Source organism: Micropterus salmoides, unplaced genomic scaffold (genome assembly GCF_014851395.1).
Source record: "Micropterus salmoides isolate LMB-PRFRI ecotype aquatic unplaced genomic scaffold, ASM1485139v1 Ms_hic_scaffold_16, whole genome shotgun sequence".
NCBI lineage: Eukaryota > Metazoa > Chordata > Actinopteri > Centrarchiformes > Centrarchidae > Micropterus > Micropterus salmoides.
Genome location: NW_024040707.1, coordinates 10,577,580 through 10,686,809, shown reverse-complemented (window position 1 = coordinate 10,686,809; position 109,230 = coordinate 10,577,580). Strand labels below are relative to the sequence as shown.

The window sequence follows — 109,230 nt, the reverse complement described above, 5'->3', positions numbered from 1 at the left end:
TAGCTGTTTGTGCTAAATGCAAAAGTGCAAAAAGAGAAATACAGATGATTTTACTACGTAAGTATCAAGGTGCCCTTCATCGATGTTATGATAGCTGATTTTGAGAGTAAGGTGCTCTGTGCCTTGTTTTTACCAAATGATCTCTGTAAATCTTGGGTTTCATCAGGGACGACAGTCACTTAAGACACACTGCAGGACATGTGTCTATAGTCTCCAGAAGGTGTGATTGAGTCCATGAGAGCTCCTTGGCAATTGCTCCTCTGTCAGGGCATGTAAACATGCCCTGTGTATCCATGTTAGCTGCACAGGCTATCGATGTTTATTTTAGACCAGTGATGTGTCATTAATACCTCCGTCTACAAGGCTGATGAATAAACTCTTAAGTCTCTGGTATTCGCATGAGGATGCCCTCCCTCCGAGTGTAAACATTGTGAAGACAGATTAGTTCTGCTGCTGTGGGTAAAGAAGATTAGCAGAGATTATTAACAAACATGTTGGATTAAATAGACAGTATCACTCCCTTCTTTACAGACATCCCAACCGTGTGGTTAAAACAAAACTTGGGGTGCAACTGCTCAAACCAGCATGATGATACTAAACATCATGTCTCTGCACGGTTGCAGTCATCACAGGGACTGGACGCAGAGCTGCCTGGATTCAATCTTCTTGGTCCCAATTAAAGTCAGATTTACTGACATCAGTCACAGTTCATCATAGTGATTATGCTCAAGCTGTTCAGTGAGGAGATGATTAACAGAGTTTATGGGAAATGCCACTAATTGGATGGCTTCACTGTCTCACTCTGTGTTACCTATTTTTTCATTTGAAATATATGATATATTTGTCACATATCTGCATAATCATATAGATAACTATATTTTAGACAGCTGTAAATAATGTATCATACTTCCCTCCACACACTAAAGATCCTGGGGTCAAAACTGTTTTTTTGCTATTTGGGTATTGTTAGGTTATTGTAACATTGTTACTTACCTACCCACTACTTATATATATACACACTATATGTATATATATATATATATATATATATATATATATATATATACTTAAGTACAAATTTGAGGTAGCCTATCAGTACTTTATTTAAGTATTCACATTTCATGATGATGAATACTACTTCTACTACTACTACTGATTTCAGAGGGAAATGTTTTACTTTTTACTCCTATACATTATCTGACAACTATAATAGCTAGTTACTTTATAAATGAATATTTTACATTCAAAGTACACAAAAAAGGTTTTGAAATATGTTTTGTAAAGTATCCTACAATATTTAAGATTGGAGCTTAAATCCTTAGTTAACTAATCAATTAGTTGATTCAATTATCACAAAAAAAACAACTGTTTTGATAACTTATTATTATTTAAGTTTTTCATGCAAAAATACCAAATGTTTAATGGGTTCAGCTCCTCAAATGTGATGATTTGGTACTTTTTCATGTATTGAATTACACTAAACTGAATATTTCTTTAGTTTTGGACAAAACAAGACATTTGAAGATGCCACTTTGAGCTGTGGGTAATTGTGATGGGCATTTCTCACTACTGTCTTATATTTTACTAACAATTTTGATCAAGAAAATAACCTGCAGGTTAATCCACAATGAAAGTAATCATTAATTGCAGCCTCATAATATACTGTATATATTGTATAATAGCATATATGGTATATTATATTCTTTGCAATAAGTACTTTTATTTCTGATACTTAAACTACATTTTGCTGATAATACTTAGATACTTTTACTTAAATAACCATTTAAATGCAGGGCTTGGATAATTTTACAGTGTGGTGCTGGTACTTTAACTTAGCTTAAGAATGTGCATATTTCCACCATCTCTGCCTGTGCATCATGGTATCATTGTGTACAACTAAAAACACATTTGTCACAGTTTTGAGGAAACACTTGAGCTACTTGTGTCCAACATGTTCAAAAAGTAACCAGTGTGAGTAAATAACCAACCCATTGTGTAAAGTATTGCATTTGTGCTATACTGACCCAAAGTGGATCAATGTTGACACAGTGATTTGACTGAAATTAAACCAGGATCCAAAGAGAAGACCACCCACCCATAAGCCATGGACTTACACTGTTTATCTGATTTTCAGATAATTTTATCTAAGGTTACAAATAAACTTATTGATTCACCCACTTAAGTTATTTCCTTTCATCTGAAAAAGGAAGTCAATATGCACCTTGCAGGGACATGATAAGAATCGATAATTTAAGCATACATCAGTAATAATGGCATTGTTCCTTTCTTGAATCGCTCCACCGTGTATCTTGTATTGCAGGTGCTCAAGGTCTGGCACTGAGGAGCTGTAATCATGCAATGTGCTACAATATATATATATATATATATATATATATATATATATATATATATATATAAACACAGTCTTGTGCAACGGTTTTAGGCAGTTGTGGGAAAACGGATGTGAAGTAAGAATACTTTAAAAATAAATAGACATGTTCATAGATTATATTTATTAATTTACAAAGTGAAAAGTGAGTGAACACAAGAAAAATCTCAATCAAATCAATATTTGGTGTTAATGCCCTTTGCGTTCAAGGTTGCAGGTAAACTTGCACAAAGTTTTTAAAGGATCTTGGCATCTTGGAGAACTACCCACAGTTCTTCTGTGGATTTGGGCAGACTCTTTTACTTTGCTCTCTAAATGTAATCCCAGACAGACTAGATGATGTTAATATCAGGGCTCTGTGAGGGCCAAACCATCACTTCCAAGAACCTTGTTCTTCTTTACGCTGAAGATAGTTCTTAATGACTTTTGCTGTATGTTTGGTGTCATTGTCATGCTGCAGAATAGATTTATATATTTGGGTCCAATCAGATACCTCATTGATGATGTTGCATGATGAATATGTATCTGCCTGTATTTTTCTGCACACCAATTCCAGTGTTTTCATGCATAGTTGAGTCACTTGGCCTTGTTTTTATGTCAAAGGTATGGCCACAAGTCTTCCATGAAGGCCACTTCTGACCAGACATCTCTGGACAGTACATGTGGGTTTAATGCCAGTTCTGAGCTGATGACACGACTAGATCTTCCGATCATGAAGGGAAGTAAGCATGATGTGTCTTTAATCTACTGCAGGAAGTCGCCTTGGCTGACCAATGCATCTACAGTCCTCAACATTGCCTGTTTCATTGTGTTTCTTCAAAAGAGCTAGGACAGCACATCTGGAAACCCCTGTCTGGGAGAGCGCTTGCTAATGCAGTATACCTATCTTGTGTCTTGCCATGGTGTATGACTTTTGAGAGTAACTGTCTTCAGCAACCTCACCTTGTTAGCTGAGATTGGTTGTTCCTCACCCAGTTGTATTCCTCCTACACAGCTGTTTCTGTTTCAGTTAATAATTGTGTTTCAACCTACCTATTGAATTGGTGATCCTTAGCACCTGCTTGGTATAATTGTTTAATCATACACCTGATGACATGCCTAAAAAGTCCTTGACTTTGTGCAAGTGTACCCTGAAGAATTGATGCTGTTTTGAAGGTAAAGGGTGGTCACAATCAAATATTGATTTGATTTAAATTTCCTTCTGTTCATTCACTTAGCATTTTGTTAGCATTTGTAAGCATTCTTACTTTAAAGCATTTTTTCCACACCTGCTAAAACCTTTGCACACTACTGTATGTATATTTTTATACTATATACAGTTTGACCTGTGGTGGGCTGATGTGCATAAGATCACCAATTGTATCTGCTGTCAGGTTTTTTCTCTGTGGTTGTTGATATCTTAGAAATTAGTTAAGTGCCAGCTAAAAATATGCATACAAGTAAAAAAAAGCACTGGCCTGTAGCTATGGTAAATGTGTCTGTGTTACATGTACAATACTTTTTATGTCACTGAGGTTAAGTAAAACATTTCAGCTCTTCCCCTACACATGCAAATGCAATCTTATTAAATGCATATAGGGTTCTCAAACTTATTTAAAACTTAAATGTTAAAACATTTCCATAACTTCATACTCAACTTTTATTGACTGTACTAAAGCGATGCTCCAGTGAAAAATCTCCAAGACACTGAAAATGTATTTTACTGTAGGCTTGAATAATAAATAAAGATGTTTTCTCTGAAAAGTGGAAGTTAAATTTATAGGCATCATGAGGCGATTTCAGTGAATATATTTTAAGAGAGCTAGTGTGTAGTCTTTACAACAGATAATAGCTGGGCCCTTGGCAACCCATTCATAATATCTACCAGCCCATGGGAGGGTCACAACCCAGATTTTAGTAAGCAATTCTGTAAGGAATCAAACCACCGATGAAGAAGCCTGTGGTTTAATTGCAGTTTAATAGGAAAGATGTGTTGCACCTGAAGTTTTCACATGATGGTGTCCAGTGCCATCTAGTGGTAAGAAAATAAATAATAAACAATCTCCAGGTCCGTGTTGAGGGTTTTGTTATTTCATATCAGCCGCTCAGGAAAATGTGTTTTTATTCAGCCAGTGAAGAAAAAAAGTGGAACCATATTAGTTCATAGAGCCATTACGAAAAATTGTAGTGGTAGGAACAGCAGAATTTCTGGATGATATATGAATGAAGGCCATTACAGTTCCAGAGTTGCAGTAAAAAAACCATTCATAAAATAACCATTATAAACACAAATGTTGATCTGTAGATATGTAGGAAAAGACTCCAACAAACTCATCCAAAGCTAAAATACTGTACTACTACTGTATATCCTGCTGTAAAACCTCTGCAGTGTCATATTCCCACATCCACTAAAATAATCATAGTCAGCAAGTTAATTCATTTGTTTCATGTGCTGCTATCGTTCGGGGTCATTTTAAGTTGTTCCGCCTCTTCACAAGTCCTCATCTCAGCCACAATCTGCCTCCGCTCCTCATCCAGTTTCTTGTAGTTGTAGTAATGCATGATGAAGAAAAATATGCCAGGCACCAGCATAAACACTCCACATGCGTAGTACATATATTTATATTCCCCGAATATATCAACTAGAGCTCCTGAAAGACAAAATGCACACTTCATTGTTCACCAATTTATACATTCATAAACTGAAATAAAAAAAAAATTAAAACAATCCTAGTCTCCAATATTGATTTACCTGAAATTGGAGGTCCAAGAAGCACTGGTCCACACTCGATAATGGTAACAAGTCCAACAGCACTGGAGAAGCGATGAGCTCCAACAAGGTCCATCAGAACTTCAAAGAGCAGTGCAGAAACCATCCCAAACGCCAAACCAAAGAATATAGCATAAACAACTAGACCCACATATCCATTTGCCAGTGGGCATAAAAGGTGGCACACACCATTGTATGAAACTGCAAAACTGAAAAAGTACTGGATCCGTGGCCTGATCCATTTTGTGTTGCCTATGAGCCCAGTTGCTGGTCTGATAAACATGTCCACCAGAGCAAAAATAGAGAGCAAGAAAGCTGCTGAATATTCATCAATCCCTTGATGTTTGGCGTATGGAGCCAGAAAAACCACAGGCGCGAAAAAGCCAAAAAACATGACTATATTACCAATGAGATAAATTAGGAAGCCCCGGTGTCTGAAAAGTGACAGATCTATGAATTTGTGCACAAAGCCATGACTCCTACTCTCATTTTGGTTTTCCTCAGTCAGAAGGTTACCTGACTGTGCACTGCTGTCTGCAGTACCCACTTCCTCAGCTGCTTCCCCGTTACACTTTGGTGGGTCAATCTTTCGTTTGGGTTGGGCATTTTTGTTGACTGGTCTCATCAAAGCACCAGCTACACAGCAGTTCAAAACAATGGATCCCAGAACGAGAAAGCTCCCTCTCCAGCCAAAAGAATCAAACAGAAACTGATTGAGAGGAGCCAGAGTGAACAGAACAACTGGACTTCCTGTCATAGCGAGCCCGTTCGCCAGTGGCCTTTTGACCTGGAAGTAGGTACCTATGATCGTTAGGGCTGGCTGTAGGTTGAAGGCGAGGCCAAAACCTGTTGAAATAAGATAAAAAATAAGATGATCCATAAGCATAACATAAATAGTGGATTATGCTTGGATTATATGTATATAAAGTAAAAATCTGTGATGCTGATGTTGCATTAGAAATTAAAATGTAAAGACAAATGTTTAACGTTGCAAAGGTTTACTAAAATGCTGATAGAGATTGTACAAAGCTTGGCCAATAGCCCAAGCCCAAACAACCTTTTGGACTGAATTGTGAGACACTTTATTTTAAATAGACCAAATAATAAATTGATGAATTGAGAAAATAATCTGCACATTAATCAGAAATAAAAAATAATTGCTAATTCCATACCTAACTATCATTTTTAACATTATATTTTACATCCATAGTGGCCGGATTCCAAGATAAAATCAGGCAACTAGTTATTTTCTGTCACACAGTAGGAGGAGCATCTCTACTAGATTAAAGTTTAAAGTCTGAGAGGCTTGTTTGCTCACTGTTCTGCATAATCATGTGGTCTAGCATGCGTGTGTGCACATGGGGATTTTCTAAATGCCTGATTTAATAAGGTCTAACCCAAGTCTATGTATTGTTATGATTGCACCATTTTAACAGGGCATTGATATTTCATTGTGTTTTGAGTAAAATCTTTACACATGGCACAGAATGACCCGACTCAGTTGCACAAACACTGGATTGGCCCTGATAATCGAAAAACTCCTCCTGAATGTGAGTTACGCCACAACCACCGTCCTCTTGTGTCAGCCAGTCACAACCAAGCAACGTAAAGCAAACATTACAAAGAACAGCAGCGTGAAATTCCTCAAAATCTAAATAAAGTCTAGCTTATCCAAAATGGTAAAATAATATTATTTACCTCCAATTACTCCGATGCAAAGATACAGATGTATGATAGTACTGCCAAAAGAAGCAAGCACCATGGCAGCGCTAACCATGACCCCACCGACCATAACCACAGGTCTGCTGCCATAGCGGTTGACAAGTATGCTGCTCACAGGTCCTGTATAGAAGAGAGAAATATCTTATCTTTTTGATACCTTCTTTCATTGAAGGTTTAAAATGGAGACAAAGAATTGATAAATTTACTTTACTTCGTCAAAATGTTCATGGAATATGCTGTCAAATTTTTTAAACTGTATAATGGATACTGACCTCCTGCATACATAGAAGCGAGCATCACAGAGGACAGCCAGGCAATCTGACTGTAGGAAACTGAAAAATATTCCTGAATTTCCTTAAAGTAGATGGTGAGGGACTTGGGGAAGGCATAGGAGAATCCTATGGAGATGAAAGCACTGAAGACGACAGCCCAGCCCCAGCCTCCATCTGGTGGGGTGTAGCTTAGATTGGTTGCTGCTGCAGGGGGCATGTTCCATTCACCGGCTGGGTAGTGAGAACAGTAAAAAGAAATCAACAGAGTATAACGACTGCACATTTTCAAAGCAATGGTATATGATCACATAATGCAGAACTTGTCTCTATATCTTGCTGCAAAAACCAACTGCCCTTCAGGGACAAGTAAACCTTGAAAGTTGAAGTTTACCTAATACATACATTCTACATATCACAATATCACAAGAGCTCACCTCTGCACTATCCTTGAAACCGTATTGCCCAGGCTACGAACCCTGTTGTTCTACCAGGCTGTGGTTTTTTCCCTCTGAGAGACCCTGCTGTAAGGCCTTTGATCTCATCACGTGTGCTTGCATAATAAATGCAAGTGACCACACACAAACAAAGCAATAGCCCTGCTATAGACTGATCTCAGGACATATGATTGGAAAAGCTAAAATTAAAATCAGAAAAGGCTAAGTACTAATGTCTGTCAAGTAAAAATGCAACCTTTTGTTTTTAATCTGTTTTAAAAGTTTTGTGTGTTTTGCTGAGGCACTTTGTAGTCTGTGTGTGTTTGTTTCTGCTTGTGTGCAAGTGCTGGGGGTGATAAATGGATAAAATCATGTATCACGCTATTTCATGAAAATATATTCATGCCATGAAATGGTCAATTTCACAGAAATTCAACTATTTAAAGATAAAATAAGCAGATTGGAGTGTGTTTGGTTAATGTAGTGAATTAAATACCTGATATATCAAGGTACTTCATCACACTGCCACAGAAGTCATATTAATGCACTATTGTCATAAAGTAGTCTTGCTCATTAATTCATCTCCAGCAATGGTCTAATACAACCACTGGTTGACAATGTCATATTGAATTCCTTTTAGCTGCTTAGGTTTCACTGTCAGACTGTCATTGCTTACTGGGACATTGAATTTAACCGAGCCATTGTTACAGTATAATGTTATTAACACCTGCTTTTCCCACTATGACACATCAAAATGTGTGCTGTCAAAAGGTTCTATTGAGGAGACCAAGGCACGTCAAGGGCTACATCCAAAATATTTTCCACTTTTCTTGACTTTTCCTGTACACAAAAAAATTTGTGTTCTCACAAGGCTGAAAACAGTACAGGGTGTGTGTCATGAAAGACGTCTTTGATGATATGCTAAGTGTTTCTCCATAGAGAGCGGTAATTTTGAAACAAGAAGTTTTCTGTCCATATTCTGAGATAAATTAGTATCTGCGTCTGCCCAGGCTAAAAAGACCACCTCATCATTTTAAGAGACAACTTGTTTTGTTAGCATTCACCCAACAAAACAGTTGGGTATTGGCAACAGATGTGCTGTCAAAGCCTCGTGGGAGCTTTGGTTGTTGCTGTCTTTTATCTTCATTAAAATGATGAAGCACTCAAATTGTGTTAGCCATTACACCCATTTAGATTGGAATATGAACATAAAACCCAGTATCACTTTTCAGCTATTCAGAATGAAGAAGAATCATGAAAAAGGCTTATATAAATATTGCTAGCCAACAGTGATGGAAAGTAACTAAGTACATTAACTCAAGTACCGTACTTTTTGAGGTAAGCTACTTGTACTTAAGCATTTCCATTTTCTTCTACTTTCAGATTGATAAGATAAAACATAATAAATTCTGATGACTGAATGACTATTATATTATAGATTAAGATTAGACTTTCTTGATCCCTGGGCTGACACTGAGTACAGGTTTTTGATGGGTGACTTTGACACATGGTGTGAGCAGAACCATCTGCAGCTCAACGTGACAAACACTAAGGAGCTGGTTGTGGATCTAAGGATAGCCAAGGCACCAGTGACCCCTGTTTCCATCCAGGGGGCTAGTGTGGACATTGTGGAGGATTATTAATACCTGGGAGTGCACACTGACAATAAACTGGACTGGGCCTAGAACACCCAAGCCCTCTACAGGAAGGGTCAAAGCCGTCTCTTTTTTCTGAGGAGGCTGAGGTCCTTCAAAATCTGCCAGACAATGCTCAGGATGTTTTATGAGACTGTTGTGGCCAGTGCTATCCTATTTGCTGGTGCATGCTGGGGCAGCATGTTGAGGGTAGCGGATGCTAACAGACTCAACAAACTGATCCGCAAGGCCAGTGACATTGTGAGGGTGGAGCTGGACTCTCTGTCGGTGGTGTCAGAGAGGAGGATTCTGTCCAAACTACATGTCATCTTGGACAATGTCTCCCACCCACTTCATGATGTGCTGCTCAAACACAGGAGCACTTTCAGTGTAAGACTCATCCACCAAAATGTACCACAGAGCACCACAGGAAGCCGTTCCTGCCTGTGGCCATCTATGACTCCTCCCTCTAAGTGGCTGACACTTAGAGGCTGACACTACTGCTATTTATTCAGTATTACTGTTCATCATAATAATTCTTTAATACCATATTGATTCTTTAATAATGTAAATATAGTAAATACCCACACTCGTTTATGTTTTTCTTTATATCTTATATTTATACTCTCATATTTATATACTCTTTGTTCTACCTACTTTCTATTATTATTTTTCTATTTCTGATGCCTTGATAAGTGTGCAACTGTGACAAAAGAATTTCCCCTAGGGGATCAATACAGTGTTTCTGATTCTGATTCTTAAAATTAGTTACATATTTACCAGCTGCAACCTTACAGTGATGCTTGCACAATCAATCATTACTTTAATTAATCTAAAATTGGCTATTCTTCATAATAACTTTCCCTACATACAAGTGTATTTTGGTGCTATTATCTTTGTGCTTTTACATAAGTAACATGCATGACTTTTACTTGTAACAGAGTGTTTGTGGCAGGGGCTTGTATAGACATTTCAAACACCTGGAGCTTAGCCCTGAAGAGAGGAAGTGATATGTGTGCTTTTTTTTAGAACTGATTAATGAATTAGCTAATGGTATCTTTATACAGTACTCTGGGTTTGATTTAATCCAGGTGAATCCAGGTGAAAGACTTCATAAGTGACATTTCATAAAGTGACTAATGCAGAAAGCATAGGCCTATAATATTGGATACCGTACTACTAAATGATATGACTTCGGCTTTCTACTAAATGACCTAATTAAAAAGTGCATTTTCTGTGTGCATACTCTGACAGCTGTTGACTTCACACTTTTCACTTATACAAACATCTTAGAGGAAATATCCATCTGAAGTTGACAAAAGTCAGTCACAAAATTAACAAGGTTTTTGACAACTAATGTTGTGTTTTAATTTTACACTGCGTGTTTCTTTTGTTCTACATGTGCTTACAATATGTAATAGTGAAAATAGTGATAAATATATACTAAAACTTAAAGGGAACAAAAAAGCCACTAGGGGGTGTCAAAAAAACTTAACAAAATACAACTCAACAAACTAACAGAGCATAATTCTATAACTGAAAATGAGGGTGAAATAAATACTATAACAGGATCCCCAACTAAACATGGGGTAGCACTGACCTCTAGTGTGTTTTTACAGAAAATACAACATGTGCAGTAAAGGGGTACCCCAGTCATATTGGCCCTTCTCCTTAACTTTGAAATGATGCACAGTTGAAACTCTAGATTTACAAATTCCACTAATTTAGTATTTTCAAAATTGTTAGGCTAGTATTAATAAGTTTAGACAGTTCTTAATTTTCATTAAAATAACTTAACTGACTACAATATCTACATGCAGCCTAATATGACATTTTGTATTTAAAGTGTTTCTTTCTTTCTTCTTTAATCATTGAATCATCATAATAGTGCACAAGTCAATGCTGCGCTGTTTTTTATAGAGCCAGGGAACGCTATTTAGACATTAGGAAATCTTTTCATAATGTCTAAAGAAAATTATTTAATTTCAGAATTGCGTGAAAAGCGTTTTTAATATATTTAACATCGTACGTTACACTCGCCATTAAACCAAATGTTGTTAATACAATGTCATATATTATAATTGGCTATTATAAGTTTACTCTTCATAAATGAAATAATATTCAACGGGACTAGTACTCTAACCCCCACTAACACCCCCGTGGATAACGTTAGCCTGCTTCTTCCACCGCTGCCAGTAAACTTACAGATGCCAATTTATCTTGAATATGTACAGAAAACCTCAGTATGATGTTTCAGGTTTCTCAAAATACTAACAAAAGATATTCCCATGTGAGAAACAGAATACGGTATCTTTAAACATCGGGGCTGGGAATTGAGCTTTGTTCTTGTTCCACTCACATTTAAAGTAATGTGCAAGTAAAAGGCAGCAGAGTGGGACCTCAAGCGGCAGCAGTCACACACTCACCACGCCTCGGATTAATTTAGCTGGTGTTACTAAATTGTAGATTTTCAGTTCGTATGAATTTAACTGTGTTTTTGTCTAAACAGGCAAATGTGAGGCGCGAGATAACATTTGCTGGACACTAACGTCTTTGTATACCGTTTGTTTTGAAAAACGTTTGCGCGTGACCTCTGTTAAGTTACTAAACCGCTTGGCAACGTTAAAGTCACGTGCTAAACGTTGGGACTGTTAGCTTACTTAGCTATATCTGCGTAGCTACCTAGCTAGTTAGTAGCCGGTGTAGCTAATCGCGGGTTCGCCGTTGAGGTTGGTTCAGTGCTTTTGCAGATGTTTAACGTTAACAAAGTGAGAATATGTTTGACCATTTTGCCCAGTTGTGTAAATTCAAGGGTGGCAGTAAGATTGCCACCAGCCCTCCGCAGACACCAGCATCGCAACTTCAGCTCTGAGTCTGCAGATGTCAAGGTAACTTAAGCCTCTCTGTGTGTAAACGTTACTGACTATAATACCAAACAGTTCTGATTTTATTTTGTAATTGACTTAGTAACATAACTGCTGCAGCGTTGGCAGGATAGGTAGTTAACGTCACTATAGGCAAACTTTGTTGGGTTTTTTGTTTTCTGTAAGCTGTATGCTTGTAGGCATGGCTGTAACTTTTATTTTTTTACCAGCTGCCTAACTGCCACTGTGCTGATTATAAAAAGAGATCCTGTAAGTCATTGTAATGAGAAGCTTTATCAAAATAATGACATAGTATCTCAATAACGAGAAACCTTCTCAAAATATTGGCCATCTCAAAAATGACTTAGTTTCTCAAAACAATGACATAAGATACTAACAGATACTGTTATTTTGAGATACTGTGCATTATTATTTTGAGATGCTAAGTCAATATTTTGAAATTGGTAAGTCATTATTTAGAGATGCTATGTGTCATTATTTTGAGAAAGTATGGTGGAAATGGGCATATAGCTGGATGTTGAATGGTAAATGTTCCCTGCTGAGAGGCTTTAGTACATTCAAGTGGTTGAGTAAGTGGATTGTCATTTCTGTGGCTGCAAAAGACAAACAGAGTAGTAGGCTGCATCTGGTCTGTCCATGGGAAAACAGTCCGACTGCATGCAGTCATGTTCAGTGCTAATATTTCTGATGTGTTGATTTTAGCATCTAGCTATGTAGCAGTTGAGTACTTCCTGTTTAAGCAGCTTGTCACCTTAAAAGCTCTGAATCTGGACCACTAGGGCCTAGCAGCAGTTTGTCCTGTCCTGAGTTATCCTAAATTGTAGCATTAACTTAAGTTCCGCAGCAAAAGTTAAGACTGACACGTATGACTTACCATAAGTGGGCGAACATGTTAATATAATATTCATTTAACATGAGTTTCTTTTTATCAATCGCTACTTTTGATTTTTCTGGTGAAATGGATTTCATACCACTACACGTTAACTATACCAAATAAGTATTGAAGTAATTTGCAGTTGTCTTTGAAGTAACATAAGCACTGATAAAATATTATCCTGTTAATCAGGTAATCCCTTGTGAAACTGAGGATTGTCATTTTCATTTGCTCTCATTTTTTATTCATTAATTTTCATTAATTCAATTGTCTTGATTTTTCATTTTCTGGACATTTCAATTTAATTAGTGTAATAAAAAACAATAAAACTTATATGGTTGTAATATGAATAATTTTGGCTCTCATTCCATTTTATGTTGAGCTCCAGGGCAGTATAGTTTTCACACTATTATTTATTGTCCCCCTTAGACAGAACAGTGGTTGTCTAGAATTAGTACTGGGACAAACCTGGCTCAAACACTTTGTAAGCCATATTTATGCAGAATTAGAGATCAATATTTGTACACAATACAGTAAATATTGAAATGGTCTCAGTAAGACTGGTTGTCAATAAATGCCTCAAAAGAGGCCACTTCACTGTAGTAATTGTGCACTTGAATGAGTGAAATGTCCCGGTTGTCATCTATCCCATATCATGCTCTGTTTCAGGTGCTGTATGATGGGCTTTGTCCCATATGTGTGACAGAAATCCGTTTCCTCCAGTTTCTGCAGAGGAACCACCCTGGGAAAGTAAATTTTATCGATATCTCCAAGCCAGGATATGATGGAGCAAAATACAAGGACATCAGTTATGAGATGGCCATGGAGGAAATGCATGTAATTGATGAGAAAGACGAGGTAAACTTAGATTCCATTGACTTTACTAGGATTGTAATATTCAAGTTGCCATTTTGGATTAATTTAGCAGATTAGCACATATGTAGTATTATGTGAGTCCTTAACCACCTGTGTATTTGCAGGTTCACTGTGGGATCCCAGCATTTGCAGTCATGTACAGTGCAGTGGGCCTTGGCTGGTTGGGCCGCTTAATGATGTCACCACTTTTGAGACCATTTATGGACAAGTCCTATGCCATCTTCGCCAGGAACCGCTTAAAGTGGACTGGACGTGGGGAGGAGTGCACCACAGGACGGTGTGAAAAGAAAAGACACTGACTTGAACACAGAAAAAATAACAAGTTAATTGATGAACTGGATGAATACGACATGGTTTGTCCTGTTTAACCATTGGTTTATTATAAACCCTTTCTGGAAAAGTTTGAAGACAAAGATTAAATATGTATGTTGTGAAACCATAATTTAATGCACAATTTCTTTACTTGAAAAACTCGGATTAAACATTCTAGTTAATTCACTTAAAGTGATGAAAACATCTACTAAAAATGATCCAAAAATGAAAATTATGACAGTAATAGAGATGTTGATTGCAATATAAATTCCCTGAATAGTACAAATTTATGTAGAATATTTTTTAAAATATTTATAATGGCTCAGTGATTAACAAAATTTTCTCAGGAATTATGTGATAATTAATCTTTGTATTCTCATCATGTAGAACTCTGAGCTTTTTAGCTTTGTCTGATTGTTCTTCTTGTAGGAACACTGGTAAGATGACAGATGAGCAAACAAAAGAAACTTTAGATATCAAAAAAAAGATATACTGCAAAACACAGAGATAATAATGGTGTACTCTATATAAGACATGTCATACTATGACAAATACACAGTACAGAGAAAATCGATGAAGCAAATACAGTCAATTTCCTGTCCCACGCAGCGTATCAGATAGGTTCATTCAAAAGCACATACAGAACCAAACTGTCAGGAAGCTGCCACTAGATGTCATTGTAAGTCTAAAATAATATCAGCTGTGAGAGTGAAATTGTTCCTTAGGAATTATGTTGTAAGGCAGTCATAATGATTAACCTCATTTCAGTTGCCAGATATATAACAGATATAAGCAGAATAATGGGTTCAGTTGATTGTTATAGAACTGGGTGAAATCTATTTCATGTGTCAGACAAAGGAAACTCAACAAACAAAACGGACTTAACTGACATAATATTTTTCAGTGAATTACTCTTGGCAAATAATTCCTGTGTGCTGGGTGGACCAATAACAGACACAGTTTTTAATCCCACAAAAACCTCTAATGTCGTATGTTTCATCAATGCATTGTAATGCAGTGCAAACAGTGTGTGCTTGTCAATGATTATGAGTTGTGACCACAGGACAGTGATGTTTGCAAAACACTCTGATATAAGGCAGACAGTATTTTTTAAGATTTTTAATTAAAATGACCTATTTAATAATTGCAGAGTACAGTTTTTACTGGGTAACAAGGCAGGAACAATTGTGTTAGAAAATAATATGTATTATTTATAGTATAAATTATAATATTAAAAAAAAATAAATTATATAGCTAGATAAAAAAACATGATTGTTTTGTTATGTAGGTTATGTAAAATGAAATTAACTATTCCATTGTTCACTCACTTTTAATTACAGTATTGTTTAATGAATTACAGTATAGTTACAAAGTATGACAATTAACTCAAGTACTCCCTTGTTCAAGCCCTTTTAAATGTAACAACAGAGTAGTTACAGGGAATATTATATATATATATATATTACCAAGGTATTTTTAACTAACCCAAGTGCCTTTTCATGACATAGCTGGTCATACAATCTATGCAAGGCCCTCTGGAACTCTTAATTACTCAACATGTACAGGGTAAATTAAAAAGTAGGCTACTTACAGTGTAATTTCGTTCTAGCACCCCCCCCCCCCTCCCCCCTCCCCCCAGCCTCCCATACTTCACTTGTATCTACATGTATTTTTGTGGAAAATACTGTATAAACACTGTTAATTTTGGTCTGTAATCTAAAGCTTAACCACATTTTATCATCAACTAAAGCATCAACTAACCAAGGAAGACTTGTAGTTGTTTTGTATCACATGTTGTGGTCTGTGTAGTTTCTATGAATTACAGAGCAGGTGACCAGTTTCCCATCCCTATTTTGAGGGAGTTGTGTGGTGCTGTGACTCAAGGAGCAGCTAACATCGGCTCACTGAGCCCCTGAAGTTATCACACCCCTCACTAATTTTAGACTTCCAGTCCCACAGTCAGCGGTGACAACACGACTTTAAGCCTGTGTGGTCTTACAAAGCATTTGTCATGCTTGTCCACTCCCCAGTCCAGCTCAACCAATGAGATTAAAGTAGTGCATGAGAGAAGGGTTGAATTAAGTATCAAAACACCGTGGAAATGGTGCTTCTGAAAGTGGTGTACTGGATTTCAAAGAACAGAAAATTGGTTGAAGAGGAGTTGTGAAAACAGAAGAACTAGGTGTTGTGTTTCAGGTAAATCATCAGTGAATACTTTCGTCATATTTTTCCTGTCAAGGTTAGAGTAGCTATAAGCTACTTTGGTTCATGACCTTTCCCCTCTTGAGTTGAAAACAGCCATAGTAGACGTTTGACTATTGCACATTCAAGCTGTTTGCCTTTCTCTTCATGAAGGTACCATAGTAAGTGTTGAATGCATTATAATTTACATAGTATAAGTACACTCTTATTTGCTAGGGATATGCGAGCAACTACAGGCAAAGGCAGTCTTGTGTTCTCAAATTTCAATGTCACATGGCAGATGCAGATCTTTTGGCAGAATGTAAAGAAGTATTTACAGGCCATGTAGACTGACGTATTTGTTGTTTGTTTTGAGGTCTCATGTTGCATTTATGAGGGGACACAATACTAGGAAACAGGGAAGTGCAAGGTTGTTGTGGAACATAATCACGCTGAACTCTAGTTAATTGTTGCCTGTTTACACAAGTGACGATGACTCTGCTCTGAACAGACATATAGCTGAGATATTGATATACCAGACTTACCTGATGTTTGGACAATTTTGTTTTTATCTGAAGTTTGTCCATTGTTTTGCAAGGCAATTATTTTGTTGAAACTTAAGTTATAATGTATGTATAATGATTTAAGTTAATGTGCTTAGCATGTATATAGTTTTGTTGGTCGATCAGGTCATACTTTAGTTTGTGACCAAATACCTGCAAAAATGACATTCCCATCAGCCTCAACGGTACTTTGTTTAGTTATAATCAGAAAATGTTAAGCAAGCTAACTGATAAACATGCTTTGTTTTCTTTCTCCATTGTAGTTTTTGAATTTGAATAATCTTATAGGGTACAGAGATTAACTACTTGTTTTTAATTTTCATCTTTAATTGAGATTTCTTTATTCACTTTGCATTTTCTTTTGTTAATTTTGTTAAACTTACATTTTTAAGTAAATTTTATTTTTTTTAGTGTCACTGTCAACATAAATTCATTAGAATTAAGCTCAAAGCCACCACTGTGCCAAAATACAGCCTCAGAGAGCTTCTAGCATTGCTGTCTTAGTCTTGTTCTAATGTGTTTGTTTTGTGCATTTTCATAGATTCCTGTTGAAAATGCTGCTCTGACTTAAATCTATACAAGCACAAGAGTGACTTATGGACTTTGATTGATTGCTGCTCACAACATTAGGTGAAACATGGTTTGCTACTTTGGCACCAACTTGTGTTCAAGTTCAGTAAACAACACTTTGAGGTCATACTGCAAAATTAGGTACCTAATGAGCCTTCTCAGAAAGTCTATTTATCTGGCTCAAGCACCACACTGCCTGGACCTCTACAGATATTCACTGCTGCCACCTCTTCATCTTACCAGATGTACAAGAAAAGCTACTCTTAAAAATTTAGGCCACAGTCATACAAGCTATGACTCTTACCACTTCCTCAGAAATTTTACCAAAGAAGTGAAACATCTCCAGGTTGTGCGTTTTTACTCATCCTCCAATAGGAATACATGCAAAGCTGAAGCTCCAATTGGGATCTTTGACGTGGCTCAGGACAGTTCAACAGGAGGATGTCTAGGTCAGTCTTTTAATCAATTGTCCAGACACATTAACATTTATTTCAGGAAACCTTTATCAGAAAATGCTAATCTAGTTGTCACAACTCCAGAATATTTTAGCAGGTCACAGAGACGTAGTCAAAGTCAACGGGAAGCCAGAGAACGAAATATGTCTAAGGCCAAAGACACAAAGCAGACCTTGAAATGCAAAGACAAACAAGCGAGCTTGGGAACAAGGCCTTCAACACAGGGAAATTCTGGAATGCAACTATTTCACATCAGCTCTTTGGCAACAACATTTGGTGAGAGTTACAATTATGTTGCCAATCACATAAACTCAGTCTTCTCTAGCGGTTCCACAAAAGTTCAAATGCAGGAGAATTTGGAAACCATGTCTTCTACCAAAGGGACAAATGGGCGGCAGAAGAGGAGAAAAATGCAAAACACTTGCATTATAAACTCTCCAGAAGCTGAAATGTCTCAAGTAAATTTGTGTGCTGGTCAGGCAACAGTGGAACCTAACAATGTTTCCAGCAGCTGGGAGGAGGGCTACCTTCACTTTGCAAGACACATCAATAAATACTTTGGTGCCAAGGTTACCAATGAAGTTGACCAAGATCAGAATAAGAGAGGACAACTTCCTGTGGAAAAGAATACCACTTTCAAGAAAGACTTTTCAACACAATCTACTTCACAAACTCAAGGTGCCAAGTCACAACTAAAGCAACAAGAACCTATAATCCCTCAAACTGGAGGCCCTTTCCACAGCAGCCATAATACGACTAACTTTGGGGAGAACTATTTCCAAATGTCTGCTTACATCAATCAGTATTTCAAGGGACAAAGTGGATTGGATGAAGACATTGATGGTAATACCCAAATACAGATGGACCCTGGATCTGCTACCTATAAGAGACTGGGGACTGTATCCCTTATGGACTGCCTTCGCCACCCCACAAGTGCCATTCCTGATTTGATGGGTGCTTATCTAAAGCTGGGCCCCTTGTCCCTGGCTGGTAAGGCCAAACCTGCCATGACTTCACCAGAGACAAAATTGTTTAAAAAGGTAAGTTGAGGTTTAAGTTCAGTAATGCCAAGTTGACCAAGATTATGAGAAAATGAAAATATACCGAAATTGGTCTTCGAATCTACAATGACCCTTTTTATAGCATGAACTGACTTGTCTCATCTCATCATCGCTTAATCTCATTCTCCAAGCTGGTACAGCATTGCAGTTCATTTTATTTGATATAAATATTAGCTATTGCCAAGGTCACCCACAGATTCTACAGAAGCTAAAACACATAAAATTAAATCAAACTGTTATCCAAATGTTTGTAAGTAATTTCTGGCAATGTTATCTCAGCTTGTCCTGAGTCAGAGACAGGCAGAGGAAGTGACACGAGGGTTGATCACATGCCTGGCACAGGCTTCATCTCCTGACGCTCTAACTGCCTGCTTGGAGGCACTCAATGAACACCTTATCCGCTACCCCTCATGCAAGGCTTTAATGTGGCAGGTCTGTTGGAAGTGAAAGAAACGACATGACATTTGCACAAATTCAACGAACTTATTTGACCTCAGTGAATTCTTAAAGATGTTTTTGTTTACAGGAGAAAACTGCAGTCAAATTGTTGAGAAAGCGACGAACCTACAGAGACAGTCGGATGCTTCAGAGCACCTTAAGAGAAACCTTGGCTCTAATCGGCTATGTGGATCAAGTCAAAGGTCGTGGCATCAGAGTGCTCTCAATTGATGGTGGTGGCACAAGGTAACTGTAAGAAAATAGATTATTAATGAATTACTGCCCTTCAACAATCTGCATGCTATACACAGAACAAGAGCTGCAATTTAGGATTATTTTCATTATCAATTATTCTCAACTTTTTTCTGGGTTAATCGATTAGCTGTTTTGCCCATTAAAAATCTGAAAATAGTTCTTGTTACATCTGACCAGCATTGCAAAATCCAAATATAAATAGTTTGCTATATAGTCAAAAGACTATAGAGAGGTTGACAGCTCTCTCATTTGAAAAGCTGCAAAGAATTTTTGCTTGAAACAGTTGCTGGTTAATTTTGTGATCGACTTATCAGTTTTAACTTAACTAATTGTTTCAGCTTAACCCAGAACCCGGTTTAAGATGGTCTCTGTCCTGTGTTCTGTATAATATGTAAGTATACTGTCTTTGCCTTTTCCAGAGGTGTTGTGCCTTTGCAGGTGTTAAAGCTACTGGAAGCTGAGACAGGCAAGAAGATCCACCAGTTGTTTGACTACATCTGCGGAGTGAGCACAGGTGACAAACAACAAAGTACAGAGACATAATGTATTCTCAATAACATCTGGATGCTTCTCCGTCTGAATCTATAATTTCGTGTCTCACTTGTGTGTCTCTGCATGTTTTTATTTAAGGTGCTGTTCTAGCCTTCATGCTGGGTCTGGCCCATTTTTCTTTAGAGGAGTGTGCTGACATGTATCGTCGTTTTGGCTCTGAAGTGTTTCGCCAGAACCCACTGGTTGGCACAGTGAAGATGGGCTGGAGTCACTCTTACTATAACACTGAGACCTGGGAGACAATACTACGGTATGCACAGAATAGATTCTAACAAAACTATACAAGTGCTTCAGTGAAGGTAGTGAATTCTCAGCATGTTAATAATAAGACAGAAATGCAATTTGATCTGACTGAATTTTCTTTTTTTAATCACATTTAGAGAAAAGCTGGGAAAAAGAGTACTTGTTAAAACGGCCAGAGATGAGTCAAGTCCCAAGGTAAGAATACCACCACGGTTATTGATTTTATGAAATTTTACAAAATTACCATCAGGCTCACAGCACTGATAAAATACTGTTGAAATGATGAGGTTACGGCTGCTAAAGTACAGCCCCCTATCTTGGTCAGAATACAATTAGAACCAATTGTTTTGTTTCAAGCATTAAAATTGCAGTTTTCACTGGTTTTGTACAATTTTCACAAATGGTATTGTTGGTATCTGCTCAGGTTTCAGCAGTCAGCGCAGTGGTAAACTGGGGTACCAGTCCAAAGGCCTTTGTCTTCCGCAACTACAACCATAAACCAGGCTCTCTCAGCCGCTACGCAGGTAGCTCAGGCTGTCAGATGTGGCAGGCAGTGCGAGCATCATCAGCTGCCCCAGGATACTTTCAGGAGTTCCCCTTACAAAGTGACGTCCACCAGGTTGGAAACTGCTGTCGTTTCTGCATTTAAGGTTTTCAATAGAATCAAAATGATGTAGTGCTGGGAAAAGGCAATGAAATAGAACAGCAAGGCCCTCCCCAGCATTAATAGATTTCTATTTGGATCTTCCCATTGACGAAGAGAAAAAATGCAAAATCCTCTCTCCCAGTCACTCAGAATTATATAACTGTAGACAATTAGTATAAAATAGTTTGCTATTAAGTGCATAAAGATGATGACTTTGATGTAAGACCTCACCTGCTCTCCCCAAAAAAGATTTAGACAACTCTCCCTTCCTGACTGATGTTTCTATAGTTTTGCTTTTGTTAGTGTCCTTGTCACTACTGATAGCATGCGGCAGTACCTGCAGCCCATTCAGGTTGCACAGGTAGTCCAGCTTCTCCAGGATGGCACCTATATCCATATGTGCCGTTGCAAGTAGGTTTGCTGTGTCTCCCAGCACAGTCTCAAGAGCATGGGGGAGATAACCGGAGACGGGCTGTTACACGACGAGAGCTGGACAGGGCCATAGAAGGGCATCATCCCTGCAGCAGGACTGGTATCTGCTCCTTTGTGCAAGGAGGAACAGGAGGAGTACTGGAAGAGCCTGACAAAACAACTCCATGAGGGTGACATGAGGGCCAGAAGTCTTCTAGTGGGATCTGTGCTCATATCCCAGCACCATGCAGCTTGATTGGCATTTGCCAGAGAACACCACAATGGGCAGGTTTGCTATTGTTGCCCCGTTCTCTTCATAGATGAGAGCAGTTTCACACTGAGCACATGTGACAGACATGAAAGGTGTCTGGAGATGCTGTGATGAATGTTATGCTGCCTGCGACATCATCCAAAATGACTGATTTGGCAGTGGTTCAGTGATGGTCTGGATAGGCGTATCGTCGGAGGGTCATTCAGACCTCCACATGCTAAGCAATGGTATACTGACTGCTGTTAGATACCGGAATGAAATCCTCAGAACCATGGTCAGACCTTACGCTGGTGCAGTGGGCAGTGGGTTCCTCCTGGTGCAGGACAATGCCCGGCCACCAGATCTGGGAGGAGATCCCCCAGGACACCATCTGCTGTCTCATCAGGAACATGCCCAGAAGTTGTCAGGAGTGCATACAGACACATGGGGGCCATACACACTACTGAGTCACATTATGAGTTGCCTTGATCAAAGTCAGACAGGTTGGATCAGCCTGTGATTTGAGTTTTTTACTTTAATTTTTGGTGTGATTTTGAATGCAGACCTCAAACGGTTGGTGATTTTGGTTTCTATTGACCGTTGTTACGTCATTTTGTTCTCAACGAATTATACAGTGTTCAGTAAAGATTTGGAACTTTTAACTTTTATGTTCATTGAGATATGATGTGTGATTAAAGTGTTCCCTTAACTATTTTGAGTATTGTATATTATGTGGGTCACGAAAGTTACTGCGACTGAGACCGGCGAAGAAGCTATGTACCTGAGTATCGGTAAAATGACAATAAATCCACATTAAACGTTAAGAAGTAAAACACACCAGATCCATGCTAATGAAGCTGGCTGCCCCTGTCTGCATCACCTTAACACAATATAAACAAATTGCTCCACATTTGTTTTGTACTTAATACCAGTGGTACACAGACAGGACAACAATATGGATCAAGTTAGCTGGTGAGCATTTTGCAATGGATAACATTAACAATTGGTCGGCGTTAGCAGGCAAGCTAACATTATCTAACAAGCCAACTAAAACACAAAATCGCAATATATTTCACATGCTTTGCAGTAATGTTAATTTACCCGTCAAATAGGATGAAAGCCAAATCTGGGTCGGATTTTATATCCAAAACATAGCAGAGGTCTCTCCATGACTCAAATGCGTTTCTGATGTTGACACGTTTTCACCAGATGTCGATCTGATTCCCAACTTGGCCCGACGTTTGTTGTTTTTTATCCTTACGTGGAGGTTGTGTTGGAGTCTGTAGCTGGTTGTTTTTTGGTGTTAGCGGCCTCCATTTTGTTAGCTGCAGTGTTGTTGCTGTATGTAGATCAGTAGGCAAGGGGCTCGGGAGTGCACATGAACGTCACAGCCTACACAAGCCAATGGATTTCATAGAAAGTCTGACCCGATTTCTTCATATAGGAAGCAGCATACACATTGTCAGAGGTAACCGAGAAAGCCGGCAACGGTTAATTTTTATGTGAGGTTACAGCCCTTTCACAAATAGGCAATAGAAAATTGATTAATTTCATTGAAAAAACTACACATTTGCCATTTTAAGTTAACTGCAATACAAAAATCAGAATATGGCTCTGTGTTTAGAAAGGGCTTAGAGTGGGTTAGAATTTAACAAAATACTTGTCCTGTACACTTTCAGATGATTTCTGTGTTTTTGTAGGATGGAGGAATTATCTTGAACAATCCCTGTGCCTTGGCTGTCCATGAGAGCCATCTATTATGGCCCAACCAGTCCTTCCAGTGTGTGCTGTCCCTTGGCACTGGTCGTTATGACAACGCTAAGAGGGGACCTGCCACCTCAACCAGCCTGAGGGCCAAAATCAGCAACCTGATCAGCAGTGCAACTGACACTGAAGGGGTCCACACCCTTTTGGACGACCTGCTGGCTCCAGACGTGTACTTCCGTTTTAACCCCATGTTGAGTGCTGTGGTGTCCCTTGACGAGAGTCGGCCTTCGGCCTTGGATCAGCTGCAGAGAGACACCAACAACTACTTGGAGAGAAACCAACCCAAACTAGCCAGGCTCTGTTTGGTGCTCAGGGCAGAGCGCTCAGCTGTAAGCAGAACTAAGGACTGGATGAGTGAGAGAGCCTGGGAGATGAAGCAGAGATGGGTGTGAGTAGGTACAATATGAGGTATGTCTATACATAGATTCAAGGTATCCCACGGAATGAACAGATCAAAGTTTTAAAACCACGAACCAGTCTGCCCATTCTCCTCTGCCGCTCACTGGATATTCTCTTTTTTTCTGAACGTAACAGTTACCAAGCCAGCTACGTAGGTGAGTTGTATTAAGTTTTGTACTTATCAGCAGAATGCATCAGATTTAGAGGAGACTGAACAACCACCATTATAAAAAAGATTTTTCAAATCAATATACGACAACTTCTAGAGGAACAAAGAAGGCAAATAGTTGCTGCTAAGCTTCATCAAATTTGTCTAGGCGTTTGTATCACAAAGTGTTTCTGCCGTTTTGTCCACTTCCTGTTATACATGTACTGTATGTTAGATGATGTCAACATGCCTTACATATAGCATTTTGTTTGATAATCGTGAGAAAAGCACTTTTATGCACTTTATTAAAAAAAGATTGGTGTAATGTGCTTGTGACATAATTCATTATCTGTTGCACTCCTCAGTGTTGTTAACTGGATATATAAGCTATAAATCCTACTTTCGTGTGACATTACAGCTGATGTAGTATATTATTGTGCTATGGGCATTTGAGTATTTGTTTTGAATAAATTAATATTTAAGAATACTATTCCTTGTCACTATTCCTTGTCAGGCAAATGTTTATCCATTACTGAACACGACCAGCGCTTTTCCTCTAACCAATAAATAAATCACCCTGGTCTTGGCAAATGATGATGAGAAGCCATCCAATCACTTGAATGTGATGGGTTAAATCCCCCCCATGTGTCTGGAAGCTGTACCCTCCCTGTCCACAATAGACTGACTTTGTTTCAGACAGAAACGCTTTGTGTGTGAGAGTGTGTGTTCGTGCCAGCCACAGTGAAGATACAAGGTCAGTAACCCACCCCCATCTAATACACTGAAAATCAACAGCACACATAAAAAAAATACAAAACAAATTTGATTTCTTAAGTAAGCTGTAATTGATTAATGCTAGATAGGATCTAGACACCTAAACCTAATCCACCAACTAGTGCGTGACATGACAGTTCTGTTTTATTCTCCCATCACAGTGGAGATGACGTTATAGTTTTGTGTGGATTTCACAATGGATTTATTATAATAGGCTTTTAGGCCTTGTTTGCCTGGTGTGTGACCCAGGCTCGGGACAGCCATCCTGATGGACCACATGAGCCTCTGTTATTTTGCCTGTCGCTTGCTTTAAGATGATGGAGTGACAATAACCAGAAACCGCTGCTGGAAAGGTGAAGCTCATTGTGAAGATGATGTGAATCTGCTGTGACAGAAGATGAGAAGGAAGTAGGAATCAGCTTTCACTGCAACAAGGGGGGGAAAGGGACAAAGAAGCAGAGAAAAAACATTTAAACAACACTCAAAGGTAGGACCCCTAACATTCACCAGTTATACTATGTTTAGCTAATTCTGATCATTGGTTTTTGTAAAAAAAAAAGTAAACTGAATTAGACCACATTATTAAGACACTTTAGAGTAGCATAGAGTGTATCACCATGTGAAGGAGTGCTTTAGTACTTGTAGCTGTTGTTCAAGGCGGCTATCAGTGGAAGTCAAGGTTTTAATGATGTCACAGTCTTGAGAGAGTTGAGGAGTGGGATGGGTCTACAACTGCATCAGCAGATTTGTAGGAGAGTGATCACAATATTGTTCTGCTCTCACACCACCTATTGATATGACTGACATAAATTTGAATCACTTTTTGTGTCAATGTTTCATTGACCAATGTGATGTGCATTTGAACGTATGAACATCTTATTTTACTATATAATGTTAGGGAACTAATGGCTCTAAATATCCATCTGTCTTTATATTTTAGCCATGCTAGCAGCGTGGCTCTGTGGATAGCAATGATGGTCCACTGCTTCTGGTGGACCAGACTGAAATATCTTGACAACTATTTAATGAATTGACATGGCATTTTGTAAAGACTTTCATAGTCCCAAGATGATGAATCCTACTGATTTTGCTGATCCCCTGACTTTTCCTCTAGCACCACCATGAGGTTGACATCTGTGGTTTTGAGTGAAATTTCAACTGTAGGTTGAATTTCCACGAATTGACCTAAGTGATCAATTGTAATATTTTGTGTATATGTTTTTTCGGTGATCCCTTAACTTTTCCTTTTGTGTCACCATCACATCAAAATCTTAATTTGTTTAGTACTTTGGTTTATGAACAAATACCTGCAAGTGGCATTCCCATCAGCCTCAGATGTATTTTGTGTTCCGCGCTAACTGGCAAACGTTAACATGCTAACACACAAAACTAAAATGGTGAACATGGTACATATTATACCTGCTAAAAATCTGCATGATATCATTGTTATTGGGGGCATGTTAGACATATTGTGACATAAGCATATAGCTCAAAGCACCGCTGTGCGTAATGCGGCCCTCACAATGGCTAGCATGGCTATAGACTCTTATTTTTGTTACAGGATGCTTTTGATGAAATGTTATGTTGCTGTAGTTTACCGTTACCTCACCATAAAGTCCGAATCACAGTTTAGTGAGACATTATTGTTTTTATAGCATAGTGGCGATGACTTAATGTAGCAGCGTTCTGCTCAACAGGAGTTTCTCTCCGGTCTCGGATATGCTCACCCTGATGCAATGACGTCAAAGTGCAGATGATAAGTGCTCTGAGATGAACAGGCAGCTTGTGCAGTTGAATTAACCTTCCCTCATGCCAGCTGCTCTTACCCGAGCCCTGGGCACACGTGCCAAAGGAGACCCGAGAGCATAGAGACCTTCTTGTCGTCACTGAGCTGGCTCTGTCTGCCTCTCTGCCTCTTCACTGTGCAATCTGGTGCATGGCACTGATAACTACTCACTACCAGGCCTGTTTCAGTCCAATGTATGGGGGAAAACGCCTGTTCTGAAGAAGCCAAGAAGCTCAACATACCCCTTCTGCTTTTGTTTTGAGAGGATGTCCCTAATGATAAGTAATATCTTTATACAAACTCTCCACTTTTAAATCAGCTTTATAATTTCACTTGTAAATACAAATCTTAATTACAAGATTAACTTCATTCACCTCATTTTACCTTTCCCCCACGCCCCACCACCAGCACCACTACCAAACTATTGTTTAGCCCAGTCAGTGCTGGTTTGTATATGCAGCCCTGTGTGGATGCCTGAAAGCCTACACAGGTCAGGACTCTGTCGACAGCCAAGAGATAGCTTTTGTTTAACACAAATACAGCTTCTCCTGCGTTGTTGGCACTGTTTCTAGAAAAGAAATCTGATCCTTCCCCCCCGTAGGATTTTTCCAGCTGAATGGTAATGACCTTTTCCTCCTTTGAGGATATGCATGTGAATGGTTTAGTGCAGAAAAATCTGTTTCTTGAAAAAGAGGATAAGTTGGCACTTTGGAAAATCGAAAATACGGGAGGTGTGCGGAGGGAGTTTGAGGTGTATTTTTTCACATCACAATGAAAAGTAATAGTCAAATTGTTATTGTCAGGGCTATTGCCCTGGACTCATGTGACTCGAGATTTGCCACATACAAAATTCATATGAGAGAAACAAACATTGCTTTCATTCTCTGTTCCCCAGTTCTCTCCAGTCAACAATAAAGCCCACATTTTGATGTCATCAAAGCCAGTAACAATGCAAACTGTACAGAATATGGGTTGTTTTGTGCTTTCACTTGGCTCAATCTGATTTATCTCACACTGGACCAGGTCAAAGTGAACATTACTCAGCTATGGGACAGAAAAATCAGGCTCGGAAACAAAATGCAATTATGTCCACAATTGAATCCAAACATTTCTTTCTTTCTTGGAACTTCACTTTGTTTATTGTGCAGAGAAACATTGTGACTGTGTTTGATGGAGATGGATTATTCAGAATTATGAGAGCCTGGTAAGAACAGTGAAGTGAAGTGGGCAATGAGGAGGTGGTGTATAGCGTTCATTCATTATTCATGAGATGGGTGGGCAGAGTGTAAGTGGCAGTGACAGACAGAAACTCTATTACTAAAGTGTATCAACTCCTCTAGGGTTCTTGACCTGATATTTGAAGGACTCGGACATTAATAGGTATACTGCACAAACAGGAATAATTTTGTAAAGTCACTGGAATTCTCAATGCATTGCGGAAGCCACAAAGATGGGGTGGAGAAATCCCTGATTTGACCTTACATGAGAGAGGTAGGTACTGACAACTTGTTGTGCTGATCATACTAACATGACTCATTAAATATTTAGAGCAATAATCTGATGAATAGAAGCATCTAATGAAACACTTTGAGTTTTTCTGTACATACTTTTACAGACATTCAGGGGGTTTTCATAGCAGCTTCAGACAGTTTAATGATGATAAACTAATTTGTCAGAGAATCTGATACAGCAGTGTGATCTAAGTAGTGGATGTGGTAGTAATAACTACATTTATTCAAGTATTTCTTTGTACTTTTTATGACATTAAGATTAGAGACATAAAGATTAGAGAAGTACAAAAAGATTATATATATGTATGTATGTAAATGTATGTTGAATAACTTCTTATTTCCTCTCCCATTAATCATCCCTCATATTTACTTTGTGTCCCTATGAAGGGGTCCAACCCCTAGGTTGGGAACCACTGGATTAAGCTACCTAACTGTATATAAAGTAGTTAAAACCAGGTCCACCTCGACCAGCTACAACAGTATGAAGTTGCTGTGTGCATCAGTAATAATAATCTAAAATAAAACATCGTTTTTCCTGCAGATAACTTTTACTTTTGATAGTTAAAGTACATTCTGCTTATAATACTTGTGTACTTTTATTTTAGTAGGATTTTGAATGAAGGTCACATTTTTTACACTGTGGTAAACTTCTTTTAAGTACTTTTTACCTTCCTTTTCAATAACTAGTCAGTAAGAAGTTTCATATACAAAATTTGGTCTGGATTTTAACTGAATGACATGGATGTATGGTACAGTAGATGTCTGCTATTCTATTCAGTTATGTTCTTCAATTTGAGAACAGGAGAATTGGTGAAGAAAAGTGTTGCTGGATTCCATGCACTGCAAAAATGGGGACTCTGGTCGAACCAGCGCTGCTGCTACTTTTATGGCAGAGTGTTTGGGCTTTGGACATCCCTTTGGAAAGTGAGTTAGTAACTGAACTTGAATATTGTAATTTGAGATGTATATTGTCTTATCACATACATTTATAATATACAAAACTATTTTTTCTCTGCCTGCAGTCAGGCAGCCCCCAACCATCATAAAGCAGTCAATGAAGGAGCATATTGTTGACCCCAAAGACACCATGATCATAGAATGTGAAGCCAAAGGAAACCCTCATCCCATGTAAGAGCCGATTCAGCCCAGGGAACAGTTTTGATAAAACTGACATTATTATCTGCAAATACAACCTCACTGTTTTTTCTGTCTTCCTTTACACTTTTTGCTCAAGTTTCTCATGGAGGCGTAATGGGAAGTATTACAACGTGGCACGTGACCCTCAAGCATCAATGCGCAGGCGCTCAGGGACGCTGGACATCTATGCCTGGAACAATCCAGAACAGTATGAGGCAGAATATCAGTGCATTGCCTCCAATGAGTATGGATCTGCATACTCCAACAAAATCAGACTCCGACTATACAGTAAGATCAGTATTGGACCTTAGATTACTAAAGACTAAATTAGAGAATCAATTTTGTTTGCATCCACCACTGATGTACCACTGACAGGAGACATACGTGACACACTGCAAATGGACATTACTTTGGAATGAAATGCCACTAACACAGTTTTTCAATCAGTATTCCAACATTAGTATCAGGTTTTCTATACTATATGTTTTGTAGTAATTTGAAATCACAGAGATGAAAAGAGGATAAGTTCTACAGTGCATAAATGTCAACTTATGTGATGTGTGATGGTGAATGTTTTTGCTTCCTACCTACAGAGCTTTCATTTGACTTTCAAAGAGAATTCAGCTGTGTTACTCTTTACAATATGGTGAATATTAACAAATACAAGAAGCATTCTAAAATATATTTTGTATTTTTGGTATTGTGAAAATTCCAAAGGCTACAAACTTTCCGTCTTCCCTGCACTATCTATGGCACTCATTTGTTCCTACCAAAGACGCAACTCCTTAAAGATGGGTCACATACAGTATATATATATATATATATATATATATATACTAGGCTAAAATATTTCCCAAAACAGCTCTGTAGTGTAGTTTTTAGCCAATGTAACTCAAACAGGAGTAAATATTGCATTTTTTGGGCATTATTTTCACCAAGGATTTGATTCTAGTGATGGCAATACAGCAGTAGGAGGGACTCAAAATAAATTGTATTTATGAACTAATATTCATCATAATCAGTGCAACAGTGTGGCCCACTGACATATTTAATAGTTTGGAGCTCTATCGAGCCTTAGCTACACAGGCAGTATATGTTAGTAGGATCAATTAATTCTTCCTCTGGGTCTTTGGAGATTTGCTTAGAATAAGAAAAATATGGTATATCACCTGACTTGTCCTTTAAAGGTCCAGTGTGTAAAATTTAAAAAGGTCTATTGAAAGAAATGCAATTTAATATACATAACTATGTTTTCAGAGTTGTATAGAGAACCCTACATAAGAATCATTATGTTTTTATTACCTCAGAATGAGCCGTGTCTATCTACATACACCGCAGGTCCCATTATACGCAGGTTGCCATGCTGGACCGCCGTGTCAAGTTGGTCATTCTACCTGCACAAGGTTACTGTGAGCTTAGAACAATGACTTGCGAGATCAGTCAAAAGGTGGTTCCAACTTTGTGCAGCCAGAGAAAAGCAACTGCGGTTGCCTGACTCAGCGACTGCAGCTGTCTTGCTCTCTGCGAGGTTTTAATGTCATGTGACGGTGAAGTTTTACAGCACCGGCGAAAGTCGTTGGTTAGGAAGTGTGGTTCATAAACCACACTTCCTAACCAGCATGCCTTATGTCAAGTCCAGCATGCATCATGTAGACTTAGTGCTGCAAACAGCAACATGTTGGTTGCAATTTGCAACACTTACCACTAGATGCCACTAAAACCTACACACAAGATAATGTATTTCTAGGAGTTGACTCGTTTTTTGCAAACCAAATCAGGGGTAACCAGTTACTAATATCAAACAACAAAACCTGACTTTGCTTCTCAGTGGAACCTTGCAAACCTCTGTTTGTGTAGGAGCTCCTGTGTGGCCAAGAGAGATTCTGGAGCCTGTGGTGATCAGCGCTGGCTTGCCTCTAGTCCTCTCCTGTGACCCTCCACCTGGCCCACCTAAACCTGAAACCTTCTGGATGTCCAGCTGTAAGCGTCTCTCTCTAGGGTTACATCTCAGTTACATAAAAGTTTGGATCAAGAAGCATTTTAATGATCTGCTAACTGAACAAGTGTTCAATAAATTTAGCTGTTTAAATATACAATTTCTCCTGTGAACTGACATTTTAACACCATGTTTCATGTCAGGCTCATATGCAAGACCTTTCAACTGGCCCATTCAGACAGCTTTCCCCACCATGCAGCCTGTGCGGCAGGACCGCAGGGTATCCATGGGAGTAAACGGAGATCTGTACTTCTCTAATGTCCTGTTGAATGACTCTGCTACTGATTACTGCTGTAATGCCCGCTTCCCCTACAAGAATGTCATTCAGCAGAAGATGCCCGTGGTTGTTAAAGTGCTTACAAGTGAGTATGATTGTGTGTTCACAGTTCCTGAAGGTTTTAGCCCAAATCTCTATCTTTCTGCTCACTTGTAACCTGCAGTGGTGAAATGTAACTAAATACATTTCCTCAAGTACAATTTTGAGGAACTTTATGCTTTTACTCCATTGCAATTCAATACCTTCAGTTACTTGTTACTTTGTAGATTCAAATTATTCATGTAAAATATAATCAACAAATACATTATTATGTTTCATAGATAAAGATAAAACTTCTCAAAAGATCCCTTCACAGGCTAAGTAGCAGTATATGTTGCAAAAAAATATGTCGTAAAACGTAAACCCAACATTTATCAGCTGCAGCTTTAAGTAATTTTTATATTAATGCATAATTAATTATAATTAAGTGTCCATGTCAATCCTGTATTTTGTATAACTCTATGTATGTTTTGTTTATGCTGTGGCTCTGCAGCTCGTACAGTGGCCGAGGCTGCCCCCACCTGGCTGTCTCCCACAGGCTCGTCCAGCTCCATACTGGTCCTTCAAGGGGAAGAACTGCTCTTGGAGTGTGTAGCTGCAGGAGTGTGAGTGTGACCTCAAGATCGGGAGATTTAATATAACTGTTTTTATAGTATATTTAAAGCTAATGTTAATAATACAAAAAGCCACAAAAAGCAACAGTTTATGTGCATATATTTTCTATTCAGTATATTTTTTGACTTTGATTTCATGAAAGTCGTCCTGTGTAAAGCCTTGTTTATCATCATCAAGGCCAACTCCTCATATTACGTGGACCAAGGATGGTGAGAACCTGGTGGTGACTTCACGCATGAAAATAAAGAACTTCAACAAGATGATTCAAATCCCAAAGGCCTCTTTTGATGATGCAGGCGAATACGTCTGCACTGCCACCAATAAAATCAGATACATTGAGCATACAATAACTGTCCGGGTTAAAGGTGAGAGACACTTTCAGAAACATATCTTTTCTTACTGCACAATAATATTGAAACAAATAACATACTTGTATTTGACAGCGGCTCCATTCTGGTTGGAGAAGCCAGCTGATTTGGTTTTGGCCCCTGAGGAAAATGGACGCTTGGTATGTCGTTCTGACGGGGTTCCTCGTCCCACAATCAGCTGGTTCATCAACGGGGAGCCAATTGACAGTACGTTTTTGAGATCATGCCTACTAGCTGTAAAAGTATATCTAGATAGTATCAACCTCTGCTGTATTTTTCCTTTTGTCTATTTTTTTCCCTCAGCTGCTACATCACAGCCTAACAGACAGGTGTCAGGAGACACGCTGACTTTACGCAGTGTGACTGCTGAAAACAATGCCGTCTACCAGTGCAATGCTTCCAATCAATATGGTTACTTATTGGCCAATGCTTTTGTCATCGTGCTACGTAAGTTACCACTCTTCCATCAATGACATATACAGCGTAAAACATTGTTTTTCACTGTCATAACCCAGCCATGAGTTGTGACGTGATTTTGAATGGTTTGCCAAAAGATCACCAAAAAAAAACAGTGAGGTATATTTTAAACATTGTTGAAGTACAACACTCAAATACATTTTCAGTGTCATGGCATCTGTAAAAGGTGTTTCCCATGCTCACCATTATCATAAAAATTACTCTGTCCTTTATATGCATTTAATAACAAAAAACACATGTATATACAATATAACAAGATATAGAAAGTGGTGTTTACCTAAAAATGTTTAAAAACCAATACTGTTAAACATCAAATGCTATGTAATCAAATACATAAAGCAGATAATCCATGCTTTATTTCCTATAACGTTAAATATTCATGAATACTTGAAAACAAACAACTCAAGGTATTATTTATTATGAATTTCAACTTTCTAAAACTCAGCTTATTTACTTCATGGGAACTGTGTGCTAAATCCTTTGTGCACAAAGGTATATCACCTTCAAATCAATGTAAAGAGCACATACAAAACCAAGAAATGCAGAAACATGTTCATGTATGTCACTAATAGAAAACAATGAACCCTTTAAAAAGTGTTAAAATGAATTTCCTGTATACAACAAATTTTGCTTAACATTTTTCCAGTTGAAGTTGAAGTGATTGGATAATTGCACATTTTTAGCCAGAGGTAAATGCCTGATTCAAGGAACAAACAAAGTGTAGAAAGTACATAACATAATACAAAGGAAAAATGCATCAAGGAAGATATACCATCTTCTCAATGGGCAGTAACCTCAGTATATAATAATGTAATAATAGTAAAACATATTATGAGTAAAGAGCAACTCTTTCTTTTTCTCCGATATCGCAGTTGCTCTTTTTATAATCACATACATGCAAATCACTGAGGTCAGTGAGAGGCATTTGTGAATTTTAAGAAATCATTAACTATACTAGGCACAAAGGAGGCAATGCAGATTAGAGAGGGTACACCAAGAATATAAATATAATATATAAATAATAATATAAAATTGTTAATTATCAATGCTTCTCTAGATGCAACGCCACGTATTCTTGGGCCCAGGAATGAACTCATCAAGGTGACAGAGGGCAGTCGTACCTTCTTAGACTGCCGCTTTTTTGGTTCTCCAGTGCCTGAGTTGCGATGGTGAGAACATGCTGTTTGATATTTTAATGCAAAGAGTGAGTTCAGACATCAGCTCACAGTGTGTGTGCATATGTATGTTTATGGATCTGCTCACACAGGTCTAAATATGGACAGGGGAATCTTGAAGGGAATCGTTTTAAGACCCACAGTAACGGGACTCTTGAGATAAAACGCATACAGATAGAGGACCAGGGAACTTACCTGTGTATAGTCAGCAACATCGCAGGAAGAGATGAGAGTCAAGTCCGAATAGAGGTCAAAGGTGAGCGTCATACAATTTTACACAAACACTTTCTGGTTGTGTGATCTGTAATGTTTTTTCATTGTTTCTTGTCAGAGCCCACTTTAATTGTCACCAGACCACAGAGTATGAAAGTCATCCGTGGAAGTGATGTGCGCTTTGAGTGTGGTGTTAAAGCAGATGTTACTACTCCCGTTACAACCAACTGGATGAAAGATAAAACGCTGGTCACTCTTGGCTGGAGGTACATCTTTTTATGAATGAATTCTATAGATATACACAGTAAATATCAACTATTTTTAATTAAATTAAAGTTTTTGTGTGAACATATGAGCGTCTAGATCTCACAAGTTTTACTTACTTGTATGCAATCCTTAGAATCTCTCTAGATGAATCAAATCTGGTCATCACTAATGTAAACAGAGGTGATGAGGGCAATTATACCTGTGTCATCAAGAGTGAACTGGACCAGAAGTCTGCCTCAGCACAACTAATGGTGATGGGTATGACATGTTTAAAATAAATGACATTTCATCAACCATATGGCATGTTAGGCTTTTCAGTTGTTCATGATTTTTTGTGTGTAGACCGGCCAGATCCTCCAACTCACTTGGAATTGTCAGATCCATATGAACGTAGTGTAAGACTCAGTTGGGTCCCTGGAGACAGCAACCACAGCCCTATTACAGGTAAAAAGCATTCAACTTAATAAACTCACAAAAATAAAAACATGTTTTACATATTTGTAAATTTGTTGACATTTTTGGGTATATTTCTCCATTTACTGGTCTGTTACAGAGTACTTAGTGCAGTATGATGATGATGACTGGTTGCCTGGAAAGTGGAGAAACCTGTCAACGTACCCAGGGAACCTCAACAATGTCATTCTACATCTTACACCTTTCACCTACTACGAGTTCCGGGTCATCGCTATCAATGAAATCGGAATGAGTCGCCCTAGTCGTCCATCTATGCGCTTCCAGAGCAGTGGTGCACGTGGGTTTTATGCTCCTAAAATACATACCTGTCGTCTAATACAGATTGTAAGCTAGCAGCCATACGTGTAACACATTTTTAAGGAACTGTTGGACATTTTGGGAAACACTCTAATTGATATTCCTGCTGAGCGTTAGATGAGAAGATCGACACCACACTCATGTTTGTTCTCAAAATATGAAGGTATCATCTATGAAACGCTTAGCTTAGCATAAAGACTGGAAGCGGGGGAACCAACTAGCCTGTCTTTAGTTTTTATGCTAAGCTATACTAACATCTCCTGGCTGTAGCTTCATATTTAACTGACATACATTATTGGTATCAATCATTTTATCTAACTCTTTGCAAGAAATTAAATGTTCAGTGTGTAGTATTTAGGAGGATCTATTGACAGAAATGCAATATAATATACATAATGTTTTCAGTGATGTATAAAGGTGGTGTATAAAGATGGCCACCATAGCTTCTTCTACGTGGTTGGAAAAAGAGGTGTGAGCGGTGAGTGAGCAGTTGGTTGCAATCAGGTTGCAAATCGCAGCCCTCACCACTAGATGCCACTAAAACTTACACACTGAACCTTTAAGTAAATTTCCTGAAATGTTGAACTATTCCTTTCAAGCTAATGATCTTAACACTGCATTGGTTTTCCTGTACAGCCCCAGATGTCATCCCAAGGAATCTAAAGGGTGTGGGTACATGGAGGAATAACATGGAGATCAGCTGGGAGGTAATAGAATTGCACCTATCAAAAATTGTAACACTTTCATATTTATCTTGACAGCTGCATATTTTAATCGCTACCACACCGAAATTAAACTATCCTGGTCGCTAAAAACTATGCTTTCAGCCTCTCACCTACAGAGAGTGGAACGGGCCCCACCTGAAGTATCTAGTCTGGTGGAGAAGGAGAGATTCCCGAGAGGAGTGGAAGAATGCAACCACTAAATGGCTGAAATACTACATCTACGATGCAGATACCTTCACTCCTTATGAGATCAAAGTCCAGGCCGTCAACGACTTTGGGCTGGGTCCTGAGTCTCCTGTTGTCATTGGTTACTCTGGGGAAGACCGTAAGTACCTTAATCCACTGCATTATGATACATAAATCAATAACAAATAGGGGAAAAACCTCGATGTGGCCTCTTCATCTCCAGTGCTTTAATTTCACCCGGGTGGAGAATTATCACCAAAAAAATGTTTATGTAAATGAGCCCATCTCCTAATATTCGCCTAAGGGTAGTGAAGGGAAAATTGCATGTATGGACTGTTTTATTAGAATGGATTACACACTTAATACAGAAGATTTCAAGTTAACCCAGAGGCTATGAATACAGTGTTGTTGTGCTGTACTTGTGTTGAAGTAGGCACCCTGTTGCTGCAACGTCACACTAAGTGAGTTGGGAACACACCTCTTATTATTATTATTACTCCAATTATTATTGCAGTCAAGCTGACCTTCTCATCACCTCTCTGTGTGTTCACTGATACAAAAAGACAATCTCTGTTTTTTCCCAGGTCCCATGACTGCACCCCTGAACCTGAGGGTGTCCAACATTGAGAGCACTGAAGTGACTGTGCACTGGGACCCAGTGTCACGCAACTCTATTATGGGAGAACTGAAAGAATACAAGGTGAATTCAATATTGGACTTTGAGTATAGCTTACATTTATGTTGATAGACAATAATATAAACTGACGACATACTCTACCTCATAGGGAGAGTCCTCTGATGTTACTGACAATCAAATGACTTTAATGAGCTAGACAAGAGAGAGAGAGTTTCAGTTAATATAATAGTCTGGAAAGTGTCTTTCTTTGTGGTGAATAAGTTAAAGGTTGGACTAAGATCCAGGTCCATTATTTAGTCGACAGAGATGAAGAGAACAGACAAATACAATTGTACTGTATTACCAATAAAATAAGAGTGTTACTAAACTGTCATCTAATGCACACCTGGTAGACAGATGCATCAGCATACAAGTGATCATGTGAAAGAACAGGTTGAATTCCCACTCACTGTGATCACTGTTTATTAGTGCTTGTTCAAACATCGAATTTACAATGTGAAACAGAACCAGAACCCAATCAAATATCAGTCAAAAAACCCAAATACCAAAATCATGGGCCCATTAGATTAAAGACTAAATGGCTAATACAAAATAAGTTATTAAATCAGCAAGAAAAATTTATATATGATGATGAGATAATTGGCTCAGATGTTTGAAATGTGGCTCCCCCTTTGACTGGTCATTACAGCCCGTAGCTTTAGTATAAAGGTGGTGTAAATTTGATGGTCCTTTCCCGAAAAATAGAAAGTCTGAAATTAACTTTTTTCACTGCCTGCCACTGTAGTATGTAAGTGTTTTTTTTCCTGCCACTTTTCAAATGTATCCGCTAAATGAAGGAATAACATTTAGCTCATTTAAGTATCATTTAAAGTAAAAAAAAATTGTAATTCAATGTTCAATATATTTACAAAAAAATATTACATGCGGGTTTGCATGCACAAATGACCAGTGTCTTTCAGCACATAACAATCACTCCACCTTACTTAACAACCAGGTATTTCATGTACCTACAGACGAGAAGAAACACAAAGTTCACCACAGTGTACTCTATAATACAGTCAGTGCTCAATACAAAATCCACAGTTCAACCACTAATGAATAGGTCCTTATGTCAGTTCTAATTCCCACAAAATTCTATATCTCAACAAAAACGTCTTCTGGATCCCAGCAAGACAGGTGCTAACTTCAGACCCTGATTGCAACTATAACAAACTCAGTGCTGACAGTGTTACTTGACAAGGAGACAAGCTTTTTACGGCCATGTTTGACAACCCGCTTAATGCACAATGACAACAACAATACACATACATGATAACATGTACACTCTCATCCACTCAGTTATTTGGCCAACTGAATATAATGCAACCAGTAGGAAAATACTATATATACATACATGTATTAATACCTGGAACCTAACAGTGCATGACAGTGTGCAAGAATTCAACCTTTAAAAAAAAAACTGTTAGTAAAGATAACCACCCAATGCTTGCGGCAGAATCAAACTGCTGGGTGTGTTGTTTCTCTCAGGTCTACTACTGGAGGGACAGCAGCCAGCTGAGGTGGCTGAGGGTCAACAGAGCGATGAAGTCTAAAGCTTTTACAGACAATGGTCCAGAGCCCTCTGGGGTCCTCACTGGGCTCATCCCCTATAGCAACTACAAGATGTATATAGTGGTGGCAAACAATCGATATGAGGGACCGCCCAGTAATAATATACACTTCTCAACACCTGAAGGAGGTAAGAAAATTCACAAATTTACCATCCAAGGAACACAACAACGCCGGTGTCCTATACCAAGCACAAGCAAACCATAAATTTGTGTTTATTTATATTTTATTTGTGCTTTAAAGTGGCTGGGCTGTGTTTTTGTGTTTGCAGTACCATCTGCTCCCACATCCTTTAGGATACAACAGCGACACCTGGACAGTATTTATGTCGACTGGGACCTGCCAGCAGAACCCAATGGGATCATTACTGGCTATTCCCTCAAATACCAGACAGGTATGTCAACCCAACATCTGAAACACTCCCAATTGGAGATACATCTGCCCTCCCAGACTACTCTTTCAAAGCATTATGTAGCATTCTGCAGTCCTCCTTGGAGAAACTGCAAAGCTGACAACAGAAAAGGAAATGTTTTTTTTCCTCTAAAGCTGGGAAAGGTTTCTAGATGACACTTAGACCCACATCCCTTTAGCACATAATAGCACACTTAAATATGCACTCAAAGACCAAAATACCACTGAAGTATGTTTTTGAGAGGGTAATGATCACTTGTTCAGTCACACTCCAAGAAGGTATGGTACTTAATAGCTCAGTTGTGCGCACTCTACCAACACGAAGAGTACTCCAAGAGTACTCTACTTGCGCACTGAAATGTCCACTCTCTTCACAGTGAATGCCACCAGGGGAGAGGAGGTGCGAGTTGAGGAGTTCCTTCCAAATGTAACAAGTTTCTCTGTCAGGCGATACGACCGCTACACTCGATACCGATTCTCCGTGGCGGCACTAACTCGGATCGGTATAGGGGAATGGCATACGGAGGAGTCACCCCACTACACCACTGAAAGTAATTTACTACTTTTTCCATGCATCAACACAGTTGGTGGTCTACCAAATAAACACTTTAAAGAGCTGAATGGATGTTGAATGTGTTTGTCTCAGTTTATGCTCAGGACCAAGTGGACATCTCCACTCAGGGCTGGTTTATTGGGATTATGTGTGCTGTGGCTCTTATCGTGCTCATCCTACTTATAGTCTGCTTCATCAAGAGGAGCCGAGGGGGGAAATACCCAGGTACAGTGGTGATTCCTCATCTTCTATGATGTCCAAAATCACCTCATTGTATCTCTTATAACAGCGTAGCTTGTTTTAATTTCAGTACGGGAGAAAAAAGACATTTCACTGGAGCTGGTGGATGACAAAGATCAGGAGGGATCATTTGACTACCGGTAAGAATTACAGTGGACAGCTGGTAGAAAATAAACAAATAAGAAAAACACATCTACTGTACATTTTACTGCTACCACCAGAGAAAATTCTAATTTTAGCTTGTCTTATCATGTTATCAACCTCTACTGTTTTATCTACCAAACTGGTTTACAAAATCCTATTTCAGGTTTTCAATGTGTGTTACATCACGTACTAGTAGTTTTTATGTGGTAATAATACTCAGCAATGAGTAGGTCATTGTGTTTCCCATAACACTGTCATTATCATTGTTGAAAATTATAACTACAGTAGCTGCGTATTTACATCCATTTGCTCTGTAACTGTGCATTATAATTTTTGTTTGATGATATAGCGGCCCTGTGGAGTTATCTTGTAAACAAACAAACCTTAATTTTACAGTCAGTGTTAATCAAAAAAAACATATTGAGTGTATTCTTGAGGCCTTTCCTTCCTTCATTAAAACATTTTGCAAAAGATGATATTATAATAATAATAATATTTTAAATTGTGCATTGTTTAGATTCATGATCGTTGGCTGGCAGTCTTCTTCACTGCCTTTCCTGGCATACTGCTATATGTCTTTTCAAATTGCTGCCACCAACCATAAATCAGTGGAAGATCAGAAAACAGGAGGCAGGAATCATGTCACATGTCCACATGTGCACAATACTAACAAAATGGTGACCCGCTCATAAAAACATTGCTCCACAGCGATACAAGTGGTCCTAATCTCTACAAGGTGTCTTTAATTTTGATAAAAATTTTAGCATGATGCTGCACAGATACAAATCAAATCTGGTTACAGTATTTATGACCTTATTTATGATAACTCTTTTTTCGTTTTTACTTACTCTACCTTTTCTATCTAAATCTTTATTTCCCCCAAACAACAACCCTGTTCTTTTCCCACTGAACCACTCAAGGTCTCTTGAAAGGTATGAAAAGACTAAATATTGACACATTGACACGATTGACATTTAAACTGAGTTGTTATGTATTAATTTGTTCAGAGAGTATGTAAGTGATAGAAGTTTGGAGCTCTAAATAGTATTTGCAAATGGAATACAGGAACTGTTGTAAAAATTTTATGAGTGGATGATCATTAAAATAAAATCATCTATACTATTATTCTATCACAAACTCTCTTCATATTTTAGGATCGCACGTGTCTCCACTCTGCCTTACCCCCGGCGGTATGTACATGTACATTTTTAATGTATTGAAACATCAGGTTGAGTTTTATCTTCCATCCTTTCTGTCTTCTAGTGCTGAAATAATGTGACTCCAATATGAAGTTTTTATTTTTTGGATTATTTTGTAGAGAGGAGGAAAGAGGGCTTCAAAGAGGCCAGCCATCTATGGAGGCAATGATGAAACGATCAGACAGTGATGATAGTCTGGTGGACTATGGTGAAGGAGGAGAGATACCATTCAACGAGGACGGCTCGTTCATTGGCCAGTACACAGGAACCAGGAGAGATATCAGGGACTTGGACTTTGGTGGAAGTCTGGAGCTCCACTCTCCGATGAATACCATCTACTCCCTAGCATAAAACTCAACATTCAAACTGCCTTCTTGATTTCAACTCAACCATTTTTCATGTGACTTTACAGTGTTTGTACCCTCCACCTTGAATTACGAATTTGTGGTGCATGTGGTATGTCTGCAGGAGGAACAACTGGGGCCTTAGGTGCTGTTACCCCCTTTGTCCTTCCAGGCAAAGCAACTTTCATGCATTTAAAGAAGAGAATGGTGAAATAGTTGAGACAATAGAGATGAGATACTTATTCATCTGATGAAAAGCAAGCTTTACCTTTCGTGTTTCATATTGCATTTTCCTGTAAATAAAAATGTGTGTTTGTGCGTGTACATACGCATGAGTACATGTTAAATTATCCTGTCAATGGAGAGAGGCTGCACATCAGAGGAGACAGAAGTGGATCAGTTTATCATGTTGATAAAAGCAGTTGCTATGACCAGTTTAACTACTGTTATTGCATCTTTTTCTCTCAGCTAATTTAAATAATGAGATTTGTGTTATTTTTGTATGTTGACTGTTTGAAATAAGGACTGCATACCCTACTTTTACAATAAGGGGAGCCACAATGTAATACCTGAACTTCGATTGTCTCCTCTTTGTTTTATACACTAGTGTTATCGGTGATGGGTGAAGGATCATTAAATATCTCAAGGGACTAATGATTCACCTTCCCAATCAGTTTGCACATTGTGCTCTGATGGGAGGGAAGAGAACAAATTATTTGGAGAAAGAGGAAGCAGCCATGAACCAGCTGCAAAATCAGAAATTGCTCATGTTTCTCAATAAACTTAGCTTATCTGTCCCTCCATTTCACTCTCTATGGAGATGGATCAAAATTATTAATCTTGATTAAACAGCTTTAGTGTATTTGATCTCTAACATCATCTGTGCATTACCAGTTGTGTCCTAAATGTAAATAATATATAAATAATATTTACAAATATTTATTCCTAGCATGTTTAATTTTACTCTGAATGTTGAATTCAGCTGCTCAGTTTCCTAAAGGGGTGGTTTATTATTCTTTGAATATAATTCCTAGAATTAGTTTTAAAGGTGCTGTAGAAGGGAAAACTGTATTGCACATCACTAGTGTGGGGCCACTAAGCCATGCCCTTTTCTGTGCTCGGGGAAGTTGACCCTTCAGAAGCAAGTGGGTTTTCGGGGAGGGGGCCTTAAAGAGACAGAAGCTAAAACTGAGTGTTCAGACAGAGGGTAAAAAGAGGAGCTGAAGCAGTGTACAGTATGGGAAATGTGTTTTTTGAACATTAAAGCATGTGAACATTTTCTAGTAGAGACCCTAAATATAAGTATGAACCTGAAAGTAAGTATTCTACGGCACCTTTAACTGCTTGCTTGTGTTGGAACCACCAAATAGTGCACTTCTTTTTCTTAAGAGTAAAGTTCAACACTCTTTGAAATGTGCTTATTTGCTTTCTTGAGTTGAGAAGGCCAATACCACTCTAATGATTGTACACTAATTATGAAGCAACCACCTGCAGCCAGCAAACCTAGCTTAGCATAATGACTGGAAACAGCTGTCCTGGTTCTGACCCAAGATAACTGAAAGATTTTCCTTCTGATTTCTGCTGCCTATGTACTTTGAATAGACTGGCTACTGCAGTTGGGTTAAAGTTACTCAACCTAAGAATCTATTATTGTGTGTGGTGCAGCCTGGTTGCTAACTGCTCTTTTGTTTGCTTTCATCGCCTGTTTACAAACATTTCATCAACAACATGGCTGTGTTTAAGAACTGAAATCTGCTTAACGTTAGGAAGGCAACATTCACGAGCTGGAGAATAAAATCTGGGAAAAGGAAAAGCTGATTGAGTTTTTACCTGTTGTGTTAACCCAGTCTAAGCATATGTCCCATATTCAGGCTTTTGCAGGCCACAATCTCTGCCTCTGCTGCAACTCACCATCGACTGGTGCTGGAGCCAGCATCAGGCTTAATACCCAAGTGGGGATCCCGGTGACTGTGGAGGAGTCTGTCTGGTGAGTGTGACACTGATTTGATGGTGTCAAGCTGAGCTGAGTGCTCTCACCCCATCAGCATTGGCTGCTGAGTGGGATCCAGACCCAAGGCAACAGTTCTTACCTACCCACCCATAGGACCATTCTCTGGACACCACCTTCCTGGTCCAAAGTGGTTCACAGCAGGAGCTGCTTAGGGGCTGTAACATAACACCCTCATCTGGAGCTGTAGAAACCAGGCTCAGGCCCACCCATTAGATGCTACATTGGCCTCTCGTTTACTGGACCTGGATGTGGCACCCTCTGAGTGGCCGAGCGACATCCCTCCAACGCTTTATGTTGCTCAGAAGTTTTGCCAGCCAGCACAGGAAAACAGCGCATTCAACCCCTGCAGTGGTCAAGTCTTCCTCCTCGTCCCGCTGCAGGTTGCTGAAAGAGGTTGGAGAAGCTCTAGAAGTCTCACCCATCTGGAGACAGAAGAGAAAAAGGATGCCGCCCCCTTGTTTTATCAGTCCCTGGATACATCCATCCATCCACAGTCATGAATGCGGCACACACTATGGATCCTGAACATGCTCTGTTTTGTCCTGAGAGAGCTCAGCCTGCATCCGCTTTTCTCCCCCTCAACTCCTGATTGTCAGTGATTCCATAACTAGGACTGTGCATTTCATTAATGCAGTTACACACTATGTGCCTCTGCTTCTTAAAAGAGTTCCAGGTTTTATTGCCATTACTCCCATCCTCTATTAAAACAGTCCTATGTGGGAACAAATGACAGTTCTTCAACAGCCTGAGTTGACCAAATGGCATTTTAACCCATCTTTTTAATCTTTTTAATCTCAATTACTTGCTTTAGTCCGCTTGAAGGGCTCACAATGTGTGTTTTATTGAAAATTTAAATCTGTTCTGGGACAGACTTTTTAAGAGAGATGGACCTATTATAGGGGAGGCCTATAAAAGGTCCATCTCTCAACACCCTGAATAGACTGATGTTACAGACAGGGCCACCCCTCCAGTGTCTGTCCTGCTGGGCGCAGACCTGCGCCCTTGGCTAGGGCCTCTACTGTTGCTAGCAGTGAGTCTGCGCCCCAATGCTCGCTCCATTGCAAACAAGTCCTTCATACTGAGGGATTTATTCACCTCTAAAGGCTTGGATTTCCTGTTTCTAAGAGACTTGGCAGAGGAGCATGGAATTCAACCTGCTAATCAAACTTTCTTAATTTGAACTGCAGATGACCAAAGTAGGTTGTTCAAACCTTTTTAATGGCATTTTAATTTACCAACTCACTTGTTTAAATAGTCATTTTATTTCTGAATTCAGTGATTTCTGAAGCTTTTGACCCAAGCTCAACTCACAGACTTTAAGTCGCGTTCCTAGTAAGTCTGTGATGGTTTAGGGCTATCCCACTGTAAAGTGGGATACATGCCGTTGAGAGCTATGTGTTCAATGCCAACAACCTGGTGAATCTCTCAACTCCTCTTTGGATTGGTGGTAGGGGGCCACTGATAAAAACCTCTGCATTCAGAGAGCTCACTGTCTTCAACCGATTATTAAAGTCCTCTTTTAATACTTCAGACTGTGGCTTCACAACATCAGTGGTCCCTATGTGTAGTATGATGTTTTTCACAGTAGGAAGTTCAGCCACGATATGCAGAATTCTTTCTGCCAAGTCAGACACTGTATCCTTAGGAAAGCAGAGTATTTTGGTGCTCTTACATCTTTCAAAGTAGAGTCATCCACAATCAGAGTTTGAGGCCCAGTCGTTAGCTTTCCCTGTAGCCTTTTACTTTCTGATTTACTCTCGGTCCTTACCCTTCTGTGTGAGGATGGGGTGTTATCCAGGTCATCAGACGGAGATCCAGGGTCCTGCAATAGTGGTGAAAATCTGTTCTCCTGTTGCACACTCAGTTGTTGGGGAGGCCTGTTGCTAACTCTCCCTTTTTCAACTGTCCACGGCTGTGTCCTACTAGGAACAGGGGTTGAAGAGGCACTCTGCCTGGATGATAATGCAGGCCAGCCAGTCACATCACAAATCTCAGGGCGCTGGGTTCTCCCTGTGTCCTCCCATTTCCTAGGAAAATTATTTACTCTTAGGCTTTGCACTAAGCGAGTTCCAGGGAGGACTACCACTTTTAGATTTATTACCCAGCACACAGGCCTTCTGCTTCTTGGTAGTCTTGTTGGTGTTAATTAGCCATGTGTTAGCATACTCTTGTCCACTTTCTTTGTTTCATAGTGAAGTAGTGCCATTCCCACATAGCCCATTCACTTCCACATTTACTTCTTACCTGTGGATCTTGGTTTCCAGCACTGCAATTTTCTGTAGAAGTTTGTGGAAGTCGTCCGTGGAGAAGGGTGGCATCTTGTTGCTAATTAGCATTAGCTACTATTAACTCCAGTCACTGCAGTACAGGCTAGTGCTATTGATAGGCTGCACTCGCATAGCACTTAGATCATAAAAGTGTTTAAAGTATGGAAATAGCCTACTTTATCTGAATAGATGACAGTCCCAGTTATTTAAAAGTATCCAAGAGCCACTGCTCATAATTTCTAGCAGAATAAAAACAAGAATACCTGCAGAGGCAGGAGCAAGCAGCAAAGCATCTGCACTGTAAGAAAGCAGGAAGCAGGCCAGTGACACGTTTGTGAGTGTTGATAGTTGTACTGTCAAACCTATTTTTTTTCACAAAGGTAACTCCATTCATAATTAACATACAGATGTGAGTGGTATCAGTGTTCTCACATAACGAAGAAAGAAAGTGAATTTATATTACCCTAAATGTCAAACTGTTCCTTATTTCTGTTGCATCAATTGGTCTTTCAAACAACAAAAGCAAAATCAAAAAAAAAAAAAATCCATCATTCTAAACTCTGAACTATTTGTTGCCACACAAGATCCAGTAACTCCAGTTATGTCATCAAGGTATCATAAATGAGGGATATCTTAACTAATAACCTCTCTAGTCTATCAGGTCTCTGATGTAGACTACAACTACTGTAGACTCTGATATCGTTGGACTTAACACTATAATGACTTTTTATTATTTCACCCTTCTGATTACATAAAGAAAAGACAAAATCATAGTTTCAAAGTCAAAGTATATATTAAGATAAAAGGCTTTTCTTTTGTTTAGTTTGTTCAAAACATGCTAGAAAATAGTCTTTCCAAATAGGATGCTCTTAGACTTGTTTCACAAGGATCATCCAAGATATGCATCAATATTAAGAAGCTTTGCACTCTATCAACATTTATTCAGCTTATTTAGGTCTTGTACACAGGTGTAATGCCGTAAATTGTATTCCTGAAAGTGAAAATGACAGGTCTGGTTGAGAAAATATAAACTATATTGTATGTATGAATACAATTAGTTCATTAATTTAAAAGAAATCTGGTTAAAATACTTAACATTTTCTTGTTCCAGTGTCTCAAATGTGAGCAATTGCAACATGGCATATATGATAGCAAACTGAATATCTTTTTTGGACTGTTCATCTGACAAAACAACCAATTTGAAGATGTTACCTTGGGCTGTGAAAAATTATGATTCTCATAATTGTTTGACATTTCATGGATGAACCAACTGACTAATTGAAAAAATACTTGATAATTTAAATAATTGTTAGTCATAGCCCTACTGTATTTGATGTTTTAAATGGATGTCGAAATGTCTTAAAAAGGTCAACAGTGACATCTTATCTGCATTGATTGGCCAGCTGTTCTGATCTGAATTACTTTTTATAGGCAAGTTTACATAGTCTCAAGTGCTCTGATCCAGATTTATCTGGAAATAAAAACATATATCATCACCATTCGTCTTCTGACAGCTCATTACAGTCTAAAGTGACCAGTTTCACAGTGACAATTATTCTCTCCTGAAGCATCCATTACAGGTTCACCAGGAATGCAGCCTTTGTACCTGTCTTATCTAGGTCTATAAAAACGACTCCCAAGTGGATCATATACGCAAATCCAGCCCAACACCTGGGAAGAGGTAAGTGATCAGCACACAGAGGATTTAGGAGCCTACATTTTACAGGAACAAATGTTGTATTATGAACAGCATTACTAAAATGGGTGGCACGGATAGAAGTGTGGCCTCACCGCAAGAAGGTCGTGGGTTCAAACCCCGGTCCTCCTGGCCTTTCTGTGTGGAGTTTGCATGTTTTCCCCGTGTCCGTGTGGGTTTCCCCCACCACCAAAAACATGTTAGGTTCTCCAATCAGTTCCATTGACCAGACATTGCCTCACACAGGCTGCCTGCTGCTCCCTTGAGGGATGGGTTAAATGCAGAGAATGAATTTCACTGTGTGTATGTGACATTAAAGTATCTTCTTGTTCTAGTACAGTCAGTAGAATTGGTTGCAGTTTACAAAAACTATAATGCAATCCTATAAATATTCAAGACACAACTATTTTTATTGTTCTAGGTCACTCAGCTGAAACAACATGGCTCGACTATCAATCTTGGCTGGTAAGTTATATTCTTTCAGTTGTTAATTCATTCAGAGGTAGGGGTCTATCACTAAAACTGAAATTAAATGTAATTTTTTTTAGGATTGTCCCTTTTGATGTGTCTTCAGATGGGTATGCCTTCATTATTTAACTTATTAAAATTATATGTAATTAGCTTCTTTGCCCCCTATGACCTAGAATAGAAACTTATACTATAATACTATTGTAGCCCGTGGAATTAGATGCCACCCAGGACACAATTACTTCAGGGGTTCCTGTAGCTCCAGGTTTATTCCTGACCACATGTACAGTTCAATTTACAGAGTGGTATGCTACTGGGTCGTTCCCGTAACAGCTCAAATGCTGGATTTTGTAACAGTCTCTAACACCCAAATGTTGGAATGAATGAAGAGGCAAAATAAAAATAAAATGCAGAGAAATAAAATTAAAAAAAACACAATACAAAATACGGCAGTGGGCTATGACCATCGACAGAAAACATAAAATAAATCATGTTAACAACCATAAACCCACTTATATCAACATCAGTGTATAAAATGTACAACTGTAAATGACACTTACACTTCACCAAGTTCCACCAAACCCACGTGGAACTTCCCGGAGATCGCACAACTCAACGTACTTTCAACGTCAATTACCTTCAAACAGAGTTACACTTTATGTAAAACCTGCAACAGTTTCCGAGTACCAAAATACAATATCAGGGTCTGACTAAATGCATGTTAGCATTACCATGAAATTTAGTACACAATGGTCGACGATTGGCGCCCAAAATCCCAGCATACAATTCCAGTAGTGCCTAAATCAAACTGTCTAGTTAAAATATTGACAGGTGATTACATTTTATACACTTGTACATGAATATTTTACAAGACATGCATGCATTTACCTACTATTCTACACAACGAAGTCTCCGCACCAATCCCTTGTACGTCCATCGCACATTAACAGGAAGAAAGACCATGATGCACTTGGCGGAACAACAACAATACTACTCAATGCTGCCGCCTTGTGACCAAAGTCTGCCATCACATGTACGACTGTGGAAATCCACTTACAATCTACTTCACACTTACTTTACATTGAACAATGTTACTCTCAAACAAAACAACAAAGAACACATGTATTCACATTTACACAACTTTTAGAACTATATAAATATAAAGGGGGAAAATCACCTATGACTAGATTTACCACCCGGCTACATACTCCCCTGCAATATAGTCAACGTCCTCGGTGACTACAAACCATGAGCAGACTCAAATGCTCCCTGCAACGCCTTCTCAAAGAGAGCAGCACCCAGGCTTGTCAAAACCTGGGAAACCATGTCTGTGCTGACGGAGACAGCATTACAGGCTGACTTTGGCAAGTGAAATGGGTTTGAATGAGACCCAGCCGTTGCCCGTTTGCTTTTTCTTATGGCAGGTTTAGGTGCAGAGGCTTTATTTCCTGTCCCATCAGCTGTGTATGTTAGTGCATGCCTGTTTCTGTTTCTTGTCATGGGCAAGTCGGTGTCACTAACATCTGGATGCACATCACTATTTACACATTCAGCCTCTGCGTCACAATTTCTCATATCTGCACAATGTTCATCAGGTTCTTCGCTATCAATCTGATCTGTGGATGTCACAGATAAACCAACGCCTTCTGCCACCTGGGGCAGATTAGCGGTTTGCACAGACTGGGGAGGAAGGACTTCCTCAACGACAACAAAATCAGGTCCTGATGACTCTGGCATGTCCATAACTACAGGCTGAGGCTGCATACTGCTCTGTAGCCTAGTTTTAGTTCTGGGTTTGGGAACAGGTTTTGCACAAGGTCGCAACTCCGACCTATGGACTCTCTTACTGGGACCTCCTTCCAAAGGTTCAACAGTGTGCGTGGTACCATAAATGTCAGTAACCTTGTAGACTGTGGGACTCCATGCGTCTTGAATCTTATGTCTACCTAAAGGTCTATGGCGTAGGAAAACCAACTGACCGATGTCTACAGTTGGACAATACACCTTCTCATTTTGCAGTGCAATTCTTTCAGCGGCTTTCTGCTCTGAGTACTCTCGGGCCCTCAAATGTGCCTGCCTGAGTCTTTCCTGATGAACAGACAACCAGTCCTGCTTTCTGTCTGAGACACACTCACGCCCTAGTAGCGCATCTATGGGGAGATGCGGCTGTACCCCAAAAAGCAGATAATAGGGCGAGTACCCTGTGGAGGAATGGGGAGTGACATTATAGGCATACACTAGTTCAGGAAGATGCTCTGTCCAACGCCTTTTTTTCTCTGGTGGAAGTGTCCTCAACAAATCATGTAGTGTTCGATTGTATCTTTCACACTGAGCGTTTCCTTGTGGCCTGTAAGGAGTTGTCCGTGTCTTTTTAACCCCATAGAGTTTGCACAGCTCTGCTATAACTTCACTCTCGAAATTTCGGCCTTGGTCAGAGTGCAGCCTCTCAGGGACCCCATATTTCATGAACCACTCCCTGAGCAAAACTTTAGCTGTAGTGTCGGCTTTTTGGTCTTTGGTAGGATATGCTTGCGTGAACTTTGTAAACACATCAGTAACAACGAGGACATTTTCACGCCCATCTGAGGCTGGCTCCAACACTGTAAAATCAACAGCTACCACTTCCAGTGGCCGAGAAGCCAGGAATGCTTGAACTGGAGCTTGGATTTTTGGTTGAGGCATCTTGGTCAAGATGCAGCGCTCACAGTTTTTAACCCAGTTTTCAACATCCTCACATAACCCTACCCAAAAACACCTCCCTCTTAGCAGGCTTATAGTACGCTCTATTCCCTGATGTCCCATGTTATTGTGGACACTCTCTAAGACTTGGTCCTTTAAACAACCAGGTACCAGCAACTGCCATACTTCATCATGACGTGGGTCTTTGATAACCCTGTACAACAACCCTTCCCTTTGCTGTATGCCGCTCCACTGTTTTAGCAGTCTTTTCACTTGGCTAGAGAGGGCTGTTCTCTCTCTGGGGCTTGGCCTCCTCCCCCGATCCCAAAATGTCTTAAACTCTTTTAGGGTGGGATCACTGGTCTGAAAACCTAATAGCTCCTCCCTGGTATAACCGGGAAGCGTGGGGGTGTTACCTTGTCCAGCCGTTATCTCGCCGGAACCAGACTCCACAGCACGGATCTGTCTCACTTTGCAACACTCAAGACCTTTAGTGACAAGATCAGCATCCAGAACAGTCCCTCGTTCAATCAGGTTACAGACAGAGATGCAATTGTCAAAGTCTGAGTCAGTGTCAGTTTCAGGCTCCCCTGCAAACTCCTGCCTAGAGAGTGCATCTGCTGCGGCATTGCTACAACCAGGACGGTACTTAACCTCAAACTCAAAAACAGACAACTGTGCTACCCACCTCTGCTCTACAGCACCTAACTTAGCTGTCTTGAGGTGGCACAGGGGATTATTGTCAGTCAGGACAACAAACTTTGAACCCAGTAAGTAACCCCTGAATTTTTCAGCAACAGCCCATTTCAAGGCAAGCAACTCCAACTTCATACTACTGTAATTTCGGTCATTCTTCTCAGCATGGCGTAGTCTGCGGCTAGCATATGCAATGACTCGTTTGGTGTCACACTGTTGCTGATACAGTACAGCGCCTAATCCATGCAGACTGGCATCTGTCTCAACTATAAAGGGCTGTGTGAAATCGGCAAATCCCAAAACTGGGGCTGAGGTAAGTTTTCCCTTTAACTGTTCAAAAGAAGAGTCACACTCGGGTGTCCACATATCACAAAACTGGTGACCTACTTTTCCTGTTTTCTTCACACCTGAGCATTTGTTGACCAGGTCGTGCAGTGGCCCGGCCACCTGTGAGAAGCCTCGAATGAACCGCCTGTAGTAGCTACAGAAACCCAAGAATGACTGTAGCTCTTTAACAGTGGTTGGGACTTTCCAGTTCTTAACAGCAGAGACCTTGGAGGGGTCAGTCCCCACACCTTCTGCTGACACCTGATGGCCCAAAAACTTCACTGACTGCTGTAGAAAAGCACACTTCTGTAACTTCACCTTAAGGCCTGTCTCTGCCAGTCTCTTGAGCACAGTCTCCAGTCTCTTCAGATGCTGCTCAAATGTCTCTGAAAACACCAAGATGTCATCTAGGTAAACAAGGAGTATCTGAAAAATTAGATCACTCATTGTAACTTGCATAAGCCTCTGGAACGTAGCTGGTCCATTGCAAACACCAAAGGGCATTCTCACATACTCATATAAGCCAAACGGTGTAGTGAACGCTGTCTTGTCCCTATCTCTTTCATGCATTGCCACCTGGTGATACCCACTCGCCAGATCTATGGTTGAGAAGAACTTGGCCCCCCTCAATGCATCAAAACTCTCATCAATCCTTGGAAGGGGAAAAGCATCTCGTCTCGTCTTTGAGTTAAGTTTCCGATAATCGACACATAGCCTCAGACTACCATCCGCCTTCCTCACCAGCACTATCGGCGAAGCGTAAGCACTTGAGCTTTCTTTGATGACTCCTCTTTTCAAAAGCTTGCCAATATGCTCCCTGACTTCACTGTACTGTGTGGGGGGGATCCTTCTGTATGGCTGTGTCACAGGTACATCATCGGTAAGATGGATCTCATGCTGTACTTTATCAGTGTAACCTAGATCTTCATCTTCTGTAGCAAACACAAAAGAGTACTTCTCCAGCAACAAGACCAGCTGTGCTTGTTGTTCTGGGCTACCACAAACATCAAGCTTGTCTAAGATGGACTGTACATCGGTAGGCGTGTCAGGGTGTCTGTCTACACTCACTTGTTCAGTATCTGCTGAGATCCTCTGGAACTGTACCTCACAAAGCTCATCACTCTTCACACTGTCCACATGCGTCAAAACTCCTAAGCTAGTCCTTGGCCTTAACCAGATATCTTCATCGGACATGTTCATGACTTGGACTGGGAAAATGTGACTCTCTGTTGAAACCAAGGTAGGCACAACAACCAAACCTCCAGGCAAGGGGGCATTTACAGGCTCCAGCAGTAACGGGCCATTTTCACCCACAGTCCTAAGTCCCCTAGCCATGACTGTAGCAGCAGATGCAGCGGGTACATGGACTACATCCTTACCAGCTACCCTAGCAAAAGAGAGCCTGTCTGTCACATTTGCTGTATGAAGATGATGAAAAGCTTCCCTCCAACGTGAGTCAAGTCTACCCTGCAGTGTGGTGTCAAACTCAGTGTGTATGAGCTCTCTGCATTTTTTAACAATATTCATCCCTATGAGGCCTGGCACAGAGGACGAATGTGCAGAATCCTTGACTATAAGGAAACCTCGCTCAGGGATAGTCAGACCCATGGCCTCTACGTCAAGCTCCACATAGCCCATATAAGGTATGTCTAACCCATTGGCTGCAGTGATCTTTAACCACTCAAATGCAGGATGGATGTCTTCATCTTTTACTGACAAGTGTTCCCTGAAAAAACTCTCAGAAATTGTGCTGACCTGGCTACCAGTGTCAAGTAGGCAAGATACTGTAACCCCCTGGAGTTTTACCTCAACAGTCTTGCATTCTCCAACTGCACGCTCTAAGATTTTACTTCTGTCTGGTGTCTCTTTTGATGAGCCAATTGTTTCCCCTCGAGTTGTTTGGCTCATGACAACCGAGGGTGCAAGTTTTCCTGTGCTACTGAAGAAACAGGGCCAAATTCTGGGCCCCTCTTAGCCTGCGTGCACTTCCTAGCAATGTGACCAACACCCCTACACTTGAAACAGATAGGCTGGCCATCTGGTGTGAACTTTGGCTGTGATCTGGTCCGGGGGTTAGGCTCTGGGAATGTCGGTTGAGTGCCACGTCTACTCAGTTCGCTTACAGTGCTAACTAGCTGAGCGAGTGTTTTGCCTAACTCTGCTAGCTGTTTTTCCTGAAGGGCTACTGCTCTCTGAACATCATCTAACACAGTACACCGGTCATCGTTTGTTTGGATAGCTGAACACTGGTTTGCTAAAACCTCTGACTCAACTTGGTTGCTCCTTACAACTCTGGGACGGTGGGACCTGCTGTCCTCCATTTCCCACATGAGGGCTTCGTTCCTCACGTCTAGAAGGCTGGATTCTGGTTTGTCCCTAACCACTCTTCGGAGTTCACGTCGGAGTACTGCATCCCTTAAACCTTCAATGAATTGATCCCTTAGAACAGTTTTCTCGTTAGGTATTACATTTGTGGACTGTTTTACTACTGAGCTCAAGATCTGGGACAGTGCATGTGAGTAGTCACGGAGGTCTTCCCCTTCTGCTTGTTTACGGTTGTAAAAGGTCTGCAAAAGCTGTGTAGTGCTGCGTTTTTCCCCAAATGCATTTCTCAGGTAAGAGTATAAATCACTGGGCCTCACTGACTGACCACTCATGCACAGTCTCACCTCTTCTAATGCAGGACCACGTAACAGAGATAGTATGTAGTCACACTGCTCTTCTGATGTCTGCTCTCTGGACCGTAACACTCTTTCAACCTCTTCAATAAACTCTTCCACAGATCTACCATCTGTGCCACCCCCCCCACTAAATGCTTGGATCTGGCGTTCTCTTGGGACATAGATGTATGAACGGGTGGGTGCACTGTTACCACTTGCCCTCTGAGCCCTTGCTTCATCATTTAACCTGGTAAGCTCATCTCGCAATCTGGTTAGCTCTTGCATCTGAATCTGTATCTCTTCCATAGCGTCTCTACTTGTACCCATTGCCCCACCTGAGACAGGGTTTAACTCGCCATCATTATCGCCCACTATTGCATCATCGTCAGGTTCACTGGACATAATGAAATGTTGTCAGTCCAATGTGAATATTTAGTCCAAAATGTGTGTTAAGGATACGTGGAAACAGTCTATAACTTGGAGCCCGGCTGACTCTTGCTTTTCGCTGGTGAAGTTCGTGCTGAACTCCTCTGTGCAGGTATGGATGAGTCGTGTTCACCATGGAATGCCTCAGCTCATATTCCGCTGGTCACCACCTTCACAGCTGGCTGGCCTCTCAGCTCCAACACCCACGGATCACACCTGAAATCTTCACCACTGCCGTATTTCTCAAATAAAAACTAAAAATCAAGCCACTCTGTTGCCAAATGCAAAAAGTTTGTTCTAGCTACACCCCACTCCTGGTACCAAAATTGTGTAGCCCGTGGAATTAGATGCCACCCAGGACACAATTACTTCAGGGGTTCCTGTAGCTCCAGGTTTATTCCTGACCACATGTACAGTTCAATTTACAGAGTGGTATGCTACTGGGTCGTTCCCGTAACAGCTCAAATGCTGGATTTTGTAACAGTCTCTAACACCCAAATGTTGGAATGAATGAAGAGGCAAAATAAAAATAAAATGCAGAGAAATAAAATTAAAAAAAACACAATACAAAATACGGCAGTGGGCTATGACCATCGACAGAAAACATAAAATAAATCATGTTAACAACCATAAACCCACTTATATCAACATCAGTGTATAAAATGTACAACTGTAAATGACACTTACACTTCACCAAGTTCCACCAAACCCACGTGGAACTTCCCGGAGATCGCACAACTCAACGTACTTTCAACGTCAATTACCTTCAAACAGAGTTACACTTTATGTAAAACCTGCAACAGTTTCCGAGTACCAAAATACAATATCAGGGTCTGACTAAATGCATGTTAGCATTACCATGAAATTTAGTACACAATGGTCGACGATTGGCGCCCAAAATCCCAGCATACAATTCCAGTAGTGCCTAAATCAAACTGTCTAGTTAAAATATTGACAGGTGATTACATTTTATACACTTGTACATGAATATTTTACAAGACATGCATGCATTTACCTACTATTCTACACAACGAAGTCTCCGCACCAATCCCTTGTACGTCCATCGCACATTAACAGGAAGAAAGACCATGATGCACTTGGCGGAACAACAACAATACTACTCAATGCTGCCGCCTTGTGACCAAAGTCTGCCATCACATGTACGACTGTGGAAATCCACTTACAATCTACTTCACACTTACTTTACATTGAACAATGTTACTCTCAAACAAAACAACAAAGAACACATGTATTCACATTTACACAACTTTTAGAACTATATAAATATAAAGGGGGAAAATCACCTATGACTAGATTTACCACCCGGCTACACTATAATCATGTCTCCCCTCTCAAAAGTGTCTTCTACCAAACTGGTGTGCTACTTCACCAACTGGTCCCAGTATAGACCAGGTGTTGGCAAATATCTGCCTGCCAATGTGGATCCCAACCTCTGCACACACCTGATCTACGCATTTTCAATAATTAGCCCTTCTAATGAGCTGGCACCCTATGAGTGGAATGATGATGTTCTCTACAAATCCTTCAATGAACTCAAGAATAGGTGAGTTGTTCCTGCCTGCAAAATCAGTCTATCTGGAGTCAAAACCACTGTTATTTTACAACAACTAATCACATCAGCAGTCGAGATTTTTGAATATTTTAGTGTGATTATTGATTGTTGATCCAAGGAGATTTGATTCAATTACCTGCAGTGGAATCTAATCTAACTACATTTTGTTTTGTGAAAACCATATATCGTCATAAGGTCAGTATTTCATGAGCTGAGAAACAGCCAGGTTTTCAGCTTTTGGCAATGCAATTTTCATATTATCCAATACATTTTAAATAGTGCATTTAGCTTAAGAACTAGAAAAAAATTGTCAAATGACAAGAACAATCCTTCTTTTTTAAATCTTTTTTTTATAATACTCAATATAATTTATAATACTAATACTAATTACTATTGGTGCATCATTCTAGAGTAAACCAGCCCTGGATTTCACTGCATGTACTGAAAATAAGAGTATGTGACAAATGCATTTTTGAATCTCGAATCTACTGCACCATAGGCTACATTTCAGAGGCAAATATAATATACTTTTCACTCCACTATTCTTATTTTTATACTTACTAGTTACTTTGTAGATTGTCATTTTACATACAGAAGCTATGCTGAACTTAAAATTTTCATTGTAATAAATTATATTATTATATTATATTATATTATATTATTATATTACTGATAATACTTCAGTCTTTTTACTTCAGCAAGATTTTGTTATTTATATTTATAATTGTGTTCAACACTCTGACGGGCGTAGCCTGATTCGACTCTCAATCTCAAAGTCGAAGCTTTGCAGCCGTGCACAAAAACCCATGATTCAGTCCACTATAGGCAGGACTTGATGATTCTGATTTGACAATGTAAATCCTTAGTCAGGGACAGCCCTAATATCCAGCATTCATTTATACAATAATTTAATGTTGTATAGGCTCATGATTAAAACTCAAAAACTGTATGTAAGTTTATCATTCAATAAATACATGAAGTGGAAAAACGAAAGAAAAAGACAGTGCTCTCAAGAAGATTTTGAAATAATGAAGTATTCTTGAATTCTTTTTTCTGACATTGTGGGATTGTTACGTTTATAGTAGCTGTAAAGGATCTAGATTCTTCCTACACTAATTAATTGTAAATCTACATGTTTTTGCACATTTCTTGCACAGAAATCCCCGGCTGAAGACTCTGTTGGTCTGTTGGTGGGTGGAACTTTGGAACTACACAGTGAGTTATCTTGCCTTCAGTAGCAATAAATCATGAGGCTATTGTCTTATATTATCTCGTATAATAATGAAAATATCATCAGCAGTGCATTTGTTGTTTTAGTTGTTTTACATGTTTTTTTTACAGATTTACTATCATGACTTCATCCCCTGCCAACCGCCAGAGATTTATCCAGTCTTCTATCAAATTCTTAAGACTGCATGGCTTTGATGGGCTGGACCTGGACTGGGAGTATCCTGGATCACGAGGAAGCCCACTAGAGGACAAGAAGAGGTTCACAGTGCTCTGCCAGGTCAGTTTTAAAATCTACACCTCCCCTGTCTGCAGCATTGACATTGAATCTTAAATGATTCCACACCAACACAGCATCTGGATTTGACACATAACAGCAATGTGTCTAAATAGTCTGTACACACGATTTCCCTCTTGCATTAGGAATTACTTGCTGCCTTTGAAAAAGAAGCTGCTGAGACCAAAAAAACACGACTGCTGCTAACAGCTGCAGTGGCTGCTGGGAAAGGAAACATTGACAATGGATATGAGATTGCTGAAATCTTAAAGTGAGTTCCTGTGACAGGGAGTAATTTAGCTTTAAAGTTGAAAAACAATTATTTTAATTTTTCAGTGCTTGTGTCACACAATGTCTAACAGGTTCCTAGATTTTGTGAATGTCATGGCCTATGACTTCCACGGAGCATGGGACCCATTCACTAGTCACAACAGCCCTCTGTACCGCAGCTCTTTTGATCAGGGTGACAACATCTACTACAATGTGGTGAGTAAAATCCTCAACAAAATTCAGTTATCATCTTCAATCCCCAAGAAGCTGAACACCTAACATGTCTTTGTTTTTAATATCAGGACTTTACTATGAAATACTGGAGAGACCAAGGAGCTCCTGTTGAAAAGCTCATAGTTGGTTTTGCCACGTATGGGCGCACATTTCGCACATCAGCAGGAGCTAACGGAGTTGGAGCATCTGCCAGTGGACCAGCCTCTGCTGGGCCTTACACACGTGAAGCTGGGTTTTGGTCCTACTATGAGGTCAGTTAAGGTTCAATAAGATCACTTGAGACACAAATTAATACAAGCCCAACATAGAAAGTTGTTTCACACTAAACATGCTGAGAATGTTTAAGTATCATTTTCTTCCATTTCTACAGATTTGCACTTTCCTCCAAGGTGGCACTGTCCACTGGATTGATGAGCAAATGGTGCCCTATGCCATTAAAGGAAATGAGTGGGTTGGGTTTGATAACAGGCAGAGCTTTGAAATCAAGGTAATAAATAATATATTACCATTCACATCTATGATTATAGAGATAATATAAACAAGATAAAAGTAGTGTATCACTATCACTACTTGCTATCAGTATCTTGGTTTAGATTAAGCAGCAAGAGGTGGTACAAATATCACCTCAGGTCTGAAATCTTTTTTTGGCACATGTGGAAATCCAAACCAGGTGCACAAATCAAATAAACATCAAAGACAGAGGAGAGAATATGGTCTAATTCGTACAGTACAGTGCCACAAACTTTATATATCTGTTAGAACAGAAATAATGTGATTTGGTTGTACTCCAATTACCACTGCTGCATATGTTGCATATATCACAGAATGTTTGCAGTTTGTGACACATTGTACAATACATGGTAATAATATTGTTACACATAAATGGAGAAAATCATTTTCTGGAGTGTAGGAAAAACTTTAAATCAAAAACAAAATGAAGGCAAAGGTTAGACTGTACTGATAGCTCCCAGTAAATTTAATTTCAATCTAACAGCAATTTGCATCAGAATAAACATAAAACATCACAGATCAGTGATGGTCTTTGTATTAAAACAACAAAACTTCCTCTCCCATAGGCACAGTATTTGAAAGATCACAAATTTGGAGGAGCCTTCATCTGGTCTCTAGATCTGGATGATTTTGACGGACAGTTCTGTGGACAGGGAAAGAATCCCCTCATTAGTTACCTGCGCACTCTCCTTGACTCAGGTAAACAGAAATTAGACTTCAACACTGCAAAGCATATACAAACTTTCATTATCTCCATCTAACAAGTGAAATATTCCTTCTCTTTAATCTGAAGATTCTTTATCTTGCTAGATCTTCTACCGCCTCCTCCTGTAACCACACATCCACCAGTGATCACTACGAATCATCCCGGCCCAAACTACACCACGAATGCTGCCACTGCTACTACAACTACCACTACCACAACATCCACCACACCTGTTTCTGGAAGTGATTTCTGTAGTGGGAAGAATGATGGCCTCTACAGAAATGACATGGAAGGCAACTCCTTTTATCAATGCTTCCACGGACACACATACCTCCAGACATGTCCAATTAATCTTGTTTTCAGTGACAGATGCAAGTGCTGCGACTGGCCTTAAATAAACATCTTCTTCATTTATTTTTAAAATGTTTTGTATAATGTCAATAGTTTCATTTGTAATGTTTAATCAAATGAATAAAAAAGTCTAATTGACATTTTTATTTTTACATGATTCTTACATGAAACACAAAATTGTGACTTCACAAAAATAATACTGCACAACACAACACTTAACTTATGTTACGGCGTGGTGATGGATGAGGCACATGCCTTTGGTGTGAGAGACCCGCTTTCAAATCCACACTAATGTGTCCCTGAGCAAGACACGTCACCCCTAGTTGCTCCAGAGGCGTGCAACCTCTGACATACGTATATAGCAATTGTAAGTCGCTTTGGATAAAAGCATCAGCTAAATGAATAAATGTAATGTAATGTAATGTACTTATGTACAACAGATTAACGATTCTTTTCTAATAATTGTTCTCCAAGTCTTGAGGAAAACAATATTTTGTTAACAAAAAAACATAAATATGCTTTCTACTATGCTATTCATTGAGACACATTATAGGATTTTATACGCTGTCCAGATTTATGTTGAAAGAGGATTCATTTAGCAGGACACTGACCCTGAACATACATTGAAGCTATGCCAGGTTTGTCTGAAGTCCAAAGAAGCACAAGAAGTGCTAATATTTCCCAGTCATCTGACCTCAATGCCACTAAACCTCTCTGGGAATATTAGAAAAAGGAAAACATAACATTTATACAACTGTAACATAAGAAAACATCTGGTGTTAAGATGTTTGTCATTTTGCCTTGCAATGACACTTCTGTTCTTCCCCCTCAGTGCGTGTGGTGTGTGCATGTGTGCATATGTAATGGTAAACAGCTGGGTACCTGGGACTGGGCCATTCAAGATGATTGCTGCCTCAGCATTGGTCCAATGGATGACAACAGCCTTTTTAACCCCCAGCTGATAGCAATCTGCCTCTTCACTCTGCCATTACTAGCCATGGGCCAGCTTCTTGCTTTGTGTTTTGTTTTGTAAAATCTTTTGTAAGTAAGAAAGTGTAAACTTGATGATAATCATAGTGCCAAATATTGATAAGTTATTAGTGACGGAATGGGTTTTAAGCATCAGACTGTTTATCTTACAAAGGGTCACTCACCACTTGTTGTTATGTAGTCTAAAGAGACCCTTGGTTTTCTGCATGTGTCCAGAAAGATTTCTTAAAATAGAACATACTGAGTTAAGTTTTCTTTGTGAGATCAAATGTGTTACCAGCTGACACGCTTGGCTGAAGCAACAGCTAAGTTTCCTAACCTTTGGATCAGACAACTTGTTCCTGGTTAATGATTATTATGGTTTGTGTATTCTTTCATCAGCAAAAGAAAACTATTCAGTGCTCTATTTGTGACATGGCCAGAAGTCATCCAAGCGCAACCACCATGACAAAGCTAATTCTATTTGCAGGTAAGGCACAATGAAAGGCATGAAATGGATTTCTTCTTTCTGGCTAAACCAATAATTAACAAAACTGTAACTTTCAAGGTCTCTGTCTTTCCTTTGGCAGTTTGGGTGAGTTCATGAGTTATAATTAATACTGAACATTATTAGTAAAAATTAGAACTGCTTTCAAACAAAGTCTAAATTATTAAATGTCTAGAATGATTATCCCTCAAAGATGAATGAGAACTATTTATGTTCCATGTTTAGTCTCATCTTCCAGACTGGTGTGTTATTTCACTAACTGGTCCCAATACCGGCCTGGCAATGGGAAGTTTATGCCACTAAATATTGATCCAAACCTGTGTACCCACCTGATCTATGCCTTTTCTGGTATTAATGAGGCAAATGAGTTGGTCACCATAGAATGGAATGATGATGAACTCTACAAATCCTTTAATGGACTCAAACAGAGGTCAGTCCAGAATTTTCTAGTATTGTCTCTTGTAAAATGTTATAAATCATAGCTGGCAACTAACTACTTGTTCCACAGGAATCCAAATTTAAAAACCCTGCTAGCAGTCGGTGGCTGGAACTTTGGAACACAAAAGTGAGATATTTAACACAAATCAATGAAGATCAATGTTATGTATGTCGTCTTGAGACCATTTTTCTTTCCCCAAAATGCTTCACAAAGATTCACCACAATGGTGTCGACTCAAGCCAAAAGAAATGCATTTATCCAATCTTCTATCAAACTACTGAGAAAATACAGTTTTGATGGACTAGACCTAGATTGGGAATACCCCGCTGCTAGAGGAAGTCCTCTGGAGGACAAGCAGAGATTCACAGCGTTATGCAAGGTGAGATCCAGAATTATTGTTGCGGCATTTAACTGATGTTTAACGTGAACCATAAAATTACTTCCCATGTACAGGAACTCCTAGAGGCCTATGAGGCTGAAGGAACTGCAACCGGTCAGTCCAGACTAATGATCTCTGCTGCTGTGGCTGCTGGGAAAGGAACCATTGATGCTGGTTTTGAAATTGCAGAGATGGCCAAGTACACCAATGTTACTCCCAACATTATCCCTATTAGCTGTCATAAGTCATTAAAAAATTTCCCCTCGGATCAATAAAGTGTTTCTGATAATGTTTTGATGAACTTCTTACATCTAACATCTTTTATCAGGTATCTGGACTTTATCAATGTGATGACTTATGACTTTCATGGCACCTGGGAGAGTGTGACAGGACATCACAGCCCCTTGTACAAGGGATCGCAGGACACCGGGGACCATGTTTACTTAAATACTGTGAGTATAGGTATTCATTTTTAGCTGCATCATCTAATTCCAACTCAGTCGTTCTGTGATTTGTCATTAGTATTTGTGTTTTCATCCACCAGTTCCAACACTGGAAATTTAAAATATTGCAAAAATATTCTGGAAATGTGTTAGTTTCAAACTGTTACAGAAACAGACATGGCATATTAATCATGACTCGCATTAACCATATGACCTAAACACCTGAAGTTATGGGCCACTGGCCGACAAACCTCAGATCTGAGTCGCAGTGAGGATAACGTAACATTCCTCAAATTAATATGTCCTATTCAGGTTTTTGATATTTTCCATATTTGAGGTTTGACAGGCATTCTCAATTATGTCATCTTTCACAGCCTCTTTCTGCAATGGTTTAATGGCACTCAATTGGGGAATTATCACCACAAACCGTTTATATCCTAATTTGCTTATTTGATGCTATAAAAGGGGAGGGTTCCCGTCTTGGTGGTTGGGCAAGACCTCAATACCATGGCTCTAATCCTGATCAGTACTTTGCAGGCTCTATATGCAGTCACAGCATAAGATGGCAGCCCTTGTATAGGATGGTTTGGCTTCAATTTTGTACAGGGGGGGAGTGGAGAAGGGTTGTCCAACTGTATATACGGTCTATGATGGAAACTCGCATTAATCAGGATTTTCTTTTGCTGATTCTAGAACATCAGTTAAAATTTTTATATAAACATGACTTATATTTATCTCATTCATATTTCAGGACTTTGCCATGAGGTATTGGCGGGACAAGGGAACACCTGTAGAAAAGCTAAATATGGGCTTTGCTACATACGGGAGAACATTTCATCTATCTACTCCATCCAGTGAGGTTGGCGCACCAGCCAGTGGTGGTGCTGCTGGTGGTTTTACAAGGGAGGTTGGCTTCTGGTCATATTATGAGGTGAAACTGGCAACAATTCATTTAATTTGACTCTCTAACTATTTGAAACTGAAATTAAGTCATCAAACACAGCTTTTAATTATCGGATTTCATTTATTGGGTTTTCATTTTTTTTCAGATTTGCACTTTTCTTCAAGGGGCCAGTGTCCACTTGATTGATGAACAGAAAGTTCCATATGCCATCAAACAAAATGAGTGGGTTGGATATGACAACAAAGAAAGTTTTGAGACTAAGGTAGTAATGTGTTTCTATGTTCTTTTGACAGATGCCATGTGCCAAGTTAAATGCCGTGTTAAACAACATACAAGTGTTGCTTTTATTCAGGTCCGTTATCTAAAAGACAACAGATTTGGAGGAGCTTTTGTCTGGGCTCTGGATCTGGATGACTTTAAGGGAGAGTTCTGTGGACAGGGAAACTACCCCCTCATCGGGTATCTCTCCTCTCTTTTAGCTTCAGGTAAGTAGAGTATATTGCTAGTTAACAATTTCTTTCATAAGCCACAGCATTAATTTATTTACTTTTTAAACTTTGATTGTACATATTTACTATTTCTACAGATCTTCCTCCCCTTCCCACTACAGAAACGATTCCAAATCCAGTGACCCTGTCTACAAACAAAGATCCAACTCCTACCACACCTAGTTTCAGACCTACAACTCATACTTCATCCAAAAGCCCAGACAACTTCTGTGCAACAAAAACTGGCGGGGTTTATGCCAACCCTGACGACCCAGGTTCCTTTTACAATTGTGCCAATGGCATTACCTGGATCCAAAACTGCTCTGCTAACTTGGTCTTTCGCGAGAGCTGCAAATGCTGTGACTGGCCCTAAAAGCTTTCACATTTTTACATTCCACGAGTTCTTGTATCTCTAGTTATGAATACAGTACAAGTTATTGTCTTAATTTCATGAGTGTTTTTGAGTTAAGTTCATCTAACAACGGAATTTGTATGGGGTTTTTTTTTTTTTTTTTTTTTTTTTTTTGCAAGTGATATTGGTTACCTTTAAAATTGCCTGTTAGCGGTTTTTCCTAAACTTCTACTTAAACCTTACCTAATGTATTAAACACAATGGTAATCTTTATAAAAGCATCCATTGTTTATTTAAAGGGACAGTGCACATTAATGAACATCAATGATGGCAACATGCCATATTTAGTCAGGCTATTTTTCATCTGTAGTCCCAGTCAGTACAAGTCAATATAAAATAAACATAACAATAGAGTACACCACAATATACAAAAGTCATGTTACAGTATACAGGTCATGAATTATGATCAGCTTCTAGGTGTCTTTCTAATATACTGTTACACTAATCGTCTAAAATAGATACTATTATAAAAAGGTTAACAAACGTCATCTGAAGCCTGAACTATCACATTTCACCTGATCTGACATGTTGAAATGTGACCTACAATAAAATGCCATAAGATTGATTTATTGTAATTTAGTTTTTTTTAATGCAAGGCACCACATGGAACTGTCTAAAAATAGTCTAAATAACTTCCAGTGGATATGAAAAACTAAAACACAAAATGTTTGCATGCATTTTGTAAATTACATCTTTTAACATCTATGAACCTGCCTAAAGCTTTGTCAGGCACTTCACAAATTCAAATGTTTCAGTGCACTGCACTCATTAGTTTAAATTATGTTACAACTTGGTAGCACTCTGGACATCTGCCTTTTTACTTTTGTGGATTATTAAAGCACAGGTTTGTGGAATATGAATTATTGATGGAATTAAAACAGCAGAGGCCCAAAGCATATTCACATATCCTATTTTTATTGCCTATAACCAGATTGCCGGGTTGAAAGACGTTTGCTTCAAATGGTTCTAGACGACAAGGGCAGTTACAAATATTACCTTTACATGAACACTAGTCCCTATTACTGTTAATGACATTCAGGATCTGATATGGAACATAAGCTTATGTCTTTGACTCTTCATTTCTTGTCAAAGTTGTGTAAGCAGGGTAACGATAACAGGGGTAAGATTAATGTAATTTGAAGCAAACTTTTAGTTCCTCTCATACACCTATTACAAGTAATCCTACAACTAACAGATTTGGGTGCTCATTAATAGTAATTTTGTTAAGAAAGCTAAAGTTACCAATATTCCCCTGTAATGTTATTTCTCAATAAATATAAGCCAACAGCAAGATATAGCAAAGCAAACATAACATTTTACATTATAAGACATGCATTAAAGTAATGTCCACCGTGACCTATACCTCCATTGACTGTACACAAATACAATGCACATAATACATACCTGTCTCGGAGAAAGAGGGCCAATTCAGAAGAATAATATTAACATTATTGTGTAATATTACTGAGGATTTATTGACAGAAATGCAATATAAGATCCATAACTATGTTTTCAGTGGTGTATAAAGACCTCACATTATGTTTTTCTTACCTTGCCATTTCTATCTACATAACCCCTGGTCCCCCTTACATGGAGGTCACCATGTTGAGTCACCATGTTTCTATAGTAGCCAAAAATGGACAAACTGCTCTACAGAGTGCGTTTCTACGTCGTCGTTCTTCTTGTGTAATTCCGTCAGTGTAGACATTACGTTGAATACGGGAAAAAAAATAATATTCAATCTCTGAGTAGTTATATGGTTTATTAGAAGGAAGATTAAGTAAAGTAAAATTTGGACAAATGGAGGTCCACACGTATTATTTAATACAAGCCGACATCACGTGGATCTTTGTCGTCAAAGAAGTGAAAACGCAATGAAGCCAGACGAAATCGGGACAGATGATGACAGAAATCAAGCTCATAATCGTTGTGGATTTTCCCAGATGGAAAGCGCTGATACAGGACAGAAGTTTTCAAAGTGGCTCTAAAGTTGCTGTTTTCTGCTGGATAGGTAATTAAGTAGTTGGGTTGTAATTTCAGGTAACGTTATTGTCCAGCGCTGTATTTTGGCATTGCGACATGGACAGAAATGTGCCGTTACATTAGCAAGAGAATAAGCTGGTGAATATTATCATCAATAAAATGGTAGCCTACAGCATGGAAGCTTAGATCAGCCAGCTAAACTTCAAATTTTACTGCCTTGGTAGAAAAAATATGTTGTTAGATGGTAATTTGTAATGTTATTCTACAGCGCTGTGATGATTTTGCTACATGGACAGAAATGTGCCGGTTACAATCATTAAACAACCAGCTGATGAATATTAGTGGTTATAAAACTGCACAGCATGAAAGCTCAGATTAGCCAGCTAACTTGACATTTTACTGCTCCAGTGGAAAAACAGCATTTATTTGTATTACAAACACTTACGATAACAAGACTGTTTCCTATCAAGTGACTAATTATGCTTACTGTCAGAATTTGCATTTAAAAAATGTATTTGTTTGTCGGATATTGCCTCGCTACTGTGCACACAAATGTGTAATTTGATAATTCACATGGTAAATGGCCATTTAAATCGTTGCACCGTTTTACTACAAGCTAAAATTATCACTAGGGCTGTCCCCGTTTACATAGTCAAGTCAGATTTGAAAAGTGCTGCCTATAGTGGGCGGGGGTGGGGTTACACACGGTAGCTCCACTCCTCCAGAAGCTGCAGAGCTACAGTCCTTGTTCATTAGTCAGATCACCTTACACTGTACATTTACAGCCAAACTGAGGCTTATTGTTGAACATTTCCTCTCTGCTCGCATATCATTCATCAATATTGTACATAGTTTTGTGTGCATGCCGTGCCAACAACTGTATGCACGTCGCGGTTCCTCGTGTGTCTATTTCAAGTACTATCTTTAAATGATCCGAATGTCCCGCGAGGTGCGGACAACTCAGAACAACATCAGTGAAGCTTGGGCTCCGTCTCTTCAGCAAGTGTTCCTGCTACACACATACACGCTATGCCTACACATGCGCACTGACCCTCCTTCCTTAAAGGTGTGTTGCAATTTTGGATTTATTCACACACTTTAAAAACATTTATTAAAAGATTTTTTCTTTTTATGTTTATTTTCAGCATTATATGTTGTAATTGATATTGTAATAGGCAGAATATTAACTTATTGAGCAAAACTGTTAGTTCCATGTAAAATCAGGCATTGAACACCCCCATATCGTCCAAAAAGGTATGATGCTTGACTGTGAGATTGACAGTCAAATCAGGCTCCGCCCATCGAAGCTTCGAATCTTCAATTACTCAGGGTCAGCCCTAATTATAGCAATTAGTACTACTTTGTGTTTCAGTTGTATTTAAAAAAAATTAAAAAAGACAATTTGGTAAGATTTGCAGAGTGATTATCTAATTGAACAAAGTGGAAAGGAGCCTTGAACCTCCCCTGACTATGGCTTTGTAAACTTCATTTATAATGGACTGTGGTCCAGAAACAGTGACAATGTTACGCACTCTTGGCCTACATTTTCCTGTTCTCCGTCAGTGGCTAATCATATTTGCGTTAGATGTAATAGTTTTAAGTACTTTACTTACTTTTGTATGTTAGTCCAGATGAGCCAAATCTCCCAAGATGTAACAAAATGTATGATGACAGTACAGTAAAATAATGTATTACAGGAGTATGCCACATCATGTAGCTCTTCATTTCTTGATGTTGCTGTTGTTTGATGAACAATTAAACTGTTCATCAAACTTTAAATGTCACTAAAACTTACACACTTAACCTTTTACTGGCAAACTTCTCTTTTGTCTGAGTGTCGTAAATAATTTCATCTGACTTTGAGGCGAAATGGACCAATGACAGGCATTAAGAATAACTATGTGGAAATAATCTTCTTGCTGATGGCGTCGTTTGCTTATGTAGGTCATATAGAAGCATTCAACATGACTTCAATGCTATTTTAACCAACATTTGAAATAACGTTGAAATGATGGCCTCACCAAAAATCAGCGGGATTTCAATGCTATTTTAACCAACATTACTATTGAAACAACAATGAAATGATGGCCTCACAAAAAATCAACGTGACTTCAAAACTATTTCAACCAATATTTAACCCCAAAAAAGAGACTACTTAATATATGATAAAATATGCCCTGCTTTATTTAAAGCCTGGATAAATGTTATGAAGGCATGCCGCTTCACCAAGTTCCGTGTGTTCTCGCATCTTTAATGAACAAAGTGTGCCAAAGCCAACAGCTGTCTGATTCAAACACCAACAATCTGGTCGATCACTTCAATCATATCTGTTTGTCGTCACTAAATATTACTGCTCCTCTAAAGGTTAGGCCTACGTCTAAAGCTAGTAAGCAATCCTGGATAAATGACAGCATTCGCAGCCTAAAAAGGGAATACAGGAAAGCAGAGCGCAGATGGAAAAAATCCGCTCTCCAAGTCCATTACCTCAGTCTGAAGGATTTATTAATTAACTACAATAACATGGTTAAGGATGCGAGAACACACTATTTTTCTGAACTCATTACTACACATAAACACAATCCCATGTTTCTGTTTAAGACTGTGGATCAGCTGGTAAACTCAACCCCTCCTTGTGCCTCAGCTGGAAGTAATGATGACTGTGAATTGTTTTTATCTTCTTTTACCAATAAGGTGGTGTCAATCAGAGCCTCTATTACCCCCGCAGCCTCTTACTCAGAGGTTCCTCACCAGCAACAAGAGAGTTTTAACCAGTTTTATCCCATCGACTTGTCGGAGCTTTTAAAAACAGTATCACAAATGAGAGTGTCCTCCAGCCCACTTGATGTAATACCTACAAAGTTTTTACTGAAATTAATAGATTCTGTTGGGCCCCATTTGATCTCTGTTTTCAATAGCTCCCTATCTAATGGTTGTGTAGACTGTCTACTGTTGCCCTGATTATTTTAACAGCTTGCGTGAACCCACTTTTAAAGAAACCTGGTTTAGATCCCTCCCTCCCACAAAATTTTAGACCAATTTCAAAACTGCCTTTTATTGCAAAGATTTTAGAAAGAATTGTGTCCAAACAGCTGCTCACTGGACTGGAAAATAACAAAACATTTGAAAAGTTTCTATCTGGTTTCAGGAAGTACCACAGCACTTAGACTGCCCTGCTTAAAGTCACCAATGACCTTTTAGTGTCTGCTGGTGAAGGTATGTGCTCAGTCCTGGTACTCCTGGACTTTAGTTCTGCTTTTGACACCATTGATCACAACATCATGTTAGACAGACTGAGGCACTGGGTGGGGACCTCTGGTACTGCCCTAGAATGGTTTTCATCTTACCTGTCAAATAGGAAGTTTTGCGTGTCTCTTCGTTCTGTCCAGTTAAATATGGTGTGCCTCAGGGGTCGGTCTTAGGACCCATTTTGTTTTCCTTGTATCTGCTTTCCCTTCCACATATTATCCATAAACATGGCATTTCTTTTCATATTTATGCTGATGACACACAAACATACTTGCCCGTCAGATCCACAGATCCTGGAATGCTGAGTTCACTTAACAACTACCTTTGTGAAGTTAAAAAATGGATGTCAAATAATTTCCTCCAGCTGAAATCCTGGTCATTGGGTCCCAGCAGATGGCAAAACAAATACTGCCATCTACTGGTTCCCTAGTAAATCTCATTAAGCCTGTGGCAAAGAACCTTGGTGTTTGGTTTGATAGTAATTTAAATTTCGAGCAGCACACCACAAAGCCTGTTCAATCATGTTTTTATCAACTTTTTATCAAGGACACCGAGACCATTTTACACGCCTTCATCTCATCATGCCTGGATTATTGCCTTTTCACCTGTTTAACCCAAAAATCTATTGATCGACTCCAGACTGTCCAGAACTCAGCTGCCAGGCTTTCAACCAGAACAAAGAAATATGACCACATTACTCCTATTTTAGCTTCATTACACTGGCTCCCAGTATGTTTTAGAATTGACTTTAAAATTCTATTGATCACTTTTAAAGCTCGTCATGGCCTCTTGCCTTGTTATATTTCTGAACTTTTAGTCCCATACACACCAGCACGTACCTTGAGATCCTCGGGCAGAGGTCTGTTGTCTGTTCCGGAGTCTCGACTGAAAACTAAAGGGGACAGAGCGTTTGCTGTCAGGGCCCCGAGGCTCTGGAACAGCCTGCCCGAGGAAATCAGGTCAGCTGAGTCAGTGAACTCTTTTAAGTCCCTTCTTAAAACATACTTTTATAGGAGAGCCTTTCCCAATCTTATTTGACATTATTTTATCCCTTTTATTTTATTCTCTTTTACTAATTTTATATTTATCTTAAACGTGTATTTTAGTCTTTTCAATGTTTTCATGCTTTTATCTTGTATTGTTTTTGTATTATTGTCTTTTGGGTATTATTGTCTTTACACTTGTTAAAGCACTTTGTAACTTGTTTTTGAAAAGTGCTCTACAAATAATAATAATAATTATTATTATTTACTTCCAAATCAGGTCGAACGGTGTAGGAATTACAACAGTTTGTATTTGTGCCTCCCACTTTTTAAGGGACCAAAAGTAATGGGACAGATTAACAATCATAAATCAAACTTTCACTTTTTAATACTTGGTTGCAAATCCTTTGCAGTCAATTACAGCCTGAAGTCTGGAACGCATAGACATCACCAGACGCTGGGTTTCATCCCTGGTGATGCTCTGCCAGGCCTCTACTGCAACTGTCTTCAGTTCCTGCTTGTTCTTGGGGTATTTTCCCTTCAGTTTTGTCTTCATGAAGTGAAATGCATGCTCAATCGGATTCAGGTCAGGTGATTGACTTGGCCAATGCATAACATTCCACTTCTTTCCCTTAAAAAACTCTTCGGTTGCTTTCGCAGTATGCTTCGGGTCATTGTCCATCTGCACTGTGAGGCGCCGTCCAATGAGTTCTAAAGCATTTGGCTGAATATGAGTAGATAATATTGCTTGAAAAACTTCAGAATTCATCCTGCTGCCCTTGTCAGCAGTCACATCATCAATAAATGAAAGAACCAGTTCCATTGGCAGCCATGCATGCCACTACCACCACCATGCTTCACTGATGAGGTGGTATGCTTTGGTGCATTCTTTCTTTTTAAGAATGTTCCAAACAGTTGATTTGGCCACACCTAATGTTTTTGCTCTCTCTCTGATGTTTTTTTTTTGATTTTTCAGCCTAATGATGGCTTGCTTCACTGATAGTGACAGCTCTTTGGATCTCATATTGAGAGTTGTCCTTGTAAATGGAATGATGAGGGAATAACACACACCTGGCCATGGAACAGCTAAGCAGCCAATTGGCCCCTTTACTTTTGGTCCCTTAAAAAGTGGGAGGCACATATACAAACTGTTGTAATTCCTACACCGTTCAGGTCTGGAGCATAGGACGCCGCTTTTGTGCTGCCTGAAGCAAAGGCACAGACTCCTGTTTCCATTTGCTGAGTCATGGCATCTAAAACGGAAAACATACAAACAAAAAGTAATAACTTTCAGTTGCGAATATCATGTGAATATGATGATAATGTCAGTCGGACTTAATGGGTGCTATACTGGGAAAAGTGTAACAGTTGAAATCACGACCTATTCGCCAGTTTATTGCAGCTGCATGGCTGTGGTGGAATCAATTGAAGAGCATAGTTTATTTACATTGTTTAACAATGTAGGCTGGAGGCTTCCTCAAAGTTGTAAAAGACTGACAGATGTGTCAAGTTAGTGGTCTTATGTAAAGTAAGCTAAATGACAGGAGCTAGGATCAGCTAAGAAAAAGACAAAGGTAGCCATATATTTCGCAGACTACATAAAATCTGAGCAAAGATAAAATACATGATTTACAGTCCTGTGAAAGATGATGTCTTCTGGTGATGAGGTTAGCATTTATGCTAGCAAAATATCCTGTTTTGATGGAACTTGGATATTATAGTATACCATATATTATATGGTATTGGTACACTTATATATCTATGACTATAATGTTAGACAATGTCAATAAACGATAAACATCTTAAAATATTACATTTGGTACTTTAACATAAATAAATGCATACTTACCTAATGTGGACTCATGAGATGTGTGGGGTTCAGGAACATTGATCCATCAAGCAATAGTCTCCCGGTCAACTATATTTCAATGACTTTTCAATCATATTTCCCAGTCAACTATAATTCAATGCATTTTCAATCATATTTCCTGGTCAACTATAATTTAAATGTCTTTTCAATCATATTTCTCAGTCAACAATAATTCAATTACTTTTCAATCATATTTCCCTGTCAACTATAAATCAAAGGCTTTTCAATATCACATAATTTCCCAGTCAACTATAAATAGATGACTTTTCAACATTGATGTTGTTCCCCTGTCAACTACAAATCGATGCTTAATCAGTTATAATCAATATAACTATAAATCTATGTTATTCCAATGTCACTCTCACATATTGAGATTTCAATCTCAACCATTCTGATGATTCAGATTAAAAATCAATATTAATTCAGTGTTGTCTTGCTATCTGGGGAGGAACTAATTTTGAGTTTACTACGCTCAAAAATTTAGAATATATATGACCTTGGTTCTGGGCCATTAATGTGGTTTCTAAGTTGGTAAAAATCCGTAACAGTCAGTCTGGTTTGCATTTAATTACATTTTTCATACAAGAATATACCAAATTTAAGTTACCCCTTTGTCCTGTTTGCTTATCTTTTGTCTTTTGGTTTTGGTTTGTAAAGCTATTTTTCCAAGCACTTGAACACTCCACCACAGCAGCCTTTTTAAATCTATCTGTACTTTCAACAGGATAGCAACGATAACATATCTTCAACAAGAACAGTTTTTCACTCAGTTACAGCCAACCTAGCCCTGTAAATCCGTTTTTTTGATTTTATGAGAGATGAAGAAGAAGTTTTATTTATATAGCGCCTTTCCAGAGCTCAAGGTCGCTTTACATGGTACATTTACAATACATTTACACACTAACACACAACTTACAATCACATAGGATACATATAGTCACATTTAAACGAAATACATGTTAAATAGATATGTTTTTAACTGTGTCTTGAATGTAGCCACAGATGGGGTCATAACACACAATTGACACATGACAGATTTCTCTGTGCTGTTTTATCTCAGGTCTTTGCACTGGTTTAAAGGAATCTGGGGCCCACTGAAAAAAGGCTGTGTCACAAATGTATGTGCACCAATCAGGGTTTAGCAATAATTGAATCAAAAAGTGTCAGTTGTGGGATTGTTTGCCTTTGTTGCCAAGTCACTGACAAGAAAATTCAATTTAACCCCACACACACACAAACAGATTAGCCATTTTCTTTATTAACTCTTTAAATATCATACCCCCCAGACAGTTATGAGTACAAGACAAATTCTAAGATTTTAAACTAGGTTTACAAAATAATTGTTCATGTGTACGCAAAGTTAAAAGGCAATGCTTACTCAATAATTATTAAAACAATAATTAAGTTTGTTTTCTTGACTGTGAAGCAGGAAAAAGAGGGAAGAACTGAGTAAGGCAGAACAGGGTGGGAGAATTAAGAGAGTGTTTCTTTTTGAAACATGTTTTTTGTCCTATTTTTCTTTTGTGGGATCCCACCAAACATGAGACACTAATCATGGGAGATACCTGCCAGTATCTTATGTATAATTGTTCATTTTTGTAATTATCAGTGTATGTGTAAACTTACCACAACACCAGCACAAAACCATTATATGGCACACCATCTTAAAATGCACACTAGCCACCACCAAACTGTAGACATAAACATTTTTATTAAGTTTTCCATTTTTACTATGCACATCACTTTGAGTCAGCCCTTCACTGATAGTGTTTCCAAAGCAAGTGCTGTCAAATGACACCACTTGTTATCGAAATGAGGTAAAGCCAAATTCCGTATTTCTAACAAATAATGAAAAAATGTGTGTTTTCTGCTCAATTGGCATGTATGAAAGCTGCCCAACACCAACAGTAACTCTACCACTAATAAAATGTTTAAAAGAAACACAGGGCAGGTCAACACACGCTCAGATAATAATGATGACGACTCCACTCCATTGACGTGTCCCAGTCAGCTATGCTACTGAGCCAGTATTCACAAAACCAGGAAACTGAAACTAGTATTATGGGGCTATTAACAATGTTATTAATTACTCGTGTGCATAGATCATTTAACACTGTATATCAAGTATTTGTTTATTAGTTGTCTAGTTTCTCTCCAGATGCTTTTAAACCCAGACAACCAGAAGATCCAACAAAATGTAAACTAGGCCCTACTTAAGTTACCTATAAATAACCGGCCGGCCAAGTGCTCTAACGCCATTATTTTGTCTTTCAACTTGCTGTCTACACTAGAATGTCCCGTGTTGTGTAGATAGACATCTGCTGCTTGTGATAACCTTGCGCCTATAATTTAGCAAACATCTGACCAATTTTATGATATAATGTCTTTGATTCAGATTCTAAAAGTGATGGTGATATTTTTGATTATATTTATGTCTAGTGTGACTCACATAAATTAGAGATAAACTCTGTTAAAAGCCAAGAATAATCGAGATGTAGCTTAACAGAATGCTATGCATTTATTTGGTGGTATATTCAATCAGTGTTTTAGACTCAAAAAAGGGTAAGAGAAAAGATTAATTAAAAAGATATGATTGTTGTTGACTTTTTAGGACATGCCTCATTTCATGATACTGTTGTTTATCATTAGTCAGTCAATCAATAAATAATTGCTTCCTTTGTTAACTTTTTGTGTGGGTGTGTTCTTGTTGGTTTACTTTTGTAATCAGAAATGCCTTACATGATGATGCTGCTGTTGTTCATTTCTACGAATTCTAGGCTTGTCCTATACATGTATTGTTACTTCATCTTTAACAATTAATGTAATTTGACATACCTTACATCATATTATTGTAAGGTATGTAAGGTATAAATATGTTGTTTTGAACACATTTATTTATTTCTGGAAGTCTGTTAGCAACTCGCCAAGAACTACAGATGCAAACTAGCCTGTTGACTGATCATGCCAGAGAAAATGACTCTGGGACTGGTGAGATGTGGTGTTTTTGGTTTTCATTTGTAGTTCGGTGTTTATACATATTGGTTATGGTCATTATTTGCTGTAGCTGTTTCAATCTATCCTTACTGACCAGAAAAGCTTATGGCACTTATGTACAATCTAATACTCTATGAAGCTTATGTTTTTGTTTGATTGTGTCAAGAGGGTTGATCTCTTCCATATGGCACAGTATTTCTTGAAGCTGCCATTTTTGATGGTGTTGGGCTGGATTGTATAGTATTGTAAGGTGTTAAGGTGCTAATATTTTTGCTTTAATATACTGTATATGTAATGAGGTGAATATTAGAAACTTTCAATGTAATGCAGTCCATTATACTGTATTAACCCTAAATAGTACAGTCCCAAAATATACCACAGAGGGGTGGTCTAGGGATTTGAGAGGCTGACCATGTAATTACAACACCCCTGGTTCAAGTCTCGATACAGGCTTTTCTTGATGTCATTTCTCCTCTCTGCTTTAATTTCCAAAAACAAATGACTAAAATTTATTGTTATTGTATTACAATGGTTGAGTATTTCTATTTTTATTTTTCTGGTCACTCAGTACAGAGTTAAATTGTATAAAAGAAACAAGCAATGGATAGCTTGCAACATGAAATTATATTATGATAAAAAATAAAGTTCACTGTGTTGTTAGCTGGCCATTTTGTTGTTCTTGAACTGCAGCTTAATCTAGCTTAATCTTACAAAGTAAAAAGTTTTAAGAAGTCTCTAGTGTATATTAATACTGAGAGTGAAAGCACCTCCTTAACAGACAGAAACATGATGGTATGTTGGTTCAGTGAACAAAGTTATTTATTTATTCAAAGTCAAAATGGCCTGGCATGAGGTGAGGTATTTGCCCTTTTGTTCAGTTTCAGTGTCTAATTGTTTGGGCATTGCTACATTACATAGATCATCCCAATGCTATTTAACTGCCACACCCAGCTGTCTACACCATTTAAACTGCACAGCAAGACATCTGTCAGCCATCCATCAGTCACAGAGAGACAGAATATACTTCTTTCACCATTCCTTCTACTCGGATTTTATTAAACCACATTTTCACAGTTTTATTAGTTGCTGCTATGAATATTGCTATACCTAATGCATCTCACTAATTCGCTAGCTAAACAAGACACATTTTAGAGAAGGCAATTAAACCAGCAGGCACTGTACAGACCTTCTCATGATGATCTTGTGATTGTTAAATGTTGTATCTAGGGCTGGGCAATAAAACAATACTGATAATATTTGTGATATAATTTTTCTCAGCAACAAATGTTCAATAAAGGTTTAATATAATTCTTTTGAATCAAGAAAATATTTTATCATATTTTGAATGTTCTACCTTAGATTTTTTAAAAGATCCACTGTTTGGCAAGTGCTTGTCACGTTCTGACCATAAAGAATCGTTTAAATCCACAATTACATTTAGCTGATGTTTTTTATCTAAAGCGACTTCCAATTGCTATACATGTCAGAGGTCGCACGCCTCTGGAGCAACAAGGGGTTAAGTGTCTTGCTCAGGGACACAATGGTGGACGTCTCAGTGGGAATCGAACCCAGGTCTCCCACACCAAAGGCAAGCATCTTATCTATGCAACATCACCACCCAATTAACAATCTGGTTTCTTCTTAACTAATTATGAAGAGCTGTAAAATAGTAAGATAATTTACAATGCAGCATTTAGCTACTCCATCTGGTAAAGATTGCCATCTTCAGATCCATACACATCTGTGGTTAGAGTGGATGGCTGCTGAGCCCCATGTACTTTCCACCCCCAATACTTTTGACATTTGATAGCTATACTGTTAAATTGTTCTCAGAAAATTTGATCACCTAATTGGCCTTTTTTGAACTACATCAACATTAAAAAAACACTTACTTTGATTTAAACGCTTTGAGTGTTTGTTCTTCAATGATTCCAGACGCTGTTTTATCACTGGTTGAATCTTGACCCATAACCCTGATAAAAGGTAAGTGAAAATACAAAGTGAAAGTACAATTCTGATGTACTTGTACTTTCATTTTTTTCTATTTTTTGCTACTTTCTGTGCAATTTGGTATTACTACATTACCAAAAACCTGTGGCTTGTAGGTTGGTTTTTTTTTGTTTGGTAAGTTTATAACATGCATTAATCATATTCAAATCAAAAATAAACAGGTATCTTGATTTAAGTGATGTCTTCAAAAACTAATTAAACCATCATGATTGTCTTCCATGTATCAGCTTCCTCCTCCAGGCTGGTGCATTACGATAACAGCTTAGCTGAAAGTAGACCAGAGGACAGGAGATTCACGGTGTCAGATATCGATCCGAACCAGTATACCCATCTCATCTATGCTTTTTCTGATTAATGACCAACATCAGCTGGTCCCCAGCAGAGAAACTAATATACAACAGTATGAGTCTTATTGGACTCAAAAGCAGGTCAGTGCTTTAGCCTATAAATATTGTGTAAATTATGTTGATTTCTGTTTTTGTTAAAAAATAATTATTAAATATTTATGATCCCACAGAAATCCACTGCTCAAAACCCTGTGGGTGGTTGGTGGATTGGCCTTTGACCAAAGTAAGTTATTTACAGGAACATTTAGTCCTTTTATGCCAGTGCAAAGATAATTGTAATCAGCACTTCAACATATTGGTATTTTCTTGACCATGAAAGCTTTACCCATTCATGCAATATTTGGTGTAATATATGGTGTCATACAAGGTGAGAAGTTGGCGTTTGATTAAATTAATATGTTTTTTTCATGATTCCATCAACAGATGAAAACAAACACACCAACCAGCCAAGGCTGCTGGGAAATAAACAAATATGTGCACAAAAGTGGTCAGAATTCTTGGCATCTTAAATGCATTTAATTTTATTTTGTTTAAGTTGCAAACCATTAAATCTGATTCAGCTACATTAATCATGAAAGGCCCATAAAATTTAACATGCATTTTTTACTCTTACAGTTTTACTAATACTTATGTAAAATTTATTGTAGCATAATCCAGAGGTCAGTAACTGCACATTGTAGTAATTATGTAGTAATCATTTATGGTTATTCATATTTATGAGTGGAAAACATGGTACCAGACCATTTATAACTGTATATTTGTCTTTGCACACATTATCTTGTTCTTTGTGCCGCTCTCTGTTTGTGCTTTTAAAACAGTCTTTGAAAGCAGTATGTGGATTGTCTTCATGAGAACATTTTTTATTCAAATGTTTACCAGATTCAGTACAATCGTTTCAAAACAATACAACAGAACAAAGTTCATCCAGTCTGCTATCACACTACTGAGAGCAAATGGGTTTGATGGGCTAAACCTTGACTGGAGATTCCTCGGAGGAGCTGGAAGCCAACAACAGAACAAGCAGAGATTCACACTGCTGTGCAAGGTCAGATCCTAAATTTCCCTTCTGGGACAGGTACTTTCAGAAATATACCATTGTTGAGAATTATTTTAGAACATTAAAGCCTAAATTGTTATCATTAATTACTAGAGCGAAGGTGGTCTGCATTGGCATCATTTAAAGTATTATTTTAGTGTAAAGTTAAGATTACAGTGTCAAAACTCTATAGCTATTGTCATCATTTAGAGTGCTATTTTATAGTGTAAAGTTAAGATCACAACGCTGAAACTCCATAGCTCTGAGAGTGTGTGGTCCTCTCTGTGTCTAGCTGCCCGGAGGCAGTAACAGTAGCACATGTGTGTGTAAGCAGGCATGTGTGTAAGGAGCAGGATGAGCACAGCAAGGCATCATCAAAAACCCCAGCAGAGGGAAATGTAGAAGCAGAATTAGTGAAAATTGTGTTACAAAACATACATCAATACAGTAAGAATGTCCTGTCTATAGCGAACAGTACAAGAGACACCAGCTTATTCCACAAAGTCAGGTTTTTGGTTAAAATAGCATGATCGGCAGAGAGCATGCCTAGGACACAGAGAGGGGGAGCATTGCAGACAAAAAGTTAGACATCAGTGAAGAAAACAGTCATCGGTGATTATCCTTAATCAATATTAATCATTGTTAATCATTTTAATCAGTTTTATTGTCTTTAATCAGTTACTTTAAGTAATCATTCTTATATCATCATTTTTAATCATTTTACTAGTATTAATCATTAATCATTCTTAATCGTTTTCTTTTTACATAGATAGCTTTAGTTTTTACTTATAAGTAGTGAACTGTGGTCATGAACAGAAACAGATCCTTGAGTGGGAGGAATGACTGCAGGAAGAGGCTGCAGGTGGTTTGCCTTGTCCAACTGTCATCTACTGTAGATTATGACCATACGAGAGGCTGCAGGTGTGTAAGATCTGCTGACACTGTGACAGTGCATGCTTTGGTCTACTGTTATCTACTGTTGTTGTGATTACACGAGGAACTGCTGAGGTGTTAATCTGCTAACATTAAGACTATATGCTTAATTACTGATTAAGGGGGTTTGATTGTCAACTTCCAACCTCTGGTTATTATAGCCAGTATGAGCTTTGAGTGAATTTGCTTATGACCTGTGTGAGCTTTGAGTGAACTTGCTGAAGGAATTCATGCTTTGCAAAAACACGACAGAGGATGACCAAAAAACCGACAGATGCTTGGCAAAAACACGACAGACAGATGATAAGCAGAAAGCAGCCAGCATAACATCAAGAATGCTGTAAGAAATCAAGCATTAATGAAAAATGCAACTTTACTTATGTTATTCTTATATTAATTGGTTAAAAAATACAATTATGTGTCAAATTAAGCATGCGTAACCTTTAAAAAACACGGTGAGACCGAAGTTGAAATGTAAATGATGAACTTCTTATCCAGTAGTATAAAGATGTAGAAAGTCTACAATACAGTAATAAATGACAGCTGGGGAACAGTGTTAATTGGTAAAAACAACACAATAACAGAGGAAAAGAAGTTCATCATGAGGAAAGGAGGGGGCAAAACAGCCCAGAAGAGATATATATATAAGGCTGCCTGCAGACCACAGGATGGGCTTCATCCTCCAACCTGCTGGGATGTTGTACGGGTTTATGTGTCCTGTTTTGGAATAAACTCTTTTGCACCGACTCTTGACTGTCTCCAGAGAAGTTTTTGATTGCAAATTTATTGACTATAATAGAAAGCTAATGGAGTATTTTTAGTTTATTAAGTTGGTGAAGGTGGGGACCAGGCTTAACTGGCCCAGCCTGGTCGTACATCTGACCCAACAATTGGTGAGCTGAGCCGTAAGGCTGATTCCAGAGACCGAGAGGTTCTGACCGGGACCGACAACCTGTACCTGAGACACTTGGCCATATAAAAAAGGTAAGCAGAATACCTGTTTTACCAAAATTCTGCATTCTAACTGTGTCTGAGTACAGGAGTTTGCTCCCAGGTTCGTGCCTTTAAAGTCTCCTCAGTCTTGAACCTAGAATACATTTTGGACAACAAAGCAGTAAAATTAAGCGTCAAGAACCTAAGTAAATTTCAGAAATTGGAATCTAATGGTGTATTAAAATAAAGTTAAGAATAAGTTGAGCCCTGGAGAGGCAGAGTCGGTGCAAAATCTATATGCAGGCAAAATGCATGTGTGTGTGAACCATGGTGTGGATAGTGTCTTTGTGCAATGCTTAATGGATTAGCAGTGCGTGTGTTTAACTATTTTGCTTTGAGTGCCAATAAGTAAGTAAGTAAGATTTATATAGGAAAAAAAATAATATTCCAGCCATCCTGGTGGATACGGCTGATCCGGAGATTGCAGGGTTCCAGCTGGGTGCTGGGGCTCGTCAATCATTAGGTCAGGGCCGTTATAGGCGAGGTGAGCTGAGGAAAGATAAGAATTCCAGCATTACGGATACCGTCAAATTCAGAGATTGCAGGGCTTCGACTGGGTGTTGGGGCCCTTCAGCTGTGGATCGAGGCTGAATGGGTAAGCTGAGGTCATCCGCGGCTACTGCCAACCGAAATACTAGTTACCAGTTGGGCCTGCATGGGCGGATGTACTGATAAGATAAGACAGTCCACGGATCCCGCTGGACTTACACTGAAACGTCTCAACTGGGTGTTGGAGCATTTCAGAGGCAGGCCAGGGCTGCATGGGTGGATTGTTGCACGGAGGTGTATACAGATTAAGAGTCACTGGGCTATCAGAGATGGGTGCAAATGGATGATTGATGCTGGCAGAGTGTGAGTGCATGATGTTTGAAATGTCATGGTGTATCAATGTTGTCTTGTTTTGGGTGAGGAAAAATTTAATATTTAAGAGACTAACAATGCTTTTGAATAGAATGGTATAATTGAACTAGTCAAAATATAGTAAAAAAAAATGCTGTTGAGCAGTCCAGCATATAGTAAAAAATGCTGTTGAGCAGTCCAGCATATAGTTAAAGAGATGGTGAGGAGACCCACCACATAGTTAAAGCGTGGATAAGCAGTCTTACCATATAGTGAAAATATTAAAAATGATAAAAGTACTGAAAGAAGGAATAAAGTAATAAATATATAAATATACATTGATAAAATAGTTAATGTGGACTAGTATAGTGTAAAAGACGGCTTTGATGTAGTCTCTGATCAAATTGTGAAGAGCTATGTGCAAAAGGAAGTTCTGAAGTGGCAGTCTACACCCGAATAATAAAGACTGGAGGAGAAAAGAAAAAGGAGTTTGCTAGTTCTAAGAGAGAGTGCAGTGTGGGAGGAGCACAGAGCAGGAGCTGAAGGTGCAGCTGTGTGTGTGTGTGTGTGTGTGTGTGTGTGTGTAGAGGAGGAGCACAGGAGTTGAGAAAAAAAGAGAAGAAAAGTAAAGAGAGAAAAAGACAGCAGTTCAGCCCCAACTCTGGCTAGTCCAAGAGTTATGTGAGAGTTTTGTGATCTGTTGCACCTTTATAGTATAACAGCACGTTATAGCAAGTTGCTCATGAGTTAATAACAGAAGTTATAAAAGTTTTTGAACCAATAACAGCCTGACAGTAAGCAGATTAGTAAAAGAATGGTGATGACTGCTGGATACGAAAAAGGTAGTGAAACTGAAGCAGCATACTAAGGTATTATAACAGTAAAGGTAATTTAGTACAGAAAACATTTTTTTTTGGTGGAACTAGCATACTACTGTAGATATAGAGCACAGGTGAAATGCGCAGGCAAAAACAGAAATTGCTGCATCTAACAAAGGTTGCTAATTTGTGGAAATATAAGGGTACAGTGGAAACAGCTGGAGTACTCTGCAATTATTTTCATCCAGTATTTCTTCTTGAAATTGCAGGTTGATAAGTGAATCTGCGGCTGAAGTATCAAAAACCCTTCCCAAAGGAGTTAAACAGTTAGCAGGAGGATTTAGTTAATATGTATGGATAATGTAAAGTAGGTGTCACTGGAAAATAAATAAATAATAAAGAATAGAGAAAGAATAACAATAATACTAAAGGATAGTATAAGACTTAAAATAAAAATAAAATTAAAACAGACCTTGTACATGAGATTCAAACCAAGGGTCCTCTCATTTATAGATTACTAGCTGATAGCGGCAAGAATGGTAAAGGAAGGTGAAATGTGGACCCCAATGGAGCTTATAATAGGGCAACACCCAGATTGTAAGAAACAAATTCAGGATTGTATGACGAAGTGGCACACGAGAGCATCTGGAATATTGCAGTGGCCAAAAGAAGGCACCTTTAAAGGAGCCTGTCTTGATGAAGTGGCAGCAAACCTCAAACATTATCTAAAGAAACAAGTGATAAAAGAGAAGGCAAATGAGCTATAGAGAGAAAGGTACTAGGATGGTTTAGGGCTAGAAGAAAACAGATGTACATATGCAGAATTGACATCAAAAAAGACAACAGGGCTAAATGCTAAGATAGAGAAGCAGGGACAACTTCCTCAGACACAGCTCGGAGATAGAAATAAAGAACAACAAATGCAGGAACAGTGTATTATGACAGAGGTTAAACAAACAAGTAGCAAACAGGAGCAGGTAACCAACAATAGAGAATGCAAGAAAAGTACAACAAAAGATGAAGAAATGCCCGAGAAGTCACCTGAGTTGCCAACATTAGCAGAAGAAAGACTAAAAAGGAAGCCAGAAAGCATACAGAGCTTTAATTAAAGTACAAAAGTCACAGCAGAATGAAAACTTTGACTGGGAAATAACCCCATATGGGATGGCCTTTATGCATCATGGGAAAAGGAGAGAAAGCTTGAGGCTGAAGGGAGGCAGTTAATGGAAGATCCTAACAGTGCAGCAATATTAACAAGCAACCCACAGGAAAGAAGAGTGGAGCTAAATGGCACTGTGACATCAGATGATCTTGATGTTTCTAGGAGGCAACGACTGCTGAATAATATTGAAGCCAGAATGATGCATGTATTCAATCATCAAGTGCGTCAATTGAAAGAAATAGCAGAGGTAGTAGGAGTGAAAGAACTGTGGGAAGTGGCTCTGAAAACTTATGGCCAAAAGATAAGGAGCAACACCAACACCAACGACACCACTAAGAGCCTGTTCAAGGTGATGGTAAAAAAGTAATAAAATAAGAGACCTCAGTTAAGAGATAGAGAAAGCTCAGAATGAAGGGAAAATAGGGAGAAACAGTTTGACCAACAGGTAGATAGTACTGACATACGATATAGCCTTTAGTGACTGAAATGGAGTCACAGAGATGGAATAATGAAAGACCCCATCTAAATAGATATGCCCCCAGTTGAAGAAATGCATACAGCAAGTGGAAGAAAGATATAAGTAAGAGCATTTAAGGGCCAGTACAGGCAGAAGAAGAAAAAAGAATTAGGGTCTTTAAAGGGTTGAGTTAGGATAAAAAGGAGAGATGGAAAAAGAGAGGCTATATTAGATAGGGAGGAGACGAGAGCTAGATTCGAATAGGAAAAAACAACAACTCCCAAACAAAGAAGTGAAAAGTTAAAACAGGTGGCAGAAAGACAACAGTCTGCCTACAGACCAAGGCACCTGCAGAGCACTACAAACCATGAGACATGACGACAGCGAGACAGAGCTGCACTGGACACGATGACAGCTCTGGAGTTTCATGATGGAAGAAGAAGGCGAGAGAGCAGCTTCAAAATGGACACAGCAGAATCTGACTGTGAGGAAGAGAGGGAGGGCCACAAACGAGCAGTGATACAGGAGGTGTTCCACAGAGAGGTGTTCCAACCTGATGCATCACAGGCCCAAGCCCACCTCCCCTGACGTCAGCGTGTTTCCAATGCTGAGGACGCAGCCAGTCAGACCACATCTTCTATCTACAGTCGAATCATGAAGAGGACACCACCGCCTTAAAGACTGTGAACCTAACAGCAAAGTTTAAAAGGTCAAGAAGGCTTCACAGTGAATATTAACTTCAGCCAAAATGCTCTCACATGAGACCGAGTGCTGACAGAGAAATCACCAAGGAACCGCTTTCTGTCTCACCATGATCAACTTTACAAATGATCAGACTGTCAGAGGCCTTGAAAATTGCAACATTTGCTGAAAAAGAACTGTTTGAAGACTGACCTCACAAGAGTTTGGGAGTAGGAGTGTTGACAATTTGTAGGAGAAGAAAAAATAGAAAGATAGAAAAAAGAAAAAGAAAATAGGTACTGATGTTAGGTCCAAAGAAAAGACAGACAGAGAATAAGGTTAGTTCAGGATTTATAAAATAGCAAAGATATGTCATCAACAATTGATTAATTAACACAAATACACTGAGTTTATAACTTTGCTGTCCTACTCTCCTCCAGCAGCCACCTGTTACTAAATTTCATCAAAAAAGGGATCAGAACATCTGGGAATGTTCATTCTAAAGTTGGGAAATGCATTCGTTGTGTTTTTAAACAGTATTAGGAATAAGGGATCTAGTGGGATTATTTTTATATTGTAACTGTTAGACATCACTGTCTGCTCTGGATTTGTGCAGAGGAACAGCCAGCGCAGAACTCCTCAGTGTAGCAGATACAATGACAGGCAACCTTTCAGGCTCGATTTTAAGGAGGATGAAAGGAGGAGTCTCATTGAAGCCTTTATAAGGCAATTTCAGCAGCACATTGCTACTGCATGCTTAAATTAGATGAGTGTGAGTCTTAAATCATGATTGATTTTTGTCATGTATTCCACAGGAACAACCAAGCAACTGTAATGATAACCTGAGACACATGTGTGATGTTGAGCACCTGGGGTTAATCTATGTTTTCTTTATCTTTTTGTAGGTATTATTAGTAAACTAGTCTGAAGTATGGAAGAATTGTAGTGCACTAATATAATGGAATAATGGTGTTATTTCAAGATTTGCTATTTGAATGTCCAATAGCAATGTAATTCAATACATACATATACAGGAGGTTAGAAGGGTTAAATTGCAAGCAAATATAATATCTAGGAAGTAAACTCATGTTGAAAAAGATAGATATTTTCCTCACAGAGACAATAGTTAAAGTTTCCAAACTACAACAAACAGTAGGATAAAGCTCACTTATTGGTAAAAGTAAGATACAGATAAGCAAGGTAAATAATCCTTCACAGCCAGTCAAAGACCAGAGGAGACCACTCTCCTATGGGGCCTCAAGAGGCAGACGTAGCAGCAGGCAAGATCAAGCACGACCTGTAGAGACAACTCTGACTATCACCAGCTATGAGTCCAAATTAACCAGCTAAAAGGAAGAACAAGACTGACTCTACAAACATCTGAGTACCCTCAAATTGGTACCCAGCCTGATCCCAAAGAAACCTGAAGTGCCAAAATGAGTTCCACAGTACCACGGACTAAACTTTCAAAATGGACATCATACATGTTTATCGGACATCATGCAAGTTCATTGGACATTTTGCACCATACAGAAGTGTCACATGAAGGATTGTTCAAACATTGTTATGTTTTGTTGCTATATTGCCACACAGAAAGTTCACTATGCACCCTGTGATTGTTTTGATATATGATGTGTGCCTTTCAACACATTAGGTTGATATAGTTGTTAGCTTGCTAAAGTATATAAGAAAAGAACAGCTTATATTGTTTGTTTCACGAGTGCAAACCATTTACAAGGTATGTCTCACAATATTATATCACGTAAAGGTAGTTTAATATGTTAAGCTCATTTAAAGGGACACTCCTTTAAGCGTAATAAGGAGGACAGAGGAAATCCTTGTTAAATATGTTAGCAACAGACATGATTGATGATTATTTCACAACATGTAAACACTAATTTGGGTATTTTCTAAGATCTGCAAGTCTGAGAATTAAGTTTCATATGCCCAGTACAAAACAGCCCAGAAGAGATATGTATAAGGCTGTCTGCAGACCACAGGATGGGCTTCATCCTCCGACCTGCTGGGATGTTGTACGGGTTTATGTGTCCTGTTTTATAATGTTTTTGACATATATATAATATATATAATAGAAAGCTAATGGAGTATTTTTTGACGAAGTTTATTAAGTTGGTGAAGGTGGGGACCAGGCTTAACTGGCCCAGCCTGGTTGTACATCTGACCCAACACCATACTGTATCTACTATATATGACAATATATGGTTTTATACTTGTCTGAGACTGAGATATGCTGCTTCTTTGTTGTATAGGAGCTCAAAGATGAGGGAACAAAAGCAAACTTTGACAGATTAATAGTCACTGCTAGTGTCTCTGCGGAGAAAGCAACTATAGATGCCAGTTATGAAGTGCCACAGATTGCCACGTAAAACTAATTTGATGTTATTCTTGACATTGTTGCCATCATTAGCTTTAATCATGATTTAGTGATTGTGATCTTCTCTGCATTTTATCAGATACCTGGATTTCATTAATGGACTGACATTTGACTTTCATGGCCCCTGGGAAAATGTCACAGGACATCACAGCCCCTTATACAGAGGATCCCAAGACACTGGAGACAAAATCTACTCAAATACTGCAAGTACAGGGATTCATATTTTACCTGCCTGAACATCTTAGCATTTAGAGATATCCTGTCATACTAATTTTGTTTTTTTCATCACATTTTAGGACTTTGCTACGCAGTATTGGCAGGGCAACAGAGCCCCCTGACAAATGTTAAACCAGGGATTAGCGGCATATGGACAAGCTTTTGACGTCTCCTCTGCATCCAGTGATGTTGGAGCACTCCCTACTACAACAGTTCAGTCCGAAGGATGAGGATGTGTGTTACACTGGTGAAATGGGATTCTGGGCCTTGTATGAGGTAAAAATTAAACCTGTGAATATAATTAATTTATATAATAGCCTTATTATAAGCAAACCCCTTTCACTATAGTTGGTTTGCCAAATTTCTGTTCATGTTAACACATCTAACTGTAATATATGACCCTTCTTTTCATACCTGCCTTCTTCTTAAAGGGGTTACAACCCACCTGATTACTGATCAGATTACCACAGAAAATCAGCGGGTTGGATCCGACAATGACGACAGCCTTGCTGCTAAGGTGTAATCATCTGTTCAATTCAACTCTTGTTCAATAATTCCTTTGCAAATAACTGGTTGTATACATTCTGACAATGTGACTTCCGCTGTTAAACGGTTGTTTTCTCCCTCATCCTCTCAAGTCAGTTACCTAAAAAACAAACAACTTTGGAGGAGCCTTTGTGTGGTCTCTAGACCTGGGCAGTTTCAGAAAGCTGGATTAGTAAAATGTATAACAGTATATTGAGTCTGAGATTAGGGAAACTCTGGGTTTTCTGTTTCAGAGAGAGAGATCAGATTATCCTTATATCAGTAACTCCGGCAACTGATGCTGGATAAATTGAAAAACCGCCAGTTTCTCTCTAATTCTTCCCCTCCTGCGGAGCCTGAGGCGGCTCATTTCCTCATTCATTCTGTCGTTCAAAACACATATCTGAGCGCATTTACATCTTTAAAAACTTTAAAATCACGGTTAAATAGGCTATTAGTTTTTTACCTAGAAAGGAGCTTGAGCTTTATGATCAATCTGTCAGCTATTTAAGGACAGATCTCCACACATTGTGGATTTATCCTCAGCACAGAATAAAATCTATGTCCATATTTAGGTAGCCTATAACGCTGCGACTCTGTGTTGCACTGAAAACATTTACTGTGGGCTACATTACTGCAGTAATTTGTAGCCTATAAAACTGATCAATGAACATGTTGATTGATTACTGCAGTAGGCCTAATCTTTCATATTGTAGACTAGTCGCAACTGGAGATAGGCTTTTTCTGACTGAGGATGACTGTGGTGCAGCGAAACAAATAGGTCTAATTAAGGTTTAAAAGTGAGTTTTTCATTATTAGCCCTACCTGCTGATAGCCTGAATGTGTTTTGACAGCATTAATAAAATATGAAATGAGCAAGATTTTATTAATGTAAAATAGACTTAAACATAAACATGTAAAATAAACTTTAACCTATAGACACATTTTCCACTGTAAAAAATAATTGGTAAATGATGAATGAGCAACGCTGTATAGTAGCCTAGCCTAATAATGTTAACACATTGATCCTTCTTCCACTCCTTTTCCACTGCATTTTACCCAATTAAAATGGAGGCTCTGCCTTTATTTACCCGTTGCCATGGTGAATCGTAGTATCGGAGCTCCATTGATTATGGCTTTTTTTCATCCCCACGCACGCACTTCCATCAGGCTCAACATACTCAGTTGATAGAACTTATTCTGATCTGCTGTTCTGGAACCGAAAATTCAGTTTGCCACCTCAGGCTCAACCCAGAGCTCAGGGATCAGCTCAGAGGTTGTTAATCCTGCTTTCTGAAACAGGGCAACAAATCCAATTACAATAATCACAACTCCCCCCACCACAACTACTCCACCTACCACAACAACTTCCTCCATCACAATGATAACAACCTCCTATATGTAGTGACTCGAGGGTGGGATTATATATAAACCAACTAGAATTAGGTCCTTACAAACTGAAAAGAACTAAAAATACCTTTATTAGGGGACCAATTAAGCAAGAATAACTACGCCAACACTATCCTACAGGACAGTGTAACAGGTCCTAGAACTGAGAGAACAGAGACATGCATCCACAAATATAAAGCTTTATTTATAATTTTCAATTGACCAATATATATTTCATCTATTTTAAATGCATAAAACATAGGCCTCACACACACACTCATCCATTCACATAAAACCACATGAGGTATTAACAGAACCAATACCTGTAGATTATATCAGTCCCAATAACAGCAGCAGCAAAACTGTTCCAATATGGATACAATCAGTCCTACCAGTTAGTCGATTCCCAGTTTATGTATCCCACCCGGATGATGAGCTGCTAGGCTGAGATGTGAAGTTACTCTGGTGGATTATGAGAAGAAAGAAGGCCGTCAGACTTGTAAGTACCATCAAAGAAGGGGAAACCCGCGAGGAAAAGTTCAACGTCAATGCCTATAAATTGGAAAACAATATAATAAGGAATGTCCCAGTCATATGTAGCAAGAAAGAGAAAGGAGAAAGAAATACACACCGCAGTTGAGAATGAATGCGCACCCCCGCGCTGGAGACGAGCGCGCACCAACTAAGGCCTCAGCCTAGCTGCCGCACGCTACAAGTAATAAAAATTACACTTTATGAACTGCGAAAACCAATAATGCACATTAAACAACAAGAACGCTTACCAATTTTAGAATGGATATTGAACCAGGTTGGGGAATACAATGCTGAGCCCCGTGCACCCGCGCATGCACGCTGCGCACTGGAGGTCCAAAAGAATCAATAGATTAGCGTGGAACAATTTTATAAATAAAATATCACGCGATGATACTCACCGTTTGAATGTTTTACAATGTTCGCAGCACGAGCTGGGAGATACCCCTGTTGACTCGTGAATGCACCAATGTGCCAGGTGTCTACAAACCAAGACACAACGATTACACACAAGATGATGAATGAAAGTACGGTTTATTTTCTCTGTACTCACCGATGGAACACAAAAGATGGGTGCAGATCACCGGGCTTAGGGCCTACACCGTGATCTATTTGAGTTTGGAGCAGCTCAGGCCAGGCAGACGCGTGCGCCGCTCCCAAGCACTGCTTCCACATGCGTGTGACGTCAGAGGCGGGCAAAAGGGTCAACCCTACGAGATCTGTTGCAAATGGACTTCTCCCTATACCAGCTTTTAGAAACTGCTATGGACAGAAATCTTTCTTTAATTTGCTCACTAGAGCCTGGAATGAGACTCCACAGCACATCAGATCTATAACATCAATAAGACTATTTAAACAAACTTTTGCTCGCCATCTGATGGACAGGTATATCTGTGAACACTGAGATAGCTTTATGACCTCCTGCTGAAGCTTGTTTTACTATCGTAGTTTGTGTGCTTGTTGCTGTGTGTTTGTTATTGTATGGTCTTGGAGTTTTGTTGTGTTTGAGGTATTCATGTTCTGCAGAACAGGAACCTGCTGAAAATCAGTTCTATACTGAGTCAGGCCCGATTGCTCTTAATCTTTTCCTGTTAAAATAAATAAATAAATAAAAACCCAGGTGAGGAGACCTCCTTTTAAAGGCTCCGGTGCGTGACATATACTTACCAGTGGGCATGCGGGTATACTGCCACATTCACCATAGCCACAACTTCCCATACAACAACCACAACTCCACCCATCACAACCCCAATAATGCCCACTACCACAACATCTCCAGCTACCACAACCACAACAGCATTTCCTACTACATCTCTCGCTACCACAACCACAACTCATACCCCAATGACAATGAAAACTCCCCAAATGACAACCACAACAGCTCCCCCTACTACAACTCCGCCTACCACAAAAATGCCCACTATCACAACTACTCCTAGCACAACCACAACAATACCCACCCCAACTCCCCCTACCACAACCACAACAGTGCTGACAACCACAACAACTCGCTCTACCACAACCCCCTACCATAACCACAACAATGCCACACATACACAACAACTCTCCCTACTTCAAGAACAACTCCCCCTACCACAACCACAACAATGACCACAACCACAATGACTCTCCCTACTAGAATCACAACTCCTCCTACCACAATCACAACAACTCCTCCTACAAGAACCACACCAATACCCACTAACACAACCACAACAATGCACACTACCCCAACTACTCCACCTACCAGAACTCTCCCGACCACAACTATAACTCCCACTACCATAACTCTCCCTACTCTAAAAACAATTCAAACTGCCACAAGCACATCAATGCAGACTACCACGAAAACTCCCCCCACACCAACCAGAACATCTACACTTACCACAACCACAAATCTGCCTTCCCCAACCACAACATTGCCCACTACCACAAGAACTCTCCCTACTAAAACCACAACTCCCCCTCCACAGCTACAACCAGGGACTTGCACAGACATATTGGTGGGCAGGGGCTCAAGTGAAAAAAAGTGAAAAATTTTTTTTAAACAAGACAAATATATTAACTCAACATTTTTACTTTTCTACAAAATAATTTGTTCACACAGAGACCACGGCCTTCTTTAGTATTCCCTAGGTTTATCACAGGAGCAGGCAACAGCAAAGCAAACTATGCCACAATGTGCATGTTTTCTATGCTACTAGTTTCAAGTATATAATTAGAATAAATGGCAGTTTCATTAATAATTTGTTTATTTTTCACACAATAAATCGTTATAAATCAGGCTGCAGGCATAATTAAAATAAAAGTTATTTAAATACTTTATTTTGTTTCACAAGCAAGATGCCAAATAAGTAAAGATAACCTTCAGCTTCGAACAGCCAAGCAACAGAATACTGAATTGCCTGAATACATTATATGTATTGATCAAATACTTTATTATTGCTATTATATTACATTTACCATGCACATGCACATACACACACAATTACTGATGGTGACATGGACTTAGTTTCACATTTGCTAAAAAAGCATCCCAGAAAAAAGGGCACTTTCTCTTGAGGAAGAAAAAGGGCAGACGCCCCTTTTGATGTCTATGTGTGCACCTGTCTGGCATCTCCCTTCCACAACTACAACAACACCAACTACCACACCAACTCTCCCTATCACAACCACAACAATTCCCATCACAACCACAATAATGCACACAAACACAAAAGCTTCACCCACCACAACCACAAAAGTTTCCACAACTAAACAGCTCCCCTACCATAACAACAAATCCACCTACCACAACAAGTCCACTATCACAACAACTCTCCCTACTACAACAGTTTAGCCTACCACAACCACAACAATGCCCACTACCACAATAACACTCCTTCCTATAATCACAATTCTCCCCACCACAATTACTTCACAAACCACAACAACTTCCTCCACGACCATAATCACAACCACAATAATGCCAACTACCATAACAACTCAACCCACCACAACCACAACAGTTTCCCTACTACAACAACCACATCCCCTCTACCGCAACAGCTTTTCCTATTACAGCATCTCCCCTACCACAACAACTCCTCCCCCTATGACAATGACAACAGCTACCTTAAGGACAACCACAACTCTCCCTATTAGAACTCTTCCTACCACAACACTCCCACTACTACAACCACAACAATGCCGACTACCACAACTCCCCCTACCACAAAAATGCCCACTGCCAAAACTACTCTCCCTACTACTACAACTCCCCCACCACAACAACTCTCCCTATTAAAACTCTCCCTACCACAACACTCCCACTACTACAACCACAACAATGCCCACTTCCATAAGAACTCTCCCTACTACAACCAAAACAGCTTTCTCCCCCTAGCACAACCACGACTCTTCCCGCTACCACAATGACAACCCCCCTAACAAAAACCACAGTTACTCCCCCTACTACAACAGTGATGCCCATTTTCATGACAACTCTCACAACTTCACCCACAACAATGCCTACAACCACAACTTTGACAACCACAACCACTCCAACGACTGTTACCTTTACAGCTACTACTACCAGATCTTCTGGAAACCCCTGTAATGGACATAGTTATGGGCTTTTCCCCAACCATTAGTAACCCAAATTCTTTTTACAACTGTGCCGGTCAGATAGCCTATATCCAATACTGCCAACCAGATTTGATCTTTAAAGTAAGCTGCAAATGATGTGACTATCCCTAATAACCATAATCCACTGTTCAGTGGACACAATTTATGCATCAAATCTCAGCACTAACATTTTCAGATGTACAGTGGGTACGGCTGTCCACCAACGTTTACCATCCAACCTGACAGAACTGGAGAGGATCTGCAAGGAGGAATGGCAGAGGATACCCAAATCCAGATGTGAAAAACTTGTTGCTTTCCCAAAACGACTCATGGCTGTATTAGATCAAAAGGGTGCTTCTACTAAATACTGAGCAAAGGGTCTGAATACTTATGACCATGTGATATTTCAGTTTTTCTTTTTTAATAAATTTGCAAATATTTCTACATTTCTGTTTTTTTCTGTCAAGATGGGGTGCTGAGTGTACATTACTGAGAAATAAAATGAACTTTTTTGATTTTTGGAAAATGGCTGCAATGAAACAAAGAGTGAAAAATTTAAAGGGGTCTGAATACTTTCCGTACCCACTGTATTTCCATAAGGTTCATGTCCCCACTGAAATACCAAAAACAATGGGAAAATTAAGTCTCTTTTATTTCCTCCTCTTTTTAGTTAGCAAACACCAAATCTTTCAGTATTTAGTTACATATACTTTCAATTTGCAGCTATTTCTACATGTTAAGATTGACAACATCCTTCCATCCGTGTCAGCCAATATGCAATGTCATTTATATTATTTTATCCATCGATACATAATACGAACATTTTCTACTGTGCATTTACAATTGCTATTGTATCTAAATTTTATCTGACATATCCTATTTGTTGTATATATTATTGTTCTCATATGTAAGTCTATGGGTGTGTTGTTTTTGTTTTTTTACGCATTGCATGATTAGATTTATCTTACATAATGATGCAACTGTTGCATAATGCATATATTTATATTGTCTAAATGTCAATAAATATAAACACATATTACTAAATTAATAAGTAAATAATTATAATGATAACCTAATTAATAAGATATTAGACAATTTTGGCGCATTGTTTGTTTTTTGTCTCCCGCTTTATACTGTCTACAAGGTATGACAATATATTTAAAGCATTTGATTGTTGACCTCCACAAACTATTTAAGCACTTGTAAACACATAGGAATTTGATACATAAGCATCAAGTTTACAGTTGCTTGGATTGTCTGGAGACTGCAACAAATTATCCCCGACTCGTCCTAAAATAAGCCTTGAACCGACCATCATTAAGATGAAGGTCCTTGAACAGCTGTTGGTACTACCAGCAGTGTCTCCTCTTTCTGAGGGTCTCATGTACCCACACAAATCTCCGTTTCCCTGTCTCCTGCATGTTTGTACACTTCTCACCCTCAAACCATACAAGAGCACCCTCCGTTTGTCTATTTTATTAAAGCGGGTCTGCTGATGTGCTGCTGTAACTTATTAGGTGCGGAGGTGGTGTGGAGGGACCAGGTGAAGTTGTCAGCAATGTGCACACCAAGGAACTTGTTGTTGTTGACCTTCTAAACTGCTGAGCCATTGATAAGCAGAGGGGAGTGGTAGTCTGGTTTCCTCCTGAAGTCTATGACCATCTCTTTCGTCTTCTCAACATAAAGAAACAGGTTGTCTCCACACCATCTCACCAGTTGCTTTATCATTATTGCTGATGAGGTCCACCACTGTCATGTCATCAGCTGATGTAATTTAATTGTACATGCTCACATCTGTTCCATGAAAGTCCCACCCTGAAGATATCTACAAGCCAATTTACTCAAAGTCATAGCGCCACCTACTGTCAGCAGGCAGTGTGTGACACACGATTTATATCAAAGTTTCACAGTTAGTTCCAGACTTGATGTACTGTGACACAATGTATAATTACCGGTTGCACACAGGAATTTACGTTCAAGTCCTCCATGCAGCGACAATTCAGAGCCGCATCAGCAGAGCTTCGGTGTGGCACACCCTGTTGTTGTTTTTTGAACACACTAAAGAACATTCTGACATTGGGTGACATATAACCACCTATCCAGGGAGAGCAGAGGTAAAATAGCTTTTTTGAAGTCGAATATTCAATGCTTCGATGGGCGGAGCCTGATTCGATTGTCAATCTCACAGTCGAAGCTTCGCAGTGAAACAAGTATCAGGCTGTTTTTGTCACGCTCTGCCGGTTGGCCATCCTTTGTGTTTACTTTTGAGTTTAGTATCTGCCTTAGTATGTTGAGTTTTGGGTTCTGTCCTGTCTAGTGTCCAGTATGTGCTATATAGTCTGCTTGTCATGTCAAGTCTCTCTGTTTTCCTCTGCTCTCTCGCTCTGCCTCGTTAGTCTCATGTCTGTCACCTGTGTTGCTCCCGCCCTGCTCGTTAGTCCCTGTGTGTATATATACCTGGTGTTTCTGTCTTGTCTTTGTCCGGTCATTGTTCATGTTACAATGCTGTCCCAGTCTGTCGTGTGTGTACTCTCTGCCTGCCTGTAACCAGCCTTGCTTGTCTTGTCTCGTATCCCTGTACTTTTGGATTTTGGATTTCTGTTTTTCAGCCACTCACCTGTAAGTGTGCTCGCTTTTGGTTATATTAAAACCCTTCTTTGAACTATACCTGCTCCGCTCTGTGTCCTGCGTTTGGGTCCTCCAACCTGCCTCCACACCACGATCGTGACAGTTTTGGCGATATGGGGGTGCTCAATGTCTGATTTTACAAATAAATACCAGTTTCTCCCAATACGTTAATATACAGCCTATTACAATATACATTTCAACGTTTGATGCTGTAAACATGTAAAAAGAATTAAACTTTCAATAAATGTGTTTATTGCGGGTAAATGAATCCAAAATTGTAACCCTAACCCTGAGTTGTCAGTGCGCACATGTAGGCGTAGTGTGTATGTGTGTAGTGGCAGAAGAGGAACACTTGCTGAAGAGACGGAGCCCCAGCTTCACTGGTGTTGTACCGAGTTGTCCGCAAAGAATGCAGGAGTAAATTATTATTACCATTATTGTTATTATGTACATTTCAGGGGTGGATGTAATATAGAGGTGCACATACACATACAAGCATACATGTACACAGTGTGATGAGTGCAAATAATGCTGGAATAAAAAGTAAAGTAAAGTATTATTTGCTGTGTTGTGTATGTGAGGTAGGTGGATCTGGTATACAGTTTATTAAATAAACAATATGACAAGAAGAACAGTTCTGAAAATGAGAATGATGAATAAATAAATGATAAGTGGTAAACTTATCCAGTCCATTAAACCAGTAAGGTGGTCGCTGAATAGAGGCAGAGTTACTAGGTTATTGCACAGGAATTGTTCTTGACACTGTGAGTCAGAAATCAGCTGTTCATCAGAGTGATGGTTTTCAAAGAAGGAATCTGTGGAGAACGATGACGTTCAGTACTGTCTAACACACTGACCAGCCAGAGTGGAGGGAGAGGTGACCTCTCCTGATCTGGATATTTATAATTGGTTAGTGGGCTGGGGTTGGCTAGATTGTAGTTTTTCCCCTGGGTTACACTCCTCTTGTACAGTTGCTTTGTGAGCCACTGTATACACATGGCAGTGTTTAAGAAGCAAAAGAGTAGACAAATTTAGCTAGTTGGTCAATCTGCCCATTCAGTTAAAGCAGTACAGAACAGGAATGCTGTAATGGTTCATACAGGAAAGAAGCAACTGCATTCCTTTCATTCCAATCAATTCTGTGTCAATATACAGTATTGTTGTCGATAGACAATAATAACAAAGTAGTAGGTAGGTGTTTCTAACCCAGTTGGGTGTGTGTGCTATTTGTGTGGTTGTTTTAGGACATACCTCATTTGATGATACTGTTGGTTATAATAATTATAATTGCTTTCTTTGTCATTGAAGCTAACCTTTCGTGTGGGCCTGTTCTTGTTTATTTTAATCACTGTGTAATTAGATGTGCCTTACTGCACATGATGATGCTGTACTTTTTTCTACTAATTGGTTAAAGATTCAGTGTGTTAAAGTGGTTAAAGATTTAGTGGCATCTAGCAGTGAGGTTGAACAAGAACAAGAGGAACGTATTGATGAAACGCACTCTGTAGCGCTGTTTGTCTGTTTTCAGCCACTGTAGAAGCATGACAACGCAACATTGCGACGCCCATGGAAGGGGGGACCCGTGGTTATGTAGATAGAAAAGCCTCATTGTAAGGTAATAAAAACATAACGGTTCATTGTGTCAAGTCTTTATACACCTCTGTAAACATAGTTATGGATCTTATATTGAATTTCTGTCAATAGATCCTCAGAAATATTACACACTGAACCATTAACTGGTACTTTTGTTTATCATGGTCTCACATTGTGTTATGGTATGGACAGAGAGGACCCAAATGCAGCGCACAAGATAGACAGGTTTTATTGGGGAAAAAAGGGGTTGAGGGACTGGAGCTGAGGGAGAGGTGGATGCCGGGGAAACACATGCTCGGGGGAACTGAGGAGACTGAGACCAGAGAGCCGGGGGACACTGGGGCCGAGGAAGAGAGGAGGCACGGGAGAACTTGGAGGACGCCGTGGGGGAGTCCGAAGGGAGAGGGCAGGTGAGCGAGCCCAGCCGACTTGGTAGAGGATGAAGGTTTCATTTACAGAGCCTGGGCTGTGTACAGTCCCCAGATTTTTTTTTTTCAGAATGGACAGCTAGTAGACCGTGAGGAGATATTTGCTGAGTTTGAAAAAAAATATGTGTATTGGATTAGAATACCCCACCTTTAATCCTGATGACCACAAGGTTCTCAGTGCCACTATAAATGGGAAAAAAGCTCCCCGACAGACAGACAGATAAAAATCTGAACATAGTGGTATCATGCTATTTCAGTCAATGGAATTTGAATCCAAAGTATAAAAGGGCATAGCAAGAGGTAAAAAGTTTCCATCGGATTGCCAGACAGAGAAGCATGATTTGTCACTCCAGAGAACATGTCTCCACAGCTCTAGAGTCCAATGGTGGCATGTTTTACACCACTGCATCCAACATTTTGCATTGCATTTCGTGATGTAAGGATTTAATGCACAACCGCGACATGCATGCAGTTTTCAGCAGCATGGTATGCACACAAAAGTCTGCACAAGACTGGTGAATGGCAGGCAAGAGAGAGATAGAGAAAAGGGTCAACAATAAGCCTCAGTTTAGCTGGAAATTTACAGTGTAAGTTGAATGAATAGAGACTGCAGCTCTGCAGCTTCCCAAGATTAAAGTGGAGCCACTATTAGGGCGACTGGGCGACGCAACGCCAAGCCGGGAAAGGCAGGGGATTTTTCTCACACTTTCTACCATACTGTTAGTTAGCTGTGACTGTTTTTGACAGGCAGTTTGTCTCTGAATATTGCTGTCCAATCAGCGTAAAGTCGTGTTCCGTGGAGTCCCGCCTCTTTTCGTGCGATGTCAGTCCGGTTGTAATTCGCCCAGATCTCTCTCATAGACTTTCATGTAAAGACAGTTTTTTTTGAGCTGCGGCCGCTGCAATGCAATCTGTAGGGTTCCGGGAGGGCTCGCACTTGCGCCCAGCAGCAGAACTACGCTTCTGCCACCTGAAAACGACTCGGCAGTCCTCCAGCTTGTTGCTCTCACTATGACCAGCTGCTGTAGAAAATGTAACATTACGTTCAGGCTGAAGATTCAACTGTGGTGTCAGGAGAGGCGGTGACTTTACCAGTGGTCAGTAAGACTCAGTATAAATAATACATGCAACTTGTTAAGCTATGAGGAGAGGAAAAGTCCACTAGCCACTAGGCTAATTTATGTTCCATAAAATGCCACAGGCTAAGCTAATAATCTTGATAATTATTATTAAGCCTTTTATGCTTATGTTAAATGCGATTGTTATTAAGCCGTGTTTATGTGTGGTGGTGGTGGAGTCAATTTTAAGTTAGCTGCACTCAACCAGTAACAAATATTTGATGTGTTAATTTTTGTCTTTTATTGCCAGAAACCGAAGACGAAAGAGGAGGTAGCATGATGTGGCCACCACTGGCATCTTGTCAGAGGAGGATAAAAAGAAGAAGTAGAAGTAGGAAAGTAAAACAGAAAACATACAAAAATAATAGAATAAACCTTTACCCCCTTACACGCCTTGATGTTTATGTGTAAATACAGAGGAAGAATGGGAGAACAGCACATAGCTCGTTGTTACTGTGTGATTATAGAGTACAGGAGAACAGTGGATACTTTAATACAGCCCAAACCCCCTAATAATACTGTGTATCTACAGGATACAACTCTCTGCTTACCTTGTTAGTCTTATGTAAAGTGAAAATGAAAAACTGTAAATAATTTTATTCATTGCACATCATCAGCCCAGTGCCACTGTGCTTTATTGTGGATTTGTTGTTCCTAAATAAAAGGTTTGTTACAGCTAAATCAGATGATTGTGAAAGTCGTTGAGAGTCGAGAAGTAGCTTTTACATCCAAAGGCTAAAGATCTGTTGATCTTAACTGAGGACTGTTCATTCATTGTAGACATTGACAATGAACTTCAGGATGTGGCTGTTCACAAATACTGTACAGTAGCCTATGTAGCCTAAGGAACAATATTTGTCTTATAAATAGCCTCTGTCAGGCGCGCACTATGATGACGCAGTGAATAGTGACGACCAATCAGTAGTCTGCCGTGTTTTCACGTCACATTTTAGTACCGCCTCAGCTCGCTTGGAACCTCGACAGAGGTGATACGAAAAACAATACCTGGAAGCAGGTACAGGTACAACTTTTCCGGCAGCCACCTGTCAATTAAAGCAGCCACACTAATAATGCAGAATTTTAAGGCTCAATATAATTAAAACGGGTGAGTTATAAAAAAATTCACCCCCTCATTACTAATTTTGCCCTTTGTTGTCACAAAGGGCAAAATTAGCTGTATACACTAAAACCATTTTTTATACCAGGCTGTAAACATGTTTTATTCATAGACAGACCGCTGTCTTCATTGTCTCAGTCTTTGTCTCTTTGCTCATGAGTTTGAGCATGCATATGAGCACACGTTTGGGAAGGTAGTGTTGGCAATCTAAAAACTGCACTGCTAATGGCCGCTTAAAACGACATATGACCACTTTAAGGTCTGCGGTTCTACCTGTCATTTTGGATCATTGACTGACGAGCCCTCCATATAGTTACATTTGCCATAGATGAAGATGAAGTTGTTAAAAATTGATTGGTGCCAAAGTAAATAAATCCTATTTTACCTTTTTATAGAGCAGTTGTCTGTCGTTAGTGTGTATTGTGTTGTGATAACAGCTGTTTGGGACAGTGTTCAGATTCACCCTTCACTTTCCACCATATTAATGTAAAATAGTGTTTAAATATTCCCATTTATAGGTGGGCAAACTCCTTTGAGACTACTTTTATGTTTGGTTATTGGTCCCTGCTTCCAGGATGCTGACCCCATTTTGATTTATCTGTATTAATAATTTTGCAAGATTAATAACTTGAATTTAAATATTTCTCAAATATCTTTGATATTTCACTAATAACCAAAACTGTCCCTACCAGACATAACATATTGCAATCAAGTTAAGGGAATCGACATATTTGAGAGTATTATTTAGTAATACAAAGACACAAAATGATAAATCTGATGGGGGAAAAAAATTAAATGGTAATTAAATTAAATTAATTAACTGGTAATTAAATATTCCAGGGAAACAACTTTGTGAACACATGTTCCCAATTAAAGTCTTTTAACAGTAAACACAAATATGGTTGTAAAAGTTGCTTGGACAGCTGAACTAATACATGATGGTCTGCATTAACATCTTCTTTTAATTAGTACCTTTACATGAACATAATAGTCCCTGTTATGTCTGGTTTTGATAATGTTCAGGATATGATATGTAACATAACCTGGTTATGTCTTCAAATAATACATCAGAGACAGTCTGTCATTCATGGCTACAGCAGTTCAATGATTTAAAGCTGGGGTAGGCGACGCTGGAGATCTAGCCAGAGACAGCTAGATTTTGAAAGTTTCCAATCAAAAAATATCCCACCCGCTCCATTCAAGCTTCACTTCGAAGCCACTCCCCCTAAAACACATTTTATGTGTATTTTATTTTAGCCTTAATAAACAAACTAAAAAAGTATAAGAGGCTTACAGGATGGTTAGGCAGACAAAGGTCAGCACTAGATAAAAGCAATCCAATCAGACAAACAAATCCATAAAGGAGCAGGCAAAAATATCCAAAGTCCAAAAACAGGCAATGTCCAAGAAAACTAAGTAAATAAAAAAAAGAGAGAACAAAACACTATGAAAACCTAGACCACTTGAGACATAGTACAAAGACATAGTGACACAGAGTCAGGGAAACACACACGCTAAATACTCTGAGAGGGAACTATAACAAGGGACAAACAAGTGTTTTATTTTGAAAATTGACCGGATTCTCAATGCCGTTCTATGTCTGACTTCCTGCCTGCTGTGATCCGCTCTGTGCTGTTTGACGTGGCTTCTGTCAAAAATAGACCTGCTACCTATTCTTTGCGCTGCAGAGCATAGAGCGGCTTCTGGGCCGATTCTGGGATGCGCTGTGGCCGCGTCTGGTGGACTCCCAAGCATTGACTAGAATGGCCGCGATTAGCTCCGGCAACAATAGCCGGAGTCAGTGGATTTTAGGGGTTAGTGTGGAGGTTAGTATAGGAAAAGGAGAGGAAATGGAACTGCTAACCTCTTTTAAAGGTGGAATGACGTCATGGCTGCACTGCCAGGGGTGTCCTCTACCTCCATGAAGGCTTGGCCAACAGAAACCCAGTGTTTTGGGTTCAACGTCAAATTCACACTCGGGTGTGAATTAAAAAACAGAGGGAATTTTTCTTTTGTTTCTTTGTTACAGGCTTTGTGTTATATAAAGGCCTCTTTGTGAAGGCTCTAGGCCTACGTGCGTGACTCTTCCTTTGTTCCTATAATGTGTTCCAACACCTCCATGAACTCTACACAGCCAAATAAAGACTGGACACATTAAATACCTATCTAGGAAAAAGAGGGACAGTTTTTAATAATTTCGCATCCCTCTCCATCTGTTGAATAACTGACCAAAGTTTACTCGTGTTTTTGCCTGTGCTCTATCACCCTTTTTCTCTATGCAGCTCCTGTCCAAGGAAAATCTTCTCCTGCTTCACCGCTGCAAAACCCTGCTTGGGAAAATGTAAACTTCCAGGCTCTTCCAGTCTGTGTGCAGTAAATAATTTCATCTGATTTTGAAAGGAATCGGACCTGATGACAGGCATGACTATATAGACAGAATGACTGTAAAGAAATAGCCATTCTTCGCGCTAAAGGTTTTGTTTGCTTATATACAGTAGGTCATGTTGAAGCATCAGTATTAAATTGAGACTGTTTTATAACCACTAAATAATTCCTTTTAATATGTTAGAGTAAAAATATGTGTAATCAAGAAAAAGTAAAAGTACTCAATGCAGAAAAATGCCTCCTGTGACTGTTTTTCTGTATGATTATATTATTATTGCTAATTAATATAAAAGAAGGATTTTACTCGTGTGGGAGCTGTTAATTGTGAGGTTGTCAACTATTTGAGTGTCCAGTGGTTCGATCCCCAGCTCCCCCAGCCCTGTGTATGAATGTGTTAATTTCCGTTTCTTGGTAAGATTTTGTCTTATACTTTCTCTTCTTTCCCGTGAGAAATAAGTTTCCACTGTGGCTCAAGGCTGAGAAAGGCTTTTCTAGAGGACTCTACAATTATTGTCAAGCTTTGAATGTTTTAGTTTCTGTTTATTCTGGGTCAGACTCTTTAATCGCCCTTGGGTGTTTGAGCTCTTTGCCACTTATTCTTATTTATGTTTGTTGTAACTTCTTTTTTAGTTAATTTCTTCACAAGGAAATAAACCATTTCCACCTATGAAATGTTTTTGCATGAAAAATTCTTAAAGTAAAGTAAAAAATAAAAATAATTGCCAATAATTTTATTGTCAGTCGACTAATTAATTGACTGATCATTTCAGCTGATTATTCAGTCATCTTTACATGCATTTACTTACAGGCAGGTTCAACACTGTGTGTGTCATGCACTTGCCCTGACATCCTTGATACTCTTATGATGTTTTGACAACGCAGGTGTTTGGTAACATAACATGAATAACAAAAGGAAATGCACTAAATTATACCCCAGTGAAGTTACGCTTAATCACACCCACTGATCAGAATGTCCTGAATTACTACTTGTGAAGACAGCATGTTTTTCTTTGTTTCACTTCTGCTGAACCTTTGATCTGCTTCTCCCTGTAAGCCTCACACACATGCTGAACATTCAACATCCTTTTAGGTGTACCAATAATGTACCCTGTCAAGGAAAGTGAGAGAGAAAAAAGTAAAACTGAGATAAATAATATAATAATAATAATAATAATAATAATAATAATAATAATAGTACTAGGCTTAACACACAGTTCGTAATGACCGCATATCAGTGCACCCCAAAGTTCAGTCTGTGGTGGGAATTGTGTGTTTAAATAAACAGCTCAGGCAAACACTTGTCTTTCTGTGAATTTTATTCAAGTCTTCTGCAGAAGGACTCGCAGCAAAACACATACGCCATGTATATGTATGCTCGAATGAGTGAGGAGAGCTCCGTGAGCCTGTATTTATCCAGCTTTAGGGTCAATCTTATCATCCCACAGAGACACATTGTCCCTGAAGTCTGGATACCACAGAGAACAGTGATATTTTGACTGTTACGTTTACAAAGATTCAGTGCCACATCACAGATGAGTCTCCCTGAGTCCAGGGTTACATGCAATATGTTTGGAATTCCCATTACATTACTCCCTTTTAGCATTTTATGCTAACCAAACATAAGAATACAAACATTTTATTAACCTTAGCAGTACTTGCAGAGTAGGTGATTAGGTAAGAATATAAGAAATAGACAATAATTATGCAAAATGTGGAATTTCATTATATTTGCAAAGACTAATGATTCAGAATATAGCTAAGAAACTTAGAAAGCTATGTTGTGTTATAATGTCATGTAAACAAAATTAGATTGGAGCACTGACAGAGCATATAGATTTGGTTAGACAGTTAAATCCTCCAACTTTTTAATATTTTTGTCCATGAACATTTTGTGGCAACAAGTACTTAATATATGGATTTCATGCACACTCTTCTCTAAATGATATTTGAATATGAACACTCTTTTCTGCCAAAGTACCAAAGAATTTCGGTTATTACACATTAAAGATTTCTCTGTGCTGTTTTTTTTCACGTCTTTGCACTGGTCTTAAGGTATCTGGGCCAACGTGGAAAAAGGTGATGACACAAATATATGTGCATCAATCAGGGTTTAGCAATATTTCGGTCAAAATGTAATGACAATTGTGGGGTTGTTTTCTGTGCTGCTGGGCCACTGCCAATTAAATTTGATTAAACTGTACACAGTCTTGATGAAACAGATTAGCCATTTGTTTTAGTTTAAAAATAATAATGGATCCTTTTCCCTGAACTTTAACACAAAATTTTGTTGACTTAGTAACTTACCATCCCCTTATAATGATTCAGAATGTTTTATTTTGCACTTTTCACTTTTAACTAGCATGCCTAGGTAGTGGAAGCGTAAGACTGACGGGTATAGTAAAGCAAACAAGCAAAAGGCCCAAACCCAGTGATCAAGAGGATTCTGAATCCTTAGATTTCTGCATTGTGAGGATGGAACACTTTGCAAACTGTGGGCCAAGATCAGTTCTTTGCCCCCATAGCCTGGACTCCAGGGGCAGCCATCAACATTTGACACAGATTTAACTGTCATTAAACCTGTGACACACACACAAAACGCACTTTTTATTTAAAAAAGTGTTTTTCTCACTTTAAATTGTTCAGCTTATTCAAAATGATGTCTCCTTATTTCTTCAGTGATGTTCTTGTATAAATTGTATTGTTTGGATCTTATTTTAGCAAATTACCTCTCATTGTTACATCCATCCCCAGCTAGAGTTACAACTCACCCCAGTTGTGGGGTAGGTTGTAACAGCGGAACTCTTTGTATTTGACACTAACTCACATAATCTGTGATTGTGTAATAGTTTTCCAAGTGAGTTATATTTGTAGAAGACAAATATGGGCTGTATGTATCAAAGAACAAACAACCACTGAGTAACTGATGCTCAAACAAAAGGTGTTACTTTCATCCCCGGTCTCCCCCATCCTTATATGGGTTTTATACCGTGTCAATTTAATATTTTATATAATTATATTTTATGCTTATCGTTATGCACCAAATCGCCAAATCAAATTCCTTGTATGTGTAAACCTACTTGCCAATAAAGCTGATTCTGATTGATGTGTAAATGTTTGTACAAATGAATATTCAACAGTCACTCAGCTACACACTACCCAAACCAGCAGTGTCTCTTTAAATAAACCATTATATACCAGAACAGCTTAAAATGCACACAGGCCACCCTCAAAGTGTTAGCGTAAGAAAATGTTCAGTAAGTCAAAATGTTCTTATTTTACTATGCACATCATTTTGAGTCAGCCCTTCACTTATAGTGTTTCCAATGCCAGTGCTGTCAAATGATACCACTTGTTAATTGGCATGTATGAAAGATGCCCAACACACTACTAACTCTGCCACAAATAAAACGTTTTTAGGGAACACCGGGCAGGTACACACATGCTCAAATAATAATGATGATGACTCCACTCCAGTGACGTGTCCCAGTAAGATATGCTACTAAGCCAGTATTCACAAAACGAGGGCACTGAAACTTGCACAGCTACATTGAATCATGTGTTAATAATACCTCTGCATAGATCACTTAACGTTGTATGTCAAGTCATGTCTAGTTTCTCTTAAGATGCTTTAAACCCAGATATCCGGAAGGTAAAAAGTAGAAACTAGGTTCAGTCCTACTTAAAGGTCCAGTGTGTAATATATAGGAGGATCTACTGACAGAAATGCAATATAATATAACTATCTTTTCAGTGGTGTATAAAGACCTTACATAATGAACCATTGTGTTTTTGTTACCTTAGAACGAGCCATTTCTATCTACATACACCGCGGGTCCCCTTACATGGAAGTCACCATGTTGCGTCACCATGTATTTACAGTTGCCCAAACGAACAAACAGTGTTTCGTCACTGTGTTGAATATGTACAAGAAGAAGTAGTAGTAATAGTAGTAGTAGTTGTCCGGTTTATCAGAAGTGATAAGGAATGTGAAATTTGGACAAATTAGGACCACATGAATTATTTACCACAAGAGCTGACAGAGCAGAGGGGTGAGCGGTAACAGTATACAAATATATTAGAAGATAAATTATAAAAACTTTGCCTGTAGTCTATATTATATAAAGATATTATATGTGCCATATGTGCCTTTTTCTTGATGGATTTAGAAATTAAATTAATATAAGATATCGTAGATGTCTGCTTGTTGTTTATACACACTGATGCTAATCCAACATATCTTTGTAGTGTCCATGTTGATTCCACATTCCGACGTATGAGCACATTAAAGGTGCTTGCACACTATTTCCTTATATAATGAAATGTATGAAATCAATTGTCCTTATGTACTTTATATGTAGCTTTAGAATGTTCAGAAAACCAACTGTCAGTCCACACTGACCAGACAGGAACTGACCAGACAGACTAATGTTGCCTATTTTTCTTATTTAAGTCACAAGGTCGAGGCTGCAATCACTTTTAGGTAAGTGGAAAATTACTTGTTACTGGTTGTATTGGACCTTTGAAGGTATTTCAACAGGTTAAAAGGACTGGGTGAGCTACAATTAACCACAACTCATAACGCTCATAAATTAAATCACTCATAACGCACATAAATTAAATCAATTCATTTTGAGAACCTTTCAGTCACAAGGTAGGAGGTGGAATCTGTTTTTTGGCAAATGCAAAACTGCCTTTGCCATTTAAAGGACTGAAGCTATATTCTATAGTCTTTTTGGCAAGTGCAATACTACAAACTCCATATTTCAACTGGTAAAAAGGTGGATTATTTGGCACAGAGCAAGCAAAATTAATGTCATAAGGACAATGGCAAGAGAGACACTTCCTTTATTTTATTTATAGCCGTGAATCATGTTAAATAAAGACTACAGTCTGTTTTCCAAATATAAACAATATACAGTACAATAAACAAATATAATTAAACCAAACACAAATTTCATCGGTAACAATAACCTAATTTTATTGCTTATAATAACATTTTGTCAAGCCTGATAAACTAAAAACACTTCAACTGTGATTATTCCGTTACAAGAAACATTAACGTTTCACAAAAACAACCATAACAAAACATGGTTTGTTGGAAGACGCCGCACATTGGTCCAACTTTCTACGACTCAACACTGTTGTTTATTGCACTTGATTGTACATCAGGTCAAGTCTTTGAAAATGAAATGTTAAATGCTGTTTCCATTTTTATTTTTAATAAACATTTGAATATTGTTGACTGTGGGGTATGACTTAAATGTTAAATTTGAACATGTTGATAGTACAGTGAATAAAGTTTTAATTCAAAGTCAAATGGGCCTGGCATAGTTCATTGTCACTGTCTAATTGCTTCCACACCCATCTCTCTTCCCCATTTAAAACTGTACAGCCAGAGATCCATCATCCATCAGTCACATAGTGACAGTATATGATTCTTCCACCATTGTCTTTGTAAGTATTCCTTTTACACTTGTTTTATTAACTTGATTTTATAGTTTTCTTAGTTGCTGCTTTGGACATTGCATACATACATACATACATACATACTCACTCTCTCTAACTAACTGACTAGCTGAACTAGATACATTTTAGGGACGACAGGATTTTGTTGTGATTATAGTATGTTGTACCAATTATTTACATGTTATGACCATTATAAGACACAAAGTGATGTTGCGTGACACAGCCAATATAATTCATCATCATTTACAGCGCAGCATTTGGCTTATACATTTGGCTTATACATTTGGAATTGTCTGCCAAACTAGTTTTTCTTCTGTGGCAGATCCATACACATCTATGGTTACAGTGGGTGGCTGCTGAGCTATGTAATTTCCACTCCCTGTTCCCTTTGTGATTTAACAGCTTTACTGTTAAATTGTTCTCTAAATTTAGATAAACGTTTTTTAACTACATCAACATTAAAACACATCGACTTTAATTTTAAATGTTGTTTTTTAATAATTCCAGATGCTGTTTAATCACCGATTGAAAATTAACCCATTACCCTGACAAAGGTAAGTGATAATATCATTGTTCCAGTAAAATGAGGATATAGAATGTTTTTAAAGCAGATGCTTGGTTTGGACTATGTGATGGGTGCATTTTCCTACTATTTTCAATATTCAAATCATTAAAACATGCTGCTGAGTAATCACCATCAACATAAATCATCTGCTCAAATTTGTGATATGAGGACGAATACATTTACAACTTGTGTGTTTATTGAGGTTAATACTCTTGCAAAATATCTCTTGGTTGAGTGCTGTCAAGTGGTGGAAAATAACATTTACTCAAGTACTTCTGAGGTAATTCTGAGGTACTTGTACCTTAATTGAGAATTTCCATTTTCTGCTACTTTCTGCTTTACTCCTTTACATTTGATAGGGACATATTGCAAGTTTTTCTCCACTAAATGAATCTGATAATTTACTAGTTAATTTGCAGATTCAGACTAATTATGCAAAATGTACTCAACACATAA

At 38.9% G+C, this 109,230-nt stretch overlaps 4 protein-coding genes, 1 long non-coding RNA gene and 1 pseudogene across 11 annotated transcripts; 4 read left to right on the top strand and 2 right to left on the bottom strand.

Moving 5' to 3' along the window:
• Positions 1–4,327: 4,327 nt before the first annotated feature.
• Positions 4,328–7,688, bottom strand: slc16a7 (solute carrier family 16 member 7). Its single transcript, XM_038723548.1, has 5 exons — positions 7,567–7,688; positions 7,133–7,363; positions 6,837–6,980; positions 5,121–5,984; positions 4,328–5,019 (listed from the first exon to the last, which is right to left on the bottom strand). Exons 2-5 carry the CDS (start codon positions 7,347–7,349, stop codon positions 4,814–4,816), a joined length of 1,431 nt encoding a protein of 476 aa, XP_038579476.1. The 5' UTR covers positions 7,350–7,363; positions 7,567–7,688; the 3' UTR covers positions 4,328–4,813.
• A 3,699-nt stretch (positions 7,689–11,387) lies between these two features.
• LOC119905322 (calcium-independent phospholipase A2-gamma-like) lies at positions 11,388–24,573 on the top strand. 7 transcript variants are annotated; one of them, XM_038722218.1, is made up of 12 exons: positions 11,406–12,088; positions 13,629–13,817; positions 13,940–16,343; positions 17,837–17,910; positions 18,001–18,956; positions 19,257–19,409; positions 19,504–19,661; positions 20,090–20,199; positions 20,301–20,472; positions 20,603–20,660; positions 20,890–21,084; positions 23,473–24,573. In XM_038722218.1, the coding sequence occupies exons 5-12, from the start codon at positions 18,060–18,062 to the stop codon at positions 23,929–23,931; spliced, it is 2,202 nt and encodes a 733-aa protein (XP_038578146.1). In that variant the 5' UTR covers positions 11,406–12,088; positions 13,629–13,817; positions 13,940–16,343; positions 17,837–17,910; positions 18,001–18,059; the 3' UTR covers positions 23,932–24,573. The 7 variants fall into 7 exon arrangements, with proteins under 7 accessions (XP_038578144.1, XP_038578140.1, XP_038578145.1 ...); XM_038722216.1 differs by having other exon boundaries at positions 11,388–12,088; positions 13,940–17,910; XM_038722214.1 differs by having other exon boundaries at positions 11,399–12,088; positions 13,940–16,510; positions 17,433–18,956.
• Positions 24,574–24,705: 132 nt separating this feature from the next.
• On the top strand, positions 24,706–44,147 carry nfascb (neurofascin homolog (chicken) b). The gene is made up of 28 exons (XM_038722210.1): positions 24,706–24,840; positions 25,175–25,347; positions 28,960–29,081; positions 29,180–29,285; positions 29,392–29,582; positions 31,152–31,274; positions 31,434–31,652; positions 32,100–32,211; positions 32,399–32,586; positions 32,665–32,796; positions 32,893–33,036; positions 34,124–34,235; positions 34,334–34,497; positions 34,573–34,720; positions 34,855–34,979; positions 35,064–35,165; positions 35,275–35,472; positions 36,129–36,199; positions 36,320–36,542; positions 36,988–37,103; positions 38,568–38,778; positions 38,920–39,042; positions 39,437–39,610; positions 39,706–39,837; positions 39,923–39,992; positions 40,917–40,928; positions 41,151–41,186; positions 41,315–44,147. Exons 3-28 carry the CDS (start codon positions 29,006–29,008, stop codon positions 41,544–41,546), a joined length of 3,540 nt encoding a protein of 1,179 aa, XP_038578138.1. The 5' UTR covers positions 24,706–24,840; positions 25,175–25,347; positions 28,960–29,005; the 3' UTR covers positions 41,547–44,147.
• Positions 44,148–56,078: 11,931 nt separating this feature from the next.
• Positions 56,079–60,958, top strand: LOC119905371 (annotated as a pseudogene).
• Positions 58,896–61,280, bottom strand: LOC119905372. The gene is made up of 3 exons (XR_005444811.1): positions 61,072–61,280; positions 60,800–60,953; positions 58,896–59,503 (listed from the first exon to the last, which is right to left on the bottom strand). It is a non-coding gene; the product is annotated as an uncharacterized LOC119905372 (long non-coding RNA).
• Positions 60,940–65,355, top strand: LOC119905369 (acidic mammalian chitinase-like). The gene is made up of 12 exons (XM_038722330.1): positions 60,940–60,958; positions 61,289–61,376; positions 61,455–61,481; positions 61,620–61,824; positions 61,903–61,959; positions 62,047–62,212; positions 62,287–62,411; positions 62,541–62,664; positions 63,407–63,586; positions 63,705–63,821; positions 63,912–64,044; positions 64,146–65,355. The coding sequence occupies exons 2-12, from the start codon at positions 61,322–61,324 to the stop codon at positions 64,418–64,420; spliced, it is 1,464 nt and encodes a 487-aa protein (XP_038578258.1). The 5' UTR covers positions 60,940–60,958; positions 61,289–61,321; the 3' UTR covers positions 64,421–65,355.
• The last annotated feature ends 43,875 nt before the right edge of the window (positions 65,356–109,230 follow it).

Coding starts and splice junctions, on each gene's coding strand:
- slc16a7 (XM_038723548.1), bottom strand. CDS start 7,349: ATGCCCCCTGCAGCAGCAACCAATCTAAGCTACACCCCACCAGATGGA. Junction 5,985..6,836: donor TTGCATCGGAGTAATTGGAG/GTAAATAATATT, acceptor TTATTTCAACAG/GTTTTGGCCTCGCCTTCAAC. Junction 5,020..5,120: donor TCTTGGACCTCCAATTTCAG/GTAAATCAATAT, acceptor TTTGTCTTTCAG/GAGCTCTAGTTGATATATTC.
- LOC119905322 (XM_038722212.1), top strand. CDS start 17,529: ATGGTTTGCTACTTTGGCACCAACTTGTGTTCAAGTTCAGTAAACAAC. Junction 18,957..19,256: donor AGACAAAATTGTTTAAAAAG/GTAAGTTGAGGT, acceptor ATGTTATCTCAG/CTTGTCCTGAGTCAGAGACA. Junction 19,662..20,089: donor ATTGATGGTGGTGGCACAAG/GTAACTGTAAGA, acceptor TGCCTTTTCCAG/AGGTGTTGTGCCTTTGCAGG.
- nfascb (XM_038722210.1), top strand. CDS start 29,006: ATGGGGACTCTGGTCGAACCAGCGCTGCTGCTACTTTTATGGCAGAGT. Junction 34,980..35,063: donor AGCACAACTAATGGTGATGG/GTATGACATGTT, acceptor TTTTGTGTGTAG/ACCGGCCAGATCCTCCAACT. Junction 37,104..38,567: donor GAGAACTGAAAGAATACAAG/GTGAATTCAATA, acceptor TGTTTCTCTCAG/GTCTACTACTGGAGGGACAG.
- LOC119905369 (XM_038722330.1), top strand. CDS start 61,322: ATGGCCAGAAGTCATCCAAGCGCAACCACCATGACAAAGCTAATTCTA. Junction 63,822..63,911: donor AAGAAAGTTTTGAGACTAAG/GTAGTAATGTGT, acceptor GCTTTTATTCAG/GTCCGTTATCTAAAAGACAA. Junction 64,045..64,145: donor CTCCTCTCTTTTAGCTTCAG/GTAAGTAGAGTA, acceptor CTATTTCTACAG/ATCTTCCTCCCCTTCCCACT.